The sequence below is a fragment of the Barbus barbus genome, assembly GCF_936440315.1.
Source record: "Barbus barbus genome assembly, chromosome: 30".
In the NCBI taxonomy this organism is placed as follows: Eukaryota; Metazoa; Chordata; class Actinopteri; order Cypriniformes; family Cyprinidae; genus Barbus; species Barbus barbus.
The window spans coordinates 15,739,322-15,859,954 of record NC_136758.1 but is presented as its reverse complement, the minus strand read 5'-3'; the positions used below and the strand labels follow the sequence as shown (position 1 = coordinate 15,859,954).

General features: G+C 38.8%; 1 protein-coding gene across 13 annotated transcripts; it reads left to right on the top strand.

Moving 5' to 3' along the window:
• The first annotated feature begins 783 nt into the window (after positions 1 to 783).
• LOC306850660 (protein quaking-A-like) lies at positions 784 to 82,793 on the top strand. 13 transcript variants are annotated; one of them, XR_013782428.1, is made up of 9 exons: positions 784 to 1,167; positions 27,554 to 27,696; positions 41,159 to 41,275; positions 49,834 to 49,977; positions 67,551 to 67,638; positions 70,306 to 70,581; positions 73,598 to 73,672; positions 74,732 to 74,822; positions 79,313 to 79,452. XR_013782428.1 is itself a non-coding variant. In XM_079386411.1 (8 exons), exons 1-8 carry the CDS (start codon positions 1,023 to 1,025, stop codon positions 82,761 to 82,763), a joined length of 1,356 nt encoding a protein of 451 aa, XP_079242537.1. In that variant the 5' UTR covers positions 797 to 1,022; the 3' UTR covers positions 82,764 to 82,787. The 13 variants fall into 13 exon arrangements, 11 of the variants coding, with proteins under 11 accessions (XP_079242537.1, XP_079242542.1, XP_079242543.1 ...); XR_013782427.1 differs by having other exon boundaries at positions 808 to 1,167; positions 70,282 to 70,581; positions 79,313 to 79,453; XM_079386411.1 differs by lacking the exons at positions 74,732 to 74,822; positions 79,313 to 79,452 and adding an exon at positions 82,543 to 82,787 and having other exon boundaries at positions 797 to 1,167; positions 70,282 to 70,704.
• Positions 82,794 to 120,633: the final 37,840 nt, after the last annotated feature.

Sequence of the window (120,633 nt, the reverse complement as noted above, 5' to 3'; positions counted from 1 at the left end):
ATAGCATAAAGGTGAGTAAACAATGACAAATCTTCATTTTTGGGAGAACTAATCCTTTAACTTAGTGTTTTGTTTTTTAATTAAAGAACATGCGGTTCTTGAAACTTCTGTAATCACAAGTTTAATCATGTTTAATTCATTTAATATAGCCTATTAATACGCTTCATTTATGTTCATGAAAAAAAAAAGTTTCAAATGAAGCAGCTTTGTCATAAATACAGACTGAGAACCACTGGTCTATTTTTAAAGGATCGTTGTATACTGAATAACACCAACAAGATTTTTGTATTTAAAAAAATGCATTTATATTCTACGGCCAGAAACATACGGCAATGAGTTGCGCGCAGACGCATTTTGGAACGCAGCTTACGTTCGCGTACTTGCGTGTAGAATATTCTCAAACAGTGAATCACATTACACGGCAAAACCGACTGTGCAAATCCAAAACACACACAAAAGGATTTAATTATAAAAAGCAACACACCATGAAATGCCAAGCCCTATCTAAACACACAGGGCATACACTTGTTGTCACAGACTTGTTGTCACAGACATGTTGTCACAGCGTTTCACAATATATCATACCCGCCGGTGCTTCTAAGCGTTCACGAGCCTGCATTCTATTGGCTCTGATCTCTGTCCATCATCTCAGGCGCTGATTCATGTGGTTAAAACTTTAGCCCCGCCTCTCCAGAGCTATGCGCTGATTAGCCAACCGGCGCGTCCGCGTCGCGCATGCAGCCAATGCGCGCGAGGCGGGTCTGGCTCTCTCGGAGGTTCCTCAGTCCGGAGCGGTAACGCGAGCTCAGTACAACGAAGAGAACCCAACGAGTCAATATCGTGCGACTCTAGCGAAGGGAGAGAAAGAGAGAGCCTGCACCTTAAAATCAGCTCTTATATCTGGAGAGAGTAGCCGCAGCCTGGAGGGGGAACGAGGGATTTGATCTGCACCGTTATTTTTTTCTTTTGTGTTTTCTTTATTTCTTTTCTGGGGGAAGGATTGTGAGAATTTGCGTGCAAAGATGATGGTCGGGGAGATGGAGGTGAAGGAGAGACCGAGGCCGAGTCCCGACTATCTCATGCAGTTACTGAACGAGAAGAAGCTCATGACTAGTTTACCGAACCTGTGCGGGATCTTCACACACCTGGAGAGACTCTTAGACGAAGGTACGTGTGTGTAAACCCGAACCGCGAGTGTGTATGTGGTGTTTCACAACTTCACAAACTATCTGTCTTCAGCGAAAAAGACTCTAAGCAACGGTTATGGTTTCTGTTTTAAAGTAAACTTGTGTTTTTGGCTCTAGTTCTAGACGTTTAACCCTTATCGGACGGTATTTAACCGATTTTCAAAAGTATTTTTTCCCAGTCAGTTCGTGTCTGAGGGTCGCTAGCGCTGTTAGCAGTCTGCTAAATCAACAACTTTTACCCGTCGTCATATTTACTAACTTTCACTGCTTTACTGTCAAATATAAGACCTTTTAAGAGTTTACTCTTTCCCTAAATGTTTATTTGGTGTTGTAAATGACATTACCAGGCGTTTCAGCGGTTCCTAACTGGTTTTTTGGGTGTGAGTGACGTTAGCCAAAGTTAGTAAGTTAACTTAGCTGCACACAAGAAACTTCGCGTTTATTTTTCGATTGAAATAGCTTTATTATACGTTTATTTACTCGGGAATACAACATATTCAGATCTGTACTCAACACAAAGGATTTAATCAGAACAATTAGCTGTTTGTTTGCAGATTAAGATTTTTTCCCCCGGAGGCATTCAGTTGAGTTTTGCATGAATGCGTCCTATGGAGAGAGTGAGAGAGACGCGCACAGATGCCTATACACGTCTGTGTCAATAGTACAACATTTTATTTCACATATCTTTAACGTATAAAGCTTAATTTTTACCATGCACCCTGTGAAGGAGAAAGCGTGTCCGTGGCTGTGATATGCAGCAGGTTTCTCAATGCAGCTTGTGTATCTGCATAGTCACTGATTTCTCTTCACACATGTTGTGCGTTTATTTTTTATTTAACTTAGTCAGGCTCTAATCTCCTTAAGTTCCGACCCAGAGAGGTTTGAATTCACATACACAGTATCCGTCTGTATTAATTTCGTGAAGTGCACGAAAGCTCGTGCTATTGACATGCAAACACGCGGCTCTGTTTGTCTTGTAACAAAGAGGGACGAGCAGCCGCAAAATCTGCCGCAATGTGTTATCCAGTATCCGCTTTGTTTGCGCTCGTATTCGCCCAACGTGTTGCTAAATCACCCCGTGCGTCACCGGATAAACTAGTTTGGTTGGACTGATCACAACTCCACATTCCGACATACAACCCCAGAAACCACACTTTAGATTGGGTTTGGTTTTTACTTTGTCCAGACGCACAACTGAACTTCTGCCAAGTTCACGACTGGACTAGGGTTGTAACGGTATGAGATTTTCACGGTATGATAATCGTCTCAGAAAATATCACGGTTTCACGGTATATATTAAACAATAATTCTTATCAGTAACAATGACTCTTAAAAGAATAAGAACAAGTTATTTGAGTGAACAAATCCTTTATTGCAACAAACTTGAAATCATTTTAATGAAAGTAAGCCTCCTTTCTGAGGAAAAAACAATTATAAAATAAAGCCATACACCTTATGTATAACTTTATCACACTTTAACATTTTAATTAATGTTTTAAAATGTTATCAAATGAAAATTTAACACCACTTATTTTTGGTAAAGTGCTGCACAACAGAGTATTCTAAGTTAAACCATGGACAAACATGATATTCCTTAAAAATAATTTTTAAATTAAGTATAAAGAATATTATTATTGTTGTCATAACTTTTAAGTACATTGTACAATGCTAATTTATTTCTGTCAGGACTTCAAGTTAAATTGAACTTTTATTTTGACGGGTTGTAGCAGACCTTTGAGTTTAGTGTATTTGACAGTGGTTTTTCTCAAATAAAACTGGTTTTCTCTCAGAGCAGCTCTGCTGATGTTTATGTAGACGCCGAAAACACCATTAGTGTCATGCATGCATACTTCAGTATGTAGTAGATAAAACGGCGCCACTCGTATCTACTTTTGATTTATCCATCCATCAGATTGCGCGTTTTAAGTGACAACCTCGTTGACGTTATGCTGTAAATCCCATGTTCACGACTGCACCGGGATTCTCTCTGCATCATGGAAATTATACGGCCTTATAACTTGTTATAAATGCGACATACCTTTATCTGCACGGAGGGATGGTGTCCGTGAATATGAGCGAACATGTTGGATGTATTGCCTACTTTTGCAGCCACTTTGCGTCCACATTTTTTGCAAATTGGATTCGTCCTCAAGGACAACCCCATGTTCGTGTTTTTTTTTATTTTTTATATCCAAAGTATTCCCATACTGCGGGATGGTGATTGGATACAATCTCTGTCTCTGTCATTTCAGCAGAGTGAAGCAGCCAAAATAAATTGCATATGCGTCCGTGAGATTATTATATTTTTTTTTTCATTAATTAAAAAAAAAAACCGTAGATATGCAAATGTTTACAGTATGATAACCGTGTATGTTCAAACCGCGATAGACCGTCATATCGTTTTTTTTTTGGTTTTTGTTATATTATAGGCCAAAACGCGTTTTAAAGGGATAGTTGTTGCAAAACAAAATTCTGCCGTTTGTTCAAGAGTTTTTTTTTTGAAGAATGAAAATAAAACACATTTTTCAAATAATGCTCTTTTGTGTTTCACAAAAGCAAGTCTAGAATAGTTTTGGAATGTCATGAGATTAAGAAAGTTAGAATTTAAATTTTTGCAAGAACTATTTCTTTAATATCTTACAGTTTTAGTATGTAGACACTGAGCGACCAAACTATTGGAGTTCTTTCATCTACTATAGGACTTTTTCCTCTCTCCATGTACGTAAATGGCACAGATGTGTTTCTTTAAGAAGTCTTCTTCTTGGTCCTTTAGTGTCTCCATGAGAGAATTCTCATGAAGCTGTGTGCTCTGACACCAAACAGTGAAGTATCAGTTCCTCCTGCAGTGAATGCAGCCTCATGTTTGTGTATCTGGACTCATTCTGCTCTGTTTACCTGAACTTTGCTCTTCTCTTGCTGTAATCTGTTCTCCTCAATCCACTCAAAAATGAGCTGAAACCGCAGAGGACAACTTCATCCTTCCTTTTTTTTTTTTTTCCTCTGACACGCATTTCTTTGAACACACACATGGATTGGACAAGGTGTAAAATCTCTGCTGCGCTCAGCTGAATTTGCATACTGATTTGGCAATGCAAATGAGCAGCTCAGGGTGATGTGGGCCAGTCGTGTATTTGTAACGGTAAATACTCAGACTTAATGCGTAGGGAGGAAAATTTGTACAGCTACACACAGCGTCTGCTATCTCTCCTGACCTCTGTTTTACATTAGATTGATATGGGTTTTTAAATGCCTGATATTGATGTCTAGACAGCAGGGTGATTATAATGTCATTTTAAACATGTAGGCCTATATTTAATGAATATTATTTATGAAAATTCAAACAATGTTTGAGGATGGAAAATGTGCAATATTAATTTGCAAAGCTGGTGGTAGATTATGGAACTGAACAATTTTTTTTCTGTTAATCGGACACCGTTATTGATGTGAATAATCACAAAATGGACAAATTGGCTGATGTGCTGGTCTGTCACGAGTTTTAGAAAGGACATGTGCTCCATCTTTTCTGTGTATTGCACTGATCTAAGATCAGAGAGAGAATCCAGATCAGTTGAAAGGCATTAGCAGAGATTGAGCTGAGAAGTTTAGACAGATGATAGTATTTTAGGCATTTCATTAAGCATGAATCTTATTGTGGAGTATTCAATGCGTAAATAAAGCGCAGACTTTTCTGCTGGATGAAAGAGAGATGGTGTTTGGAGGTGAAATGTGGCAACGCTCTCTCAGTTGTCGTCTTGTAAGAGTTCTCATGACAGCTGTGCACAAATGCTCGTAACTCGAATGGATCGTATGTGTTTGCAGCTGTTGTTATGGCAAAGGAAAACCAACACCCTTACGTCTCCCTCGTCACCCTTTCTGTTCCCTGCACAAGACAACTGTTCTCTCTCCCTCTCCCCGCAATGTTCGAGTGTGTGTGTCAGGCTGACGAGAGAAAGACAGGTTTGCTACGTGCTTGTGATCTTCAGAGGTGACCCTGCGGGTGTTTTTAGAGCTGTCTTTGATAAGTCAGTGGCAGCTGAGTCCAGTGCCAGAGCTCAGTGCAGGCGGTGTTCAGAAATGGACACAGCGATGGAAGGAATGAGTCAAGGTTAACCTGTTACCGTTCACCAGAGCGACGTCGCACTGAACGCTCTTTGTTTGCATGTGTCATTGTTTTCTAATAGAATAAATGAAACGGGACAAAGTTAATCTTAACAAACTATATATCATTCTGAGGGTCTAAGCCTCAAGCATCGACGACAGATCGCTGTTTTTCGATGGAAAGCTTATAAGGAATGAGTGGCACAAATTTGCTACATTTGTGTAAGCAGTACACATCCAAACACGCAGAGTAAAAAAGCCGTACGTACCTTTATTATTGTAATAACGAGCCACAAACGCGTCCACTGCTGAAATCCCAGTTTAGTTAGAGAGGTAAGGGTCCACAGAACAACATCCCAGCGAGCATTTTTAGTCCAGCGAAACAATAACGTAATAAGGATGAATATTCCTTTGTTTACGTTTCATTTCTTCAGAGAGTTATTGTTCGCGTCCGTTATGGAATAAATTACGCTCAAAAACAGCGTCTTGGTGGTAAAAAAAACAACACGGTGTTGCAGCATACGGTTTTACAAACATAATGAGACCGTCCACGGAAAAAAAAGTCTCAGAAAAGTGGAATATAGATTATTTGAATTTGGCGCTCCCTCCTGCCGGCAGTGACGCTTCTGTGACGCAACTGTCATCTGAGCGGGGCATAACTTAGCGATCTGCTTTATCCATAAAAAACTGGTTTTTTTTCTTCTACATTTTTTATATGTGTGTGTGTGTATTGTGTGGGGAATGTGGCCGTGTCTGCATGATTATAATATGTATGGACGGACATCGGCGTGTTTATTACCGACTCTATGACAGCTATCATTGTGATTCATTGATCAGCTATTATTGATTATATGGCCCATCTGTTTGATTATCATCTGAATGGAAGCACATCAGCGTGTGATTACTGACTCTATGACCATGTCTGGCAATATCACTTCATGTCTGGCAATATCACTTCATGTCTGGCAATCAGAATACTTCAGTATACATACTATACAGGTCCTTTTCAAAAAATTAGCATACTGTGATAAAGTTCATTATTTTCTGTAATGTACTGATAAACATTAGACTTTCATATATTTTAGATTCATTACAACACAACTGAAGTAGTTCAAGCCTTATATTGTTTTAATATTGATGATTTTGGCATACAGCTCATGAAAACCCAAAATTCCTATCTCAAAAAATTAGCATATCATGAAAAGGTTCTCTAAACGAGCTATTAACCTAATCATCTGAATCAACTAATTAACTCTAAACACCTGCAAAAGATTCCTGAGGCTTTTAAAAACTCCCAGCCTGGTTCATTACTCAAAACCGCAATCATGGGTAAGACTGCCGACCTGACTGCTGTCCAGAAGGCCATCATTGACACCCTCAAGCAAGAGGGTAAGACACAGAAAGAAATTTCTGAACGAATAGGCTGTTCCCAGAGTGCTGTATCAAGGCACCTCAGTGGGAAGTCTGTGGGAAGGAAAAAGTGTGGCAGAAAACGCAGCACAACGAGAAGAGGTGACCGGACCCTGAGGAAGATTGTGGAGAAGGACCGATTCCAGACCTTGGGGGACCTGCGGAAGCAGTGGACTGAGTCTGGAGTAGAAACATCCAGAGCCACCGTGTACAGGCGTGTGCAGGAAATGGGCTACAGGTGCTGCATTCCCCAGGTCAAGCCTACAGAGAAGCAGCACTGGACTGTTGCTCAGTGGTCCAAAGTACTTTTTTCGGATGAAAGCAAATTTTGCATGTCATTCGGAAATCAAGGTGCCAGAGTCTGGAGGAAGACTGGGGAGAGGGAAATGCCAAAATGCCTGAAGTCCAGTGTCAAGTACCCACAGTCAGTGATGCTGGTGTTGGTCCACTGTGTTTTATCAAGGGCAGGGTCAATGCAGCTAGCTATCAGGAGATTTTGGAGCACTTCATGCTTCATCTGCTGAAAAGCTTTATGGAGATGATTTCATTTTTCAGCACGACCTGGCACCTGCTCACAGTGCCAAAACCACTGGTAAATGGTTTACTGACCATGGTATTACTGTGCTCAATTGGCCTGCCAACTCTCCTGACCTGAACCCCATAGAGAATCTGTGGGATATTGTGAAGAGAAAGTTGAGAGACGCAAGACCCAACACTCTGGATGAGCTTAAGGCCGCTATCGAAGCATCCTGGGCCTCCATAACACCTCAGCAGTGCCACAGGCTGATTGCCTCCATGCCACGCCGCATTGAAGCAGTCATTTCTGCAAAAGGATTCCCGACCAAGTATTGAGTGCATAACTGAACATAATTATTTGAAGGTTGACTTTTTTTGTATTAAAAACACTTTTCTTTTATTGGTCGGATGAAATATGCTAATTTTTTGAGATAGGAATTTTGGGTTTTCATGAGCTGTATGCCAAAATCATCAATATTAAAACAATAAAAGGCTTGAACTACTTCAGTTGTGTTGTAATGAATCTAAAATATATGAAAGTCTAATGTTTATCAGTACATTACAGAAAATAATGAACTTTATCACAATATGCTAATTTTTTGAAAAGGACCTGTATACAAAGCATTTTCTTTTTCTATTTTTTTCCCTTTTTTATTACTCAAATAATTATTTTTGTATTTTTTAGTGCTCAAATAAATCTGTCTATTATTTTATAATTGAAAAACTATGCAGGAACATGTATAATGACTAAAATAGCTTGTATAATTCTGCAATCCATTTGGTGGTTATTTTTCCTCAAACAGGGGGGTGGGGGGGACTATAAATAGTTTCAGAAAAAATATTGCAGGAATCTCATTTTTCATGGTATCTTCTTCAAATTTGAAATATGAACTCATGAGACACATGGCTTTCGATCCATTACTTTTCTGGATTGCTCCAGGACTTATTTCATGTATTTGTATATGAAATAAAAAAAACATTCAGTGTGGAAAAATATTTTTCAAGGCACGTCAGTGCCTATAACTTTTTATCTTTTAGAGCATTATCAACTCTGGATGATAGATAGTAAAGCCCAGAGTCTCTTCTTTCCAAAGATACCTAATTTGTTTGTGTAAGCACACTTTGTCACAAACTGTTACCATTTTAATTTAGGTAGGTTATTTTCACCTGCGAGGCCCCAAATGGGGGTGAAGGTTAACAGGTTAAAGATCTTGATTTCTCACGGTCATACAGGTTGTTAGGAAATTATTCTGTCTTGAAATGGTTTGTGTTTTCTGTGGCTTTGAAAAATGTGCTGAATTTTCACTAGCCATTACTCCAGTCTTCATTGTCACACGATCCTTCAGAAATAATTCAGATATGCTGATTTGTTGCTTAGAGACATTTCTTATTGTTTTAAACAGTTGTGCTGCTTAGTTGTTTTTGTGCTTTTTTCCTGAATATAACGTTTAAAAGAACAGCATTTATTTAAAATAAAAATCTTTTGTAACATTATAGATGTCTTTACTGTTACTTTAGTAAATTTAATGCATCCTTGAATAAATGAGTGTTCATTTTTCAACAACAAAAAATATCTTACTAACCTGGTTTTTTTTTTCATTAGTGTAACTGAATTTATTATACAGTCCTCTAGAATAAATATAAATCTTGATTCTGATTGGTCAGTGTATAAGCTGTACTAGTACCAATTCCCCACTTCATCAGTGATCAAGAAGTGATTTCTTCATTAAGTTCAGTACATTTAGATGCAGCCTTCGTATTTGAGGTCATTCCAGGTGCTAACAGGAAGTGGTTCTTACAGGCTGGGACCCGTGGGACCCCTTACTGCATCTACTTTAATTAGCTAGCTAGATCCATTAGCTCAGGTACTCAGCTCGAGCCTGGGTTTAGTGGAGTGAGTGTGCAGATAATTTTATTCTCTATCTTTGTTTCTCTCTCTTTTTCTGTGTCCTGCTGGGCGGTGATAAATTGGATAGCAGGAAGAGGTTGACAGGGTTAGTGCAGGGAACAGAGGAGCCCCCCCCCCCCAATGGTGGTGTATGTGTTTGTGAACTGGCCCTTGTGTGGCCCCTGATAAAGTCATGTCTGTGTGTGTCAGGCTGTGCCCCTTTATCAGGGGGGTCTCTCTCAAGAGCGCAGGGGTTTCTTATCAGACTTTGCCCTGCCAGCACTGCTGTCCGCCTGACACCGCACAGACACCAGCACACACTCTTCAACAACTTTTCCATCCGTGTACAGAGAAGAATTTATTTTGTTGGAGCAGTTTTGGCTCTCGTTGGAGCAGTTTTGGCTCTCGTTGAACCAGATCACAAGTGCTCTTATCGGCTAACGTAGCTGAGAGCGTGATAGGCTAAAGCTGATGCAATGACTCAGACACGGTCACTGACTTCCTAATTACAGTCACGCTCATGTGCTTCCCGTAGGAGAACATGGGCCAGCTCGCACAGGAACAGGCTGATTCAGTGTTTTTGGAAGGGAAGGAGTCCTTTTCATAAGAATCAAAAAGTAAAAAGTTTTGCTTTATTGCATGTGCGTCTGTAGTTTTACTGTGGTTAAGAAAATCTGTCCAGGAGCGGTTGGTGTTTATCCTCTCTCTCGTTCCGGAGCGGGGGAAGGGCCTCACCCTTTCACATTCCATAACTGCCTAAAATATGTCCACACCCCTTCACACTCCTTTCATGCCATTTCTGCACTGTTTTTCTCCATTTTACATCCAGCAGCTTGAAGACGCTGTATTTGCCTTTGCATTTTCCTTGAGTTCTCGCATTCTCTAATTGAGCAACAGGAATTGTTTGGCTAAATCAGACAGCAGTATTCCTCAGCGCTCTACACATTCATTAGGCGATTGAATCCATCTAATGTTTGTTCCGTCTCTTTAAATGCTTTAATTAGGCATAATTATGATCACGTTTATTTCTTACGTGCTTGACAATGGTCTTTGAATTGATCTACATGGACTGTGGTCTCGGCCAAAGGTGGTTCTGTTTGATTGTCTCACCCTGTGATTTCAACTATTCACCTCCAATTTGCTCTCAGCAGCTGATAGGCAACACTGCAGGCTTTATTTCACTGCAGAAATTGGAGTCTCCAAACCAGAGTGTTGATTACCCCCCCATCTGTTTTGAGTGTTGCCTAATAGAGGGCCAATCAGAGTGAACCATGCACCAGACCTCATGGGGGAACGCAGATGTCATTGCGATATAAGTGGGTTATTTGTCTTTACAGCAAATGTTGTCAGACTGATTCCATTCAAAATGTCATCAGTAGTTCCGGTTTTGTTATAATTCTTATTTATTAATAAAATATTCCTCACTCACTCACTCACTCACTCACTCACTCACTCACTCACTCACTCACACACAGAGAGGAAGTGTTCTTGCAGTTCACTCAGTTTTTATTTATTTATGGTTATGTACTAGGGGTGTAACGGTACATGTATTTGTACCGAAGCATTTCAGTACGGGTCTTTCGATTCGGTACGCATGTGTACCGAATGCAGTTTTTCTTTTTTTTTTTTTTCTCTCAGGAAATTCAAATAATAAATGGCGCTTTGATGTGGCTTGATAGATCGCTGTATAAACGCCTTGAAGAGCTCCTTCTGGGACGGTTCAGAAACATGCTGGTATAAACCCAACACAAGCATTGACTAGAGCGGATCAGCTCCGGTTCCTGCGTCTGAGCCGTGATGTGCCGCAGACGTGTGCAGAACGGAGCGCGAGTGAATGAGATCATTCCTTTCTTTTTACTACTAGTTTTAACATGAATAAACATGACTGAACATCTCATGCCTTATGTAATTGCTCAATCTGCATTTCAGCTGTGGAAAGACATCAACAAAACAGCGTGGAAATAAAATGTCACGTAGCATTTAATTTACCTCAGCAAGTCATCAGTGTCCACAGCTCATTAGTTCACTAGAGAAATGAAGTCTAGAGAGGAGCATTTCACAAAATATATTACAACATATACTCATTATATTTTATGAAACCTGTTAGTCTTAATTATTTAATGTAGGCTATGTTTAAATTAATCTGTTATGAAACATGCTATGACAACTAGTGTCGTTGAATATATTTTAACAAATAGCCTAGAAATTGTATTATTTATAAGTTAATTTAAAAACTACATTATGTGCAATTTACATGTTTGCATACAATCTTTTTTTTTTTTTTTTTTTTTTTTTTTTTTATAAAGTTGAGTGTTGATTTATTTATTCAAAAATAAATAGTAATTCTATTTAAGTTTGGTTTAAGTTGTTAGGCCTAATTGTAACCTTATAATGTAAAAGGGCTCGCTATAGTTTTAAGCGTAAGCTGAGGTAGATTTTTATCACTAAGAAAATTTAAACTATAACAATGCATTTAAAGAGAGCAACTTGTTCAGTAAACCACTGCTGTACCGAAACCATATCAAACCGTGACGTTAAAACCAAGGTGTGTACCGAACCTTCATATTTGTGTACCGTTACACCCCTATTATGTACACAATGCACAATGTGCCATATCATGAATGACCAATATTAGTGATTTTTTTAAATTATCAGTGTTAAATGTTTGTGGATGCTCATTTCTGCTAACAAAACATTTTAAAGTGTATTTTATTCCTGTTCTTCTAAATATTTTAATATCTATTTTTATACCATATTCATATTTTTCTGTATTTTTAATGAATGTGAAGTTTAGAAAAACTGCATTTATTTGGAATGGATTTTTTTTTTTGTAACAATGTAAGTCTTTACTGTCACTTTCATAAATATACTATTCTTTTCTTTGAAGAGAAAATTCTTGCCCACACATTTGAATGGTAGTGTATACATAAAAATTGAGTATGTTTTACAAAGTGCATTGCGAATGAGATTGTCATTATACAGCATATTCATATTTATTGTGCGCAAACTGCTTGTCGTTAAGACACTATTATTTCTCTGAACACAAGTAGCATTCCAGAACACCTTTGACAAAAATCATGTCAAAATTGTGAAACCAAGACCAATATTCTAGAACAACCGTTGATTATTTCTAGAGCACTTTACAATGTGTGTGTGTAAGCTTTTGTAATTTTGTGTGTGTGTTCTAAAGGCTATAATAAAAGACTATTAACTGAAGCTTAGTCACCTGTTGTAATTTTAACATTCCACTGCAGCCAACTGTGTGTGAGAGAGAGAGAGCGGGAGAGAGATTTGTTTCGCTGTGGATGTTATATCGGCCTCCATCAGTCCCGCTGTCAAACACAACAGAGAAGCCATCACCATCCCTTCGCGCTACACAAAGATTTGTCTTTGTCTGCTAGCTCCTTGTTATGCTGCTACATTTGCTACAATTAGCTCTTAAATGTGTCAAACAAAAGAGCATCATGGGAGAGGAAGACCATGTCACGACTGTGCTTTGTGAGAAGCCTTAGTGCACTAGTGGGGTCAACAGATTGATTGTGTGCACAGAGAGAGCGATGGCAGGGTCGAACAGAACCGGGTGGCAGAAAAGAGAGGGAAAGACACATGTGTTGTGAATGAGGTCAGCCTGCATGGAGGCGGTGGGTGAGTGTCTCTGTGGTTTCACAGGGTGTCTGCGCTTGGACAATGAAGCATTGTGTGTTCAACATTACCCTCTCACACACACATGACATCACTGCTCTGGCATACAGGATGTGACCTCTGTTACAGCTTCCTGTTTGAGACTTTTTGCACCACCGGTGTGACCAGCACAAAGCTGGTTGTGTGAGGCTTTGCATTCTTTCATTCTTTAAACGTTCAGCAATCCTCACAACAGTAGCCACACAGAGAACTGATAGTGACCATAAATGAATTTGGCTTTATGACTGAAGTAATTTAGATAAGACTGATATATACGACTGTGTAATCGTTCTCTTTCAGTTAAAGGAAGCCATAAACGAATTCTACACACGTATGCAGCTGCATGCTGTGCCATCCTGTTGTATATAGATAACCTGTGTTTTTATTTTAACATGGTGGCAACAAACCACAGATTGTCAGATGACTGTGCTAATAAATAGATGTTATTCAGGTAACTTGGCAAGATTCTCTTTAAACTGTTGTTGTTATTGTTGGGGTTTTAAGACACAGATCTGATGTTGTGGCATTGGTGAAAAATTTTATGTAAAACTCAATGATCCAGTGGATTGATATTTATTATGAAGAGCACAACAGATTTGAGAATGTAAGCAACATACAGGGCTCCAAACTGCGACTAAAATGGTCGCATTTGCGACCAAAAATATTAATTTGCGAGTGAAGTTTTTGCTGAGGTCGCCACTGGCGACTATATATAATTTGCATGAAAGGACTTTTTTCCCGATTGTTTTGCGCTCACATCTTTTATGTTCACGTATTAAACTTACATAAGACGATGCGCATCAAAGTTTTACTGGAAAAGAGTTTCAAACAGTCCTCGTCTCTGCCGCACACAGTCTGCTGAACGCAGTGAGAGAGACCTGAAAGGTGATAATATAAACACCAGTACCCCGCGTCCACACGGTCCGTGTATGCGTCCGGATCGCGCGAGCGGAGAGTATCGCACTTAATGCTCAGGCGCGATCTCTTTAGCACCTCAGTTAAAGCAGCAAGTGAACCCATTATATATTTCCATTTACTACTATAGTATGCAACAGGGACGTGCACAGGGGGGTTGCTCAGGTTGCCCTGGCAACTGCCCATATGCCCTTTTCGACTCACGTTGCCCTTCCGAGGAAAAAAACAACAACATCGTACAATGGATGCAGATTTTCACGTAGGCCTAGATTAATAATAATAATAATAATTTAAAAAAAATCGAAAAGCCTCATTCACTTCTATTCGGGCACCGAAAATGAAAGTCAGTAGGGGAAGGGCAAACTCTGTTTACGTGGCTGCTGCAGCGCTGCACGTGACGGGCACCTGAGCTGAGCCTGCATGAGCGGGCGCGAGATTGTCGCGGTTGTCGGGTGAGGCGTCTCATATGGAGCGATTTTTGTGCCGATATTTATCAAACAAATCCAGTGTTTTGCAAATAAACACAATCTGCTTTGCAAAGAAAAACTCAACTTTCAAACAAACGCAAAGTGATTTTCAAATACAAAACTCTATTTGAGAGAAAATGTGTTACAACTGTGAGACTCATTTGCCTTTTTATGAGGAAACTTGGCTTGATTTTCTCACAAATGCGACAGGCTGATTTTCTCACACGTGTGCGGGCAGATTTTCTCACATGTGCAATTGAGCAACTTTCTTTTCCAAAACAGCAGATGGCGCTGTCGGTCAATTTATGCTAGTCTCCCGAGACCTGAAACACCTCTTTACCTTTTCAGACCAATATGAATGGGGAACAGGTTAATTTCTGTCTTACTAGATCTATAATTAACCATTTAGATTTAGATTTTCACAAAGTGACCCTACTACAGTGTCAGTGAAATTCACAACAAGTCTGTAAAGTTGTTAACATGATTGATTAGCTCAAAAATCAGAGGTGAGGAGGCACATAGGGCAGGTAGGCTTAAGTGATGATCACCAAATATGAGATGAGAGGACCATGCTAGAAAGTATAGGGTTAAAGAGCTGCATGCTAAATAATTGTAATCTAAAAAAGCAATGGCTATTTTAGAGGTCATTTCAAAGATCTTGCCTGAGCAGAACATAATGACTTGATAGGGATGTTGATGTAGGGATTTTCATGACTCAAGTCATGTTTTTCTGTGTTATTATTAGTAGTAGTTAAGGTGATTGAGTGCTGTATTTCAGTGTTTTACTTCTTTGTGTGTATATATATATATTTTAATAAAGACCCTGTTATTCTCAGTCCTTCATATAGCCCGTGAGTTGTTTTTTTTGGGGGGGGGCTTTTTTCAGGTCAGAGCAACCGCCCCTCAAAATTTCTGTGCACGTCCCTGGTATGCAATGAACATGATCAAAAGGTAGGCAATAAGAAAACCTATAGTACAACTTACTGAAATGTTTTATGTTTCAAACTGAGGAAATGTATAAAGCTTGTAAACATTGCATTGTAATACATTTACCTCAGAATAACCACTCAGTGTCCATAAACTCATCAGTCAGCTAGAAAAATAACTATAAAGAGGAGCGTTTTGCTATATTTATGCGCTGTTGCATATTAATATTTTTACTTATTCTGTTGTACATGATTCAACTCCTCCTATAAAATTGCATTTTACTAATGAAGAAAAACAGGCTGAATGTGTGAAAGACGTGACAACATTTATAGGATGCACTGCACTCAGTTGCCAAGTGATGCTTATGGTCCATGATATTGGTACAGATTCTGTGTAACGAACAATTCTTTGTGACTGTATGTTTCAAGTTGTAAAAGACATTTAATTCACACTTTAAGTGAACCTTAGTCCCCCGGTCGACTTGATCATCTACAAGATGGATTAAAATGCTGATAAAGCATAGAAAAGATAAGACAAACACATGACAAAATGATTGAAATGTTAAAATAGGGGGGAAAAATAAAATGATAATAATAAAATAAACCACTTTTATTCTGTGGCACCTAAAAAAATAATTTGGCGCCTAAGTTTTTCTTTTATAGGAGCCAATGGCTCCTTACTCGATTTTTTTTGTCTGGAGCCCTGAACATATAACATGTCTGTGAATAAAAATATGCCGTTCTATTTAGTAAGGGATTTTGAACTACTGTTAAAGAGCTTGGGGTCAATATGAGTTTTATTTTTGTTTTTAATTTAAAACTACTACTTTTACTCAGCGAGGATACATTATTTTGATTAAAAGTGACAGTAAAAGCTTAATTTTAAATTTTAAATGACCGTTTGAACATTCTATCCATCAAAGAATCCTGAACAAAATGTATCATGTTTTCACAAAAAGATTAAGCAGAACTTAATATCACAGCTGTTTGCACCATTGACAACCAGCATATTAGAGGTTTCTGAAGGATCGTGTGTCACTGAACACTGGAGTAATGTGCTGAAAATTCAGCTTTGCCATTACATAAATTACAAATTTCAAAAATATTGAATTAGAAAATTATTTTAATTTTATTTTAACATTTGAACTGTAATATACATAGAGCCTCACTATGCAAAACAGACAATTGTAAATGTCACTTTTATGTAGTCTGGGTTGCTTAAGTAGTTTTGCTCATGGTTTGAGGATGATTGGCGTGACCATGTAATTTTCCCATCTTAATAGTAGACAGATGAATTTAATCCGTTATGCCAGTTTGGTTGGAAGCATGATCTTTGACCTTGATTAACTTGATCGTAAAGCGTTGCAGGGAATGTTTTGAACTAAAGTCAGTGCATTTCCACTGTTTCACGGGCAAATCCCTACCAGGTGTCTCTAGCTTCCATTTCCTTTCTTTTTCTGTCTCCCCATTTTATCACTTTCCCTCTTTCTTTCATTGCCAGAGGGCAGCAGTTCCTCTGTTTAACTAAAGACTGTTGCTTATATTTAAAGTCTATAACGGGGTCTGTCTGTTTGCATTAGTCAAGAGTCTCATGGCCATGCTGCTTTTAGTATGTTACATTTTCTTTCCATTCTCTTTGCGTCTTTCTGTTCCTGTCCTTAAGACCATCAGCTGAAAGCTTGCGGTGGACTGAACTAATCGTGACAGATGTTGAGTCACAACATTACGAATCAGTTTTTTTTTTTACCTGTGCGTTTTTTCGCCGTGTATGAATGTGTGTGAAGAGCAACTTAATGGTGTCCATCTAATGCTGGAGTTTCAATCAGTTTATATTTCTTTCCCACTCTCTCTCACACACATGCACAGCATTTCTGTAAATATGTTTTTATCTTAGTTGCCGTAGGCACCCTCATTTTAATTACAGAACCTCTGGGTAGCGCTGCTCTCTGATTGGTCCATGGATTTTCACTTTAGAATGCCATTGAACTGGTTTTGCACATCTGCTGATCTGCACTGCGTGACTGGAAAATTCCTTGATGAATATCTACCTTATCATTCTTGGTACAGGTTTCGTCTTGTGACATGGGCGGCATGGGATACCTAAATATTAGATTAAACAATCAAAGTGGCGGAGTGAGGAACATTCTATAATATACTCCTGTCTCGCTCTTTAATTTAAAGAAATTGGTGATTGGCGTGACAGTCTCCTTCCTCTCGCACACGGTCATGCTCAGGCTTGTCTAGGAGCTTCTGTTGTTGTGGTGCTGTTACCTAGAGTGCTTTGCTGTCATTACTACTCCTGTGAAGGATAGCACTTCGTGTTGTCTGCCATCCTGTGTCCCCAGGCATCTCTTATGAGATCACTTACATAGTGAAACTAGCACCTTGAGATCTCACTCTCTCTCTCTTCTCTCTCGTTCACTGGTGTAAATGGTCCTTGTCATTGGCTGCCCTCATTTCCTGCTAATTAAAAGCAGAGGAATGCAGCCCTGCCACTCCATCTCGCACTGTTAGAGGACAGGAAAAAAGAAGGGATGATGAAAAGGAAGAGTAGTTCAATGCAGATGCACAAGCTGGCGGTTTTTGCCATGGCTAGCTTTTGACCACCACCACATCAGAGCCCAAACCACAGAATCAGATCAGTTCTGCTCCCCTTCACACCACTGGTGATTAGTGCTAATATTGGTGCTTTCAACACCACAGTGAGTTATTTAAAAAGAACTTTGAATGAGTTCAGTTTTAAATGGAAAAGGGAACAAAGCTCATTTTCTTGTTTGTTTTTGGTTTGTCATACTAAGCAAGTTTGTTACCATGTTTCAGGAGGATAAGGGAGGTGTCCTGTCCAGGAGGAAGGAGGTGTTTGGTTATCTACTCTTAGCACATTTACTGACTGTTTACTTCCTTCCTGCTTGAGCATTCAGTTCTTCCTGTCATTGTTTAGCAAGTTTACTGCCTTTTCTGTGTGTGTGCATATGTGTGACGGGGGAGCAATGAAGGCATTCCTGAGGAATTGATAGATAATTAATGTCCAACTTAATCTTCATACTGGTCTTTAATAAAAGCCATGATATGAGTGTGTATTTTTTCCATGTAACTTGTTACTGATTTAATGCGGTTCATGCCATCGTTACATGGTTCACAGAATCCTCTTTTCTGAAGTCACATGCTCTCAGGAAGTCTTGAGCACTCAGTCTATGGCCTGTTAAAACATTGATGGCTTTTCCTTTCTGCACCAGTTCAGCATCCTCTGTTTGCTTCCTGTTATTCCTCCAATCCACATCCCACTGAAGCTCCTTTGTTAGAGTATGTGTGTGAGCGTGCATGCACAGATGGAGTACAGTCAACAAGTCATATGGCAAATGAAGTGAATTATCTGTAAATTTGTAAATAGTATAATCAGTTTCTCTTATCTCTACTAAAACCTGTTTAATTCCAGAAACATCTGTTCTGCCTGTGTGTGTGTGTGTGTGTGAGAGAGAGTGAGATAACATAGTCCTTGAAACTTCTTGGTTCTGCCTGCTCGTCTGGGTTTACTTGCAGCTCTTGGGAGTTTAGTTGTGATTTTAGTAGGTTAGCTGTAGTTGTTGGCGATTTTAAGATCTGTATCTAACAGAGTAACACTTTTTGTGCCTCTTACCCCATATTTTATCTCAACTACAAGAGCAAATAAAAAGAGAGAAGATTTTGGGTAGAGATCGACCAATATATCAATTTACCGATATTTTCCCCGATATTTAAGTGTTTTTCCATAATTGGATATCGGTCTTGTAATATCGGATTCACCGATAAACACCGCCATCTTGTGGGTGTTTTGAGAGTTGCGCGCAGGATCGCATTTGCAGCGCATCTGAGGGGAGACGAGACCGCAAAGGCGTGCAGGTACTTGATTTGCTGTAGTTAGTAAACTATTTAATATTACAGTCATTAATGCACAAATTAGATGTATTATATAATGACATAATGCTCCATAAATGCAACCAAATTATGTGCTTGTGCGACCAACTGAGAAAGTTAGTCGCAAAAGTGAGATCAGTGGGAAGAATGAGTCTAGAGCCCTGCATGAAAGACTGCTAATTCTCAAAACATTTTTTGTTAAGATGACTGAAAGGAGGAAAAACCAAAGTGAAGTATGGACTTCACGCAGTCATTTATTTACTTTATAACAGTAATTAAATATCGGTTCTGCATATCGGTTATCGGGCACATAAACAAATAATTGGTAAATAATTCGTATCGGTTATAAAAAAATCCATATCGGTCGATCACTGATTTTGGGTTACACTATTTCCATAGTCCACTTTAAACATTCTACTAACTATTCTACTAGCATTCTATAGTAACTTTATAACTACATGTCAACTAATTCTCATTAATTTACAACTACATGTCTACTAACGCTCAGTAGGGTAGGTCTAGGGTTAGTAGAATAAGTTGACATACTTGCAAAGTTTCTGATAGTCAGTATGTTGTATGTTGTGGACCCATCAAAATGATGTGTTAGAAGATCTTAAGCAGACAGTCTACTGATACTCTAATGACTGCTAGTTGACATGTAGTTGCAAAGTTACTTGCTGTTAGTAGAATGACTAAAGTGGACTATCGAAATAAAGTGTTACCAGATTTTGCATTGATTTAACCAATACATTTTTCCTGTTTAACCGATTGGTGTTGAAAGCAAAACTTTTTTGACCCTGGCGAAAAGCCACAATTTTTTTTTTTTCATTTTAAAATCCCAAATTTCAAGTATTTATTTTAGTAAAAGTAAAATCCATCCAGTAAAAATAATGCAATATACAGAGTTGTCTGTTTTTTTATGTCTTTTGGTATCGTATCATGGTGTCTCTTCAGTCACATTTAGTTTAAACTACAAACTCTCAACTCAAAAATATATTTCTTTTGCGTCAGTGATTCAACAGCAGCACCGTGGCTGAATAGTGATACAGAAAAAAACACTTGTGCATTCATGTGTATTTGGCTGGATCGGCCAGGTTGTGTCAGTTCTTTTGTTCCCCAGTGTCCCAAACTCACCTGCTTCTGAACAGACCAGCTGTGACCAGCCTCTTCTTGTGACCATAGACTCTGAAGCTGTTGGATTCCCTGTGCAACGTATGGGTTGGGTGTAAGAGTAATCTACAGGCTGTGGTTAGACCCTGCGCACTGCTGGGCAGCCATTAAACCACCGCAGTAACTCTGTTGTGCTCTCGTCCTGAATGATAACCCAAACCCACCCCCTCCCCAACAGCTCTACTCTATAACCCTGCACCATATCATCAAGTGTGACAAGCCTCCCTGCTAAATTTAGCTCCTCATAATGGCTCTGCGGAAACCCGGACTGCAGCAGGACAATCTGGGAATGCGCAGCGAGATGGAGAGATCGGAGCGTGTGTTAGGTCAGGGATCAGGTTCATTCCACTACTAATGTCCAGCTTTCTAATCTTTTAATCCTCAGTCTTTCTGATATTATATAACTCAGAAACACCTGTTGTTGTGGTTGGCAGGGACATGTATAATCTATGTGACCTGTTGGTTATCAGACATGTTTGTTCTCTCTGAAATTATCTTCTATCTCTGAAGTGGTGTGTGTAAACTTGACTAACCAGCCTCTCATGCATTCTAGAGTGTTCAGTGATTGTGTGCTCATTTGAGAGCCCCCACCTCTGCCTTCACTACCTCTTTTCCACTGAACTGATGCTGGTGCTCATCCAGGGAATCTTTCAGCATCGGCCAGCACTTCCACTGAATTGAGCCGAACAATTACAGTGTGACACTTTGCAGACATAACCCCGCTAATCGAGCACTGGGTGCAAGGGGCACTTGATTGTTGGAATTCAGACCTGGATCTGGTTCAGTATTTATAAAAAAAAAAAAAAAAAAAAAAAACACTAGCTGACTGATTATGATGTTACATTGCATTAATTGTTCACTCAATCAAAAATGGAAATGCTGTTGGAATTTACTCACTTTCAAGATGTTCCAAACCTCTGACTAATTTTCTGTGGAACATAAAAGTAGATACTAAGAAATGACTCAGTGTTGCTTTTTTGTTTTTGTCCATACAATGGAAGAAAAAAAAGCAACCAAATCATTCTTCAAAACATCAGTCAAACAGAAAACAAAAACACAAAGTACAACATGAGGCTAAAGTAATCAGTGTTGGATGAACCTTTGATGTATTGCAATAATCATGTTTATAAACGGTGGAAACTTGAACCATAGTTGTTAAATTAATTTCAGTAAATTCTTTTCTGTAGGTTGTTGGATTCAGTGGGAGTGTTGTAGTTCGGTTTCTGGTAACTGATTACATTTGAGTTGGTGCGTGGCAGCACCAACCATGTAAGCTCTGAATGAGCGAGACAGAGATTTTTCTTCTTCTGTGTTTGACTTTTTCACCTCTCCCTTCCTCTTTCTCAGAAGCAGAAGTCTTTTTTCTTTTTTCTCCAGACAGTGAGCCGAGGCACTGCCCAAAATAATGAATGTTTATTTATGAAATTCAGCTCTAATATTTACAGAAGACAGTCTCTGTGAAAATCTGGTTCTCTGAGCAGTTGGGCCTCTCGTCAGTTAAAGTAGAGAAACTGCAATAAACAAACAAAAAAAATCAGTTCATTACTCTGAGACCAGTCAATGCCCACTGACAATACTTGAGTGTCTTACATTTACTAATTTTCTCATTCCTGTTAAATTTAGAATGGATATTCTTTATTGTACAGTTTTTCAAGTTACGTCCTGGTGGGGATGGACACGCATACAAGCAGAACTTTTTGTTATTCACAGTCCGATTTGTTTTTTTTTATAGCATATTTCCGTAATGATGTTTTTGCAGTAGCAAGTGTTTACGGTTTAATTCTTTATGACATGGAAAATTTGGACTGCTTCAAGGAAATTGAGAATATCTTGCATGTTGTACCTGCATAAACAAGCTCCCATCACCTGATTTTTGACAAGCTGTTGCATCTCTTTAAACTCGGCAGCATATTTCTCTGGAAGAGCCATATTAATGCTGCAGGAAAATATTCTCCCTGGCAAAACATGAAATGCAGTGCTGAGTTCACAGAGTTCATGCATGAAGCAAACATTTCTGAAAGGATTTTTACTTGTTGGCCGTCAGCAGTGAAATATACTGAATTCTGGTTTTACACTTTCAAAAAAGGTGTGGACATTTGATAAGAAATGTACACACTTTCCAAAGGCCCTATCTCGAGCATACTGCCACCCACCCCCATCCCAAAGAATCCCCTCTTTTCTCAGTTTGGAAGTTAAGTGCAGAATTGAATTGTCTGTTGAGATAGTCGTTTTCAGCTTGAAAAAAATGGAGAATGCTTTAAGCAGGAATGTTGTGGCTGCAGAGGCTAGCTGTGCTTTATGATAGCTAAAGTGCATTGCTTCAAAGTGGAAAAACTTGTACATCAGCAGACTTTCATCTCAAGCACCTCTCTTTTATTTTAATCTTAAAGAGCTTTGAGCACTTTCCATCCTTTTGTGTAACAACTACTAAAGTAAAAGTGGAATCAGTTTCTTTAAACTCTCGCTGTTCGCTCCGCTTCATCCTCCTTCCCTTATCAATTAAGGGTTTTTTAAGAGAAATGGTAAATTCAGACCTTTTGAAACCAAGGCTTGTTCACTGTGCTGAGGTTTATACACTTTTGTTCCGATATTTGAAAAGCAGATGTGCTTGACTAATAATACTGGTATATTTAATTTTCTCAGCTGTTATAATGCTGGAATCCAAATGACAGATGAACACAAGATTTTAATTTTTTTTGTAATTTATGTCCATACAATAAAGTCAGTCAGGTCCAAAACATCAAAAGTTCAGTTCCTCTGGAGTTTTTGTTTTTTTTGTTTTTGTTTTCTAATAATAATAAAAAAAAATTATCAGCAGTGACCGATTTAACCATTGTTAAAAAACTGAGTTTAAAACTTTAAGGTTTTTAATTTCTATTTATCATATATTGTTGAAAACCATGACACATGACTCATCACATGACACTAAAAACTGAAGTAATGGCAGCTACAAAAAATAACAGGAATAAATTACATTTAAGAAATGTGTGTATATATATATATAATAGGGCTGGGCAAAAAAAATAGATTTTTCGATTAATCGTTTTTTTTCAAATGACATCGATATCGATTCTCAAAAGCCGCGAATCAATCTTTTCCAGTATTTATTTCAGCAAACATTTAAAACAAGATCTGATTAATGTGAATCTTATCATTAGTCTTCTCCACTAGACGTCACCCTCTTATTTACCTTGTGCGACGTTACAACAGAAAGCCTGTCATTCAGCGCTCATCATGGCGGAGATACTGTTGATGAGAACCAAGAACAAAGCAATATTTGCAAAGCTCAGGCAAAATTCTATAATAACATTACACATCTGTTGAAGCATTTGACATCACGCATAAGGCGTTATGATTTCCGCAATGAATGAATGGCAAATGGTGCGACACGCTGTCCGACCGACTCCGGTGCAGCGGAAGACAAGATGGCTCAGATTAAGCGATTGAAGTGTTTAGTTCTTGGATGTAATAATGAATATAGCAGTCATCATTTACTCACGACATCTGAGCCGCTGAAGATGCAGAGGACTAACGTTAATTTCATTTTGAAGGGAATGCACTGATCCCCGATCTGCCTAAATACGTCTGTTCGCCTAAATCATTCGTGATCCAGCTTTATCTACAGAAGAACTGAGTATAAGGGTTTTTATGACTCTAATCTTGCTAGTTAGCCTGTTTCATGGCTTAAGTTGAGCATGCTCCATATAAATATATACCTAGATGCCTCATTATCGACCGTTTCTATGGCCCGCGATACATGATCCGCCATTTTTGGACCGGTCTGTGAATCTTTGAGCGCATTGACTGTATACGTCTACAACAGCAAGTTATTGTATATCTTTGAATATTCATTGATTATTATGGTGAATGCGAGATGGCTGACACGTCAACGTATCTGGAGTGGTCTTATAGGGAATCTACACTTATCTATGGTCTGCTTGTCACTCCACGGAAGAGAGGGGCGGGGTCAGCAGAGCTCACGAGCATTTAAAGCAACATGGACTAGAGTAGCTTGATGAAAACAGCTGATTTTGACTCGGTAAAGGTGGTTTTAACACTACCACTGAGAAATTTTAATCAAAGTATGTTATAGACTTTTCAGTAAGACCCTAAAGAATCATATCAACTTGTGGAAAATGGGCATCCGATGACCCCTTTAACGTGCAGAAACTGTCAGAAAGGACTATTTAGCAGTCTTAAGACTGAATGTAACAACAATGCTGCTGCTGCTGCTACTACTACTACTATAAATATTAATAAATCTTTATTTTTAAAGGAATAATCACATTTGTTTTCTTTTCAATTTTAACAGTAAACCTCTGTTGTGCAGCACTTTGTTTGCCAAAAAATAAAGGGATTCAATTTTCATTTGATTAGAATAAATTAAATTTGTTTTAATACTTCATCTGATTACAAGAAAAATTAAGAACATTTTATAGGGCCCTGTTATTTTTTTTTAAATAAAGGACCATATACACAAAGAATAGGTTTAAAATACAGCCCTGTGGCTCTTAATTTCTTTTTATTAATTCACCATTTGTAAACTGTTTACAGTTCATTTTTAGAAATATCAATGGAATTTGTATTAACTATATTCCCTACCCAGCCCTAATGTATAATTTTATTTATAATTATATATTTATTTTTTCTAATTGATGTCTGTAAATCTTTTCCCCCACCCCTAATGTGTAGGGTAGCCCACAGGCTGCGTTTTCATAACCACACAGCGACCTGTAGTTTATTTATGGGTAGTGGAACAGGCAGCACATGATCAGCATACCTATCAAACTGAACCCAGAGCAGTCAGAACTTGCACAACCATTTTTACCCCCCCAGCAGCCTGACCCCTGAGCGATTGTGGGGCTCAGTGTCTTGCGGAATGGACCAGGATTTGTTGTCACCACTTCTCCATATTCCTGCCTCACCCCTTAGTAGAATTTAAACTGCAACCTTTGTGCTGGCAAACAAGGTACTTAACCATTAGGCTACCAGCGACCTGGGCGTTGAACTTAAGGTTCACCACAGAGGTTTTGCCTGCTAATGGCATGTGCTCGATATAGTCTCTCTCTCTCTCTGCTACTTTATGGTAATGTGGCATTTCACTGGCTCTCTCCTTCAGCCAAAGGACAGAAACACTTTAGTTTCTATTTTTCATTGGCTCTTTTTTTAAGTGCACACTAAAAGAGTGCTTTTAGGTGCGACGGTTGAGAGTGTGTATGTGTGACAAAGACAGGCAAAAATAAAACAATTTATAACGCAGATTATCATTTACACTGAAGTTTATTTCTGATGTATATTCAAAGGTCACATGGCGAGGGATGTATACTGTGTGATCCTCGGAGAAGATTTAAATGAACGGCGTTCTTGTTCATGACCCATTTCTGGTTGAGTCGAGGATATTTAAATTTTTTAATTCCTGCTTTTACTTTAAACTACTCTTGCAGTCCAAGAATATTAAACATGCAGACACGCAGCCCTTTTACTCCAGAGAGCCAGAGAGAAATCCTTCCTGCTGTAGTGTGTTGAAAGGTGGAAGGAGGGACACTGGGTGAAAGCAGGGACGGAAAAAGAGAAGGGTGGAGGAATATGAGGTTGTGCTCGGGCCTAGAGAGAAGATATATCTGCAGCAATTGTCACCTCTTCTGGGACTCATTGCATGTGTGAGATAATATTTAATTGTGTTAAAGGTTTCATCCTTACATGTCCCATGAGCTGCTGTTGTTTTGATCTGGGTGTTGCGTCACTCTTCAACCCCTCCTAGGATTTTGTGGCCCCATGAAATGCGCGCACACACACACACTCACTCAGTATCAGTGTTGTAGGACATTAGTTGCATTTCATCAGAGAATGCTGCAAATCCATTGACTTCTATATGGATTGGTGTGTAGGAAAAAATCCAAGGGTTTGTAAAAGTAACATTCCATGTAACCAAAAATTACTCTTACGTATGCATCTAGCAGCCAATGAGAATTTCAGTGGGATTGGTCCAGTTGTCTTTTAGGAAATCCAATTTGCTCTAGTCCCATTTGTTTTCAGACTGACCTGGATCTTACACTTTTCTAGTCGTCAAATGCTCGGGCAAAAAAGCATATCAATTAAGTGAGTTAACTACTGTTAATTAATGAAATGCATAATTTAGAGTTTTTAAAATGTGTGAAGTGACTTAAAGTTATATTCATCAAATAGCATATTAAGCGTAATAATAATGAACCTTTTTTTGCCTGCATGTGTTGTAAATATTCTTTGTTTAATGTCTGTTTTTGTTGCTCTCCTTTCTGTCCTTCCACTGTATAGATCTGTGATTTAGTGCCTTTAAGTTTGTGATTGTAATTTCTGACCTGTGCGCCTTTTGTAACATAATGCTCGTATCAGTGCTTGTGATTGGTGGACTCTGTAAGCTTTACCTTTCCCCTCTCCTATCAGAGCAGCTTGTTGCTGAGCTAGTGCCTGCATCTGTGCCTGTGATTGGTCTACACTCCCATTACTCCTTCATTTTTTTTAGTCCGAGTTTTTTCTGTGTGTAAGCACTAGTAATGCTGTGATCCCACTTTTCTTTTTTCTTGATGCTGCCCTGAGACAGCTGACCACATGTCAGTGCTGAATTATGTCTAGTACAGAGTGCAATACATGCAGACTGTTGCTTTGCGTTTTCAATGTTCAATTTTAATGTGTAAATTGTTACAAAAATTAACAATTAACTTTTTAAAAACATGAAAAAAATCTTACTGACAGTAGTGTTTGCACAGTTGGAGGATGATTTGAATTCCAGCTCGTTTGTCAAATAAGGCTATCATGTAACTCCAGAACATTTGGAACAATGCACGATTCATTGCACGGTTCTGGACAACCATGACTAAACCTAGTATTGCATTTGCATGCCTGGTGCTCATTCCATTTCAAAACGCTACCAACGTTCCGTCACATTTCCAGGTATCAGATCGGTATGTCCCAAGTAATTACTCTTAATGTAGATAGTTCTTTTTGTCTAATGCACTCCTATATTCCACAACAGGTGTGTTTTCTGCGCCATCTGGTTGTTTCAAACCCTAACTATCAGCTCATTTAGCTCACTAGGTTTTAAAGCACAGCCGCTATGTGTGAGAGAGGGAATGAGCGTGAGGGTAAACTGTGTGTGTATAAGCGTGACAGGAATTGACATCCTGAGCTTAATCATGTTTTGGCAGCAGCAGTTTAACCTCATCTGGAGCTGCCAGCTATGAAAGAGTCTCTGTTTAAAAGATCTCACTGTGTTCATGTGAGTTCCTGTTACTGTGAAACTTAAAAATATTTGTTGATTTTTCATGATATTTGGCAACTGAATTTGGGGGGAAATGCACTGGAAATGCACTTTTCTCTCACTTAGCAGTTTCTGATCTGTTTGTGTCTTTTGTCTACCTGTAGAGATAACCAGAGTGAGGAAAGACATGTATAACGACACAGTGAACGGTCTGGTGGACAAACACCCCCTGGAGTTACCAGAGCCAGTGGGACCTATCGTACATCTACAGGAGAAACTCTTCGTACCGGTCAAAGAGTATCCAGATGTAAGTCTCACACAAGCACTTTGAATATTTTTCTGTCTTGTGCTGCTGCTAGAATCAAGCACAGTGATTGAGTGTTACTGTAGTGACAGATGACTGACAGTAACAGTGTCTGATGAAATCTAGAGGTGAGAAGGTTTACTCCTGGTTCTCTAGTGGGGGAAACATGTCTTTTGGGAGTAAATGAGGCCTCTCTGTCATAAGCTAGTTAAGCAGTAGTAGTTTTTATCAGTCCCCTGCAGGGAACTAGGAATGGTGCCGGAATGCCACAGGCCATGTTCTAGTAGTGTGTGGAGTGGAGTGTGTTCCACGTTGAAGAGAACTCTTTCCACCAGCAAGTGAAGTGAAGTGACATTCAGCCAAGTATGGTGACCCATACTCGGAATTCGTGCTCTGCATTTAACCCATCCAAAGTGCACACACACAGCAGTGAACACACACACACCGTGAACATACACCCGGAGCAGTGGGCAGCCATTTTATGCTGCAGCGCCCGGGGAGCAGTTGGGGGTTCGGTGCCTTGCTCAAGGGCACCTCAGTCGTGGTATTGAGGGTGGAGAGAGCGCTGGACATTCACTCCCCCCACCTACAATTCCTGCCGGCCCGAGACTTGAACCCGCAACCTTTGGATTACAAGGCAGACTCTCTAACCATTAGGCCACGACTTCCCCTGATATAGCTAACACATGATATAGCTTGATGTTTAGATGATCATGTTTGACATTCCTCTCATATTTGCAGACAGAAACACACACACACTAGTGGTCCATGTCACACAGGGAGCAATTCTGCTGCCTAATTCTTCTAGGTGGACAAGGGAGAGGGGAAGAGGGAGAAAAAGAGGGTCAGTAGAGCATGAAATACGTTTTCCCTCTGATGGCCCTGATAAAGGCCACCCCATCTGTCCCAGCGGACCACCACACACACGTAACCCCAGGTTTCCCGCAGTTTGAAGCACAGTTAATTATGACGGAGGCTGCTGCTCTGCTTATCTTTTATTTTTTGCAGAATGTTTCTTTTTTTAAATTGGCCTTTACTTTAAGCACTTCCTGTAAAGATTACTGCTTTACTTGAGAAAAATATTCACCTTTGTATGACCCAGAAAGCTGTACATTAAGTTAATTTTACTATGGATAAGGGGGTATTATTAGGAGTGATACAAATTTGAGAGTGGGGAAACTTAAAGTTTTGGTGTTTTACTCTCACAGAGACCATTTTATCAAAAATACAGTAAAAACAGAAAAACTTTGAAACATTATTATAGTTAGTTTTTCTATTTTAATGTTTTCATGATTGCAAACCTGAGGGCAAATTGTCTCTTTAATGTATATAGATGTTTAAGAGTGTGTTCATGTGACTGTCGGTCTCAGAATAGCAGGAACAGCTACTGGAAAATATGGCTTACCGGTATAGAATGAACACCCCAGCTCTGTCATGCCATGGAAAATAGAGTGACTGTATGTGTGTTTGAACAAATTGAAGTAGGAGGACACATGCGCACACACACACACACACACACCCCAGTGTACATAGAATCCCCAGCTGACCCTCTCAAATCTGTTTCTCTCACTGTGTTCCCTGCAAGTCTCGCCTCATTATTCTTCCCCCTGGTGGTTAGCATGAGTCACTGTTTCACAACACATATACACACACACACACACACACACACACACGTTTCCACCCTAATGTTCTAAACACGCAGGGAAAGGAAGAATAATTGAGCAGGGAAACACTAGCGTTCTCTTCAGTCACAGTCTCTCTGATTTGCTCTTTCAGGCAAGAGATTTGGCTCGGCCATCCAATCAGTGTTCATGATTGGTGATTCAGAGGTGTTGATATTTAAATAATGATTTCTCGGTTGCCTTTCAGTAAGATGGAAGATATTTCATTGGTGTTTTATAACGTAAACTTGCTGTATATTAAACACACTACAGTTTGACACCTGTTCTAGTTACAGTTCAGCTTGCTTTACATTTTGAGCTCAATTTACAATTCTAGCACTTATACTGTAAAAGGTTATTTTAAAGAGAAGTCTAATGGAGGAGAGAGGTCCCGTTTAAAGTGTTGAGTGAGAAGGTAAAAGCATGCAGGAAGAACCGCATGTAGGCTCATCCACCAAGGTCAGGCCCCTCGTTCCTACTAAACGTCTGATTGTGCGCTATTGCTTTGAGAATGAATGGAAAACAGTCACTGTTTTTAAAATAAGCAGACCCAGTCCTGGACTTTTCCATATGTGTGTGATTGTTTTCAGTATTTTCAAGTTTTTTATAAAATTTTATTTGTAACATGCACTATCATATGCAGTGCGACATGATTTTTATGACTGTCCATATATAGAATAAAATTAACATGGGATATGGCTGCTCGACTATGACAAAAATCAAAATCACGGTTATTTTGGTCAATAGTGTAATCACTATTTTTCAACACGATTATTAGTGGGCCATATAACCAAAAAAAACAATTATTAAAATCTAAAGTATTCAGATAACAGCCTATAGAAATTGAATAATCAAACGTAAAATGAAACCACATAGTCTTCACTGTAAGAATTAAACTTCCTTTATTTCTTATTAAAGCTACAAAAGCCCTTCTGTGAAGAGCAGTGAGTGGTTTTGTCTGTCTTTTGTTGTTTGATTAATAAAGCGCAGTCGGCAGCAGGAATATAGCCCGTTGTCACGGAGTTGCACGGATCCAATTTACTGTTCCACGCGTATTTTCAGTTTCATCTGTTTACATTAATTTATTACATAACCGACGAGGGTTTACGGGAATAATCACCAAGCGCCGCATTGACACATTTTTGCGTGCATTTGACCATTTAGGCGCATACATTCAGCTAAAAGATGACTTTACATGTCTGTGTTCTGTTCCATCTCTGAGCGCATACCGTTACACACATACTGAGGAACAGCGCAAGTTCTCTTTTGCGCTTTTTTGAAAACATTAATAAATCTAATCAACTTTAATAACTCAAGCACGTCTCATTTTGCAAAAGTCACGTTACATGATTTTATTTACACGTGAAAATGGGCTTTTATGGAGGAGTGAAAGCACACTGCTGGAAAGGGGGTGGAATGGGGCACAATAATCATTTTATCTCGATTATTGTATTTTAATAATCGTTGGAGGCCGATATCGAAACTGAATTTCGATTAATTGCACAGCCCTAACATGGGAATTTAATTAACATGGGAATAGAAAGGACATAGGAATGAAAACAGAGTATCAACATGAAACAAACAATGGATAGGAAATGCAAGAAAAAAAATGTATAACAGGAACACAACTTAGAAAATAGAAACATAGATTCTATAAGTACTTTGAGCCTGAATCTAACACACACTCGTGGGTAATTAGGCCTAGGATCCTCTGTCTTCACCACAGAACGTCCATTTCATAAAAATAGCTTATCCTGCGAACGTAACCTGTTAGTTTTCAAGTGTTTGTCTGTGAGCTTGTGAACACTTGTGCGGCCTATCAAAAGAATCTAATCTTAGATCAAACATCGGGGTCAACCTGTGACCTTCAAAACATCTTTGAATGCACTCCAGTAGCTGCCCTGTTTATAAACCTGTCTATATACCGTAACAGTCTTTCTCTCCAGAGCTTTTCAGATGGAATAGATTGACTGGAAAAAAAAAGATGGCTGACAGAACAGGTCTATCTGGAAGTGACAGTTTTCCTCCCCCTCTCTCTTGCTCTATCTTTGTCTTTCCTCTAGTGCTGCCAGTGAGTTTCAGCGAGACGTTTAGCTCCCTCACTCCTTGGGCAAAATCCTATTACATTTCCTGTCATCTACAAACTGCTTTTTGCTGTAATGTTGCGGTGTGTGTGTGTGTTGCAGGCTGCACACTGTTATGATGTATGTCTGTGGCCACAGGGTTGTATAAATAATTCCGATTCATTTAGTTGGTTACATTGTAATTTCGTTCACATGTTGCACAAACATCTGTATCGGTACACACAGACACATCTGCATCAGCACATTGTTTGCACAGTTTCAGCTAAATTCCCTCTCTCACAACGGCATTATTCAGGCCATATGTGTGCAGTTGAAACATCTGATCTTTTCTCTGAGATTCAGGAAGTGGTCAGCCCTGGATTCTGGTTAACTTCACTTAACACCAGCTACGTGAATTTTCAGTTGCAATCAGCCCTCCGAAGCAACAAACTATTAATAGTCATTCTTGAGCTAAGGACGAATGGGCCTCCTGTCTTTTGTTATTGAAGGTTTTTTTTATTGTGATTTTCTTCCCTGCCTTATGAAAGATGGAAGAGCAGGGTGGTGGGTCCGTTGGGGGATGGAAAATTTATTATTATTATTTTTTTTTTTATGTGAGGCAATATTGAGGTTTGGTAGCTTGGAGATCAGACTAAAGCCTCCAGTTCTAATTTGCAGGTTATTACTGGGGCTTTTGAAGCCAAAGGACTCCAATCGAGCCTCGCAAATGACACCGAACCATTTCTGAAAAGCTCACTGATTTATCAGAGGAGGCCCGCCCGCACACAAGGACCCACTCGTCACCGCTTTTCGGTAGATGTGCGCCTTTTCATTCCCCTGACGTTCATTCTTAATTGCTATTTGTACACGCAGATGTTTAAAGGTTTCTGCATGCTCTCAGAAGTGTAGTTTAAAAATTATAGCACCACTGCTCATTCAAAACATTTTTAACGTCAGCTGTCCTGCAGAACGTGCTGGAATTGTTGGAAAAGCACCATGGTGTTGTCGCAATTTAAACCTCAAAAGCTGTATTTCAAACCTAATGGTAGAGATGTAATGAAACAAACTAAAACAAGCCACAGAAAGAATCATTAGTATTCAGTCTACCAACATGTTGGTTTCTCTAGTACCAAGATGGCAGATTTGGCCATCATGGGTGTGTTCTGACATGCCTGTGATGCCCAAAAACATTTTCTATGTAGGCAGCTCACTAGATTTTGAAACACAGCCTGTGTGTGTGTGTGTGAGAGAGAGAGAGAGGCTGATGAATTTCAGAGACTGTAATTGGGGGCCTCCGCAGACAGTCTTGGCAGGTGGACTACAAGCCAACAACATCTTCAGGGATGCATATGAAATTGTGTGTGTGTCCAGTGCAGTTGGCTGACGCACAGAGAGAGAGAGGGAGAGATTACATCCTCGCTACCTCCTCTGCCCTGTTCAGCATGCTCGTGTTAATTCAGACACAAATTACATTTGGCTCCGAAAGAAAGAGGGCAGGAATGACAGTCAAAGCAAATTGATGCAGATTTCATCCATGGATTTTTCTCGAATCCATAAGTAAAGGCACTTCCTATTAATAGTAACCATACCAATCACCTCTGTATAATGTTGTTCCTTATATGGATGTCATTTTATATATTAATTGCTTGTGATGTTTTTATTATTCAATAAAAAAATAAGATGAAGTACTTTTCTACAATTACACTTCTGCTAACTTTTGTATTTGTTTGCTCTTGATATTGCGGTACTGTTAATATCGCTGACTCTCGAATGATAAATGGCTTATGCTTTTCCTCATTTGTAAGTCGCCTTGGATAAAAGCGTCTGTTAAATGATTAAATGTAAATGGAACTGTAGCTTTTAGTAACACTAGTCATCTGTTAAACCACCTGTTTACCGCACCACCACTGCGCTCATGTGGCTTTTGTTTGCTTATATTTTGTTATTGTGTGTCAGGACTAAATGCTGGGAGCTTACAAAGATTGATTTTGCTCCTGGTGTTTAGAGAGGATTAAACGAGAGAAAGAGAGGTAACTAGATGAAAAAAGATGATTTATATTAGGGATAACGGGCTGCCTCTAACACACGCACAAACACACTATCTCACTCTATCTCTCTCCCTCTCATCCATTCATCTCTCATTCTCTTTAGAGAGAGTAATTACTTTGCTCTCAAAGGACTTGTGTCATAATGTTTCAGATTGGATTTTCTGCCCTCCAAATTATAGCGCACACACACATAGAGAAGGAGAGTGAGGGATATAGAAGTCTAATTTGGACTGGCTGTAAGGTTTGGCCTGTTGGAATGCTGTGTTGCGACTTCAGTTTGGATGACTACGTTTGGAATTGTCTTGTGTGATTTGCATGTGCATTTGTTTGTTGGCCTCGTCATAAATCTGAGAAAACCCTTGATCTGTCACACTTCAACAATATGATCATATGATCAAACAATCCCATGTGCTGGTATTATTGTGTGTCTGGCAGAAATAGTATTGGGCTACAAATAATTTGGAACAAATTAAGTGTTTCCATTCGTTTTTTTTTTTTTTGTCATATGAGCAGCAAGTCAGTAGTTAGAGTTGTTTAAGCTTTAAAACTGCTAAAGGCTAGAATTTTTCAATGCTTGCATCCAATCTGAAGCTATCAAACATATTTGATATTTTAAGCCAAATTTAGAACACGCATAATTTTAATGTGCCATGCGTCTCCTAGCAATGAGGCACAGGTTTCTGCTAGAGTTTCTTGGGTTCAGAACATCTTGTATTATATTATGTGACACCCAAGTCTTTCTCTTATCACATTCAATTTAGACTGCGAGTTCACCACTTGGCTAAAACTATTTTATTTTACCTTGGTGCTGTAGATTCAGTAGCAACACAGGTAAACCTTTCAAAGTGTTTTAATAGACTATTCCTTTGCATCAATAGAAGAATTTAGAGAGACATCCTTGAATTGTTAGTCAATAATCTATTGGCTTTGACCTTTTAATAAAATAATAATAAAACAAGTTCTAAACAAACCAGATTCCGTTCCCAACCTGACTCAGCTGCCAATGGAGATGAAACTGTTTCTCAGCTCTGCCACACCACACGCTTACTTAACACAGGTTAATTAGTAATTAGCAGGGGCATCTGATAGGTTATCTCTGCTTCTCGCTCACTCTCCCACACTCAGTTTCTCTATCTGTCTCTCTCTAGATATATGGTACATAGATTAATTGAATGATATGCTGAAACTTTTGAGATTGTATTTTTATGATGAAATAATACAGAAAACCAAGCAGACACTGCAGCAGCAGAATGATCATGGTTTGTAATGTGTTCCTCCTTCCCTCTGGAGGATTGAACTAATGTGATGCAGAGTGCGAGACAAAATGCAAATATGGAGCATAGAGAGAGAGCGAGGAGGTGTACAGGGATGACTAAGGTAAGAAATGAAGTGCTGAATAGAGAGGATGTGTAAAGCTGCAGAGGAAGACGGAGTTGAGGCAGAGGTGATGCTGTGTGCTGACACCTGTTTACAGAACCAACTGAAAAATAGAGGACAGAGCAGAATACAGAAGTGATGTGGTGAGAGAGAAGACTGTTTTTTGTTTTTTTTTGTTTTTTACAAATCTGGTGACAGATGTGCTTACACTGTGGTGAGCAGATTGTTATTTCAGTGTGTGTGTGTGAAGAGTGTCTTGTATCACTCCACTGGGAGGCCGCAGTTGGATGCATTACCTCTGATTTTCCTTTCCAACTCGTTGGAATAGCTGTTTTCAGCACTCTTCCTCCTCTCTCCACATGAGCCCTCTCCCTGTTTTCTTGGTGTTGTCCAGAACTGAATGGAGCCTCGACTAGTACAGCATTTAATGCAGTATTGTACTTCACTCTCTCTTTTTCCATCTGGCCTCAGCTGATAACAGAATATAAACAAATAGGGCTGATTTTCAAGTTCTGCTAAATTAACTTACTCTGTTGCTTTGTTTGGTCCCTGTTGTTCACTTTTTATTAATATTTTTGCATCATACCAAATTAGAAGATCCCTGTGTAATTTACAGCATTCACTGAGAAAGTTTATTTCATAAGTTAGCTAAATGAGAGTTAGAGCTGAAGTATACCCAAAATGACAGAATTGATTGAAATTCAAATCATCCAAGAGATCAAAGAAAAAGGGCCAGGTCTATGCCACAAAGTGTTACCAAAGAGAAGTCTGTCACCAGATCTAGTTAAAACATTTTTGTTAAAATTACAAAGTATTTTTTTATGAAACATGCATGAATCAATTGTTCACAATAGGATCTACAACATGCATTTTGAAAATAGTTAAAATGGTGCTTCTGTGTAGTTTGTGTGTGTGGAGAGGATCAGCTTGAGGTATTTATGTATGGAGTAAATATGTTCAATACTTTTTTAGTAGAAATGTTGGGGTTTTCTGAACTTTTAAGATCAATGTTTGAGTTGTCAGCATGGAACTATACAAGCTTGTTTGGTGTGTGGTTTTTGACCTTGTGTGTTGATTTATCTGTCAACACCTACAGGTTGATTTGAATAAACGCTGACTGGTGCAGTCTGATTGGTGTGAATGCTGACTGCCTGCATTTTCATTGGTCATGGAGAGTGCCTGAATACACCCCATCAAAAGACACAACCTTATTTAGAAACACAGACCCCAGACAGACACAGCCTATGGTTAAACCAAGCAAACTGATCACAATTGCGTGTGTTCTATTGTGATCTTCAGAACTTCAGCTTTTAAACTTTGACCTTCACACATCTTGAAATTACGGTTGGAGTTTCGACTGCCCTTCAATCCTTTTCCATCCCAGATGAGAAGTGACAGAATTTTTCGTAATCCCATTTTCCTTTCTTTCTGCTCGTCATCTTTTCTCAGCACAGATTTGTGTTCTTGGTGATGCCGTTACCAGTAAGTGTTAAACTTTCTGTAATAAAGGGTTGTGACCTTATGAGCAAGGTGGAGTGATTGTGATGGAGGAGAGCGAGGTAGAAGGAGAGAGGAGGGGAGCGGGTAGGTAGGAGGTATAATGTTGCGATAGCGTTGCTGCTCGTTTGTCTCTGTCAGGTCCCTCAGCTACGTCCCTGAACTGCTCAACTCTCCGCTTGCTCTCACATTTAGGCTGTTCTGTTATACATCCCTACAGCTTAACACTGACACCCTCGCACACACACTCCCGTGCACAGCATATAGATTTTTCAGTTATGTGGGCATGTCACCAAGGTTCACAGTGACGTAACGAAATAGCAACTGAAGGACATTGATTCTCTCTTTACCCTCTCTTAGGACCCCTGTTCATCAAATCAAACATAACTAATTTGAATGATTCTGAATAACTCTGAATGGTGTTGTGTGTGTGTGTGTGTGTGTGTGTGTGTGTGTTATGTTTTGGCTATTCAGTGTCTTTTAGAACTATGGCAGGATTGTATTAGTTTCCTCGCTATAAAATGTTTTGAAAACAACAATAGTCTGACTAGAATGACACAACAAAAGTGCATCGCTCCCATTATGCTCAACAAAGCTGTCTACACTAGAAGCATCTGAATCTGTGACACGTGAACTCCCTGCGCATATTTTTCGTGGGTTGCAGCGCTATTCTAGTCAGTTTCTTCTCCACGTCTGTCTGAAATAAAAAAAAAAAAAAAAACATTTTGAATTGAGTGATCATAAATGTGTGAATAGGATGCTGTGAGTACAACTTCGTTTTTTTTCTTGTGTAAATGACTGCAGCGGTCAAGTTGTTGTGTATTTCTGTCTGGTGTGTCTGGATTTTATTAGATTTTCCTTGTTGATGAAATGACTAAATGAGCTGATGTGTGCCTCACACACACACAGAGCCCTGTTTTTTAGTGGCAGACGTTTGTGTGGCAGCAGGGTGGAATTTTCCAGGGTTTTTGCGGTTGATCTCTGCCCCTCTCAGACTCTCTCGCAAACACGAGTGCCACCATATAGTCAAAACATTCTCTCGTTGTCGTCTAAACACGCTAGTATTTCTCTCTCCTTCTCCTGTATCACTCCCCTCGTGCCTCCCTTCCTCCCTCTACAGGAAGTAAAATGGTGGCATCTCCTCCAGGCTGTAATTACTGTCTGGTTCCAGTATTCAAAGTGAACAATTTCCCCCACCGCATCAGGCCGCTGCTCTCTGCCATGTCCAATCAACATCAACACACACATACGCACAGAGGAGAATCCGCTCTCATCTGCATGGAGGGCGAGATTGTGCAGGTGTGCTCCTGTGGAAGAGAGGGAGTGATAGAAGTTTTGATGCTAACTGATCATCCTGACATGTCGTGTTGTTGCATATGTATTTTTGCTGCTGTTTTATCACCGTCTGATTTGTTTACAGTGTGCGTGACTGTTACGACTGGGACAGTCAGCGCACATGTTCACCTAAGGCATTGTCACTTCTGGTTGTCTTATGATGATGGTGACACATGATGTGGCGTGCGGCGCTGCTGCTTCAGTGCACAGTTTTACACGTATATCCTGATCAGCGTCTCATGAGAGCATTTGGAATGTGTGTGTAGAACTCCAGTGGTTCTGATCCACCTACACAGTGAGAGCTGTCGGATTACGCTGCGTCATCTGTGTTGAAACAATAAGCCGTCAGAGAAGCAGAATTGTTTTCCTGTTTATCCAGGCCATGCCGCCTGTTCCTAGGGTTTGACTAATCGTGAGTCAGTCTTTTGAGTTCCTTTCTGATGATCTTATTGCCCACTGTAAAGTCTTAAGAGTGACAACTGCCATTAATTTTGCCTTTTGAATCCTGTACAGAGTGTTGGTTCTTGACGCAGTAGCATAAGACTTTTAACAAGAAACATGGCAAGCGTTAAAGCTGTTAGCTAACCAAGCTAATAGTAGCGACCGGCAACAAATTGTACAAAGAATTGTTTGTTTTTAAACCCATTTAATCCCATTGTCTACTTTGAGAAAGAAATGTACCGTTTATAAGTTGTCAGTTGTAAATTGATTTTATTTATCTATGTACATTAGCCATTTAAAAACGTTTAAATGCTTAGGAAAATTCTTTTTTTGCCCCTCTGTTAAAGATCCCAAAACAAGTATATATTCCTGATATAATGCAGATGCACTATTGTAAGTTTGGGGTCGATACAATTTTATGTATTTATTGATTTTGAAAAATATTTTTTATACAGGAAGGATGCATTCAATTGATCTAAATTGATAGTAAAACTTTTGATTCAAAGAATCCAGAAAAAAATTATTTTAAGTGAGCAGCGCATCCAAACAGTGGAGCGGATCACATAACAAGTGCTCAGGGTCGTTTATGGTAAATAACTTTCAGTGCTATATCCTTGTATTTTTATCTAAAGCTAAACACGCTTTATTCAAGCCCTTTCAGCTCCGTGCGCTTTCTCTCTCTCTCTCCGGACGTGCGACAAGTTCAAGAGCTGCCGCGGTTATTTTAACAACAACAGAAACACTGTGACAGGCAAAATTATAATTACTTTCACTAAAATACAGCAGAAAAAACAATGCTGCAAATAGTTATTTTTCTTACTATTTATCTATAACCAATACTCAAACCAGATGTAACAAGACGTTTCTGATCTACATTTAGCAATATTAATCTGTAGGCTAAGAACATGTATAATTGTTGTTAGGTTGGAATTTAAACTTTGAAACTGTTATCTATCTTTTCTGCTCAAGATGACAACGTTTTGTTTGTCCAGCGTTAGAGAGAGGACAAAATAAATAGAAACATTTAAACTCCAATATGGAGAAATCTGATGTAACTCATAAGGTTTAATACCGTACAATAGAAGACTCAAGAGGAAAAAAGAAACTGAAACATTTAAACTACTGAAAGAACGGAGTAGTTTGATCACTGTTATAATATAATTCACGGGTCGGGTAATAAATGCATTCTGATTACTTGCGGGCGGGTCGCGGGTGGATAAAATCATAAATGATGCAATATTAACTACTTTTTTTATTAAATAAATTTTTTTCATTAGGCAGACGATTTCATTTGTGTGTGTTCGCCTGATCGGGAAGTTGCAGTGACAGAAACGGTGACATTCCAGATAAAATTTAAAAGGAGTAAAGCCTCTTTTAATGCCAAAGAAGATATTTTGATTTATAAATAAATGTTCATAGAGCGGCCACGATCAGCTCCGTGGAGTCGTAAAGCCTCCGCTCCGCAGATGTGCAGTGATGCGCAGATCAGCTCTAAGGTCACTGAATCTGCTATTAAAAATGAACCATCCATTCATCATATCATCATGCAAAACATACACGAATTAGCTTGAAACATCATAGCATTTCCACACCAGCGATGACTTGCAGCATCCCACGCATATATATGTCCTCACGTGTTGACTTCATCAAATTGCGATCGGTTCATGAGATCGGCCAAATGTATGAGTACCAATCGAGTCATAAAATGCGATGATCGGAGCATCCCTAAAATGCATCCAATACATCAAAAAATTTTAAATGTGTAAAAGTCATTTCAGTTCTAAACATACATTTCGTATTTATATTTATTTGGCAGTCAGTACCTGAACTTTTTGTGAGTGATAGAATGTGGTAAATAACCAAACTCTGTGTGTGCAGAACTGGATTAAGCACTTGGAAGAGGAGCGACAAACATATTAAGCTGCAGTGTGTATGTGGCCTCTATTCATACAGGACAGGATTAAGCACTTACAAGAAGACTGACTCTCTCTGTCTTTACCCTGAGTCAGAAGTCAACTGATAGAGATAGAGAGTGAAAAAGAGTGGATTTTATTTTATTATTTTTATTTGGAGCAGTGCTGTCGGAGTGGCACTGTAAAGCTGGGAGGATTAGGGAGGTAAATAAAGCGTGCTCTCAGACAAAGCCCCCCGAGCACAGCGTCAGGGACAAGGGCCACGATAAGACCCCTCCCCTTCTTTAATTTCCCCCCCGTTGTTTCATTTCTTATTTACATTACATACAGCCGGCTTTTCCCTTTCCGTGCCTCGGAGCACGATAACAGAAAGAGAGAATTATGAAGGACATAAAAAATGAAGAGCAGGAAGGAGGAGAAGCAAGAAAGAGGCTTTGCAGCGCTGCTTAGCATTCTGTTTGGCAAACATGAGCTTGACAATGTTTGAGCTCTCGTTTTCTATCCGACTTCTTGATTCGTTGTAGCCGTAGCTCATAAACGGCTGCCAGAGGAGGAAGAGTGATTAGCCGCCTGGTCAGTTGAGGTATTTACGTCAGTTGTTGTTTTATTTTATTTTTTTATTTAATTTGAAAAAGTGCCTTGACGCTTGCTTGTCAGAAGCTGGAGCTAATTGAATTATTAGGGTTGGAGAGAGGTTTTTTGTGTCTGTTGCTTGAAATAAACAATTACACACCATGCTCACAATATCAGGCAGAGAATTCTAAGGATTTTATTGTGCAGCTAATTGAATTGTCTCTTTGACAACCCCCCCCTCCCACGTCATTCCACTACACAAAGATTCTCTCCAGTGAACTCTTTATATGGGAGAATTGTCAACTTCTTCTCTTTTCACAAATGATGTTATGTTTCAATTAAAGTGATAGCCTATAGTTTTGGAACAACGGGAAGGTGCTTTCCATGGTGAAAACATTTATTAATAGATGAAGTATTTATGTAAATTTAAGTGTGACCCACTCCTTGTGATTTTATCAGCATATTGTATGTATACAAAACATCCTGTTTTCAGTAAAAGATGCTCAGAGTTTCTGAATGCTTTCTAATCTCCCTCTCTTTGCGTTTTGTTTTTCCAGTATAATTTTGTTGGGAGAATTCTTGGCCCTCGTGGACTCACAGCAAAGCAGCTGGAGGCAGAGACTGGCTGCAAGATCATGGTTAGAGGGAGGAGCTCCATGAGAGACAGAAAGAAGGTGAGACATGCAACCAAACATTAGTTTTTGATAGAGGATATAGACCGGACATTTACTGATATTAACAAAAATGACATCTGTAAAAGATTAACTAACACCTAATTTATACAGGGTCAATTTAAATTTAGTATTGTGCCCTAATTCATACTTGAGCCATGTTTCAAACTGGTTCTCACAGCAGGACCCATCACTGGTCAAATTCGCTGCATGTTGTCCTGATCTGCACTGTCCATATGGGCAGATGATTTGTCCATGCTGTGCAGTTCAGTTTGAGATTTGATTTTTGTGTAAAAATGGTAGCACATAATAAAAAAAGTGGGGCACCAGCACAACTTGTGAAAAAATTGTTGCACCAGCAGGACATGTCGAACCAGCTTGGACAAATGTGACCACTTAGTCACAATTTGGAGCTTTCTCAACCCCTCTTCCTCCTTCACATACAGTGTTCTGCTGACGTTTGCCATTTGTATCCAGTTTGTCCCTAATGAGCCAATTCACTCATTTGTTCTCGCCAATGACTTTCTTTTCCTATCTCCTGCACACTCACGGTTAGCTCGCACGGCTTCGGCTGAGGCCCAGTTCTATTTCAGGACTGGATGTGGTGGTGTGGGTGTCAGATAGAACAAAAGCACATGGTAGACATACTAGAAAGTAGGACCCAGTTCTTTCTTTACAGCCTCAGAAGAGACCCGCTGTGTGATCAGCAGAGGAAGAGCTAAACCCTGAATGATGGGAAATTATGGCTTCAGGTGGGAGTTGTGTAGTACAGAGACATAACAGTACTGTCCCGTCAGCTTTAGCAGAGACTTTCTCGAGAGTTGGGCAAAATGACATTTGTACGTGTAACTGCTCAGCACTACATGCTGAAAAATCAGAAGAAATGAGTGATTCTGTAGTAAGCAACTGTGCTGATTTAATTCTAAAGTGTTGATCAATCCACAGAGACCTTTTTGCCAGGAATCAGCATTATTTGGCCAGTGTAGTCTTAGTCTTTCTCTTCGTATCTCTATCAGCGTCCCAGTGGAGCGGTTTTATCAGGAAATCCCCATCACTGTGCATTAGCATTATCTCTCACACACACATACACACACACCTGGGCCCCAGCTGTGCTCCCCTCTGGAGAAAGCATATGTGTGAACTCAAGGGCTTGATGCAGAAATTGATTAATCCTAGAAAGAAGTTCTCTCTCATCTCTCTTCCTTTATATAGCATTTCTATAGTGTTTGTCTTCTGTTGCCATGCTGAATGGAGAACACACACTCTTGTCTGAATGACTAATCTAAAGCTTGTTAGAATACTCCCAACACAGAGAATGAGCTTCCTAATGGAGTTTCTCAGAATAGTCTCCTGACTGATTCTGTCATACTCCCTTTCCACTGAAATGTTGCTTATTCTTGGCTGGGGTACCTGCGAATCTCTCGCATTTCCAACGATTTTCAGTGGAGCCAAAAGCTGATATAACTGACCGTTACTACATTAGGGAGCACATTATGTTCCACTGATGTTACTGTCCACAATCCAACATTGAGCTTGGTCTTTACTTGCTCCTAGTTCATGCTCGTAATGTTAAGATAAACATTTTAAAGTGGGTATGAAATTAAAATTTACCATATTTTTTTAAATGCATATTATTGATCTTATTGTGAATGATTCATCCATGCATGTTTTATTTTTAATTTTGTTTGACCTTTTAATTGTTAATCAAAATATCTGTATGCTGGACTTCTCCAATCATTACGGCGTTACAATTGACTGCAAGTTTGCGTTCAGATATGCCACCATCCAATTAACAATCAGTTCATAGAACCAAGTCCCCATCTTACGTTTTTCTTTTGTTAATCGGTTTTACTTGAATGTATATCATAATACCAAAGAAAAGTTCTGTCACTACTGTAGTTACATCTTTAAAGGTGGGGTATTTAATTTTTCAAAAACACTTTAGAAAACTGAGTCGGGGCAGAGTACCAAAACAAACTTGTAGCCAATCAGCAGTAAAGAGGCGTGTCTACTCATGATATGAAGGAGAGAGCATTCAGTGAACAGCCGAGCGATAGAAAGATAGAGATGAAAAAACAAGAGGAATATGTCTGCGGAACAATAAGGCAAGAAGTAGGACCCATGTAAATATCGGATCAGCTTTCCAGTACTGGAGAGAACTCAAGGAGCGGAAGGCCTGCGATTGGACGCCGAGATTGCTTTGGTTCTTCTCGATTGGTAACACAGTGTCTACACCGCATGTGCCGCGACGTAACAGCTAAAATTTGCCTACACTGGGCGCCAGGGATGGAAATTAGCACCCGCCACCAGCCAAATGCGGGTGATTTTGTGTTGTGGCGGGTAAACTCGCTTCACCTACCGGCCACCGTGGCGGGTAAATAAAAATAGCATACTGTTTCACACGGACGGCGGACACATTTAGAGGAGGCACCTAATGTTAGAGCCTGCAATACTGCGGTTTCACCAGTGTGGCACTGTAGCGCAAGACTGTAGTTCAGCCCTCCTGGATGCATTCAAGAGAAGAAGACATACAGCGCTTCAGAGAAAATGCACCTGAACTTGAGCGGCGATTGGATGAACATGTTAATATATAGCTCGCTTTCGTCTCAGTAACTAAATAAACACAATAAAAACTGACAGCAGTGTGAAAACAGCATTTAAAAATGCATCTGATTACAACGATGTGGATGTTTGAATGAGCTCTGCTTTTCAGTAATGTAATGTCCGGACTAAAGCAGCTCTCCAGTGTGGAGCTAGCTAATTATTAAATATTTTTATTAGTGGGAAAAAAAGTGACAGTTTGGTTTACAGAGACCAAAGCTTGATCTAGTTAAGGACTGTTTTGATTATTCATAACCCTATAAGGTATTTTAAAATATTATGTTCTGAATAAAATAGTTTATCCAAAGCATCGTATCACTTACCTTTATTATGTTTCTTATCTATATGACTTACAAAAGGAGAAGTTAGGCAGAATGTGTCATTCAGTTTCTTTTTTATGTAGCTAATTAAATGGTGAGAGAGTGTCTCTATCTGTCATTTCATTTGTGTGCCAAATACATCTATTTGTATAATGAATTGGTGACACTTTACAATAAGGTATAATTTATTAACATTAGTTAATGTATTAATTAACATCAATGAACAATGCATTTATTACATTTAACTATTAATCTTTGTTAATAAAAACTTAAAAAACAGCATTAGTAAATGCTGAAATTAACTAACTTTTAGATTAACAAATTCTGTAGAAGTATTGTTCATTCTTAGTCCATGTTAACTAATGTTAAATGATGAACCTTATTGTAAAGTGTTGCCAATTAATTGTTTAATAATTGTAATTACATAATATACTTTTCTAAAGCTGAAGTGACCTTTATGTTAGAATATGTATAACTTAATATTTTAACTAATCACAAAAGCTGAATTATCAAAGTCTACAGGTCAATCAGTGGAATAATCGATGATTAGTCGATTAATCGTTCTAATAATCGTTAGATTATTTGATTATCAAAATAATCGTTTGTTGTAGCCCTAAGAGAAAACATCTCAGGAGGAGCCAGTGGACAAAGAGGCGAAGGTCAAAAAACGTTTTTTTAAAGTACGATGGAGAAAAGCAGACAATGGGGAGTGCCGTGATTGGTTAGTTTACGAAGAGACAAGTCTGACAATGTTCTGCTCGGTATGTCGTCAACACGCTTCAGAAGATGCCAAAACTAATAGTTTCATTGTTGGGACTAAAAACCTAAAACTGGAAGCCATAAAAGACCACGAATCATCCGAGCAGGCGTAAATTGGACTGGGAGTGGGGAGGATGGGTGGAGGAATGTTAGTTTTTTGTTTAATCTGCCCTACTCATTTAATGAAATGTATATCAGTTCATGGTTTGTGTGTGTATAAGAGAGAAAGAGAAAATGTCAGTATTTCATTGAGACTTGAGATTAAATAAACTGCTTAAGTATTGTAGATCTTGTAGTATTAATTTTCACATCCAGTTACACATTGTCGGTTAAAAACAAGAAAGTGGCTGGTAAAAACATTGAGTGGCTGGTAGATTTTGAAATCCACCAGCCACAGTGGCCGGTGGACAAAAAAGTTAATTTCCATCCCTGCTGGGCGCGATAAAGCAACCATTGAAAATCATTTGAAATTTGTGTCAGTACATCATAAATAGAACGTGCCAGTAGTTCTCTGTCGGAGACACGGGGTGCATCTCAATCAGCTCCCTAGCTCCCGAACTCGTGAATTAGTTTATCGGGTACACTAATTCGGTCACTGGCAAGTTCCCTGACTCACTGCACTTTGGGACAGTGATCACTCGAATTCCAGTGACATGATTATGTACAACGTCAACGGACAACATTGTAGGACGTCACCGCTTGAATTAATAAACAACAGACAGGACCGATCTTTTTGATATTGTTTTTATTCTCTTTAAACCAGTGATTCTCAAACTTTTTTGGTCGTGCCCCCCTTTAAACCTAAAAAATTCCAGCAAGACCCTTTTGGGATAGGTGCGTGTTTGTTTTGGTGATTTTCAAATATCAATATTATTTTTTAGAATAAATTCTAAAGATAATTCTAAAGATAAATACCCCAGATCTTCATAAAAGACAACAAACGATCTAACATCACCATTTTTTTGTCCATTGTCTTGTGTATGTTTTCATGTCTCAATGTTGATCGTGAGAGAATCTGCAAATAGTGAGATACGCACACTGAAACTGAGGGTTGTTTATAGTTAGACCCACCTAAAGAGACTGAAGAGTTGTGAGCAGAGTCAGGTCTGGGCTGAGGGGGTTGTTTATTTAGCGTCCATTAGCCAAGCCGTTTTTGTGCTCTCAATAATTTAGTTTGCTGCTGCCTCTGTGGACTGAGAGAGCGATGGAGTTGTAGAAAAAGGAGTGACTTTCATTCAGAGAAGTGGAGTGGGAGTCTTTCGCATCACAGAATGTTTGGTTATAGGTCATTCTTGGGGATGCGATGAGTTGTTTGTTAGTGGTGTTTAATGTTTACTCTGAAAGGTAAAGGCATGGTTCACCTGAAGTCTCAGGAGAAAGTACTTTGTTAGCCCAAAATCAGACAGACATTTTAATTAACTGCTCCCCAAAGGTGGTTTAACCCCATTTACACTCTCAAGAGCTGCGTATACACCAGTTTGCACAGCCTGAAGAGACTCTACATCCTCACGCTTGTGTGTGTGTGTGTGTGTGTGTGTACTGAAGCCGAGCTCAGGCCGATGTAATGGGAGAGGACAGGACAGACAAACTCGGGATAATAACCTGTCCCACTGTGTAGCCTCGTCCTCTGATCAAACACTGTTCAAATTGAGGGCTCTCAGAAACCACAGCACAGATCAAATGTAACAGACGGCCACCCTCACCGGAGCATCACAGAACCTCTCCAGAGCCACACAGTAGGCTCTCTGAAGCTTTTTTCCCCCTCTGTCCCTCCTCTCTTTTATTTTCAAGTCTTTGTTCTTGGTTAAATTGAGTTCCCTTTCTTTTTTCTTTACACCTGTATCACAGCACACATTTATAATATGAAACAAGTTCCTTAAAGTCACTATGTAACACAAGCGACGGATCTTTTCTTCCATATTGTGACATTCATCCAAAGGAAGAGAAAAAACATAAGGCAGGAACCTGGTCCTATCGCTTGGGTTTTGATTGGATAGAGGAAGGAATTATGAGGACCAAATGATTGGAGAAATCTGGCATAAGTTACCAGAGAAAAGTCTTAATGGAAAATCGAGTTATGTTTGTTTCCAGACTACTTTGTTGCAAATTTGAGACATTGACATTCATGCATTAAATTTAAATGAACAAAAGATGGTCAACACTAGTAAAACTACAAGGACAACTAACATTCCCAGCAGCTGTATCAGTAAACATTCTGATGTTTAGTTTTTTTGCCAATTTTGGTAGTTTGAGTTTTTTGCTCCAGTCAATTTTCCACTCCTGTTGAACAAGTGCCTGTAAACTACTCCACACGGGACAGCTGTTCAAGACTGTAGCTTGAGTTCAGTCTGCTCTGGTTGATATGAACAGTATTTATAGGGTGGTGGGATTACTTCCAGCTAGGACGTCTGCCAGTGGAATCGAAGCAGTGCCTTTGCATGGTGAAAACTTTGCATGGTGAAAACTTTGCATGGTTTATTTTGCTCTGATGCTTTTGGTGCGCATACACTTAAGATTGACAGTTCGGTCCATATACACATGCCAAAGTTCCACAAACCCTCTCACATTTGCTGACGAGCTGCTTTTGGATTCATTCTTGTACTTTTATGGGTCCGTCATCACATGTGTCTCCCATCACATGCGTGTCGCCTCGCCGGTGGTTTCGTATGTCGGTAAACAGAATCTTTGCCCTCTTCAGAGGCTTTCAGGGTTGTTCTTTCTGCCCTCCCCTCACCCCCACTCTGAGGACATAGAATGACCTTGCTCCTTGATGGGCAGGGGCGGGTGGGTGAGTTTACAGTTCATGCCTTTGCTCTGCTCAAAGCTGAAGGTATCGCTCCATACATGGATGGCACAGCATGTGCTCACCTTGAAAATTATGCAGTAGCTTTTGCTTTTAAGTGTACTTTGTACAGTTATAGGCCATGATTGGTCAGGATCAGTATTTAGGATATCTATTTTTAATGGGTAAAGCTAATTGGTGCATTTGGCAATCTAAATCCGGGTGTCCGGGTACTACACACATGTGGTAAATTAGCTAGCATCAGTAACTACCTGCTTGACACTCCAGCATAGGAGGCAGAATTACACCTTAGTGTAGTGAAAATATTGAAAACGCCCGTGTACTGTTCGCTTGTGTATGTGATCATTGCTATAGTAACAGTATCCAAGGCAGTGCTGTGGAAAGCAGTGTCATAGGCACTCGCCTGGGTCTCATTCGGTGGATTAGTAAGCATGTCAGGTGGACCCTTCTCCTCCCTGCTGAGATCCACCACTCTGTGCTCGTTTGTGAAGCAGGCATGCTAATTGAGGTGTCTGACTGAGCAATGATCTGAAAGCATCATGGGAAACATGGTGGGAGGGACAGATGCCGACATTATACTTGTAATCAATGTGAACAAGAGGCGGTTAGGACCACTCAAGTGGTCTTTAAACTACTTTACCTTGGAATCCTGTCTTTGTATTACTAATGGTTTCAGGCATAAAGGGTGTGAGATTAGCATTAATTGCTCAATCTAGACTTGAAGGAAGGTAAGTGGAGATATATATTTGCCATTTTGCTATGTTACTGTATAAAAAAATGGACACAAGCTTGTCTTTTTTTTCCCCTTTCATCCATCAGGTTTGTAGTGTTGCTTCTACTCTGAGCTAGATGAACTGTCCGCCTCTTGAGAGGTCTTGAAAGCTTGGGTTTTGATAAAGACCCACCCTCAAGAGTGTGAAGCTTCTTTATTCTGCATAATAGGGGCTTTCGCACCACGTAGTTCTAGGAACTAGTCAGCAGGGTAGTTCCTAGAGAACCAATTTCTCCCTCGGGCCGTTTTCCTGGTTGCATTCACACCGGCAGCAGGAACTCTGAAGCGGCCGACAGTCTTTTTTGCATGACATTAACAAACGTCAACAACTGATGAATGGAGGACGCTGTGATCAGAGCTGTTTTTGCTGTGTGTCATGGGATTTATGATAATGGAGATGGAATGTAAATGCACAATTTATGCGAATGCAAGAGCAAACAATTTAGAGCCTAAATTTTAATGCGAACTTGCAGTGTTACATATCATCGAAGCTGAGAAAAGAACACAACACTGCAGACAACAGGTAAATGCCGTTATCGCGGTTTTCCATGTTCGTGGAGTAAATATGTTTACATGGCTTTTTAAAAATGCTGGGTAGCCGGTTTTTCGTGTGCGTTTGGCCAATCAGTGTACACTTACGTCACTGATAGTTCCTATAGAACTATTTTTACTCTGAAGTAGGAGCTAATTTAGTTCCTCCAAATGGAGTTCCTAGAACTAAAACCGTTCCTAGTTCCTGCGGTGCGAACACACTAAAAGGCATTCTTTTGAGGACACTGTTAACCCAAGCCAATCAAACGGTCATGCACACCAACTGCAGGCCTTTTTAAATGATCGCTGGGAGAATTGTGCTCAAAGAGTTTCACTGCTTTTCCTGTTCTGATTAAAATTAAGATATTTTTGGCCTCCACTTGGATCAGTGTGTTAGACTTCATTGAACTTATACTGAACAAATAAAGTCTGCAGTTGGCTGGTATGTAGAGGTTTTATTTTAATGTTTTTTTTTCTTGCTCATGACAATCCATTGTTTGAGTAGCTAAACAGCATATGACAATACCTAAAATTAGTGGCAAAACTACTAGTTACCAGAATTCTACTCCCAACGCATGTTAATGTGGGTAATAGCTGCTGTTTGAAGAACAGCCGTCTTTAACTCACTGTGAGGCTGCATCAGAGTGCCAGCTGTCATCTATGGAAAAAAAATGTCACACTCTCACACTGACTCAAAGTTTGATGTCCTGTAAAAATCCTGTCACCACTACTAACTCTCTTTCTCTCTCTCTCTTTTGTTGTCTCCATTTCTCAGGAGGAGCAGAACAGAGGGAAGCCAAACTGGGAACACCTAAATGAAGACCTGCATGTGCTGATCACAGTGGAGGACACACAGACACGTGCCGAGATCAAGATGAGAAGAGCTGTCGAAGAGGTCAAGAAGCTACTGGTGCCTGCAGTAAGTTGCAAACACACATTTATACTTGGCAAAAGTATTTGTGCTAGTGGAAAGTGATTTGCTACAAATGTTTTGACCTCTGAGATCTTCTCTGCAGACCTGCCCGAGGCTTGTGCTTTGTAAGGCAACAGTGGTGGATTTAGCAAAATGCTTTATGCTGCTTCCTGTTCTAGGTGTGTGACGCCTTTTGTGCATATGGGCCGGATTTTAATCCCACCCCTGACCCCTGGCTTCAGTCTTCTGCTAAAATTTGATATTTTTATCTCAGGCTCCCAACAGAGAACAAATGGCGCTCTGCAACCTGCTTCCCACATATTTCCGCCCCATTCCACCTTTCTATTCTCCGCTCCTCCGTCGATTGCCGCAGGGGGTGGGGGCGCTTAAGTCAGGGTCTTGGCTCCAGGCTGTTTTGCCTGCAGTGAACAGAATGGCTGGACAGCTGCAAGAGCCTGTTCCCTATCAGGCAACATGGTGGAAAGGCTTCGACCCGCTGAAACCTGGCCAGAAGCAGCCGTTCCGCCCAGCCATGTGCCTCTCGCTTCATTTCAGAGCAGGACACAGAGTCCTTGGCGTTCTCGGACTGCTCTCAGGCGCTCGCTTTCTCTGGTTTCTTTGTGCAGGTTTTTTTCCAATTCTCTCTCTAGGCCAGAAACCCCACATTTCGCCTCTTGTTTGGGGATTTTTTCCCCCCTTCTTTATGCTCATATGTCCTTTTGTTCCGTTTGAGTGGGGAGGCCTTAAACCCTCCACACACACACAGACACACACACACACACACACGCTCATCAAAGAAAACAAACATACACGGCCGACTGAGTGTGTGTGACTCATACTGTACAGTGTGTGTGGGTGGGAGATGAGTAAATGGCTACATGCTCTCTCCAAATTTTCGCTCCGACCTTATGCACCCCTGAGATCAAAGTCATTCTCACCGTGTATATCCTCCTTTGCCATAAACACACACACAATCCATGCTCAGGCTCTCAGGAGGCCTGTGTTTGCTCTACTCATGTTTCATTCAGTTACACAACGTTCTTGGTCTTTTTTTACAATACTGAAATCTTTCCCAGAACAGATTGTTTTTGTAGTGTAAATGTAACATACTGTACATATTTGTATCTAATATTTTAACTTACTTAAAGGGATAGTCTACCCAAAAGTGAAAACTGTCATCATTACACCTTCATTATGACTTTCTTTGTAAAATAAGATGTTTTTAGCTGTCTCTTGATAAGTTTGAATCGATTTGCTTTAATATAAGAGGATGATTTTTAAGTGACACAAATTTGTGGTGTTGTGACCGTGACTTGAAATAGTAACTTCCGTGTGATCAAGGCATATGGGTGGGTGAATGATGACAGAATTTTCATCTTGGCTGATGTATCCATTTAAGTTTTGCTGTATAGATAAAGCCCCTCTTAAACATGCTGGTTTTGTGTGTGGCAGATTGACTCTAATGCCCTTTATCATGCCATGCTAAACTGGATTAAATGACAAACCGTCCATCTCAGCCCATGCAGTCTTAATGAAGGATATCTTTTAGGCTCATTTAGAGGCATGAAATTGTCTTATTAAATACATCATAAAACATACGAGGTCACAGTCTGTTTCCCCTCGGCTCTCTTCATTTTGTCATTGTGGAAAGGATTTGATTGGTTAGAGCAGAGAAAAGGGGGGCAGTAGCGTCTCAGAGCTCTCCGAGACAGGCTCTCTGTTTTATAAACATCTGCGATATTGATTTTTACCTACCTTGAGAGGCAGCTAGCACATTACCGCATGAATCTGTAATCCTGGCTCGGGCCCTGAAGAGTTGCCACAGCCGAACGGTTCCCGCTCGCAGAGACCAAATTGAAATTTTCAGCCTTGCTCAAGGAATCAGTTCCACACACAGCATTTAAATGATCGTCAGACTCGGAGAGAGTGCATGAACGGCGGGTATGTGTGCGTGCACACAGCCTCAGAGGCCAGGGTTAGAAGGGGGTGATTGAGAGATTCGGCTCAAAGGCCCTATGAACTTTTCAACTCCCATCGAGAGACAGAGGAAGGAAGAGACATTGAGAGAGAGATTTGAGTTGAAGGTGGGCTGGTAATGAAGGTAGTAGCGAGTGAGAGGATTAAGGCAGGAACGTAATGGAAGGAAAAAGATAAGAATCGAGCCACACTTTTACATGCGGATCGCTTCCCACAGTTCTTCTGCTCCAGTCTCACTCGTCTTCTCACTTACCCATGGCAGCCTTTCTGCTGTCTTGCAGATTTTTAAAATGTATAATCTAATTTAGTGTTTATTTATTTTATTCATTCATCATCATCGGTCAATTCATCATTGAATTCAGTGATGTCATGATCCAACTCAGTTCAGTTTAAATAGTATCTGTGCAATCACATCATCAAATGCACATCAAAATTTACATCAAAAGCATATATATATATATATCTCTCTCATACTTGCGCATCTAAGTGTAAAACTGGCCTGGCAAGAGCACAGCATCATTTTAGTGGAAAAGGCATACCAGATACTGGTCAAACAGTTTCTCTCACACACCTGCTCTCTGTGTACCACTTTTCTGGAGGGACACCCTGTCTTTGTTCATAAAAGTGCTGACATGCACATGATGTATCAAATTGCAACCAATAAAACACTCAGAGAGCAATGTGTATCTACAAGTCCATATCTTTTTGACTTATAGCATAAATTTCAGGTTTAGAGCTTTTACACCATAGCCCACCGTCAATTCAGTTTTATCCAGTTTGGTATATTTACAGCTCAGCAAATGATCAGTAAGTTTAGTAGTCAGTGGGAGCAGAAGGCACAGGAGGGCTGATGAATCTTTTTGAGATGACAGTTAAAATTGATTGTGAAATAAATCACTCTCTGTAAGCTGTGACGCTACTACCCTACTGCTAAACAGACAGAGGAAGGTGGAGACAAATGCAGTTGTGAGTTATGGACACTGATGAAGCACTAATTGTAGTTTGTTAGGTAAAATCTTCTCAAATAAGTTATGTCTTTAAAATCACATTTTGTAGTATCTTGCTTCATGAGCATTGAGTTTAAGATTGTCAAGTTTAAAATAGCTCCATTCCGTTGTGCTCTGTCCAGCTATTTCTGAACACAAGCTCACATCCTATGTGAACGCCCCTAACAAACGCGTCTGTTCTAGCTTTTCAAAGTTTCCTTAAGATCATTTACAGTCTATTTTAATATAGAATGCACTTCCCTGTTATGGTCATGTATTAAATGTGTTTTGAGTCTGTTATGAGGTGCTAAAAATAATGACTACTTGTTAGAACACGCAGACTCCTTGTTTTTGCTAAACCACCAGTGACTGAAAATGGTATTGGTTAAACTGTTCTCTAAAATTGCATTTGTTAATTTCCGTTTATATGTGCTGAATGTATGAGTAGATCAAGCCGTGTGTGTACTTTTAATGCACTTTATTATTGCCAGCATTATTAGGCAGCGTCACCCATTCCATGTATGATAGTTTGTCTTCTAATAATTTGTCTCTGAATTTGAAGACTGAATTTGCTTATTTTCCCAGTTTCTCAACGATAAGGCCCAGTTTCTGAAGACAGAGAAAGCTGCAGGATTATAGCAACTGTGCTTATGAGGCTGCTCTTATCTCCAGCAGATTCCGTGACGAGCTCCAATGCTGCAAACAGATGCGTTGTAGTCCGGGGACACGTCTACATATCAGATTCCTGTTAATTTAATTTACTGGTTTATACACCAGCCCATTTGGAGATGATCAGAGAGAATAAAACAGTGTGATTCGTTCCTACGAAGCAATTAGCCTCTCAAATGTGTTAAAAACCTGACAAATTGGTTTTCTCATTAGGGGTGCTAAACCCAGGAGAGCTGACGCCTGTGATGGGTGATGTGGATTTAGATTTTTAGAAGATGCAGTGTCAAAATAGGGGTGTGCGATATTGGGGAAAAAAAAAATATCTCCTATTTTTTTTTTTTTTCCAATAATAATCAGACTATATTTTGCAGTGTGTTATTGTGCTGATGTCTGACTACCGTGGACAGCAGCAGTTTTTGATATTCATATTCTGTGTGGTCAGTTCACATCAGTGATTAATTAATCTCTTCAATTAAGTTTAAATTGATTTTTATCTTTTAACAAAGCATTTTTTTTCTAAAAGCTTACATCTTTTGAGCCAAATTGTTACATTTAATCAGTCAACTAAGATAATACACATTTAGGCTGTTACCAAACAAATGAAACCAGTATCGACAAAATTAATCTTTGCAGACGTTGCATCTGAAGTGGCATTTAGATGTATTTATTCACTATTTATTGCAGCTCAGAGGGACATGGAGTGCTTTAACCAGTCAGAAATGCATCATTTTTTGACATTTTTAAACATAAAACTTAAATATCAATACTGAATACTGATATTTAAAATTATTTTAAAAATGAAAATAGACTTTAAATGTGATATTAAAACCACCAGAAGGCGGCAGAAAGTCACTGTTAATAAGTGAGTCATTAGGCGCGTTTAAGCGGCGCTGCGCAGAATGGTCAGTGTATGACATCAAAGTACCACGAGAGCCATTCGAAAGCATAGGATCCGTCAGCTCTCTTATGGCTCTCGCGGTACTTTGATGTCATACACTGACCATTCTGCGCAGCGCCGCTTAAAGACGAACGCGCCTATTGTGACTGAACCGAATCATTTAACGTTTGATTCATTCAGGAACGAATCACCGTCATGTTGCTCAGAGACGCAAAACAGTGCTGTAGCTGTTAGGAATTATTTTTTGTCGGCGAAATGAAGCAAAAACAGGCAATATGGTGTCTAAAACGTAAGTCTCTTAATATTAACATTGTTTATTGAATTTTTGTGTAAAATCAATATCACATTTGTAATCATGCTTATTTTTGAGGAAAAAACAGCATGAACCGTAAATGTATACATTTTATGCCCCCATATCTTGAATTTTGCGATCATTCTTTAATGGACTGAATCATGCAGTGAAAGAACACTCTCTAAATGCACACGTGTACTCTTTAACCTGCTTCATCACCACATAGGCTAATGTAAGCGTGCACTCCGTAGGTGTTTTGTTTGGTTTTTGCAAAATACTTGATATTGTCAAATTGCACATTGTCAAAACAACAATTACAATATTATCGCAGCTGATATATATCGCACACCCCTATGTCAGAATTGCCAAGAGAGGTTCTGTGCTACAAGGTGACATTCCTCATTTCCCCTTGAGGTGTGTGTTTGAGAGGGAGAATCTATCTAACAGACGGCAGTAAGCTCTGTTGATATGTGAGGTCAGTGCTAATCCTGCAGTCGCAACATTCTCAGAGGCCCAGTGAAAGGCCTCCTGGGAAAATGCTAGATGTTCACCCTAAATACCCCCTCACTCCGAATGGTACGTTATATCCACAAAACCGTACTTTAGCATGTCTGCTCCCAGTTGCCATCAGCGCACTAGGGAATGATGGGAAATAGAAGCTCACACCTATGATATCTCATTAAGAATCTAGGCCACTATGTGTCCATTCCCTTTACCTCGGCTAATTAAAGTGGCGTGTCAAAATATTTTTCTGGGTTATTGTAGTGTCAGCGCACTGGGTCGGCCGTCGACAGGAGCCGAGCAAAGGTTTAAAATCGCAATGGTGGACAAAGACCTTATTTAAATTCAGTACGGTACTGCTAATAGTTTCTTTTGTGGATGCCCCTGGCTATAAGGCACATGTAGCATTTCGGTCTCTCTTTGTGTTCAGTTTTTGTCAGGGAAGCACTTCCTGCTAGATTGTGGCATATCTGTAGTAACAGTTTTGCCTCCAGAGCTCAGTGGCTTTGGAGCTTTACGTGGGTGCGTATAGTAGCTGTAGCCCAGCAGTCTGGCCCTTTCCTTTATTCCTTCCTTTCTTATTGCTTTCCTTTTTCCAGCATTTCGTTTCAACTCCGCTTGCGCTTGTAGGCAGAAATCGACTAGAGAACCAACTTGCTGCTCCCCGTGTCCTCCATGATGCTTCCAATATCTTAAAAGGCCACAAAGGAAGGGGGAGGGAGGGTGAAAGAGAAGAGAAAATAGGGAGCTTCGCTCACACAACGCTTCCAGCATCTCTCTGTGAATGAGCTCGTCCTTGCCTGTAACAAAGTGACTGGGTTAGCAGTGTTTGCACTGTAGCCTCAAGCCCTGTTCCCTTCTCTTGTCTCCCTTCCTTTCTCACACACACACACCCCCACTCACTCACACGGTCTCTCTTGGCACATCTTTTATCCCGTGTACTACAATAACCATCACATGCAGCGCCTCTGCTGAGCACAACGAGTCCCCGATCTGGAGAGGTTTCAAGCCTCTCTGAGTTGTCATGGGTGCTTTGCATTTTGTAATCTTTTCCCAATTCAGGAACGCAGTTAATTTCACACCATACACCTGGTTATAGACCTCTCACTCACTCTTAGGCTCAGAGGAAAGGCGAGAGAGAGAGAGACAGATGGTGTATAATATACGACAGGCGTTATGGTCTATGGGGCGTAACATCCTCGTCAGCCAAATTGTAGCCGTCACCTCGCGGGCCGCGTGTCTTGTGGAATGCTGTCTGAAACTAGGACTGTTCTGGGCGGCCAACTCATCGTGATCAATAAACACCTTTTCTTCAACACGCATAATCACTCTCAGCTCCTATCAGGCCCAGGTGACAAACCAGAGCAAAATGCCGTCTGACTGCTTGCGGTTATTTCGGCATGTGTGGTGAGAGTGCCACCAATTCAATTGGTAATCGTTCTGTTTAAAATAAATTCATTATTTTCTTGCTCTATTTTATGGAGCACCTCTTAATTTAAAGGATAGTTCTATTTAAATGTTGTACCAAACCTGTGTTTTATGTATTCTGTGGAACGCAAAAGAATATATTTTGAAAAATGTTGAACGTCAGTGAGGTCCAATGTCTTGTTTATTGTATAGGCAAATCGGTTCTAAAATTCTTTTGTGACCCACAGATGAAATAAACCCACATTGTGTTTTGAAAGGCATGTAAATGAACTATCCCTTAAAGCACGCCGCTGCATTTATCCTTGGAGTGGCTGGAATTTAACTGTATTGTAGTTGACTACTTCAATGTGGCTTGAGTTTCATTGGGCTGAGATCATTGGAGATCTTGGAGGACAAAAGACAGGAAAAAACCACCTGTGACGACAGCCTCCTGAAATGCATACAAGTTGCCCTGCAGGTCAGTGCAACCCGTCTGAGAGTACTCTTGTGTCCCTGTTTTCAGAGCATGTGTCGCATCCGATCAGACTCAAGCTCCAGCTGCAGGGTCTAGAGCGTAGGATCATGGGTAATGGGAACATCCTCAGCCGTGAGCTTGTAAAAGCCCCGTGCACTGCCTCAGTGATGTGGCTCGTAGATAACTGGAGGGCCATCAGCGCTCATTGCTGCTCCTTGCATAAGTGTTGGAACTAACAGAACAAAGGGTCAGGGGACTTGATACTGTAGACGTACTTAAAGCATAATGTTGTATTCTGCATATGTTTCACTGTAAATTGGTACCATATAATTTATTGGACCATATCAGGTATTGGTCAATATTGAATATATATTGGCCTGTAGCAGTCCAGGGCTTTTTTCCTTGGAGCATTGGCAAATTTTTATTTTTTACCAACATCTGTGGTGTCTATATGGTAGCTGGTCCTGGCAGTTCTGGCAGTTCTGGCAGTTTTATTACTAGAGGCCCAAGAGGTGGAGACTGTTATCCTTCTATTCTGTGTCTTGCTTTATAGTGAGCTCTCCCTCACTATCCTCTTCCCTAAAGCAGCTGTCCTCCTTTTCTTTCCGTGGTCTTCTTGATTGGAGCCATAGTTTGCACCCCAGGCTTACTGACCACCAGAACCGCAACAGGAAAAGGCTTCTCTTGGGGTCTGTGTATGCTAATCCGGCCTTTGCTGGCAGCAGCTTCAAACGCTCCGTTGGACTGGCAGTTCGTCAGACTCACTGAACAGAATGGAAAGCGCAGACCCAGAATAGACTGGGATTTACTGTGTGCCTATTTTCACCTGAGCACCTGCCATTTTAAAGGCACAAATTCAAGCGGCGATGTGCGAAGTGAACCACTTCACACACTGTAATGGGATTTGTCTTTTCATTTTCAGCTTAAAGTGATTTTCTTGGCATAACAAGTGTCGCTACAAATGAAACATTAGTTTCATAGTAAAGGAGACCGGCATTTATTTACTGTCTAAAAATCACATTTCACATAACATTACTTTAGATACTCTCGTCTGCTGTTTTGTGGTTGAAAAATGTTAATCGCCTTTCTGAAGTGGAAATGATAAACTGATGCTGCAGGGAGTGTTTTATTTAAATGTTCTGTTTTTTGACTGTTCTATTAGAATGTCTTTTTATGATACTGATGCATAATTTACAAAGACAGGCATCATTTTATCCTTTTGGGTTAATGCCACTTATACTAGCGAAAATGCGGTCTCGTTAAGTTGTTGTTCTCTCTGGGATTTCAATTGCCCACTCTTCACAGACTGCTATGGCCCTGTAAAGTGCTCCAACAGTGACCCTGAGGGCCCCCCAGTTATCGGCTAACTACACATTTCAGAGTACGCTGAGCTGCATAGCATTGTGCAACTGCAGCATTTAGCTGGGGTAGAAGTGGTTCAACAGTTTTCAGTGTTCTCCCAGGTCTAGTTAAGCGGGTAATGTATTTTCAAAAGAAATGATCTGTCTATTTGCAACAAACCAAACAAGCTGAACGAAACTACTCACAATTTAAGCTAGCGTGACCTCATCTTTTAGCTTGCACTTACGCCAGCCCAAATTAGCTGTACTCTAGCAGCGCTACTGCAGGGGAAGAACAGGTGGCCTTGACCCAGGGTAGGTGCCCTCCTGTTGGGTAGAGCTCAGTTCAGGCATGCCACCTCCCTTCAGACCTGCTCGCTCTCACTCTCTCTGTGGGTTTCTGTTTAATCTGCTCACTTCAGATGAGGCACAAGAGCTTGAAGTTCAGTCAAATGATTGTCCTTGAAAGTGTGACAAGGATTTTGTCGAGCAGTTTGCTTTATGACCCCCCCAAAAAATATCAATATTACACCCAAGGGAATACGTACAGTGTGAACGCAGATATTCTGGTAATTTAAAGAATTTTTTTTGTACAATCCTTTGTGAGTGGTAATGCAAAAAAATTTCTACAGCAGTTTCATTTTCTGACTGTAGCAGTGCCGAACTGCCAACAGAAAGCTTTTGGAAAAAATATATTTACTCAACTGTGCAGAAACTAACAGATAATTCTTTATAATAAGAGATGGAGCTGCTTTAATTTCAATCCTACACCCCTTATTGTAAATCTGGGAAGAGGAAGGCTATCCGACATAAAGCCTGTGCCAAATGGCAGTGTGGATAATTCCACTGTGGCGACCCCTAACGGGAGCAGCCGTAGGAGAGAGAAAGAGTATAGAATTTTATTATCAGTCATTTATCGGTTATTAGCAATAATGTGATGACAATTATCAGCTCGGTGTCAGAAGTAAAATTTAATATATTAATGCATCTCTAATCAACCCAAACCTTTCACTAAACCTTTTTTCTTCAACTTTTAGTCACATGGAGCAAAGGATGAGATTTCAGAAATGACAGTCTCTGTGTGACAACTTTTACTCATAGAGTTGGGTGCTGAAATAACTCAAGACGGCCCGAATAAAGACTCTGAATTGGGTATTGGTTATAATCATAACTTGTTCTGTAAAGAGGCACAAGGTCAACTAGCGTCTTTGAAAAGTTAAAGAGTCCATCCCCAAGCTCTCCTTCCTGTTACAAGCTATCAGGATAAATAACATAAACCTCTTAGTTTGCAGCCCACCTCTAGAGGTTAGTCCAGCCCCTGACTCTTCTGAAAACAGTTGGCTGTAATCTCTTCTGGTTCCCATAAAAGACCCCCTGCGTACATCAGTCCAACTGCATTTCCTTTGAACAGGCCACTAATCCTTTTACTTTGGGGAGAATAGCTGCAGACTGAAACGCCAGTGTTTGTGCACTAGCCTAGTTACGGGGATGTTTTTGTGCCCCCCTTTGGCTCTCTGCACTCCCACCCCTGTTACATGGTGTCTGGGCTAATTATCCGCTCATTCAGAGTCAGATGGGGACAGGGACCACTAGGATCAGCCCTGTCGTCTAGAGAATGCTCTCTAAACCAATGTCATGGAGAGAGCCAGGAATGGATTCCTTTCATCTTCTCTCACTGTTTTCGAGGGCGGAACAGGATTGTGTTAGGACATACGTTTGCAGTTGTAGGTGATACCTAAATTTGTTTGCATGTAGAGCATTTTATAACTTCTATCTTAGGCCACAGTTAGATGAGGCCATAGGCAAGAAATGTGCTAGTAGCTGGTCCGGTCTGAGGATTTTCTCCTATTTAATTTAGATTAGTTTATCCTGACCTTCTCTAAGAGCTTTTTTAGTTGCAATTTGGCCCAATACGTCTCCATTACTCTTCATTTGTAATCTCCCTTTGGCAGTACACAGTGTGTCCTGTAGTCAGCAAAACTGAACACGTCATCAAGTTTGTGTGTGGACTCTTTCACATGCAATATGTTTTCCAATTTTGTTCAAGCAAAACATCTTTTAACACAGCATGCATTGGTATATCGGGTTCTGCCTTCTGCTTGCTAATATATTGGCCCTGACCCACAGAGCAGTTTGGCTATCATAGTAGAGACCTTGACTGCACTGGCCAACGCTTTTCATTTCATGCATTTGCTTTGCAGCTGCTAACCTTGACTGTGGAGTAACCTCTGCTAGGCCGTTGGGGAAGCTCTGTTTTCAAATTAGCCTCAATATGGTCCATCAATCCCCACTGCATGTTCAAGGGCCAGTCATAAGAGTGCTACTTTTATTGGGATTTTTGTAGATTTATTTATTCTGGCCTTTTTTTCCTCGGCTGATTCATTCCTCCCGACATCGAACACAAGGTTAAGGGGGTTGTAAAGCGGGCGAGGTTGGGTCACAGTCCAGATCTGACAGCCCAGGCGGCACAGGGAGCACGCGGATCAGCTTTGACTCTCAAATCTCGGAATCTGATGCAAATCCGGCAGTATTTAAACCTCCAGATCAGCCTTCCCAAATCCTTTCAAGATATTCTCGGCTCGATTGGGTGGCATTAAAGGATCATAGGAGCAGAACAAAACATCGTCTGGCAGCGAGAGAGAGAGAGAGAGGAAGAGGGGAGGGGAAATTAGAAAGCAAGAGAGAGGAGTGCAAGTCAGCTGAAGGTTTTACAATGTGTTGCACCAGTGGAAATCATGGATCACGTTAATGTTCCCTCTGTTTTTTTGCACCCCTCCCTCCTCATCTTCTGTTGTGCTTTATTTTGTTTGTTTATTCACTCTGATCTCCGTCCTCACATCCTGCTCTGGTGAAATCCAGCTTAATCCCGTATGGATGCTTTGTCCAGTGCATGTAAGCATCTGTGCGACATTTTAAATACAGCTATCAGGCTCAGACCTGGCCTACATATTATATGGTTGTCATTTTGCAGACCTTTTTATCTCTAGCGATGTACATGACACACATTGTGCGTCTTACCCTAGGGGAAAACTGCTCAGAGATCAAACCTGCAACCTTTTGCATTTTCAGCCCAGGGATGTAACTGCTGGATGTATTGAAATTAGGAATACTGTGAGAATACTTGCTATGGATGTGTTTTATCCCCTCATTTTAAACGTCATCCATTACTATATGTGAATCCATGTTCATGAACTTTTTAAGGTGTGATCATTTTCAAATAAGGTATTATTATTTAATAAAAGATGCATTACAGTATTTTAATTTTATTTCATGTCGCTAATGATACATTGAGCATATTGATGGCTCTGCTTGCAGGCTACTTTTTCAGTGAAGGTCCACAAACCAGGGACACATCTGTGCTTCACACCAAAAAAATAAACCTGTTCTGTCAACTAACTGAATGAAAGAAATGATTTTGAGTGAATTTTACTCTGAAAATTTCTCAAGCTTGGGTTTAGTTCCACTCAAGCCAGCTGTCGGAGCATTTACAGGGCTTTACCTCTACGCAGCTGACAGGAGAAGGGTGGTGTAACTGCTTGTCATGTGCTGTAATCTCTCCTCGCTGGCTGGGTGACTGCTGAAGTTCATGCTAAAGCTGTAACAATTCAGTCAGAGTTCTAAATTATGTAGATTGTGGGTGGTTTGGTGGCGAGGGTGGAGTTGAAGGATGTTTATGCGGTAAAGGGAACTCGGAAAGAGCTGGAAGTGACACAGTTAACCGTAGTAAGTCCTAAAAATGTATAATGTCAAATAGAACTTTCTCTCTTCTTTTTCGGTCTCAACATTCTTAAAATTTGTACTTGGATAGAAACTCTCGTTAAAAAAAAAAAAAACCTGACCTGGCTCTGTGTATGTAATATTTCTCTCCAATGTATTGAGGTAAAAGCATGCAAGTTTCTCTGCTGGAAATAAGCATGTGCTGGTGGACACCACCCATCCCACAGATCTGCACTGAAAAGGAAATGGATTTGGAAATGGCTGTAAACGTTTTATTATGGAGAGGAAATGCTTTACTTCTGTGCGTGTAACAAAATTGATGTCCTCACAAGCGCTGCTGTCACATTCTAGTGTCCCCTGTCCTCCCCCATGGCCAATGAGAGCCGCTTCACTCCACTGCCCTTACAAATAGACCACATTGATTGAATCTGATTCCTGTGGATAGAGCAGGATTATTGAGCTGCCTTCCCTGATGTCTCACACCCAGAATGTGTGTGGAAACGTTCTCGCTGTGTCAGCTTTTGTTGCTTAAATCAGAGGGACGTCTCCCCTGAGCCTCCCCCCGTCTGATGACACACAGCTCTCTGGAAACTCTGCACTTCCTTTATTTCCTTCCTCTCTAGCCTAGGAATAATCTCTGCATTTTTTTACAAACATCCTGAGAATGCCTCTAGCCCAGGAAGAAGCAGCAAAGAAAGAGGTTTATAAAAAATAAAAATAAAAATTGGCGTGACCTCAAACAGAAATGTCCAGTTTATACGGTGACTCTGAGAAGCAGCGTCATCGGCCCTCAAAGGAAGTCTGTGTTCTACTAACCCCAGTGTCATTGCTCTTAGTGACCAGAGGCACTGCCGCCCCATTAAATACCCTGCAGAATAAGCCAGAAACAAAGTCTTCATTTTGGGGAGAGAGAAAATTGACTATCTGCATTCATGGCCAGCACTGAGATGTTGTTATTTGGATTTAGAGCCATACAAAGTCCTGCTCAGCAGAAATGAGTGTGGTGGTTTATGGTGTTTTGGGGCTTTTTCGAGTCGTTTATCCTCTGCCTCACCCCTCTTACTGGAATCAATAGGCCCCAGACCTTTATTTCCTTCCTTGCACTGACCCTGTATTTGAATCTGCTCTAATACAAAGAGTTGATGCTTTTGTTTTTGCTATGAGTTATTATGGATAATGGTTTTGTTTTCCCATTATACTGGTTTATATAACGATGGATGTGGTGATTACATTCTCTTTGGCTTTTCCTTTCCTACTTTTTCTGTTTCTAATCAAATGTAGTAACTAAAAACAGTGTTAACTACATCTAAAAAGTAACTTTTCTAAAGATCTCGGATATGAATCGGTTCACTGTCATGTTGTGCTCAGTCCATATGATATTCTTTTAATCGAATTTATTTTCTGTGTGTGTGTGCGTTTATGTACATGAAATATCATTTTTGATTTCATGGTGACCTTTTCATGTTTTTTTTTTTGTGCTTGACAGCCTCAATTTACATTTAAATGGAAAAGAGTAGCCAAGATATCTCCTATTATCTTATGTTTTATGTGTCAAGTCAGTCATACGATTCTAATGACTAGGGTAAATGACACAAATTTCTACCTTCAGACTATTTTTGTGAATCACTCTCACCTTTTTTGGAGCTTAACATATCAAAGTGGCCAGTGAAGTAGGGGTCGACCGATATGTTTTTCAGGGCCGATGCCGATACAGATTATTACAGATCAAGTAGACCGATAACCAATATTTTGAACCGATATATGTGTCTGGTGTAAAAATGAAAATGCCAAAATTAATAACAAAAGCTGTGACAAACGTTTTTAAATGCTTTTAAACGTGTCTTTAATTCTGAAAACTGTTAATAATAACATTAAATAAACAGTAATATTAATAATAACATAAGTGCAGGGAGCACCCAGAAGCATTCTGTAAACGTTTTGTAAGATTTAAAGTAAACAACAAGCAACAAATTAACCAATAATGGAAAATAAATGTAATAGCTCCCTGAAGTTTTATAAGCTAATGAAATGGGCTACAATTAATAGTCCCAATCCAGCAACACCAGGTTGTGGTGCAGGAAGCGGAGCTGCTCGGCATGCTCTCCAGTGAGCTTGCTTCTCTTGTCACAAATGGCAGACACTTCACTAAAGACATGCTCACTAGGGACTGATGAGGGTGGTGAACAAAGAAATGTTCTTGCTTCTTTGGCAAGTAGCTTGAAGCGCCCTTCATTCTGTTTCCACCACTCGAGTGGATCCCCCTTACGCCTTTCAATCACTGGCTCTTTGAGGTACTGATGTAACTCATCCTCAATGCTGTCCTTGGCCAACAGATCACCAGTGTGGGGGCCAAAAAGAGAACTGAAGATCTTGTCTATTTGGCTATGGCAGGATGTCTCCAATCTCCTTTGCCTTTTAGGGGCTTGGTCTTGCGCAGCGGGCTCCTCTCCATCAGCCTGCTGCTCTTGATTGACCATCTCTGTTTCAGCCTGCTTTTGTAGAGCACCTTCTACATCTTCTTTAAGCCATTCTTTGGCCTTGTTTAGTGTAGAGGCAGAGCAAAAGGCATGACTCTTATAACGTGGATCCAAAAGACATGCCAGAACCACAGTTTTTGAGTCTTCAAGTTTGGCGAATCGTTTGATTAGGCTCTCCCTCATTACCTCCCTGAGCGTTCTGATGCCCTGTGTTGATGGCCCTTCATCTTCAAGTAGCATCTTGAGCACTGTCATGCAGGGAATGATGCTGGATGCAGATGAATTACTGTAGCTCACCTCTAGTGTGACTTCCTCAATGGGGATGAGTGTTTCAACCAAATTGGATACAATGTCCCAGTGGTGAACAGCTGGACATGTAAAACCGCGGTGTTCCCCAGAGTAGACGCTAAGAGCACGCTTTTGTTCCAGTGCCCTTTGCAGCATGTGGAGTGTTGAGTTCCACCTTGTTGGGACTGCCTGGACTATGTGACACTTGAAATATCCGTTGTTTTTAATTTACAGTACAGTGCAAATGAAGGCATAAAATATTCATTTAATTTATCTTTTAATCAAATGAGAGGTAAACTTTATTTTTGGCAAACAAATGAGTTTACTATTAAAACATGGAAGAAATAGCGCATTGTGTGTATATCTATGTATACCGTCGCCTATGTATATATATGATATGATGCTAGATTTATTCAAATGAAATGGTCAAATGCTCATGAAGTGACTCTCAGAGCAGTTCTGGGGATGTTGTTCATGTAATTATGTCCTCATTTAGTGAGACGGCAGATGCTGAAAACACCGCGAGCGTCACACGCTCTTCAGTATGTGTGCAGTAAATGAAACCGCGCGTCTGTGTCATTCATTAACAGAGACGCAGAACATGCAGGATTAATATTTAAATAGTGTTTTTGCGGCTTAATATTTACAGATACTTGTCCATAGCGTGAGTCGATTTAAGTGTACCGACCTACTTTTGATTAATTCATCCAAACTTTGACAAATTCCGTGACATTCCACGTTATACAGTAAATTCCATTATATGACTGCATTCCGTGATTCTGCCTGCGTTTTCTGCATCGCGAACATCATAGGTTATATTGAGATGTTTTGCAACTTCAGTGTAGTGGATTGTGATTTATTGCAACTTCAGCGATGTCTGCTGCTGCCTTACCTTTGAGAGAAAACTGATGCGTGATCACTAACGTAGCTCCAGTTGGCAAGCGCTTTCGGTGTGAGAGTGTCTTTAGTCTTCCACACTGATTGGTCGGACTTGTGACTTCCAACAAATCAGATGCGCGGTGGGCGGAGATTGCTCTAGGCTACAGAGTGTGTTAAGCTCCGACAGGCTGCATCGGAGCCAAATAGCCCGTTTAAAAAATTTAATTTTATCGGCAAATCGGTTTCGAATATGACCGATAGCGATAATTATAAATGCTTAATATCGGTGTCAATAATCGGCCAGGCCGATAATCGGTCGACCCCTACAGTGAAGTGCTTGAGCAGATCTTTGCCCTTGTCAAGTGGTCAACTCCTTGTCACGTCAGACAGTATTAGAGCGGCTATGCCAAAATTGAGATCGGCTGGACGGAATAATAGCGAAGAAACATCTTTTGAAAGGCAGAGGAATGATGTGCTGCTCGGTCATTGGAAACTTTCAGTTTCACTGTGTATCAGGGGGCTGGAGAGAATCTGAGTTGGTCTCAGAAAATTTGCAAGACTAATTCTGGATGAAACCCGTGAAGGACAGTGCTGAAGACTGTTTTTCACCTGTCGAGCTCAGAAGTTAAATGGACAAATAAAGAGTGTTTTCCTCTCTCCACATTGCATTCGATTAGCCTGAGTCCGTTTTCTTTTGTTCTGTCTTCACGAGTGGTGTTATTGTAACAAGCTCATAGATGAATCTTCATTGGCTCTCCACAAGCTCCTCTGATGTAAAGGGTTTAAACAAAAGCTTCACTTTCTAGAAGAGAATGTTTTTGCATTACTAAAGTGCTCAGGAATGGGTGAGTCATTCATGCGGAGGCATCCGTAGCTTCAGTGCAGTTTTAATTTTTTTTGTTTTTCTGATTGAGGAAATTACTCAGGGTTTGTCTTAGCTTTGAGTCATGTGGATGTGTAGAGTTGTACTAATCTAGAACTGTTATTTCTGCAGTCAAACTCCCTTAAGGGCAACACTCACAATACCACTCAAATATGTTGTCTGTCAAAGTAGTTTGTCCTTTTGATGTGTGCGCTCCTAAGGAAACTCTGAAACACCATGAAAAGTTAAAGGTGTCCCAGCCCTCCAGTGTGTCTGTTGCTTGATGTGTAAATCTGTGTTGAGCTGGTTTCTACTCCATCTATCTTTCTCCCCTCTCCTCCTCTCTGAAGTTGGAAATTCAAGTCTCTTTGCAGGGTTTTTTTTTTTTTTTTGCGTTTATTTACATCTCATGTTTGGTTTACTCTTTCTTAGTAATTGAAAGTGTGCATCTTTCTCCGTGTGTCTCTGGGTCTAGAAGCACTAGACTTCTAGTTCCTGCTAAGAGTAAATATTTGTTCATGTTCTACTCCAGCACTTTGTGTTTATTAATTTTTATTTATATATATATATATATATTTTATTTATTTTTTTGGGTATGGCCCATTTAATAGAATTACATTTAATGAGATTATCTATTTTTTTACTAGTTTGTTTTTATTTTATTTTTTTTATGAATCGTATACTTTTTTTTTACTTTGCTATATACTGCTTTTTTATTATTGAAACCAGATTGTCCCCCTTTTCTACATGAAAACTGATTGGTGATTGGTTGTGAGTAATGAGGTTCCCCTTGGTCTTTTTCTCTTTGTAGGCGGAAGGAGAAGATAATCTAAAGAAGATGCAGCTTATGGAGCTGGCCATTCTGAACGGAACATACAGAGACACCAACATCAAAACGCGTAAGGAGACACATTCACACTTCGACAGCTAGACACTCAGGAACTTTATATAGCGACACATTCCAGAATAAATACACTTGAACATCAGCACACTGACAAGACCGTCATAAAGCTAACTATTAGGGAATAATGTGAGTTCAGCTGTGATTTGTGTTGCACAGTGACTAAAGAGATTTGTTTAAATGCTTACACGCACACAAAATCACACCCGTATTTATTAGGGCACAGAGCTTACACACACGATATCAAATCACAACCAGCCATAATCCATCTCTTGTATACATCCTTAATGCACATGTAAATGCGTACGCGTACACATACAGTGACATATATCAGTGACATATATGTTGTTTTCTGTGCTGACATGTTCTGACCATAAATTAGCAATTAAATGAAAAAACACTGCGCACATGAGTTCATTAGGCTTGCTGCGATAGACTGTGTTGGCGGTGATACCGGTGTACACCGATACCGCAACACCGGTTACGTCACTTGCCACCACGGCACCGTCCCCCACTGTCATTTAGATTTGTTTTTTATAGTAATAAAATTAATTTAGTTCACTTAGAGAACACTACAATTAAAACTGAATGCAGCTGCTCAATGCAGCACGCCGAACGAACAACAGTCACGCATCACAGATCAGATTTAATTTATCACGTGAGGAGAGCGAGTTGAGCTGACGGACAAGAGTGAGGTGAGACAGACAAGACCATGGCAGAAGAGTTTCAAAACGAAATGTAAATGCGCCTGTTTTAAAAAATATTTTGGATTTTGAAAAGCCTGTTGACTTCTGCCATTAATCTAAGTGATAATGGAAGTTTTTTTTTTTTAACATTTCGTTTCTCATTTATTTGGTTTCACAGCTATTTGCTGATTTTTATTTTATTTAAACTGCGCATTTCCCCCCCATTATTTTACATCAAGGTGTAGGCCTATGCTGTCCGTGCCTCCAAACTTTATTCGTTTTGCTAATAAATGTTCTACGTTTCATAATTATTTGCTCCTCATTCTTTACTGATTTTTAGTTTTGTATACATATTTAAAATTTGTGCAAGTTATTTGTTATTTTATATTAGCATATTAGTGTATTTTTATTCGTTTTATTAATAAAAGTTCTATGTTCTACATTGTATTTTGTTTGATGCCGAATTGCCGCTAATTTAAAAGTGAAAGTAAAATGTGCACGGAGCTTTTCTAAGCTATTTAAGCAAAGCAAAGTGAGCAAAAGAGGGAAAACTCAAACAAACTAAAAACAAACAACTGCTTAACGCCGAATTGGCGCAAATTAAAAGTGAAAGTAACATGCGCACGGCGCCTACAGGCTATTTAAAACCGAAGGAAAGTGAGAGAAAGATGGAAAACTCAAATGACCCACCACCACCACGTGATACCGGTGCTGTCACACGTCGATTAACCAGTTGGAAAATTTCCACAGTCACAACCCTAGAGTTCATCAGACATGAGATTCTCGATTGAATTCAGGAAAGAACCCTGTTCACTGCACACTCCTCATGAAAACATCTAATCATCTGCCCACAGTCTAGTATTTCTGTCTCTCTTGATCCCTCCCGCTGTCTCTCCCTCTCTCTTTTTCTCCTTCTCCCTCTTTCTCGCGCCCAAAGCTGTTCCAATTGCAATCACAGCTTGTGTAATCTTGGTGTGGCATACAGAATCATTTTGCTGCATGATTGTGTGTTTTAGGTTGTCTTTATGTCATAAACTTGTATTATTGCTCAAAGATATTTGCATACGATTCCACCCATGTCATACATATTCATTACTGCAATGCATTTCCGCATTGACAAAGGGTTTTGGGCTTTCATACTGCTCTGTAAAGTAATATTTGCATGACTGTATATATGATTGTATGGATATATGAATGTGTGCATGCATATTTGGGTATATATGATAGGAACAGAAACACATCTGTTTGGCTTCAGTGCAGAATGTTCACAAGCATTTTAATTTTCAGCCTTGTTGTGTTTATTTCCTCTCCACATCTGCACTAAATGTCCCAATGGCATGTAGAGATTTTGATTCATGTGGGAACGCTTATGGCAAGTTAGTGGAATCAATTCTAGAAAGTTCACTTCAGAGTTACAACTATAAGAAATAACATCAGCATTTTTTAAGCACACAAACTGAAGTGCTGTTTCCTCTACATGCCGCAGGACTTTGGGTTTAGATGTGCTGCTTTAAATCAGTGACTCTGTGTTGTGTATTAGTGCCTCTGTTTTGATGATCTGCCCTGGTATGATCAATCATCAGTTCCTCCTTGTGTTTTAGTTTTGATTAATTTTTGTAATGATTTTGGTTGTGGGGTTTTAGCTTGCTTTAGAGTGTAATTTTTTTTTGTAGTTCATTGATCATTGCATGGACTAATTTTCCTTTATTTTTTCCCCCCACCCTCTTTTTCCCTCTTTTCGTGTACTTCTGTTTTCCTTTCCCTGCCTGTGCTTTTCACATATCTGTTTTTGTGCCTTCTGTCCATTTCTATTTTCCCCCTTCTGCTCTGAAAATGTATACACATTCACACACCCAACCTCCTCTATCGCTCTATCTCTCCCATTACTTCTCTCCCCGTGTCTCTTGTTCTCTCTCTTTTACTCTTTCTGTCTTTCACTCTTCTGTTTACGGCAGCCACCCTTGCGTTCTCTCTTGCAGCAGCGGCAGCAGCTGCTCAAGGTCAGCGTCTGATCGCGGCCCCTGCGGGTCAGGTCCTCCCTCAGTCCGCCCTCAGGCCCCCCACTCCGGCAGGGACCCCCATCATGAACCTCATTCGGCCCACTCAGATGGCCACTGTGCTACCCAACGGCACCCCTACCCTGGTGCCCCCGACGCACGACGGGGGCATTATCTACACCACGCCCTACGACTACCCTTATGCCTTGGCGCCCACGTCTCTGCTGGAATATCCCATCGAGCACAGCGGAGTCCTAGGTAAGCGGGCGTGGGGGCTAGGCACTTCACCCTTCGGTGCCCCGCAAGAGGGTTATCCCTGGGTGTTTTACGGGGGCATGTTGGATGGGTCGTCACCCGGCCCATTTCAGGACTCACTGAAAGGTAAATATGTAATGACTAGCTCATGCTAGCGTGCTGGGTAACCCAGGTGATTAAAGACTTAGCTACGTAGACACAAAAAGACGGGCTGGGAAAGGGACCACTTATCTGTGTCTTAAATGAGGTATATTCATCTTTCTAAAAGGGTTTTTAAATTTTTATTTATTTTTTGCTGGTGCATAAGAAGTCTTTTCTCAGGACACACGCACACACTCGCTCTCGCAGACAGTAGCGACATGCTTGCTTGCACATACTTTTTTTTTTTTCGTCGTCTCTTTCTCTCTCTCTCTCTCTCTTGCCGGAGGCTTTGTCAGGCAGGCTACTGGTGGATCCCCTTGCATTTTTCCTGGCTTTTGAAATCATTTCTCTCTTCCCTGCTGTAGCAGGCCTTGGTACCAGTGCTGAGCGGCAGAGAGAGAGAAAGAGCCCAGAGTCCCGTTGGGGATGTTCATTAAATTCTTCCACTATTCTCACTGTATCCAATTGTCTTATTTTACCCTTGTGAACTTGAGCGCTCGACCCTATTCAGAGAGAATTGCCCATACTCCCCTGCCTAGTGAGGGGCTTCTACAAACACTTGCAAATAAGATAGATAATAACCACGACTTCACAACCTCTTTTACAGACTCAACGCTTTGCATCAAAGCAATGTAAACATTACGAATCAGTCATTTTAAATAGAAATGGTGATCTATAGCATGATAAAGTCATGTGTGCCAGAAGCCGAATGTTGAGCTTGAATAGCTTTGGTTAGTGCTTGTCTTTGATTCGATGGAGGGATTTCTGAGTTCAGTTCACTGGATGCTGGCACGTTTGGGTCTTCCGCTGTTCTGACAGTGCCGCGTTTCCACTTTTAAACTTAAACACTCGCTAGCTTAGCAGCCTTTTATTTACTTACAGTATCGATCCAACATCAAACCACCCCCAGACCAGACCATGTTCTCTCTCACTCTCTCCCTTTCACTCGCTCACTTGGCTTCTGTGCGATCAGAAGTGATTTGTTGGACATCTGCTGTTGCAGTATAGCATGTGGGCGTATATACACACAGTTAGAGGGAACCTTTAGCTCTTCCAGAATTTCTCCTGAGGAGAGTAAAAACATTTGTGCTTAGCAACTATTCTGTGATGTCATTGTGATTTTGTACAGTCGTCACACCTTGGCAGGCCCACATGGAGCTCTGCAGAGTCATGCAGAATTTGTATGCCATTCATTCTCAAGGTGTAAAACAGCCTTAACTACTTGTTAAATAATTTGGTTCCGCTACCAGAAAAAAATTTCTGTTGCGTTTATCTGATATTGCACATATTTGTGCATAAATCGATTACACAGATTTCCCCCTTCCCAAAAAATGTGCCACATCTACAAATTCTTATCTAGACTTGCTCATAAAATTGTTCAATATTTAAAATCACTTTTTTTTTTTTTTTTTAATATTCAATGAAATATTCAAGTAGTCAGTTAATATTTTGTATAGTTTGAAATCTTTGGTTGATTGGGAGACTGAAATATGGCTTCCTTCACCAATCCATCTCAAGGTCCGTGTATGCCAAGAACGAAACAAAACAGAACTCTGGCGATTCACACACTGTAATGTTACATCAATTCTCTTACTTCAATGCAAAATGCAACCTTATCATATTTCTTTAACTTTAAACCAAAATAACCTGCAAAACTCCACACCACATTCACTTAATAGTGAAATCTATTTTATCAGTTGGGTTACATTGTAAACCTGATGATGATGATGATAATACAACTGATAAAGAAAGTTTTATTCAAGTGAATGCTTTGACATAGGAATATAGCACCGTGTAATAATAAACAAAGTGTACTGTGAGGACATCGTCTGTTACCAGTGTTTATTACTTAGCAGCTGTTTATATTATGTTCTTTTTATTCCAAGACAAACAGTATTAACAGCTGCCAGCTCCACATCTATCTGGAAATCCAGGCACATAAATAACAAAATATATATATTATTGGTTTGACTATAGAGAGCAATCAACATATGGAGCAAATGAAAAAACTATTCATTCATGCATTTTCACTTTTTTACAATTTATAGAGAAATTTCGCTCTTGGTGTTGAATGGATCTTTACTATGGAACCAATTACTAGTCTTTTATGAAGAGTTATTTCAAAACGATTTTGTTCTGTGCGTTGCCATTGAGATTGGCCAAGGAGATGACGTATATTAATTTGATCATCAACGTGCTTAGAATTTCCAGTCCATTCTAGTTTTTTACTTATTTCACTTATGAATTCTTGTGAGCAGAGAATGTTTGTAATTTCGCCGATTTGCTGAAATTTCGCTAGCACAAGCCAGGTGCTGTCATACAGTAATCACAGGGTGTCAAAACTTGATTACCATTTGCTATCAAATGACACTGCTTCCACTATAGTAATTATTTTTTTTCCTAAAACACACCTTTATTTTGTGTGTGTGCCTGTTTTTTTTGTTTTTTGTTTTTTTTTTTCAAACACGATTCCTTGCCAGCCCGTCTCCTGTAAGTCAAAGCAATTACTATGTCATTTTAAATTGTAAGTTATGCGTTTTTCATATTCAGTTTTTTTATGCATTTATTACTCTTGTTTTTATGAATTTCTACCCAATGTGTTGATATTGTGAATGTGTATTATATGTTGAAACACATGCATAAATTTGAAATATAGATGAGATTTCATGTAAAGCCTGTTTCACAGCTAGCCAGTTCAAATTGACTTTTGAATGGATCTCTAATATAAAAGGTCAAAATCAGATGTGTTCTGTATTTCTCTGGTTTCTAGAGTTCTGTTGCTGCGATATGTGGTCTAGCTGTGGTCCACAGGCTTTACATGTATGTTTTGTTTCCTGGGCTGAACCATGTCTAACCTTATGGACCTGTTGTAATCTAGGTGCAATGGCTACTAAAGTGCGGAGACATGATTCACGGGTCCATCCTTACCAAAGGATAGTGACCACAGACAGAGGTTAGTTAGATAAGATCCTTCTACCTTTTTCTGAAATTCTGTTTCTTCACCTCTGAACGGGGGATCATACGTGTTTATACACTGCGTATCTTTACTGTGGAAATGTTTACATATGAAATGCCTCTGGAAACACTCAGGTTTGCAGAAGTTTATGACTGTAACTGAATTAAATGCCATTTGTTTCATAGCTTTATATATCACTACATTTTTTTAACTACATCTAGATCCAAAAAATAGATTATTGTTGTTGGTTTTTTTGTTTTTATTTTTTCATTTAAATCGTTTTTAAAATACAAAGGGACTGGAATAAGCTTCCATTGCCAGCATAGCCATTGGCTAAGCACTTAAGCTATTACCTCAATCAATAAATATATATATGTGTATATATATATATATATATATATATACACACACACATATACACATACATATACACATATATTTTAAATACACATATGTTTTAAATATCTCAGGTTAAGATCATCAGATTTTGTTTGTTCAATTCTTTAAATGTAAAAATGTACTTTACACCCAGTTATATTTTCGTTTTACTGAAGGTACTATTTTTCTAGCAGATGTATTTTTGAATCCTGTGTATACGTTCACTGAAAAATAAAGAAAATCTAAAGCGATATTTCGCGACCTTTATCTGTTTATTTGCGTAACGTAGCACTAGCTCTCTGGTTCTCCCTCACAACTAATTACACTGTTCGTAACACGCATTTCGACTCAAGACACTAAAATGTTACTAGTTTTTGTTTGTTTTTCTTGTTTGTCTATGTGATACCTCTCTGCTTTTGTTTGTGGGAACATGGGGCATTGTAGCGCTTTAATTACATGTTATAACATTCTGATTGAACTGATCATGACGTTAGAGTCATGATCATAACCAGGTTTAGCCTGTGTTTGTCTCTTGGCCATAGAATTAGGGGGTTAAACAAAGATTGCATTCATTTTGCTGTTAAAATGATGTCATTCCGGTCTCTTCTTGCTAACTAATATCTTTTCTACCTTTTTTTTTCCTTTTTGTTGTTTTCGTTTTTGTTCCTAACCACCTAGCCGCCACCGGCAACTAACAAATGACCTCTGAACTCTGAACTCTTCACCCAATGATGAGCCGCCCAAGCCTGCCTGCTGATCAGATTAACTGGTAATTGCCTTTTGCTAGCCTGGTGGACGCAGAGAGAGAGGCACCTGTCCGAGCAGTGATCCTAACATAAACCAACATAAAACGCAACAACCCTCCATACCAACACACGTTGTGTAGCGATAACAACGATGATACTCTCTATTATTTGATTTTTTTCTTTTTTTTTTTTACCATTCTTTCTTTTTCTTTTAAAATCTCAAATGACTGGGTGGATGTTAACAGTGATGTTGCGTTGCCCGAAAATCTGCACTGAAGTTTAAAAGCAATAAAGAAGCGTCTTCTGCTAATTCAGCCCTTAAATGCATTTATACTCACAAAGCTCCAATTAAAAATTTATATATATATATAAAAAATAGAACTTGGTGACCCTAGTTTAATCAGATATAATGCTAAACAGGGCATCTAGATAATTTCTATACGCTACCCCCACCCATTTAAACTGTCACCATGAATAATCAGCAAAAGAAAAGGAAGGAAAAAAATCTGCACTCACACCAACTTGTGTATTTCCTGTCCTTCTCTGATGTAATCCTGTGTTTTTCAGTTGATGAGTTTTACTGTGCTGACACATTCTGGGTGTGCCTGTCCAGCTGACTTAGAGCATGGCTATGTCAATGACAGACTGCAAAATGCTTGTTTTGATTTCTTTGTTCTGTTACTTCTCCCTATTTTGTTTCATATGTTTCCATGTATCTTATTAGCGTTTGGCAATACTTGCAGGTTTATAGGTGCTGCTCATTGCAGTATATGTGCCAGCTCAGTAGGGGGCAGTAGGCAGAGTCAGGCAGGGCAAGAGTTGTTTGGGGTGAAGTATTTTTGGAGTTTTCAAATCTAGGATATTCAGGGTTGGATAGCTGGGATATGAACCGGAATCAGTTTACTGAACTATGCCATCCCAAAAACTCTCAACCCCTCCCCACATACAGTGCCTGAACTTTCTACAAATCTTTCTTTGAATGAGCTGTGAGATTAGACAAAAAAAAAAAAAAGTATTGTGTGCGCATTTAGCCAAAGGGATTCCATTTAATGAATTTCATATATATATACAAGTATGTATCTAACCGCCAAGGGTTCTGTCGTTTTAGTCTAGAGTTTGAAAAGGTTTGATGTTATGCCTATATCTGTTTGTTATAATAGCAAATCAAAAGATGGATGAAATGGTGATGAATTGTCCCACAAGACGCTAATTTCTTTGAGGATGTACAAAAGCAATGAACACTAAGGAAGATGAATGAGGTAGACAGAACGGGGGAGAGTTTAACCTCACTGCTGTATGTACACGTTTTCTTTTGGTTTCTGTTGATTTATCTAATTTTTCGTTTTTTAATTTTTAAAATTGTTCTGTTTGAATTTCTCTCCCCCATCCCACCTTCCAAAAATTAATTCAACTGAGCTGAAACTAAATGCAGGTGTTCTTGCAACTGTGAGTAATTTCGAATCGTTTCAAATAGCCCATCCACAATGTGTCCTGCACACCCCCAGCTACTGAGCCCACTCTCATTTCTATACACCCTTTCGAGAAAACATAGGATGTGAAAGCCATGTCTGCCTGTTCAAATTGCTTTATACATACATGATATATATAAAATGTAAACAAATGTAGATATGTCATTGCATATTAAAATACAGAAAGATCAAAATTAGATACTTTTACAGGGTGCTGGAGAAGAAATATATATTTTTGGCAATTTTAGCTTTTTATACTTAACTTGCAGTTACAAAATATGAAACTTACTACAAAAAATATATAAAAACATTTTTAGAATAGTACAGCGAAAGGTCGTAAAGAAAGGTTGCGTGACTTTGGATACTATTGGCCAGGGGAAAAAAAACAGACCAATATAGTCAAACCTGTTGGAGGAATTGCATGACGTGAGAGGAGAAGAGTACAGTTAGAGAGATAAGTGCCTTACTGACGGTCGTTTCTTTTCCGAGTGTTACTTTCTGTTCAATAATATCCAGTACCAACAAGGATAGCGCAGAGCGAGGGAGGGCTTGTGAAGAGGAAGCACCCCAAGAGTTAAACCACAGGCTGTTGAAGTGTTGTGCCACTGAATCTATTCTATGCAAAGGAATAGCAGTCATTTGACCAGCTAACTATGTGCCATGATTCGTCTTCCCAAAATTAAGTTGAAGTCTTTTGTTGTTTTTTCCTTTAATCCCCATTTGAACAAAGTGTTTCTTTCTCTTTGTTTTATTGCATTGTTATTCTTATATTATGAGGACAAAATCGGCAATGCTGTCTATATATTTGGTTACTGTGATTTTTGTCAAGAACAACTGCCAATCATGTGGAAGTCTGCCAGGTGTTTTAGAAGGGAGATTTCTCAATGAATTGGACTTTTCCTGAAACCTCCTCTTGTTTCAAGATTTGCAAACTGGAAGCTTTCGATCATATTTGCCAAAACATACTTTATTTTATGCCAAGGAAGTGTTTTTGTTTTTGTTTTAAAAGACCAGAAGAAAGAAGGGAAGAGGGGAAAAGTATTCAGCCTTTTTGGCGTTTCACAAAGGTTCGATGTAGCTTTACAGTGCACTGATCTGAAAAGAGCAAATAATGCCAATAATTTACTCAAAGTATTACTGAGAGGAAGACCACTGGGATATTCATCAGTGCCAAACCCGAACAATCCCAGAAGAGCCACAGTATCAAATCACATGCTCGAGATCAGCAGTTTTCAGTCGTTGAAACAACCGGAGGTGTTCATCACATTCAGTAAGATTACATTCAACTTTGTGTCCTGTTACCCTGGCAGTCTCTAATGTAGTCTTGTTCTTCACGTGTGTTACACAAAAAGGTCAATGTCTTTTTTTGTCTCTCTTCTCAGTGTTAAATACATGTTTTTAAACATATTGAAATAATGAAATGCAATATTAGAGTGGAGCAAAGACGACAGAGATGGACAGTATTAAAGGAATCCCCTCTGCCATGTTACTACATGCTGTTAATGTTTTGGAGTTGGGTTTAGTCTATCAGGTGTATGGAGAAAACTCTTGTGTTCTCTTCCGCCTGCCTACTACATGTGTAATGTAAATTACAGCCATTGTTACAGGTTTCTAATGTATTTTTCTAACTTCATTTTCTATGTACAAGTCGTTATTTTCTGATCTCCTTTTGTGATGAAACCCACTACACCTTTTTTTTCTCTCTCTCCATGTCCTCTCTCCTCCTCTGCCCTCCTTCTCAGCCCACTCTTTACTCAAATCTGTCTCTTATTGGGAGCGTTGCCTTTTCCTACAGTTATTTTGTTTTCTTGCTGATTCTTTAGCTTGTTTAACTCATTAGCGACTTATTAGTTCCTCTTGTCATAGGTATTTTTACATGCTTGCATTTAGTTTTTATGGTGTATGCTGTTATTTTTTTCTTATTAACCTCCTTGGCATTTATTTTAATAAACATTCTTAGTAAGAATTTTACTAACTTTGCTGATATTATTTTGTGTTGTGTTCTTTTTTTTTTAACCAGTTTAATAAATTACTACTTTGGTCTGGTTCACGGACTAACACGATTAAATCTGGTGTGAACATCCTCAGTTTCTCACACACACATTCAAACAGATGCATTTTTCAGAGGTCCATATACATTTACAGTTCTCACACACACACACACACACACACACTTCCACGCAGTCTAACAGGTAACTGTGCACGAGGCAGTCCGTCCTTCACTCCGCTCCTGCACTTTCATCTTTGTCGCTGTAGAAATCTTCCCAAGCGTGTGCTGCCATGCCTTGTCTGCCTCACTGTTCACGCAGTTAATGGTGCTACTGGTGTTTCCTTTTTGTTTTCTTTGGAAAAACAGCTGCTTTCTTTAGAACTGGATGTAATTGGGAGTTGGATCTCTGTAGAGTCCTTTTCTGATACAAAACTGTATAACTGGAAATATTTAGTCCAATTTGGGATCTTTTTGCCCTTGAATAGGCTCTAAACACTGCCCTTTCTTTGTAAAGTCCGGTTGAGCCTCAGGAATCAATGCATTTACTGCCGCCATTGAAGGCAATTTGCTTTAGCCTGACTCATCCGTGCAAATGAATGTCCATCCTGCCCAAAATTCTCTAGTGCCTCTGATCTCAGCTCTGCTCCGTCATTCAGACTTCATGTGGAGTTTTTGAAGGTCATTTGACCTTCAGAGGTGGCGGTGAGATGGTGTCTGCAAGGGCTGCTGGCTGTATGCTTTCAAAGCATTTACGTGAACGAAAGTACTAACAAACTAGTCTGCCCTTGTAGGAACTGCTTGGGTGTTGTTGCCTTGGAGACTAAAGTCAGTGGCCTCACTGTATGAGATATTTAGTAGAAATTTGTTTTTCTTTTAATTTATTCAATATTTTTTTTCTGTGGGGAAATGTTTTGTAAACAACCCAAGCACAATGTGTATTAATGTTTTTTTTTTTTTTTTTTTTTTTTTTTTTTTGTCCTAACCCTAAATTTTTTACTAATTTGAAATGCATTGCAACTGCACAAATAAAGTGTTTTTTTTTTTTTTTTTTTAGACCATCTTTATCCCACTGAGTGAAGCTTCAGAATGGAAAACATGCATTATATGTCGACTGACTGAAGTTGTATTCATCTTCATTTTGAAGAGCAATGAACAAAGCCTTAATATTATATTAATAAAGGGAAGATTTCAAGCAAAAATGTCCTCAGGGAATGTTTCCTCACAGGTCACTATCACCAGCTTTCAAGTCATTAAATAATTATTTTGATAATTCATTGTTTGTGGTTTATAAAAGCATTTGGTCCAGTAGTTTCTGTGTGGAGAGCTGTAGCACGTTTCTCAAATAAAAAGCTTAAAAGCAAGAGCGTTTTCTTTTGCTTTTAAAGAGACCTTGTTGCTGAAATGTCCCACAAAACAGGTTTGTGCAAAGTCTATATATATATATATATATATATATATATATAAACTTGAAATTATTTCTTACAGTTTTGATTGTGTATGGAGATGGAAAAAGTTGTGTGAAGAGAACCTGTTTTTCATGGCAAAAATAAATGATTTAAAAGGAGCTTTGTAATGTGTGCAATAAAGGGCAGAGCATTCAGAATGCTGCCGTTTGATTGAGATGGGATTGTTTTTAGACCATTTTTCACTGTGGACAGATCAATCTCTGCGATTTGAATCCATGGCCTTGTGTTCAGGTAAGCTACGTTCAATTAAAGAAATGGCAGCGAGTCTAAATGTCACAGGTTTGACTTCTGTGTTTACTGGTGTAAAATGAAGCCGATTCTGTGAAGTCTGACCTGTTGGCCAGAATCTGATGAATAGTGCTATGAACTCAGTGTGTTTGAGACTGAAGTGCAATCTAAAGATGATCTATTATATATATATATATATATATGTGGATAAAATGTCATGTTTTTGCACAGTTTGGTTTTATCTACTTCATGTAATACATCTCCCTAGAGAATTTAATAGCTGTAACAGAATTACCACCGATCTGTCGTACTGTAACAGCACATTAATGCTTAAAAAAGGTGGTCTGTGGATCAAGGTCAGAGTGGATTTTAATCTTTCTTACTCAAAGTATAGTACATCTCTCAATCCATCGCCTCATGCTTGGCTCCGGCACCCCTAGTGTCTCTTGCTCTCACCAAGAATGTTTTGAGTTTTTGTAAGAAGGCGGAAGTCAGTTTTGGCCAGCAGAAGTCGAGAGATCAAAAGAGTGTTTGTAACTGGAGCAGCTGGCAGCTTTATCAAAGCAAGAAAGAGAGAGGAAGAGAGAAGGGGTGTCACAAGTAACAAATGATCCCAGTTCCTGCAGAATAAATCAGGAGCATTCATCAGGACACAGCTGTGTGTGTGTGTATTTGAAGGAGAGAGAGATGCTCTGTTCTATGTGTTTTTGGCATCTTGTGGAGGTTGATGAATAGTGTCTTGTGCTGCAGGTCTCAATGACCAGCTGGTGTGTAAGAACTTTCTACCATTCCAAATCTTGTCTATTGAGAGAAAGAACATACTATTGCTTTTGCTGTTATTTACCTTCTCATTAATGCACATTATTACACAGATTCCAAATTAGAATAAACTTGGAATTTAATTGGTCAGTCCTTTGACAGTGTTGTTAATGTTACACTGAAAAAAACTAAAAGTAAAGTTTACTTAATTTTTTATTTTGCAAGTTTTTGCATGCATATTTAAGTAAAATCTACTAAGTTATGTAAAATTAGCAAAGGAAATAAGTCAATTTAACTTGGCCAGTTAGAGTAAAAATAACACATACTTATACCAAGTTCAAACTTTAAATTCTACAAGCTTAAATAGAGTACTAATATTGAATTTACTATTTTATCAGTGTAATTAAAAATAAGTAAAAAAAATTATTTAAATCTACAATTATATATATATATATATATATATATATATATATATATATATATATATATATATATATATATATATATATATATATATATATATATATATTTTTTTTTTATATTTATATATTTTTTTTATATTTATATATTTTTATGTATGTATGTATATTTATTATGTATATATAAATACAAACACATGCATGTATATATTTAAGAAAAATTATATATTAAATATATTTTTATATAATAAATATGAATATAAACATGTAAATATTTTCAAAATATATACTGTATGTGTGTGTCTTTATATATACAAAATAAATATATACAGAAGACACAGTGTAAACAAACTTTTATTTTGGATGCGATTAATCATTTGACAGCACTAATACAAATATTAAATGGCAAACTTAAATGTAAAAAAAAAAACAAAAAAAACTTTTAAAAAAATTGAAATTTTGCCTTGGCAACTAACTAAAATAAAACAAGTTGTAGTACTATAATTACGGAAACTGAAATGAATATGTATTAATGCTAAATAGTTTTTTTGAGGGAGGAGGGGGACTGAAAAATACATATTAAAATGATAGATAAAAGCTATATAAAAGCTCATTCAAAGTATTAATAATATAATAGTGTATAAATGATGCTAAAATAACACTGATCTGATATTTCTGATTTTGAATATTTCTCTGTAGGTCATGGGCCAAATTTAAAGGCCTAGTTCAACCAGAAATAAAATGTTGTCATTATGTTGTTTCTGTAAAACAAACCTGTATGACTTTTGTTTTTTGTGGAACACAAGAAAATGTAAATTCATTTTTAATATTTTCTTTCTTTTTATTTTTAAACATGCCCTGATTCTACTTCATGCTGCTTTAATAACCAATACTGGGGTAAAATAACTGAATTTATAATGGAATTTATCATAATATCAGTCAAACAATATATTGAAATATAATAATAGCACTTCACTGATGGATTGGAGTCAGTAGATTTGGAGTGTGATCATAGTCATTTCATTTTTGAAGGAGTAAAGAGTACGACTGAATGATTGATACAAGAACTGGAACGTTTCAAAGTACAAAGCCAGATTTTCTCACACAGGAAGAAGTGAATTACAAACGTCCAGAAATAGATGTTATTTTTCTGTGTCCGAATGGTGTTAATTTCCAGAGGATGAGAAGCCTGTAATATGATTCGCTACTATTAACACTAGGATGTTGACTTCCTCTCTGTAGAGCAGACGGACAGTGCATTGACATCTGCGCCTCTCTTTCTCCATCTCGCCTGCTCTCCATCATTTTGTCCCTGACTGTGTGCTTCCTCTATTCCTCTAATTAATCTGTTTGGTGGGTGTAAACATTAAACTCTATGCTCCTCTATCTTAGATTAATCTCTCTTGTCAAAGATTCTTCTGCACAGAGAGCACAGGAGAGAGAAGCATGTTCCCAGGGGGCAGTCTTATGTAAGTTCAAAGGGACCGTTCATACAGGACACCCTCTGCTGGAAAAAAAAAAAGATGGCGTGAAATGTGGCACTGCCAGATGCCAGGCAGCTATTTTCTGTGTAAGTATACTTGAGTTGGAAACACCAATGTCTTCAAAACAGCTGTTTTTAAAGTACATTTGAATAATCAATAAAGACTGCAAATGATAACTTACAAGTGTTGCTTCTTTTGATCAAATCATGCTGCTGGTCCATTTAATGTCAAAATAGGGCTTTTACCAAGTTGTATTCAGAATAAATTTAGTCTCCTCCTTGCATTTGTGCCACAAAAATATCACACATTTGTTTTGTAAGAATATATCTTCGTGTTAACTATTTATCACGTTGTCACATTACAGTGACACATTAGTGTGTTAACACAGTGAAGCATATAGCTACATCACTGTAATGGTTCCCTGTGGATTTCGAATTGGACATAAGTGAAAAATGATTCGCGATTCAGTGCAGAAGTTGCGAATGGCTCACTGATCATGGGAGTCAAAGGGATAACTAACGAACGTGTTCAATGTGAATCTATTTCACTGACTCATTAAAACGAACCGGTTCAGTAGAGTCATTTGCTCACGACTCGGCCATCCTGGCTCATGCTGTGTTAGTTTTGACACGCAGAAAACACAGGTACACACTGATTTAAATAGAGACAACATTTTACAAAACCATAAAAAAGTTTGACCGATCTTACAATTACATTTTCGTAGCAGTCTGGTATCACATGTTAACTCACTCTTAAAAATAAAGGGTCTTTATTGGCATCAATATTCCATTAAAGATCTTTAACATTATATATGTGACCAAGGACCACAAAACCAGTCATAAGGGTCAGTTGTTGTTTTTTTTTAATTGAGATTTATACATCTTTTGCAAGCTGAATAAATAAGCTTTCCATGATGTATGGTCTGAATAGGACAATGGTTTAGTATGGTTTATAGGACATTATTTGGCGGAGATTTGAAAATGTGCAATCTGAGGGTGCAAAAAAAAAATCTAAATATTGAGAAAATAGCCTTTAAAGTTGTCCAAATTAAGTTCTCATAATGCATATTACTAATCAAAAAAAGTTTTGATATATTTATGGTAGGAAACTTACAAAATATCTTCATGGAACATGATCTTTACTTAATATCCTAATGATTTTTAGCATAAAAGAAAAATCGATAATTTTGACCCATACAATGTATTTTTGCCCATTGCTACAAATATACCCCGTGCTACTTAAGACTGGTTTTGTGGTCCAGTGTCACACATGTTATTGCCTAATGCTTTCCTTTTGGATATTTGTCGTTTTTAATAAGATGTCACAGAGTGTGAAAACAGTTAACTCCCTTTTTTTTTTGGAACCTTTATTTTTAAGAGCGTGTGGTTTTGAAAAAGCCTTGACAATCACAAGCTCATAGTTTTAAACCAAGGTGACACTGACTATGAACTGGAGAGTTAAACAGATCCACTATCACCACTGTGCCCTTGAGCAAAGACATTCGTCCTCCCAATTACTCCAGAGAGACCGTCCCTGCATTTAGTGTGCTGTCGACTCAGACAAAAAACTACTAATCGCATTTATAAGGCAGACTGGTTCACACCTGTGACACTGTTGTTTAGCCTGTTGATATTGCTTTGCGTTTGTCCTTCATACCTTGTCTCTCTCCCCCGTTCTTTTTCACACTACTCCACCTCCCTTGCTTCTGTTTTCTGGTCTAGAGAAGCCTCTCTTTTCATCAAGATCCAGACCAGCTCTTCGAAAATTTAATTCGATGTGACAGGCACATCTATTTCTCAGCCAGAATCACTGTAGCGCTTCGGTCCAGATTACATGCTACTCTCCACAGGTGAGCCGTGAACTACACAAAGCAAGCCATCCAGTTAATCATCAAATGTATGCCTCACATCCTCCTCATGATAGAAAGCACTGAGACAGTGATTGGGAAATAATTACACAGATAAAGAATTTTTCCCCACTTGATTTGATTCCAGGAGGACTTTGTGACATCACAATTTAATTTGATTGTAGAGGACATTGTGAAATCCTGAAGACAATCTATACTCCAGAAGGAACCGGAGCATCGGTGCCTTTTAAGAGAGTTTGTGTTGACTAAATTTAGTTTTTGTTGGGTGAGAATATACTTCAGATTAGACGCCATATTGAACTTCACATGAAAGAATTGTTAACATTTTGGATGTATTATATGTTGAATTGTGCAAAGTGTGATGTCTCATTATGACCATAGATTTTTCAGTAAATATTTGCAATGCTCTAAGTCTAGTTTGACAGTGGCTTTATAAGAGCTTACAAATTTAAAACAGTAGACACAGAGAAATCCCCATCTACCTCAACAAAATGAGTCAGAATTTACAGGAGAGACAATCGAGAGAGAGAGAGAGAGAGAGAGAGAGAGAGAGCTGTGTGTGTGTAGAGAGAGAGAGAGAGTAAGAGTCCTATCATGCCTGTGTGCTGAAGGTAAGGGTTATTCCAGTCAAGCACTGAAGTCACTGAGGGGCTTGTACATGTAGGTTCTTGTCAGACGCGGCAGCTTTTTCTATCTCTCTTTCTTCCCCTATTCTTCCTGCCGGCCCGCTTTTCTTTTCATTCTGTCTTTGTCTCTTTCCATCTTTCCTCTCCCTTTGAGTCCTGCTCCAGTAGACCTGCAGGTTTTAATGGCTATGTGAAACAGTATAAAAGCAGCAGGTGCATTGAGTCATTTTAGCCTGAGGACTCTGACTCTGTTTGTCTTTCTGTTGCAGCTGTCACTCTGCAGCCCTCCACGTTCACAGCTTCACTTAAACGCCAAAATACAGAGATAAAATGGTCATGGTCATTTTATTGTGCGTGGAATAGCCTTCGCCTGCATCCTCGTATCAATCAGTTAAATGAGGTGCTCAGACAGGAGCACAGCATGGCAGTAATAATGGAGTTGACTCTAGAGTTGATGGTCAGAAGACAAGCTGAGAGCTCGCTGTGCTATGGTCAGCTACCTCATTAAACACATGCATGCACTCAGCTCCTAATGCATCTAATTTGACAAAATTGCAAGAATAATAATGACTGACATTTGCTAGATACATCTTATCACATCATATCCTACATGGTACAGAATTTGGTGCGATCGCGGTGCAGTCAGTACTGGTGAACTTTTCCCCTCATCAATGCACACAGACAGCATTTAAGTTATTTTGTATTAAACTTTGTGTACTTATCATAGTGCATATGTGAGACTTGTGATTCATTAGCTACTATAGATCTTAGTCAGGGAAGTGCCATATTTAATTTTTGACAGCAATGAAAACAAGGCTGAGGGTTAGTACAGTCTGTTCAATGGATTGTACTGCTGTTTAACAATATACCGACTGTTCAGCTGACGAAACAACTTTTCAAAAGACAAAGACTTCAGTTTTTAATGTTGTCAGTTGTGAACATTGTATGTAATCTAAGAGCTTTGCACATGCAATTGTACAGACTGTAAATCTATCTCATTTCATCCTGGGAAAATTCAATATGGTGTCTGCCCTGATTAAAGTACATGCAAATAACTAAATGCAGTAAATTTGGCAAAACTAGGTGTGGTACCATGTGCTTATGATTATGATAATACATAAAAAATGATAACAAATGTTACTTAGCAATAACAAGCAGCAACTGATTGTTTTTTCGTATGTTACTGCTAAAATAACAGAAAGCAGCTGACAACGGAAGCCTTGCACATTCGACCTAAAAATGGAAGTGTCCATATTCTTACTTTAAAAGTAAGGTAGATACACTTGGGTGAACTCCAGTATAGTGTCGTCTTAAATGGAACACTTAAACGTGTTTTTACCGCACTGTAGAATTTGACATTTTCCATTTGAAGGGAATGACATTTAAAAGAAACTTGATGTGTTGCCACTGGCTAGCCTGCTTTAGCATTTCAAGAAAAATGTTCAGAAACAAAATAATATTCTAACCATTTATCAGCATATCAAAATAATGTTTTCACTGTGGAACAACTAAAGGCGATTTTGTTCTTGTTTTCTAAAACAATCTAAAATAGATAAATACATTAATGAATAATCGTCAAGTCGTGACCATAACGATCGCTATTAAAATTAAATTAAATTAAATTAAAAGATGGCGACGTCCATAAAGCTGGAAAGTCTTTTCACAACTGATACCAGTGAGTTAGTATTCTTTGGTTTAGTTGAGTCCAATCAAGGCTCAAACTCAGGAACGCAGAACTTCAGCCACAAAAACGAGTAGCTCCGTGGAAGACAGCGACTGGATCTAAAACCTCTGGATGACACACAGCTCATACCTCCGTCTCAGTTAGTTAACGAAACCACACACGAAAACACGCAACGTTCACGAGGCACGGACAACATGCTGTCTAGTACGGTTCTGTTCGCATAGCGCAGATACAGAAAATGCGTTTGTAGGCTACATTTAGAAAACTGAGGTGAGTAAGTTCGGTAACAAAATTAAATTTAAAAACATTACTTTTTAAGAAATACTTTAACAGACCTCACACAGATGCTTTAGAGACTTGGGAATACAGAAAGACAACCTCTCTTTCTCACTTTACATCAACAAAGCATTCATTTCCCAACTCAAAAGCGATCCACCAGAGCATGGCAGCAGAGAGAGATGAACTGCTGTCCTCATTCATTCTACTCTGTTGCTGCAATGGCCCGTGTCATGTTTGACTGGATCAGTTTGGGCCAAAGCAGACTGCAGTGATTTGAATTGAGCTGTGTGTGTCAGCCAGAAAGATCAGGGAACGCTTCCCTGCATAACAGAGGACAGATTTGCATTTGAGGAGAGAAAATAACCATATTTCATGTAGAAGGATCATAACATTAAATTGTTACGAGACATCTATCAAATGTGTCCTTGGACACATTTAGTGGTACAATTAGCATTTGGTTGTATCACTCTATTGTTTTTTTAATCCTAGAGAGACCTTTTAATGTAGATGAGTCTTTTCTCTGCCACTCGTAAAACGCAATGCTATTTCAAGTCGGTTTCTGGTTGTTTTTGGCCTATTCATGCAAATGACTCGCATTAGTGCATCTAATCTTTGTGTGTCGGTGGAATGAAAAGCTTCTCTGTCCCGAACTAGAGGACACTTTTGATGAACATTGGGAGTCTTACTACAAACCCATTAGAAATTCTCCTGCTGGTTTAAATCCAATAATTTGTGCTCATCTTCTGCAGATCAGCAGTGGGTTTTCCTGCAGCCGCCTGCTGTTTCAGAGGCAGATTCATTATCTGTTGTTTGGACAGGGATTATGCTGATCAGGGCAGCTTAAGGCCCCAGATATAAAGACTCTTAATAAAATTCGTCAGTCGAGCTGAAATGCCATGTTATTTCATGCCACGCGAGCACACGCTTCCATAAAAACTCATCGCACGCTGTTGAAATGCAACTCGAAAGCACAAACTGCTAGAAAATGAGATTCCTCTCTCTTTTTTTTGTAATTCGCTTCAGTCCTCCATCTTCACACAGAGCCTGACTGCTTTATGCTGCGACATATGTTGCGTTAGTGAAACATGGACTGCATTTTGTAATGCTGAGCCCTCTATGTCAAAGCAGCTGACAGGAGTGATAAAAAGTGAAAGACCTAATTGCTCAAAAACTGTGTTATGTGTGAAGAAGTGAGAAGAATTTGTCATTATGGAAACAAAGATGCTGTTAATGTTCCCTAGAGGGGTTGCTGTGTTGTAAGCACAGAAAGAATGAACTGCTCAAACCTTTGCTGTTTTTAATGTCTTTAAATGCAAATTTGTTGATGACTCATATCGTTTTGTGAAATCAGTGCTGGACTAAACATTTTAGCCCAAACAAATGTGTCAGCCACATCTCTAATGGACACCATTAATTAACACTAATTACACGACACCATTCTAAACACTGAAAACTTTTTATGCATTTTGGCCATCAGTTTACATTTTGAGAGCCATTTTAGGGGCCTTAAAACACAAACATTTGAAATGGGTTTCAAAGAGCAAGTTTTTGCAAATGATAATGTTATCACCTCCATGTATATTACAAAAACACAAATTTGTGAAAACGGTGATGTCATGCACATGTGTATTACGTGATCAGTCTATAGAATGCATATGTGCACGCAGACGAAGCTTTTCAAAAACGCAAAGGAAAAACGTTTTCATCTGTAGTACAATCATTGTTATGTAAACATACCTTCAAAAACATAAGGGATGTCTTGCTGAAAAAATCTTGCTGACCCCAAAAATTCGAATGGTTGTGTATTTTAAAAGAAAATCTTGAAACATATTTTTGTATAAATATAATTTAAACTAGTTTGTTATGGTAAGACTTCTAAGTATACGGTAGTTTATTTGTTAACATGAGGCAGTAGATATTATGCACTTTTTAATTGTTGTTTATTAATCTTAGTTGTTGACACTCAAATATATAATTGCTCGTTGTTAGTTCATAATACATTTGCTAATGTTAAAATAGCTTTATCTTACTTTTTAACATTAAACTTTATTGCTAATTTGTTTTGGCTTAATAGTTCTGTATGTACAATTGAATATTAACTGAGATAAATACTGTAAATCTGTTGCACATAATGTTAACATAAATAACCTTGTTGTAAAATTTCACAGTTTGAGCCTTTGATGACCTTGAGCTTTAAATCCTAGAATTTATCATTGCTAAAAGTGTAATTACATTTTGGAAACATTCCAGCTAAGCCTTCTCTTTTTAAAGTATGGCTTATATGTATTTTTTTTATTGTATAGCTGTTTTAAATGATTGTGTGTATTTGTCAGTCATCTTGGGCTGGTCTGTATATGTATTTCTGACTGTAACCAAGAACAAAGAGAGACAGACAGTATTTCTCCTCTTGTGGCCTTTCTTCCCTGGCTTAAAATACAATTTCAAGATTTTATTTGTTTCTAAGGGTTACGTATTTGGCACTTCATTACATTACTTTCTCACTTTGTTCATGCTGTGGCCACACACTTTACAGCATGCCACTCCAAATTATATCATATTTTACTACTGATGTGTTTAAATTCCATCTCAAGACATGATATCTCTTTTCTTCCCTGGCCTGAGACTATGCAAGTACGGTAGTGATGTTTTTGTTGTTCACATTTTGTGACTTATTCATAATAATACTTATTCATATTCAATTTTGATTCGTATGTTGAACTTAAAGTACAGCACTTTGGTCAATATTTCTTACTTATAATATAGAAGTGATTTTACTAGAACTGCAATGTTCCTGTATGTGAATGCTGGGATTTCTGTAAAATTTGATCTGAACTAAATATGTTATGGTAGTAGACAATCTTAAACACCCACATGCACATGAATTTAATAACTGCTTGACCCTATAGGCAGTGATAATAACCTTCACTACATTATTTCTGAGATCAGACCTGGACAATGAGGATTTTTCATCATTCCTCTGTCATTGCTGTCAATATTCTGGGGAGGTCTGGCATGAATTTCTCTCTCAAGGTCATGCCGAAGCATCTGAATCGGTTTGAAGGCGTTCTGTTATTGAATCACTCCTGTGTTTTGTTCATTGTCCTGAGCTTCACTTGGCATTCACTGAGCATTCTGTGCTGTGCTCTTGCAGTCATGTTTGCAGCACGCCCACTTCTAGGGACAGCAATGATGCTGAACTTTATTTATAGACAATTTGTCTTACAGTGGACCAAAAAAACATAAAGACTTTCAGAGATACTTTCATTACCCTGTGCCTTTTCTTTAATCTATGCTTCACATCAGGTAGTGCTTCTTGTGAATAGCAAAATTATATCAAAATCATATCATTGCTTGTGTTATTTAAGCAGAATTTATTTGTCTATTTTTGGGACTTAATAGAAAAACAGACTGATAATAAAAGTGACAGTATGGATCATAATGACAGGATCATATGAATGATCAGCACCTACTCATTGTCGAAATCATACTCTAGATTTTATACTGTTGTATGGAATTGATGTCAGTGGTGTTGTCTCAGTGATATCTCAGATTATTATTTAGTTTTGTGTATATTCATTCCATATAGCTAAAGTTGTAAAGCCAACTCCTTGTTAAAAATATGGTAGAGCCATCACCTCAACCACAAAAGACTGCTTTATAAATAACCTTCCTGACTTTATAAATAATCTTCTCAGTTCCTCAGCATATCCAATAGCTCAGAAAAACTTGATGTAACAGAAACTATGGACTCTCTCTTTTCTAGCACTTTAGATACGGTTGCTCCTTTACACTTAAGGAAGATTAAAGAAAAGAGTCCAACACCTTGGCATGATGAGCACACTCAGGCCCTAAAGAGAGCAGCCCGGAAAATGGAGCGCAGCTGGAGAAAAACACAATTAGAGGTATTTTGTATTGCTTGGCGGGAAAATACTCTCTCCTACAGGAAAACCTTAAAAACTGCTAGATCTGCTTACTTTACATCTCTTTTAGAAGACAAACACAACCCCAAGTATTTATTCAATACAGTGGCTTAATTAACAAAAAATATAACATCAGCAGGTGCAGACATTACCCAGCAGCACAGTAGTAATGACTTTATGAACTTCTTTACTTCCAAGATCGAAACTATTAGAGATAAAATTGTAGCCATGCAGCTGTCAGCCACAGTATCGCATCAGATAGTACACTATAGATCCCCTGAGGAACAATTCCACTCATTCTCTTCTATTGGAACTGAAGAATTGTATAAACTTGTTAAATCATCTAAACCAACAACCTGTATGTTATACCTTGTTCCATCTAAGCTCCTAAAAGAGGTGCTTCCAGAAGTAATAGATCCTCTTTTGACTATTATTAACTCATCATTGTTATTAGGATAGGTCCCAAAAACCTTCAAACTGTCTGTTATTAAGCCTCTCATTAAAAAAAACACAACTTGACCCCAAAGAATTAATTAATTACAGACTGATCTTGAATCTCCCTTTTCTGTCAAAGATATTAGAAAAGGTAGTATCATCACAACTATGCTCCTTCTTAGAGAAAAATGCTATATGTGAGGATTTCCAGTCAGGTTTTAGACCATATCATAGTACCGAGACTGCTCTCACTAGAGTTACAAACGACCTGCTCTTATCATCTGATCGTGGTTGTATCTCTCTATTAGTGCTACTGGATCTTAGCGCCGCGTTTGACACTAGCGACCAGCGAGAAAATTATGTTGGCATTAGAGGAAGTGCACTGGCATGGTTCAAATCATACTTATCTGACCGCCATCAATTCGTGGCAGTAAATGAATAGGTATCATACCAATGACAAGTGCAGGCATTATGGAGTACCTCAAGACTCAGTACTAGGCCCCTTACTTTTGACACTTTACATGTTACCCTTGGGAGATATCATTAGGAAACATGGTGTTAGCTTTCACTGTTATGCTGATGATACTCAGCTCTATATTTCTTCGCGACCCGATGAAACATACCAATTTGCAAAACTAACGGAATGTATAGTTGATATTAAAAACTGGATGTCTAGCAATTTCTTGCTACTAAATTCTGAAAAAACATAATTATTGGACCAAAAACTTTTGCATGTAATAACCTAGATCACTGTCTAATACTTGATGGCTGCTCTGTCAATTCTTCGTCATCAGTTAGGAACCATGGCATACTTTTTGATAGCAATCTTTCCTTCGAAAAGCATGTTTCTAGCATTTGTAAAACTGCATTTTTCCCTCTTAAAAATATATCTAAATTACGACCTATGCTCTCAATGTCAAATGCAGAAACATTAATTCATGCGTTCATGACCTCGAGGCTAGATTATTGTAATTCTTTATTGGGTGGTTGCTCTGCAAATTGAATAAACAAACTCCAGATGGTTCAAAATGCAGCAGCTAGAGTTCTTACTAGAACCAGGAAGTATGAGCACATTAGCCCGGTTCTGTCAACACTGCACTGGCACCCTATTAAACATTGTATACATTTTAAGATCTTGCTAATTACCTATAAGGCCCTTAAAGACACATCTCTTTAACCTGGTTTACACATAAAACACTATTACATTTCTATAATTCAAATCCGTTAAAGGATTGTTAGGCTGAATTAGGTCAACCGGAACTGGGAACACTTCCCAAAACACCTGATGTACTTGTTACATCGTTAGAAGAATGGCATCTATACTACTATTAGTCTGTTTCTTTCTTATTCTGAGGTCTCCGTAGTTAACCAGATCCAGACTGTATCCAGATCAAACGGTCACTGCAGCCACCCGGATCCAGTCCGTATCCAGATCAGATGGTGGATCAGCACCTAGAGATGACCTCTATAGCCCTGAATGCCAGCGGAGACCAGGACAACTAGATGAGCCCCAGAGACTGATCCCCAGTGAAGACCCTGTCTCCTAGTCAGCCATTGGGACAAGACCACAGGAACCAGATGAGTCCTTTGCACAATCTGACTCTGCTGCAGCCTAGATTTAAACTGCTGATGAGAATGACACTATTTCGACACACTATTTCCCCGTCTAAATACTGTAAAGCTGATGTAAAGCCACCCAGCTTTATATCAAGCTGATATAAAGCTGCTTTGACAATTTGCATTGTTAAAAGCGCTATACAAATAATAGTGACTTGACTTGACACTGAAGACTAGATAATGGCTGCTGAAAATTCAGCTTTGCCATCATAGTGAAAAATTACATTTTAAAGTTACTATATTTAGTAATATTTCATAATACTATAATACTATATAATATAATACTAACATAATATAATACTAATATTTCAATGTATTTTTGATCAAATAAATGTAGCCTTGGTGAACATTTGAGAAAAAAAACATACTGACCCCAAACTTTTGAATGGTAGTGTACTTTTTCAACAATTTATTAGATTCCATAAAGCACTGACACATGACTGACCTCCGCGAAGAAAATTCTCCAGTTTTTTTTTTTTTTTTTCATCCACTACCAGCACTTGATCCAGAGTACTACCGTTCATTCTGCTGACTGCGGTTGACACTGCGCTTGTTAACGTGACACTGGAATTCAACACTGGTTTCCTGCTAGTACAGCACCAAAGGGAAATCTAATTTTTCACAGTATATCCATTTTTTTACTTCACAGAGTCAGGGCACCCAGATCCAAGACACGCTCAGTGATGACTGCAGTCTCAAACACACATACGCTCAACACACTTAGAAACCAACATCATCAATGTTCATCATGTAGCGTATTTCCATCTGTGAGTGCTGGTGTGTTTTTCCTCTTTGTCTTTTTCCGTTTTCTTGTGTCTTGAGAGAATCTGTTTGCCTGTGAGGGCAGCTTTCACCCAGAACAACAGAACTCCAGCTAATTGCTGTCAGTGCCCTCAGGCTCCGGGAAAGAGAGAGAATGAAGAAAAAGTGTTTTCAGTGAGAAATATCAATGGAACAGGTGAACAGAGCAAGAGTGAGAGGGAGAGAAGTAAGAAGAAAAGAAGCAGATTGTTTCTGCAAAAATGTTAATGAAAAGTGGGAATAGGAAAGCAGAGTGGGTGGAACATGATCAATACAGTGTCATGACACCAGTCTGGAGGAAAGAGTCAGTGACGCTCACTCTGAGGGGGAGGAAATGAGTTTTGGGCTCCGCTGAAAGAAAAACAACCAACGCTCCAGTGTTGAGTGTACTAAAATATACCCGCTCTTCTCTAAATGAGGTCTGATTCATCTTAATATTTAAGCAGAGTTATGGATTGGCAAAGTAAATATTGAAATATGCTTAATTAAATATTGATAGGCAGTCTCTGATGCAGTCATTGTTTTACTGGATGAGGAAAAGCTGAAATATGCTTATTTAAAGGAATAGTTCACGGGAAAATTACTCTGTCATTATTGCTGCTCCAAACACAGAAGCAGAAAGGTAGAGTTTACTGTTTACTGGCTCTGCATACAGTTTATAGTGACCAAGGGCTGTGGAGCTCCAAAAAGAACAAAATGCATAAGTCCAAATGACTTATGAAATCTCAGGTAGAATATGTTCATTTCCACAAAACTGGAATGTAAATTTGTACATATTCCTCAGCCCTTGTATGTTTGTTTGTTAAAGAGATCATTTACTCACCCACATGTTGTTTCATATCTGTATGACATTGTTGTTCTTTTTCTGCGGAACACAAAAGAAGATGGGATGTTGGTAACCTGCAACATTGGGGACTATTGACTTCCATTGTATTTACCAAGTCGTGGCCTAATGGTTAGAGAGTCGGACTCGTAATCGAAAGGTTGCGGGTTCGAGTCCCCGGCCGGCAGGGATTGTAGGTGGGGGGAGTGAATGTCCAGCGCTCTCTCCACCCTCAATACCACGACTGAGGTGCCCTTGAGCAAGGCACCAAACCCCCAACTGCTCCCCGGGCGCTGCAGCATGGCTGCCCACTGCTCCGGGTGTGTGTTCACGGTGTGTGTGTGTGTGTGTGTGTGTGTGTGCATTTGTTCACTACTCACTGCTGTGTGTGTGCACTTGGATGGGTTAAACGCAGAGCAACAATTTCGAGTATGGGTCACCATACTTGACAATACGTCACGACTGACTTAAACAACACCTTATTTTTAGTGCTGTCAAATGATTAATTGTGATTAATCGCATCCAAATTAAAAGTTTTTGTTTACATAATGTGCATGTACTGTGTATATTTGTTATGTATATATAAATGCATGTATACATTTAAGAAAAATATGTTTATATTAAATATATTTACATATAAAATAAAGTATATGTATATAAATATATACGTGTAAATACATGTAAATATTTTTAAAATATATACTGTATGTGTGTATATATATTATGTATTTATATATACATAAATATACACAGTACACGCACATTATGTAAACAAAAACGTTTATTTTGGATGCGATTAATTGTGATTAACTGTTTTACAGCACTACTTACTTTCTTCAGTGTAGCATAAAATAAGTTGTTCTGTTTTGGCAACAACAAGAAGAAAAGTCAATTATCGCAGAATTTTCAGATTTGAATGAATTAACCCTTTGAATATTAATTTTTTTTTAATATAAATTTTCATTTGATTTGATTATGAGTGTAGCGCTTTCAGCTCTGTTTAACACATTTCAATCCATTTCTCAAATTTCTCCCCCCAAATCAACACTGGAAATTGTGAGGAAAATTCAGCACATTTTTACCTGGTCCTATACTCATGCTCTATGTTCCCATTCTTTTGAAGTCATACATTTGGTAAATAAAATTTATTATGAATCATTTGTTTGCTTCACACAGAAAAACCAATGCCATTTTGATATAATGATGTTGATGCACTTTTTAAAGTCACAATGTAACGGAAGTAGTGACAGATATATTCTTCCATATTGAGATGTACATCCAAGTGAAATGATCAAAATGGAAAAACTGTGGTGCAGATTAGATTGAAGCAGATCTGAATGCAAGCTTGCAGTCGACTGTAAGTCTATCCTTTCACTGGAAGATTATGACATTTTGATAAAATAATACGATCAAAGCAAATTTAAAAATAAATAGTTCACAATAAGAACAAAAACATGCATTTAAAAAATAGACTTGACATTGTCTTTAGTCCTACATGCCAACTTTAAGGTGAATGTAATCAGACAATAACCATTTCCTCCATTTCACAAATATTACTTTTTTGCCACAATTTTCCTCATTTTCATGTTGTGAACTGACCACAAAAACATTGTGATTAATTAAATGTATTTATGAAGAGTTTTAGGAAGTCTACCTTCTCTCATTCCCACATCTAAGGCTCAAAAATCCACGAGGTGTGACCGTGAGTGTGTTTATGTGTGTGCCAGACTCAGCAGGAGGACATGACAGGTTCCTGACAGCACTGGGACACCGCTACCATTTTGAATACATATTTATTTCAAGCTTTGTTGGTATGAAAGACGAAAACACACAAACAAAATCAAACATGGTGAAGGTCTGGCCCTGGCACCTTGGGGGGAAGGAAACTGTTTGTGTGTGTGTGTGTGTGTGTGTCAGACTACTGCTTACAGAGTTTGACACAAAGACCGCTGCTGACGCCACTCTCTGTCAGCCGAGTAGGTGCTGAGGCGTGCAATGGTGTTTCTGTGAGTGTGCACATCTATTTATGTATTTCTTCTCCCACTTCCTGTCTGTCAGGGATGTGTGTCTCCTATTACCTGTCTGTCAGACATTACTATGGAGTGTGGAAATGCCCACCTGACTCACTGTCTGGGACGGTCATCTCAAGGTTTGTGTGTGTGAGTGTTTATACCTCTCACCCATTCTGAGTCAGTTATGCCAACCTTACCAGGCAGACAAAATTATCCAGCACCCCAGGACCTCCTCTTCTAAGTCTGGTGACAGTGTGCGGCTGCAGTTAAGAATGAATCATGGCCTTATCCTGTTTAAAAATGATTTATGTCAGCGAAGGATAGCGACTCTCAGAGCTGTTGATTTCACATTCAAGAGGGAAAACTTTGTCCTCAATCAATAGTCAATTAATAATCTGCTCATCACATTTTCCAACTTGCCAACATCCATCATCAAAACCTCAGAAGACGAGTAAAGTTGATGACATGATGAAATGTCTTTGGCAAACACCTCTTCATTGTGCAGGGGAGCAGAGGGAGAGAGAGGACAGGAGATGAATGGAAAACTCCACTCTTTCCCACAGACGGCTGACCTTGCCGACTGTTTAACTCATTTCTGTTTTGTGTTTGCTTACAGGATGAGGCTTAATGCTTCTTGGATAATTGTTTACTTCTTCCTAAGTATTTATAGTTCTTCCATTGATGTGAGGTATGAAGTTTATCTGCTAGTTATAATTACATTAAAATATAATGAAATAATATTTAAACATTAACATTCTCTTTATACATTTGATATCAATGTAATTTATTGACAGCATCTGAAATGTAAAAAAAAAATCATTTTTATTTATATTTATTTTTTAAATGCGTATTTGGAGAGCTACATTTTACTCACAAGTATTTTTGACAAAATGTAATAAAATAAAATTAAAAAGTAAATATTTAAAGGGGTCCTATTATGCTTTTTCACTTTTTGAATTTTACTCAAGAGTGTAGTGTGTATGCGCATAAAAAGATCTACAAAGTTACAAATCTCAAAGTCCACTCCAAAGGGAGATATTTAGTTTAAAAAAAAATCCTTTTCAAGAACTACAACGAGCGGCTCGTTTGGACTACAAAGTTATTTTCCTGTATTTGTGATTTCACAGATTACCTTTCGATTACGAGTCCGACTCTCTAACCATTAGGCCACGACTTGGTAAATACAATGGAAGTCAATAGTCCCCAATGTTGCAGGTTACCAACATCCCATCTTCTTTTGTGTTCCGCAGAAAAAGAACAACAATGTCATACAGATATGAAACAACATGTGGGTGAGTAAATGATCTCTTTAACAAACAAACATACAAGGGCTGAGGAATATGTACAAATTTACATTCCAGTTTTGTGGAAATGAACATATTCTACCAGAGACATCTTTAGGTCCACAGCTAAGAGACGATTGCCATTCCTATAGCATATAACGTTGACAGTATGCCCTCTACACTGGCTAAACACTCCAGTCAATTTCCCTCAGGTGAGCTTTTCTATTTTCTTCATTAAAAGGTTGCTATAAAGTTGTTGTACTTTATTGCTTGTCATTGATTTCTAACAATAAGATCTGAATACTAATCCTGTAACATTTCAATTTCTGTTAGCTTGACATTCCTGCAATCAGAGTTTTATTGAGCAGTTTGAGACAGAGGGGTATGTGTGCTAGTTTCTGAACATCTCAGTTTGTTGTTTCATCCTTGAAGTCTCTTCCTTGCCAATGGAAATAACTGACCAAACCGAGGCAACACAGCACAGATGAAAAATGCAATAAATCATCAGTATAGTCATAAGGCATCAATCAATCATGCCTTGTCATTGTTTTCATAATCACCTTAGTAAAATTCCCACATAATACTACATTTCTATTCTCGATAACCAACATTCAAACAATTTAAATTAAATACATTTTTTAAATTATGAATCTGCCTGTTTAATGTTTACTGAGTTGTCGTATTGGGGGGTCAGCAAATTAGAATGTTTTCTTTCTTTTGAAAGGCAAGGCAGTGGCCAAAAGAATTCAAAGTGGCTTTACACTTCTTCCAAGCATTCCGCCGAGTCACCTGCGCCGATATACACTGAAGATCAGGAGCAGATTGATGCAATCCACTCTCACCTGAATTCAATTCTGGACGGCACACCCACAGTGACCAGATCAAATTCATCATGAATGTACTTTTTTCCAGAGGTTGGTCTCATGTTTTAGCTGAGCTCTGCATTATGTCAGATTCACATTTTTTTTAAATGTCAAATAGTTTATCCATAATGTGAGACCATTGCTCTAAAAACAATGTTTTTTGTGGTTATTATAGAAGACACACTTCATTTTGTTGTAAAAAGCTAAACATGTGAAATGATACTTGACTACTTGGGATGTGTGATCAATCTCAATTCTTTCTCTGGTAGTCCATGATCTGTGCCCTGGCTTTCGTGAAAAATCTGTCCATCCTGGAGGCTGAGGAGAAATTTCTGCGAGGACCTGTCATTGACATAAGGTACTGTAAGGATACTATAAAGGAAAATGTGGTCAAACATGACATCCTGCCATTATTCACAAATAACCATTTCTTTCTACAACTATCCAACTTTTGTTTTGTTTTTTACCAGTGAGTGGGAGCATTTTGACAGGAGGACTGAACAACAATTAAAAGAAAGTCATCAATGGGAGTCATCCTAGTTCATGTTTTTAATAAATGGTGTTAAGAAATAAGATTGTTGTACACAAAAAAGTAGTATTTTTCTTCTCAGGTGGCTAAATGGCCCTTGGAATTTTAGAAAGGGGTGAATTGTGTTTGTCTTTATAAAATGCTTTGTAGGACACTGTTCTGTAGCTGTATGACAACCAATAGTGAATACTAAAGTATAAATAAATATTAAATATTTAATTGATGGTCTATATGATTACACTGTAAGTCTGATGGGCTGAATATGGTCAATATCTGAATATAACTTTATATATAAATTCACAACAACATATATATCACTCCATCTCCTGTATGAAAACCTGAATATATAGGCTACAGTAGATCATGTACCATTACATTGTCCATTTGATCCAAATATGAATATATAAGTTTTTAATTCACTAATTAAATGTTTAATGATATATTTTTTTTTCAAAAGCACTAATTAATTTGTCTCCTGTAGGCTAATTCTCCTAACGCTAATTCATTTGTCTCCTGTAGGTTTATTGTTTTTTTTTTAAATGACTTCATGACCACAGATGTTAGAGCCACAGGTCTGTAGTTGTTAAGTCCTGAAACCCAAGATTACAGGACTTAACGACTACAGACCTGTGGCTCTAACATCTGTGGTCATGAAGTCATTTGAAAAACTGGTTTTGGCTTATCTGAAGGAAATCACTGGACCCTTACTGGACCCCCTGCAGTTTGCCTACAGAGTAAACAGGTCTGTGGATGATGCAGTCAACATGGGACTGCATTACACACTGCAACACCTGGACAAATCAGGGACTTATGTGAGGATCCTGTTTGTGGACTTCAGCTCGGCCTTTAACACCATCATTCCAGACCTCCTCCTGCCCAAACTAACTCAGCTCTCTGTCCCCACCTCCATCTGTCAGTGGATCAACAGCTTCCTGACAGACAGGCAGCAGCTAGCGAGGCTGGGAAAATTCTCATCCAGCACCTGCACCATCAGCACTGGAGCTCCTCAGGGCTGCGTTCTCTCCCCACTGCTCTTCTCCCTCTACACCAATGACTGCACATCTAAAGACCCCTCTGTCAAGCTCCTGAAGTTTGCAGACGATACCACACTGATCGGCCTCATTCAGGACGGTGACGAGTCTGCTTACAGACAGGAGGTTAAGGAGCTGGCTGTCTGGTGCAGTCTTAACAACCTGGAGCTTAACACGCTCAAAACTGTGGAGATGATCGTGGACTTCAGGAGAAACCCCCCTGCTCTCCCCCCCACTCACCATCATGAACAGCACTGTGACTGCAGTGGAGTCATTCAGGTTCCTGGGCTCCACAATTTCTCAGGACCTGAAGTGGGACATTCACATTGACTCTATTGTGAAAAAGGCCCAGCAGAGGTTGTACTTTCTTCGCCAGCTGAGGAAGTTCAACCTGCCACAGGAGCTGCTGAAACAGTTCTACTCTGCCATCATTGAATCCATCCTCTGCACCTCAATAACTGTCTGGTTCAGCTCAGCTACCAAACCTGACCTCAGAAGACTACAGAGCGAATCATTGGTACAATGATCCCCACTCTCCAAGAACTGTACTTATCCAGAGTGAGAAAAAGGGCTGGTAAAATCACTCTGGACGCCTCACATCCAGCACACTCCCTCTTTGAACTGTTGCCGTCTGGTCGACGCTACAGAGCTCTGTGCACCAGAACGACCAGACACAGGAACAGTTTCTTCCCTCAGTCAATACATCTCATGAACACTTGAACTCTTAACAATGAACATGAAACATTTTATTTTTATTTTACACACATACTTATTCAAATTTGCACCTAACATACCTGTACATACTGAATTGTCTATTTTTTATATTGTGTTTGTGCTATTTGGCACATTGTCCATTTTTGTATATTTGTACATTATTTTATTTTTATTATTATTATTATTATTTTTACTATCTGTGTCCTGTCCTGTTGCTGTCATTCTGTCGCACTGTGGAGCTGCTGTCACTAAAACAAATTCCTCGTATGTGTAAACATACCTGGCAATAAAACTCATTCTATGTGTGTAGACCAACATTGAATATTTGCAGATATTTTAATCTGTACTGCAGATCATCTGATATCTTAATGTAATTTTTATAAATTCATATAAAAACAAAACTCTCAATTAGTCAATGTTTATGGACGGGACGGTTATTAATGAAATTTCGAGCGTCGTGGTTTAATAATTTTGCTATATATCCTCCTCCCCCTACTGGACACATCAGGAACAACAGGGGTGTAAAACTGCCTGGGCTGTAGATCTGCAGCCTCCCCGTATAGCCATAAATAGTGTCTGTGGGACTGTGGTGTAAATAAATTCAACTGTATAACAGTTTCACTGCAATTCATGTTATAATGTTAGAATTAAAGAACAATAAACATAACCGTTACACTTATCTGTACATAGTAAATGCAGTTAATTTGAAGCTGTTGTTGATATCCTATCTAAAACATGATTTAGCAAAAAAAAAAAAACAACAACAACATTACCACTTTAATATGTCTTGCAATATCCGTGCGTGCAAAGGTTCTACGCGATCCTCTTGTTCAATATTCGTGAGGTTTGAATTGATATGGCAATATTGACAAACTTGCTGTTTTGGCAAGGGGCCTGGCAGTACTGAAACGTTGTCTAAGCTGTTCGCCAATCACAACGCACTGGGACAGCCAACCAATCACAACACATTTTGTTTTTCGGAAGGCGGGCCTTCATCAAACCCGGAACTAATCGAGCCGTTTGTGCCAGTCTGGGAAGGTATTTGTAATAATGTAAATTATGTGAAAATAATGCGGTTTTCGAACCACCAAGCATGAGAGCATGTTCTAGTACACCCCCAAAACAAAATCAATCAAGACTTTGTAAAAGAGCATAATAGGACCCCTTTAATTGAAAAAGACAGAATTTTCATTAATTTTAGTGTAGGCTTGTGTAAAGTGATTGAATCCTTCAAAACAGAATGAAACCATTATAATGTCAAATTAGGTCAATACAATTTTATGAAATCAAATTGCATGAATGAAATTACAATAAAATCAAGTTTCTAATGTTGTTTTCAACTTAAAATGCATATTTGCTACTGTCAATACATTATTAATGTACGTTTCAGTATTTGCTGCAAAATTTTAAAAATGTCTGTGCTAGACCTATTTTATGTACAAATACCACTAATATGATCACTACATATCATTAAATTACAAGTGTTGAAATTGTTCCAAATCTCTTTTGGTTTTTGAAGGTGACCTTGGGTTGATTTTTAAAAACAAATAGAGCCTATATTTATCCTCAGTGAAGTGAATTTATTAAGTACATTAAAGTCATCTACCAGAGGTAGAGTTCTTACTCCTGACAGAAAACTGTCTGGGTTCAAATGTTACAGTAGTGCTACTTAATTTATTCTTTTGTAATCAACAAAAATGCAGCTCTAATTTGGTTTCATTTGACCTTAAAGCAGTGGTGAACTCAGCCTTTGCTGTGGCAGCTTCATGTAAACATAATCATGCACTAACTACTTGATGTTACCTATAAAAATTCCTGCTTCTAAACATGACTGTCCAACAAAAAGACAAGCAGAGATAATTCTAGTAACTCAACTGCACATGGCCCACTTGGTGTGTTTCAAACGGTCAGAAAATCAATTTCAGATCAATGATTATACAAAGAACAGTCACATCATGTCAGACCAATAATTTAACCTTTTTGTCTAAGTCTACATTTATAGTAACATCTTAATCTGTGTAATATGCCTGTAGAAGCGGACCTACTCGTGACCCAAGACATTTGAGTGTGCATGTTTAAGTGTGTGTGAGTACTTCATCCCTATTCTTCTTCACAATTATCTCCTTTAATGTCACTGTATGGAAACTGAAGTGAAGGAAACACACAGTATTTTGAAGCAGAGTGGACATGATGTGCTCGGACACGTAGAGGACCACAGAGAAATGCTCTATTCAGCAACTATACAATACAGCTTTCATTCAGTGCACACGGTTTGACAGACATTCTCCACAGTCCAAGAGTCTCCGAGCTTTCTTGTGAGGTTACTGCATGAAAAGCCTCTCTAAAAAGACACTCTATTTGTGAAAAATAAAGGAATTTTGGACCAATGCACAGACCCTCGGGCAAGTCAATATGACTAGAGCAAACAGCAACACTTTTGTCTTGTTTGAAAAGGTTCTGTCAGTACGATGAAGGAAAAGTACCTCCTAGCTCCTTGGTGTACTCTAATGGAGAATTCTTTTTTTTTTTTTTTTTTTTTTGTGTCGCATCAAGGATTTTACTAACTGGCCGTCGGCAGATTATTTTATCATTACTGTTGCTGACTGTAATCAGACAGCAGTCACAACACAAGAAACATCAAGTTTTCACAGTGTATCTTTAAAATCATATGCTTTTTTATGCTGTAAGCTTTCTTTTGAAGTAACTGTGAAATAATCAGAAAGTTTAAATGTGTTTAATTGCCGAAAATTTGGGCAAATTAACATAGTAATCAGTGAAATCACAAGGTCTTGTCACCCATTGGCTCTTTCGCGTTTTAAGAAAATGCTGTGCATTATGAAAGAATCTTCCGTATACAGGCAGAAATAAGGCCACATATTCTTGTTCATTTCTGACAAATACAGCAACAGAAAAAAATCATCTTCAGCTCTGCAGAATGAAACTGCTTACATCTGCTGATGTCTTCAATCCTTTCCCTCAAAAACGTCCACACTGACACAAAACATGAAAAGAAACGCTGTCCCATTCACAGCTGTCAAACCCACATCGGATTTTAATCTCGTTTCTATTGTCTGTCTAGCTGTTGTTTCTGTCTTGTCCTCGTTCTCACCCGATGCCGCTATTGTTGCAAGTTCATTTCACTTCAGAGCCATTTTACAGTGTCTGAGGTCCACCTCTTTGAAACGCTCAATCGCTGAGGCCTGCAACAAGAAATGCGCTTTAAATAGCACACTAACCATCTTCAGTCAACCCTTTCCTAATCTGCGAATATAGTGGGAGAGGTGGGGAAAAACAAATACCTCGTCACGCGCGCTGAAGTGATCTGAACAAATGCAGTAAATGGCAGCAATCACGGCAGCCTCATCAGAGTAGACTTTTTTTATTTTCCTCTCGCGATGAAAGCGTGGCACTCTGTAATTACCAGGACAGCAGATGCACAGATAGGAACCTATGCTGTAATTTTACCCAATTTAGACAGCAGCCTGCCAGAGACCTGCAATTTCTTTCTCCTTTAGCTTTATGTTAATGCATCAGAGCAGTGCACGCTTAAAGAGCAAACTGCTTTACACACATGCACACACCTATAGTCTTCACATGTGAGTGATGAAATAGTACTTTTTTCTTCAGCTGAATTGCTGGCTTCTCTTTGGAACAACATCACTTCTAAAAGAATGTAATAACTTTCAAGGGTCAGTAGGGTTTATGGCAGATTGTGAGCTGGCAGCAGGGACAATCAGAAGTGAACAGCATTGATGGTGGCATGTGTCTTATGAAAAATCAGGCTGCGTTGGGTGATCAGTCAGGGGTGTGTGCATGTGCGAGAGCACCGAAAGCTACTCTCAGGGCTGGATTATGGGCTGAGGGCCAATGCTCAGGGGCCTAAAAAGCCTTAGACTGCCAATGGAAGCTGTACACTGGGGCCTTCAGTTGCTATTTATATTGTCAGCCTTACCAAAAATGTGTTTCCTAATTTAGCTTTTAGCCAATTGCCATTGTTGCTTAGAGTAGGATAAGGGGTCTGCTGCTAGAGGCAGAGTGGGCTTCATCACATCATGATCTGCCTCTGGCTGCTTGTGTACGTATCTGAGGGTAAGAAATGGTATGAGAAGTGTCATTCTGGCCTTGACCCCATGTGACCCCAGACACTCTTGGGAATTTGAAACAATGGGTTACATAGAGAGAAAATTATCTGTGTGGTATTGGGTGTCAAACGTTAGTTTATAGTTTGAATATATCTGAAGATTGAATATTTGTCTCTCCACACATGGAGTAAGAAACCTCAGAAATAAGAGAAGATATTAAATAGTTTTCTATTAATTTTGCTATTGAATTAAAAAAAGAGAACTTTTTTAAAGTCCCAGTAACTGTTTGTTAACATTAACTGAATACATTTGTTTACATGAACTAATAAAATAATACAAAATTTTTTTAAAGCATTAATTAATTAATCAATCTTAGTAAATTTTAATTTCAACATATATTAATACAGTACATTATTGAAATCAGAAGCTGAATTTGTTAATATTATTTGGCTTGAGCTACCATGAACTAACAATGAACAATTGTATTTTATCAACTAAAGTTTAATAAATACTGTAAAAAGTGTATTGCTCGTTAACTAATGGGACCTTATTGTAAAGTGTTACTGAAGTGTCTTGTGCGCATCATGCATTTATTTGATCGATTATACAGTAAAAGCAGTGATACTGTGAAATATTACATTTTCAAGTAAATGTTTTTTTTACTTGAGCACAATGGCGCTATATGTCAGCACGCTGCCCATGAGGCTATTGGTGCTGACAAAAAAAAATTGATTGAAAATTTGTGGTACTTGAAATGTTGGATGGATTTTGATCAAACATGAGTTATGTCCAAAAGTCCTTGTTGAGAACCACTGCTTTAGAGGACTGTGCACTCTGTTATCAGAAGCCAAAAGAACATTCTCCCTCTTCTGTGCATGTTGCCCACTTCTTCTCATTCTCACCAACCTGAACACAGAAGGGGTGCCGGCAGGTGTGCAGACACGTAGCTAAGAAAACATTTCATATTTCACAGTTTTAACGTAATTCTAACATGGTGGCCTGCTCATTAGGAGATCATAATTAATCTCCATTCACTTTTAATAAATTGGACAGGCAGCTCACATTGATCCCTGGAGCCTCTAAGTCTCGACTTGGGAAAATTTAATACCCCCAATGGAGAGGGAGAGAGGGAGAAAGAGAATGTTCATGATTTGTTAGACAAGGTTGTGGAGAGAACCTGATCTAACCCCATTTAAAGACGCTCTCATTAATCAGAGCATAACTCAGGCGCGCTCAGGCTGCAGACAGTGTTAGCGGTGTCACATTTTAAAGGACAACATTCCCCTCTGAGCAGAATTAGAGTTATTTCAGGTTCAAGCATGAATCGAAGGCTTAGAGATTACAGCTCATTAAAGCAACCAAACTGGGCCTGTGATGCATGACGTACTGAAGGGGTTTTGCTTGCTTTTGGAGAACATTTGTGATGGTGGATAAATCAGAGCATGGCTTGAGAGACTCATTTGATACCACGTTAAGAAGGCAAATTGTTGTGCGTGGTCTCGCATGTTGCGTAAATCCATGGATCTGCTAACAGATGCCTGGATCTGTGGCAAAAAGACAGAGGAGAAGTTAAGTTGAACACAGGAATGATTTCTCAAAATTTGGCAAATCTCAAAAATACTTCCCACTTCGTCCCAGGGTTTCTGATGTATTCAGTGGGATTATAGATGCAGGATGTACGTGTGTTTGTGAGCGAGTGTGTGTCTGCGTGAAGCTCTGTCTGCCTGCATGGTTGGCTGTATTGAAGATAAGCTGCTTTTCTTGATAGCGTTCTATCCTGCTTTAATTACCTAACTCCTGAGGCTGCGGACGGCTGGTCTGCAGTCTGTAAAAACAGGAGTGGCTCTGCACTCTAATCTCAGGACTAAAGATACACTGAACTGCACTGGCCCACTGTACTGAACTGCCCGAAACACTGCTATGAAGCTGACTTGATTCCTCAACCAGCTGACTCCTCGCTATGCCCTGCCTTACAAATGTTACTTGCCTTATTTACATTTACATTTATTCATTTAGCTGACGCTTTTATCCAAAGCGACTTACAATTGCTATATATGTCAGAGGTCGCACGCCTCTGGAGCAACTAGGGGTTAAGTGTCTTGCTCAGGGACACATTGGTGTCTCACAGTGGATTCGAACCCGGGTTCGAATCTCACACCAAAGGCATGTGTCTTATCCACTGCGCCATCACCACCTTATCACCATTGTTTCTTCAAACAAGCTTTTGTTTTATTCTTCTATAATGCAAGTCTAAGGAAGATCTGTATGTTTATGTGGTCTTATTATTTATTGTTTATTATATTACTATTATTTATTAAATTATTTATTATTGTTGTCAGGTCAGGTTTAACAACAAAAATTACCCTGAAAGAAATGCTTTTTCCTTTTTATTTTTGTATTAATGAAATGAAAATGTGTAACATTTTGTACTAAACTAAAGAGTTAGTGAATACATTTTAGAAATAATTTAGAATTTGTTGAATACATTTGTTATTTTTGTTTCTTTGCATACAAAAAGTATTCTTGTAGCTTCATAACATTACGATGAACCACTGATGTCACATGGACTATTTTAACAATGTCCTTACTACTTTTCTGGGCCTTGAACATGTCAGTTGCATTGCTCTCTATGCAGGGTCAGAAAGCTCTCGGATTTCATCAAAAATGTCTTAATTTGTGTTCCGAAGATGAACACAATTCTTACAGGTTTGGAACAACATGTGGTTGAGTAGTTAATGACAGAATTTGCATTTTTGGGTGAACTATCCCTTTAAAGAAAAATGCCACGAAAAAAAATGCTCTGGATGTCATTACTGTCCACATAAGAATAAAGTCCAATCATTTTTTTTACCATATTTTGAGCATATTTTATTGATAATAATACGATTAATGGAAATTTTGAGTTAACCTCAGTAAACAAGGGGCAGAACTTAGCAAAGTGCCAGTTCACACAAATTATTGGAAGGATGCGAGTTGTCTCTGTCAGAATTGGTAGCAAAAGTGTCAGATGCTCCATTATCTTGCGTGTTTGCCTTGCAGGTTTTGTCCCATGAAATGACTCGACAAATGCAGTTCTCTGTCTGGTGAAGACATATTTTCTGTTGAAAGAGGAAGTTTGGGTGCCACTTGTAAATCTTGCACAATTAAAAAAAAAAAAAAAGATAGTAGACTTTTGCTGCATCACATCAATGCACTATTATTTGTAACTTGCTAATTGGTGGAGGGATATTCTCTTTCTAGAGTGCATTTGATTGGACAAAAATCAGGTGAATCGTCAATGTTTTACTCAGTGTTGAGTGGTTTTGCTCCATTTAAGAGAGAGATTGTTCATTTTAAATGTGTGTATATCTGTTAGAAGTGAATTTAGTGCATACTTTTTAAGCAAACTTTGATGTGCTTATTTCAGAGGCATGTGTAGTAAAAACTTTCTTCTAGCAAAGATCTTTTGGGGATATTTTAAGGAAGAGGAAGAGCACTTAGATCTTTCTTTCTCTCTCTCTCCCTCTCTCTCGCTCTCTGTCTGTGTGTGTGTGTGTGTGTGTGTGTGTGTGTGTGTGTGTGTGTGTGTGTGTGTGTGTGTGTGTGTGTGTGTGTGTGTGTGTGTGTGTGTGTGTGAGAGAGCGTGAGCGAGCTACATTACTGTTGCCTCATGGTTGTCATATGACATGAGGGGTTGCGGTTTCTACCCTTGGGAGAATTTCTCTCAATTCAGTTTTTCTCTCAGCTAGTTTTTTATTCATTGTACCTCTGACTCCTTTATACATTTACACTTTCTCTCTCTCGCACACACTAAAACACTTTGTCTCACTTACTTTTCTGTCAAGAATTTTGACATTTTCATTTCTGCAGCCTTCCCTTTGACTATCAGCCTCCTCCATTCAGCCTCCTCCATCTAGTGGCCTGTAACGCCCCAGGCTCACAGAAGACTTTCATCTTTCACCCAACTAAAATCCTTCTTTTCAGTTATGTTCGTGTTCATATTTCAGCTTTGTGCCTCTGAAACACATACAGTGCTCATGCATAAACAAACTCTTCCTTTGTGCACATATGGCTGTTTTGATTCCAGTTACAGTCATAACCCAAAGGACCATAAGGTCACAAGGTCATGTGTGTTTTGTGCTCACAGTGATTTGCCCCAATTACCCACTGCCAAACAGGATGCCCCCCTCATGACCTCTGTCTGCTTTAGAGCTGCCAGTGGATTGGTTGTTGCCAGGCAACCATTAATAAAGTGGATCTCAGGTTGTGTCTTTGAAAGGTGCTAAATTAACTTTTAAGTGTGTCTCTAGAAATCTTGGGTTATACAGCAGCTTATTGATTGCCGCTTATTTCTGGCATGTTCTCTGAAATTCATATTTTACATTTGATAGCCACTTTTATCCAAAGTGACTAAATGCCCCGATATAGGCTACATCAAACGAAATCGAAGAACGAACTGATATGACGTCATTTCGAGCAAAATCAGCCCAAAACGAAGTTCGTTTTGAGTTTGTTTCGGCAGTGCGAGGGGATTTCGTTTTTGCTCCTAAACACATTTGAGCTACCATTGGTCAGTGGCGATTATGCAATTTATGGGTGTGTTCTGGAGCTCCACGTTCTTTGACATGCGATTTTTATTTTTTATTTATTTATTTATTTTTTATTTATTTATTTTTCATTTCTCATTCAACAAAGGTTAAGCAGGAGAACAACATCTCCAAGTCACTAGCAACATAAATACACTGTGTCAAATAACTGAACTGCCACAAATATATCCGCACCTGTACGATCGCTCGAATTTAAAGATTCAGAGAAAGCATTTAATTCCTAGAAAGAAATTGCAACGAAACTTGGTGTCGACCACCCGGAGTTATGCAAACAGCGATGTAGAGAAACATCAGATGCAAGTTTTCCAAAGCCATGAAAAGAATGAAACGAAAGAGTAAAGATATAAGGTAGCAAGTACCAAATACCTGGGTTTCAAATAAATGTTACACCATGCTGCTGCTGTTGTTGTTCTTTTAATTAGTGAATTTAAAAGGTATACAATAAATAAAATGCCAAAAGAACATACAATATTAAACCTTTGTTTTTATCAAAATATACCATCAATATACCGTCGCTCAGCCTTTTCAAACTTCCTTTTGCCCCCAAACGAAGAACGAAAACTAACGTTGTTTGAAGTATATCAGGGCCTTTAGAGTGCATTCAACTTATACTTAAGTTTTAATTTAATATAATTTAATTCAATTTTAATGGTTTTTGAGGAAATCTAAGTGTAGCTTTCAAGCTATTTTATTGCTAAGTATGTCCATATTAATTTCTCTGAACACATGCAAAGCTCAACTAAAGTCTGGATCAGTCATTCTCAACTGGTGGGTTACAACCTAAAAATATTTTACGCCATAGAGTAGTAGACAGCAAGAAAAAATGATGCCTTATGCTGCAAGAAAATGCATCTGCAATCATATATGGTCAGAATTTGTGTTAGTGTTTTAGTATTATTTATATACCTTTATTGTATTTATTAATATTTTGAATTAGCTTTCATATTTTCAGTTTTTTTCTTTAATTTGAATTGTGTTACTGTTAATTATGTTTGTGTTGTTATATTTTATTTTATGTTGGTTTAGTTTTAGCAGTTTTAGTACTTAAACTTATTATACTTATAATTTTTACTTAATTATTTGCCAAGGCAACATTTCTAAGCATTATATCAATTGATGAAAAGTAGTAGTTTTAGTAGTAGTTTACAGTAACAACACTAGCTAGAATCCCAAAAACAGGTTAGCCGACAGAAAATGCATGCAAGTTTTCCAATGAAACTCTACAAATTCATTTCTCACTGGTCAAGTCAGACCGGTACTGACATAACACTGTGTGGCATGCCCTCATCTTTTAAAACCATTAACAAAACCATGTAAAGTATATAAAAACTTGATCCAGATTACATTAAATACAGGTTCACTAGCAACAAGGATAAACATGGTTTGTGGTGACTGGCTGCAGCGTTGAATCCAATGTAAAATCTGGGCCCAGAAGCAAAACAAGTTGAGTACCAGCACTCTATTTCATGAGATTCTTTTCTGATTTATTTATAATCATACATGATTTTTTCATTGCACATTAATAATCAAGCCAATAAACAGAACAGGTTGTACTCATGAAGCCGTGCTGCGTTGAACTGAACTTATACTTCCTCATCTCTGTTTTCATCAGCAGCAGTTGAACATCTGGACTCCAGACATTGTGTGGACCGGATGGAGTTTTAAAATTAGGAGCGCCCTGGTAAACCATAACCCGGGTAACAGGGTGAATGTTTAGCACAGCACTAGAGCTGCGGTTGCAGCAGACATGGTGTCATGATGCTCAGCTCTGTGGTCGATTTGGTTCAGCCATCAGCATCAGGAGCCTCTCAGGCAGCAGGAAATTACTAACGTTAGTGAGGAAGGTTTCCATGTGACCCTCACAGTGACATTCCTGGATATTGATTACATCTGTGGGAGGAGAGAGAGATTCTGTAGGACATGTCATATCATATGACAGTTATAAAATCTGATGTTCTGTGTGTGTTGGCAGTCGTTGCTATCTCATATGTGAGAAATGTGTGCCATGTCTGCTGTTAATTCAAAGGAGATTTGTGCATGTTTTTCTTATCACACTAGAGCTTAAGTTCCATAGTGAGTGAGTCTGGTGCATGTATGACCAGCTGCACCTATGAAGGCAAACATGTAGTGAGAAGATGAATTACCTTCCAGCTGTAAATATCTGCACACAGCAGCAGTCCTTCCTCATCAAACGTGTGTAAGGTACAGCAGGGTTACATTACCTCCTTAATAGTGGTTGCCAAAAATATTAGAAAACTAGTATTTTCACCAGCTAAAAAATAGTTTTAAGTCAGTTATTTCTATCTTTTGCTGTAGTGTGTCAGTAGGAAATATCAGTTTACATTTCCAAACATTCATTTTGCCATTATACAGTCCGCTACACCTATTCAAACAGAGCGTTCTGAAGGAAGGTTAAAAACAGGACGGAATAGCCTATTACTTCGAAATTATGTTTTTTGATGCAAAAATCTTGATAACATTATAAGTGGTCCTCAGAGAACAGGCAGTACATGAAAGAAAAAAAATTGACTACTTCCTAGTTGAAAATTAAACTACTTCCTTATTAAATTCAATTACTTAAAAAGTATTTGAATCAGGTAACTTTTTCAGTACACAGCAGTGTCAGCATTTTCGAGGTTCTGTGTCAATTTTTTTTTCTTCTATTCATTGTTTTGAAGAAAAAGGGGTCCTTTGGCCCTGTTGTATACTATACAGACATGTACAGCTCATTCTGCTTAGTCTGGAATGGTGCAGAGCTGCTTTATTAACAGTGATGGGAGAGAGACATGGGAACGAGAGGCTGTCCAAGACTGATTTTATTTTTATTAATCTATATTTCCTCTGTCAGAGCTGTAACTGCAGGTCTGAGCTGTTGTCAGAGCATAGAGCAGCTGACACTTCTGGTATTGTGTTCCTCTCAATGGGGCGAAATCAGTCAATAGCGCTCACCGAATATTACACAGCACAATCCCAATAGACTACCATTTATTATGGATTCTCTCTCTCATTTTCCCTTCAACCTTCTCAATTGTCTCCATTGTATGTAGGTCTCTGTGATATTGATTGTGATGTCAGGAGTAGAGTCACTTAACATTATTGTCCACAATAATCACAGCAAACTGAAGTCTTCATTATTTTGAAGTAAAATCATGACACAATGTGACATACTACCACAAAACTACCCTATGGTTTCAGAAAACTTGAAATGTAGTTTGTTTTTAAGATGTTTTGCTGAATGCTATGATTGACCAGTCAGAGTTAAGTATTACAGACAGCTGTGTGATGAAACAACTGAATAATAATAATACATGATAATACATAATACTGATATTTCTGTCGTTTGAGAAGGGACTGTGATTTTAGTTTTTTGTCTGGATGTGAATGTTTTCTGGGAAGAAAGTGAGAAGCTTTTGAACTTTGCCTGTTGGCTGGTGCTGATTTTTAGACATTTTTTTTTTGCTGACAGTTTTTCCTAGAGGCTCCCCAGTCTAAATAAGGACACATATTCCACAAGAGCAGAACAGACTCTACCTGAACAAAATGTGGAAACGCTACAATATACAGTTTATGATCCGTGAACAGTGGGCTGAATATGGTAGCCACAGCAATGCTGATTCCTCCAGACAACTTTATACGTAAATATATAAAAATATATAGAAAGCTTGTTTTTTTGGTTGCAATTTATTTTTCTGAAACAGACTCAGTGTTTCTCAACTATGTTCATGCTATAACTTTTTTGTTGCAGTTGCATGTTTTAAAGGCATCTCTCTTAAGTTCTTATAAAATGAATGTGTATGTCTCCAAAGCACGTTTTGGCCAGAGCTCTGGAGGGGCGTTCTGTGTATCAGGCTCCCCAGAGCTACATTCTGTCTGGAAACACATGATGGGAAAACAAGATGTCTGAAATGAGTCCCTTTTTATGCAGAACTGCCCACAATCCCCCCTGCCTTAACCACCAAGAGTTTTATGTGGTTTATTGTGTCATAAATTGAAGGTCATCTAGGACCGAGGAGTCACACCCACATAACAGGACAGTTTGCAAATCCAAATGCTCTGTTACTGTTGCTATAGACCTCAAATCTCACATGGAGAAAATGTTTTTTCTTTGACCACATCAGAAGAAGCGAGTTAAAGGGATAGTTCACCCAAATTGTCTTAATTTACTCAACCTTATGTTTTGCAATCCTCTTTCATACACAATAGGAAAAGATTTTGAAAGACTGTACTTGTTGCTCTTTTCCATGCAATTACAGATGGAAAGAAACAAACTTGTCATAAAATTGGTCCATATGCTATATTCGAGGCTTCTGAAGTCAATACCTACACTACCGTTCAAAAGTTTAGTGTCAGTACTATTTTTTTCAAATATTTTTGAAAGAAGTCTGTTATGCTCACCAAGGCATTTATTTGTTGAAGAATACAGTAGTAACATTGAGATATTGTTACAATTTAAAATAATGCTTTTCTATTTTAATAAATTTTAAAAAGCAGTTGAGATTCAGTACGTGATGTCTGATTCATAGACAGATCATTCTTTTGAGTCAGAACTTTTCAAAGAATTGAAACATTTTGTAAAAGTGATGTGAATGATTCGTACATGAATCAGACTGGTTTGTTTTTTCCAAATTTAATCTGGTTAACGACTCCATGGAGTAGAAGATTATGGGTGAATAACGACTTAGCTTTGTGAAGACAGAGCACAACAACTACATTTATGATACTAGTTTCATTCTTTTGTGTCTTATTAGTTAGAAATCTCTAGTCACCATTTATTCTACAAAATATCTCCTTTTGTGTTCTATGTAAGAAAACAAAGTGATATGACATGAAGGTTAATTCTTGAGTAAATCATGAATGAAATAAAATAAAATCGACTGAATTAAATAAAACCGAAATAACTTCCAAACTATCTTCGCCACACGCTGGTTTATACCAAACATGTAGTGCGCGAGTTAGACATAAATCCTCTTTACACAGACTATCACAATGGTGCTGGTCATGGGCAGATGACCCCGCTGTGTGTTACTGAAAGAGAACAGAACACACACTACACACCATGTGTCTCTCTCAGCACGCCACCTCTCATCTCGCTCCCTTCTGCCCATTCCCACACTCCTTTCATCTCTCCCTCTCTCCTCTCACACCTAGACATCTCCTTCGCTCGGCATTCCTCTGCTCTCCACTCAGAGATTACTCTCCTCTCGCATATGCAAGCACAGAGAGGGGTTCTGCCTCTCTTCAGCTCTCCCGTCCTCTAATCTCCTTTCCCTCCCTCACATTCATCCTGCTCTTTCCACTTCCCTCCTCTCCCATCCTCCTGGTGCGAGCGAGTTGGGCTGGCTGCAAAGTGTCAGTGTTACCCAGCATGCCTTTGGCAGTGCTGACAGCACTCGCTCCGGCCAACAAACAGGAACAGGAAGGATTCCTGAGATGCGGCCAGACTGTCCACTCGGAGGGAGCACATCCGTCACATCCCGTTCATTTACCCCATGCTTCTTCCCTTCTGACTGCCTGGTTCTTTCTCTCTCTAATGTGCTTTTCACATGAAAGAGCCACACATTTTTTCTTACTTCAATCTGATGATTTCTTGATCAAAAAGAAAGTAAATTCTTATCTTGCGATTGGGTGCCCCTGAAAATATGAGAGTGAGGGGAGAAATTGAAAATCCATGTCCATGTCTGAGAAAACAATAACTTTATCAAGAGCTTACATGGTGTCTGGACATGTCTGACAGGCGCGCACAGTGCCGCTCACTAAGAGCCAATATCACAGCCCCTGAGATTAGCAGTCTCAACCGCAGGGAGAATATGTGTTGCGATCGATAGAAATGTCATCTTCTGCAATCCTTTATTTCTTTCTTTGGTACGATTCAATTGGTCATTTCTACTCCTCTTCAGCTCTACTTTATCTTACTGCTTTGTCTGTAAGTGTAGCGAAATTAGACAAAGACAGCTTGAGGAACACGGGAGAAGAATCTCTCTGGTGAGTTTGATTTGTTTGTAATGAATTTCTCAGTTTTGAAGGCTTGTGTACTGACCATCTGACATTTAAACACACACTTTCCAACTCCAAGACAAACCTTCCTTCCATTTGCGAAATACTCAAATTCAAATTCAAATTCAAATTTTATTTGTCACATACATATACATACATAGTACGACATGTAGTGAAATGTATTGTTCGACTGTCCAACAAATTGTCCAACAAAATTAAGAAAAACCTCAAGTTTACAAAAATACAAATAGAAAAAGTACAGTAAACATATATATAGAAATAAACTAGCAATAAAATAAAATAACAAATAGATATGAGAATAAGAATAGATATGAAGAATACAAATAGAATATGATTGTAAATAGATTCTATAAAAAGTAAAGTGTATGTCAGTGATAAAGTGTCCGTGTGCTGTGCAGTGCAGTAAAGTGTATAAGTGAGTAAAAGGAATACTAAAGACAAATGGTATGTAAGTCCCACTCATTTACATACTGATCTACTGCTTAGTACTGGGCAGTACACACAGTCTACTATTTTATTTTTAAATAGTAGTGAAACAGAATGCATTATGCAACATTTCAAACTGCAGTATGGTACATTGTTGGCACATGACCTCATTATATGTATGTGTGCGAGTCATGTCTACTCATCATTTATGAAATTGGCCTAGACTCTTGGTTGCCTCATTAAATAATAGATAAAAAGACATGATAAAAATCATGGCTGATATTACTTCTGGTTCAGTGGTCACATGGAAATGGAAGATCATGATGAGTGCATGCATTGTGGGATACATTATTTAGGTCAAATGTAATAGAGCATCTAGGTGTCCCATGCATACAGAAAATTAGCATATAATGGAGAATATGTATATACTACAGAAATAGTCATCTTTTTTTTTCATAAGAGTGGGCATGACCATTTTTTACTTGAATGTGTGCGGCTTCCAGATATCATTTGCTGCAAGCTTATTTTGCTGTACCAAACCTGTTATGCTGCTTGATATTGCAAAATTACATTTGTTATATTATATTAATTTATTATCATAATTAAAAAACACACTGATTTGTAGGGCAAATAATATTACTCTTTACTGAACTTTTTTCTTTATTCTATTTATTCACCCACTGTATATCTGCTAATTAATTGGACAACCCACACATTGACCGAAAATATCTTATTTCCACATTGAAAATAAGGTATATATACGGAAATTATTTGAATATTTTTCACTATACACTACATACTGTGTAGTATATATTGTAATAATGGCATAAAGATAATAAAGTTTTTTTGTTTTTCAATTTTGTGTAAAAGTTTCTTGACCCATTAAAAAAAAATGTAATCTAGTCACACTGGAAATTAAATATCAAGTTTAGCACATTGCATTGTGGGAGAGAGCATTAAACTGCTCTGCTGTGTAGTGCACAATCTTTCTGATCGAGTCTTTCTGTGCTTAACCCCCTTTCCACGTTTGCCCCCTCTGTCACTTTCTCATTTGTTTTTCTCTCTCAGGTGGTAGTTATCTGTCCAAGTGCTGTAATATTTCACCTCCAGATGGTTTAATGCTGCTATTGGGTCTAAAATCATGTTTTCACACTGCGATGCCATTCTTCTAGAGAGGTTATGTCTGGACTTTTTAGCCATAACCATTTTTCTTTGTTTCATTCTAACCCCTTCTTTCATACATACTAAACAAGATTCAGTCTTAGGCCCATTTATATAGGGTTACCCTACCAAATAAAAAGCTGATTGCTTTAGCTGGTTGGCAAACTGGACAAATTGCTAAAACACCTCTAAATCCAGCAAACCAGATGAGCAAACTCCAATAAAACGGTTTAAGTTGTTCTCTAAGAATAATTTACCTAAAATTCAGAAGAATCAGGCTTTGTACTGTCTGGCATCAGAGATGTATTTATTTTGAGCAGGACTGTGTGATTAGGCCGGCATGAAATAATGAAGTTAGCACTGTGTGGCCTCTTAGCTTTGTGGGGAATCATGCCACCTGCTGTCTGTCCAATCTGGCCCCTCTTCTTCTGAGAGAATGTATGAAGTATTGATGAAGAGATTCAATTATAGGAGAAGAAATCTAAACATACAGAGAACATCATAACAATGTGATGCTAATGCAAAGCCAAGCTAAAATACAAAAAGACTATTAATGCAAATGTGAACTTTTCAATTCTGTAAAAAAGGAAAAATACTGTGCATTTAATCCCATTCATTTTATGGGCAAATCTCCTCTTCTTTTGAGAGTGGCTTTTTCATGCAGCAAGCTGTTTTTAAGCTCACAGTTCACCAAAATAAATGCCAGTTGAGGTTAAATCATTGGGAAAATTGCTCTCATAGCGGGAAGCGCTTTGCAAAATGTCATTTCCAGTCTATTTCAGAGGCGTATGCGTCACCGCACTTTCTCTCTCTCTCTCTCTCCTTCTTTCTCTCTCTCTCTTACCCCTTTCCGACTCCCTCTTTCACCTTTTCTTCAAATGCTTTATATGAGTTTTTTTTCATTAATGTGTGTTTTAAATGTGTGTTGGTTCGTGGTTATTAGCTTGCATGCACATGTGTTGGCTTCTTGTCCTCTGACCTCTGGTAGTCGTGCATTGTGTAATGTGCATCTGTCTCCATTTGGCACACTGCTGCTGCTGGGTTGCCAGTGTGTGCGCACTCACACACACACACACACACACACAGAAAGAAGATGGGCATGAACATTAAGTCACTTGTTCCTTTTGATTTGCTGAATGGCTTGCTGGGATCCATGACACTGATTGGCTCTTTTTGGCATCCCACTGAACAGCATTTCCGCCCAGGGTCACACTGCTCTTCCATAGAGACTGAGCACACAGCACACACTATAGCTCTGTTCCAATACCTAGTGAGCGTCCTCACTGCATGCTGTCTACATAGACAGCTGCCTAATATTCATGCAAGCGCATAAGGGACAGATGATATACATGTAGTAGGCAGCATTATTGCTCTGTATGTAAAGATTGAAAATAGCATGTTGCTAAAGTACAGCTTGATACTGTAATAAGCATTGCAATGATTAGTACACTATGTAATTTGATGGTACTATTTTAATATTTGCATTATATTATATTATATTTTCATATAAATTTTTGTACATTATTTGGTAATTGTTCATATTTTATCTTGTAGTATTCTATTTTTAGTACTGAAATATATAAATATGGCCATGTTGGTTAAAGATGTGTTAAAAATGTATTTTATTACACTGTTATATCATTTGATATTAATATTTTAATATCAATATTAATTGCATTGAATTTATTATTTTAAGATTTTCAGTTTTTCAGTTTATATACGTACAAGTACAAAGAAATTATTATATTGTTTGTAATATATTGTTATTTTGTGTGCAACTTTGTGTGTATGTATAAGCACGGTATATGGTACATATACTGCACATGGTAATGTAAATGTGAATACTATTATATTTAACGCCATCATTTTGTATTGTTTAGGACTGGCTTCGCTGAGAAGGATGATGCCTTCAGTTCAGCTTCTGAATAATTTCCTCTGCATTCTGACAATTAAATTGAATGCTTATGAGCATCACATGGTTTCTCATTCCCCTCACGCTGCTCTGAGATCCACCAGCCAGTCAACCTCAACAGAGGGTTCCTACGCATTTATAGAGGCAAACAAACTCTCCTGAGGAGAAAACTAGAGATGGTGGCATTTATTTCCTTGAGACAAACTGCAAATAAAACCCACTCATTCATTTCAAAATGGGTGTAAGACCAGTTAAAACCAGCCATGTGTTGATTTGAGTTTCTACAGCCTTCGGGCCTGGCTGGGCTTCATATTTTAGACTGGTTTCACTTTTCACGACTTGGAGAGGCATTTTGAAATGCATCACCCTCCATTATAAATGATGAAGTCGAATCTGAATAATGAATTGCGGTGGCTTTGCCATCTGCAATGAGAGAGAGAGAGAGAGAGTGAGAAAGAGCAGCAAAGGGAAATCTGAAGTCTGTGGTTGGTGAAGTTGATGAAAGAGGAAAAAACTGTGTGTGAAAAGCACAAAAGAGCTCAATTTGAAGAGCAGATGGGAATACATTTTCCTCCTCACACTGTTTTTCATAAGCACAATGGAAACGATATAAACGAGAAACAAACTAAATCAAGTGAAACTGAGCTGCATAAAGTGAAAGACACCTGCACACCTTTCTGAACCTTTAGAATTTCCTCTGAGTTCCTCAGTGGGAGTAATAACTCTCAGGTGGTGACAATATTGTGGTGTATTGCTTGAGTGTCTGGATTGTAAGCTTTTATACCCTGTTCTGCATACTATTACATTACAGGTGTGACCAAAAAAGAATGTGAGCTTCTCTTTTACATTGTTTTACAGTAGGAGCATGGTATAAGGTAGCTTGTTCTCTAGGTGTAACTTAATGCACAGCACTAGATTTTTTAAATCAATGGAAACGGATTACCTTCTTTAAGCAACACTTTGTAACTTTTGGCCCTTTAGCGGTTACAGCATAAAATGTTTCTTGCAAAAGAACATTGTTTGGCTTGTTTTTCAGCTCTACTTCTCTGTGTGGATGAATATGGTTCGAGGCATTGTTGTTCCCCAGTAAAAAAGTAATATATTTAAAATACATTTATTTCATGCTAAGATTAGTTCAAAACTATTAACATATTAATTGACATATTGCTGAAGACTAACTGATAATACTAATGATGAAATTATAATAAAACTTTATTTGTTTTACTACTTGTGCACAATACATATTCCTTAAAGGAACACTCCACTTTTTTTGGAAATAGGCTCATTTTACAACTCCCCTTGAGTTTGACTGTTTTTGAATCCATTGAGCCGATCTCCGGGTCTGGCAGTAGC

Bases quoted from the DNA above. Each gene is read 5' to 3' on its own strand.
- LOC306850660 (XM_079386411.1), top strand. From the start codon at position 1,023: ATGATGGTCGGGGAGATGGAGGTGAAGGAGAGACCGAGGCCGAGTCCC. The intron at 1,168-27,553 runs GTACGTGTGTGT...GTCTACCTGTAG, and splicing joins GGAGAGACTCTTAGACGAAG to AGATAACCAGAGTGAGGAAA. The intron at 49,978-67,550 runs GTAAGTTGCAAA...TTCTCTTTGTAG, and splicing joins AGAAGCTACTGGTGCCTGCA to GCGGAAGGAGAAGATAATCT.